General features: G+C 28.8%; 4 protein-coding genes and 1 long non-coding RNA gene across 13 annotated transcripts; 1 reads left to right on the forward strand and 4 right to left on the reverse strand.

Moving 5' to 3' along the window:
• Positions 1–4,069: 4,069 nt before the first annotated feature.
• Positions 4,070–7,740, reverse strand: Orai (calcium release-activated calcium channel protein orai). Of its 8 annotated transcripts, XM_015512911.2 has the most exons (5): positions 7,623–7,723; positions 7,510–7,536; positions 6,952–7,076; positions 6,144–6,293; positions 4,070–6,067 (listed from the first exon to the last, which is right to left on the reverse strand). In XM_015512911.2, the coding sequence occupies exons 3-5, from the start codon at positions 7,063–7,065 to the stop codon at positions 5,543–5,545; spliced, it is 789 nt and encodes a 262-aa protein (XP_015368397.1). In that variant the 5' UTR covers positions 7,066–7,076; positions 7,510–7,536; positions 7,623–7,723; the 3' UTR covers positions 4,070–5,542. The 8 variants fall into 8 exon arrangements, with proteins under 8 accessions (XP_015368397.1, XP_015368400.1, XP_089082870.1 ...); XM_015512914.2 differs by lacking the exon at positions 6,952–7,076 and having other exon boundaries at positions 7,623–7,740; XM_089226744.1 differs by having other exon boundaries at positions 7,510–7,652.
• A 159-nt stretch (positions 7,741–7,899) lies between these two features.
• On the forward strand, positions 7,900–9,952 carry LOC107164915 (thioredoxin domain-containing protein 17-like). The gene is made up of 4 exons (XM_015512920.2): positions 7,900–8,155; positions 8,261–8,459; positions 8,576–8,666; positions 9,732–9,952. The coding sequence occupies exons 2-4, from the start codon at positions 8,315–8,317 to the stop codon at positions 9,895–9,897; spliced, it is 402 nt and encodes a 133-aa protein (XP_015368406.1). The 5' UTR covers positions 7,900–8,155; positions 8,261–8,314; the 3' UTR covers positions 9,898–9,952.
• A 3,135-nt stretch (positions 9,953–13,087) lies between these two features.
• Positions 13,088–36,968, reverse strand: LOC107164909 (SEC14-like protein 2). The gene is made up of 9 exons (XM_089226686.1): positions 36,713–36,968; positions 25,584–25,656; positions 23,353–23,396; positions 22,294–22,621; positions 19,090–19,170; positions 18,778–18,977; positions 16,710–16,858; positions 16,274–16,425; positions 13,088–14,481 (listed from the first exon to the last, which is right to left on the reverse strand). The coding sequence occupies exons 1-9, from the start codon at positions 36,767–36,769 to the stop codon at positions 14,351–14,353; spliced, it is 1,215 nt and encodes a 404-aa protein (XP_089082812.1). The 5' UTR covers positions 36,770–36,968; the 3' UTR covers positions 13,088–14,350.
• An 8,587-nt stretch (positions 36,969–45,555) lies between these two features.
• LOC149055511 (uncharacterized) lies at positions 45,556–58,464 on the reverse strand. Its single transcript, XR_016191537.1, has 3 exons — positions 58,173–58,464; positions 49,067–49,240; positions 45,556–47,184 (listed from the first exon to the last, which is right to left on the reverse strand). It is a non-coding gene; the product is annotated as an uncharacterized LOC149055511 (long non-coding RNA).
• A 2,775-nt stretch (positions 58,465–61,239) lies between these two features.
• Positions 61,240–116,807, reverse strand: Madm (MLF1-adaptor molecule). Of its 2 annotated transcripts, none has more exons than XM_089225590.1 (10): positions 115,926–116,806; positions 72,287–72,511; positions 71,199–71,329; positions 69,659–69,753; positions 69,088–69,171; positions 67,697–67,981; positions 67,179–67,332; positions 64,581–64,788; positions 63,647–63,766; positions 61,240–62,687 (listed from the first exon to the last, which is right to left on the reverse strand). In XM_089225590.1, exons 1-10 carry the CDS (start codon positions 116,094–116,096, stop codon positions 62,478–62,480), a joined length of 1,683 nt encoding a protein of 560 aa, XP_089081716.1. In that variant the 5' UTR covers positions 116,097–116,806; the 3' UTR covers positions 61,240–62,477. The 2 variants fall into 2 exon arrangements, 1 of the variants encoding a protein (XP_089081716.1); XR_016191384.1 differs by having other exon boundaries at positions 62,548–62,687; positions 63,541–63,766; positions 115,926–116,807.
• Positions 116,808–144,179: the final 27,372 nt, after the last annotated feature.

Raw genomic sequence — 144,179 nt, forward strand, 5'->3', positions numbered from 1 at the left:
CTCGATACTGCTTTTTGTGTATCTTGCCCAATCCTGATTATAATGATATATCTTATACAGTACTTAATTTATATAACATTTTGATTGTTACAGTTCTGTAAAATATTGTAAATATTTCAATATTTGTGTTTTATAGATTTTCGACCATGTTAAGTCGGAGTAAGTGGTATAACTGTTGTTTTACTTTACTTATATTTCACATTCAACAAAAAAATGACTAGTACGTACTATGTATACATTTTTTTAGACGATATTGATTTTATACTATATTCATTTCTTTATTGTGTGTTTATATATTTATTTAGACGTATCTACACTCTTACTTTGTTAAATAATTTTTTTATACCTTGTTATACCTACTACCTGAAAAGTGTTTAAAATATTTTTTTAACATATAATAGTCCTCAAACAGTCTTATTTAGTTATTTAATACATCAGTACACTATTTTAACATTTGAATATTCAGTAATAATCATAGGCGCAATTTGGGGGGGACTTGGAGGGGCTTAGCCCCTCCAATATTAAAATTGGCCCCTTCAAAAATTTATATTTAAATTGAAGTATTGAATCCTTCATTAATTATCTAATATACATAATACAGTAACCGTTATTTCAAAAAAAATTTTTCTAAAGTTTAAATCTAGAAACACGAAACAAGCCAATGCAACAACATGATGTTAGACCTTAGTTACCCACCGTATTACGAGAACAATAAAATTACTGTCTAGTGTCTTATTTGGCGTATATGTATATATAAACTGTTGTCTGTTATCATTATCTTTAACAATTCCAATTAGCTCTGCAACATGTGAAAGATCATTCTCAGCAATGAGAAAGATTAAAAGTTGGCTTCAAACATCTATGAATCGAGATAGATTTACAAATTTGTCATTAATTTATATAGAACGAGATTTATCAAATTAATTGTCTATCGAAAAAATATTAGATACGTTTGCAATTTCTAACCGAAGGTTCCAATTATAATAATATACTTAATAAATAAATATATATTACATTTATTTACCTAAATGTTGTTATTTTTTCATACAAATATTTTTAGCTTTATTAATAGATGCATTATAATTTATAATATATTAAATGTGGGAAAGTGGGTGAGAAAAAAATGAAATTGCCATAGAGTTCCCTACGGGTCTGTTTCATTTAAATATGTTAAGCCCCTCCAAGTTAAAAACTGAAATTGCGCCTATGGTAATAATTCTAGTTAACATAAAATATTTTATATTTTATATATATATATATATATTGTATATATTTATTACTGCTTTTTAAAACGCAGTTTTATTAAATATTGTATTATTATAATAATAGATAGTTTAAATTATAGTTATAACTTATGATTGTTATAAACAATGCATATTGTATAAACATAGGTATTTGTAAAATTTTATTTGTGTGCACATATTCAAATTATGGACTGCAATTGATTCAATTAACAACTATACCAAAATAAAAATAATTTTTTATATGAACAGTGGTCTTACATCTACATTCTACAATACGATAACATTTGAATATTAATTTATGCCATAAAAAGCATTAATAATTAATTATAATTAAGTAATTATTTAGTCAATTTTTAGAAATGAAATTTCTTTACAGAAAGTACAATAAGAAGATCTATAGCTAAATTGTTATTATATATTTTATGAGCACTATTATTATTGGAATTTTAGAAGCAGATATAACAAAAATTTGAATACCAAAATGCACTGTTTTATAAGTATATTTTAATATTTACTATGATAACCATAGGTAGTCGTCTTAGCCACTTTTTGAAATAAAATTTTGATATGAATTTATAATCTCATAATTTTCTTAACATATAGCAAGTCCCCGTAGCTATACCACTATTAAATTATTTAACTAAAATTCTGGTTTTTGAGCTTCCTAATAGTTCACCTATCATTCTACAAAAAATATTTAAAATATCTCATTCTAGAAATATTAATAATTTCAACTATGTAAAGTAATATTAACGTAAATGAAACGGAATATAATAACTTAAACTATACTAAATGTACGACCTGCAGCCACAGCTTCTGTGTTGACAGAATATCAATTCACTCTTGAAACATGGCGTTACTTTGTTGGCAGCTATTTTAAGTCGAGGAGGACAAATTGATTAATTGAAAACATTGCATTTCTTTTCTTTAAACACTATATAAAAATATAAAAAATTATTGAATACAATTATTAAAACAATAAAATTCATTGTCGAAATATTACAATATAAATAAACTTATTAGATTCGATTAAACATTTAAACTGTGTATAGGAACAATCGTCGTCAACAATAAACAATACACTAATCAGGTTACTATAATAATAATAATAATATTTATAGCCAGCACAATATTGGTGGTAGGTTTTGATATATTACACATTAAATTTACACATATGTTTATTTAAATACAACTATACAAGTTACCCTACTAGCTAACACATTATATAATATATATTGTATATGCTACATAGAGTTTATACACAATACTATAATAATAATAATAATAATAATATATTACGCCATTGAAATATACACAAAACAGTAAAAATAAAGCAAAATTATTAAAACACTACCCAAAAAACAAGACTTGTACCTTCGGGTGGATGAGTTCAATAGAGTCAATACATATAAATTAAACTTTTTACAGATCTTCAAATAAAATATACTTATTAGTATTTTATTAGGTACTTAAAATTAACATTTCATTTCTATTAAACAACAGAACATTTATTTTTTATAATATAATATAACATTAGAACAAAAATGAATGTTACTAAAAATTATTATTGTTTAGATCCAATGTTTATAATAGTAATTAATTAACACGGATTTTGTTGTAAATATTTTAATGTCAATAACTAATTTCCTACATAAATCTATTCCTTTATTAACAGTTACACAACAGATCATCGCACTCAGTCAATTTCAAGTTCATCACAAGTGCAGAACTACAAAATAAAATTTAAACACCTTATAAATATTATGTTGATGTAAATAATAACCCTTGTAACCCAATGGCTTATGTCGCAGGGTAAATTTTTTGTCAATAAAAATAACAATAACAAACATATGGTGTAAATTTCAAATTTCTAGAATTATTCATTTTTGATCAACAACAAAATAAGAATATCGTTACAAGAGAAATTGAGTGAAAATATCTTGCTACGTTGTAATTCAAATGCTCTTAAGAATTTAATTCGACCTTCCGGTAGAAATGTTTTATTTGATAAATGTAGACATACTCATGAAGAATCCCGTATTGAATGTTCATCTCTTAAATTTGAAAAGATAAATGTTTATAAATTTAACCAGAACGAAGTACTAATCGTTTCCTATATAGGTACGGTATAATAATATTAAATATACTTACCAAACGTTAGCCCATCAGTTGTGTTGATATTCACTAAAATTATTATTTTTATCATCCCTGCAGAATCGCGTGTTTTATTATATCTGGTACGAACAATAATTAATTTCGCGGCCATATATTTCTGCAGTATATTTATGTGCAAGACTCTTTGTTTAAAAATTTTAAAATTATCGAAGAGAAAAATGGGAATGAGCATACCAGGGCTATGATTTGTATGCAATAAAAAATTGTGAAATATGCATTTTATTTACCAAATATGCAAAAATATGCATTTTAATTATTTTAATTGCTTAGATTTTATATTGACCGACATACTTTTATTAATAGTGTTTATCTTTCTTACGGTTTTTACGATCGAATTTAAAATGACAGACTGATGATAATACTGCCGTCTCAGCTATAGTCTCGAAAACTGTGTCTTTAATTACTTTACAGTTTACACTTCTCGATCAATAGTCAGGCGAAGGAAACATAAAATTTTAGAGCTAATGTGCTATACAGCTTTTGTTTAGGTACTGTATACACTGTTTACAGTATACAAAAGTACTATAAAATATAATTACTGTGGGAAAAGGACTTCTAAAAAAAAATTATCAAATATGCACTTATAACAATATTAAACAGTCATTGATGTTGTAATACGTTGGGTTATTAGCATTAATGATAGGTACTCATACAATTAATTTTCTTGCATTTCACATTTTAAACAAAACCGACTAACTCATATTTTTTACAATGACGCGCAGCAACAATATTACATTATTATAATCATTAAAATATACATACATCAGTTACCGATTCATTGACAATTAATTAATACTTTAAATTATACAAAAAATTTTAATTAATAATTATAATATCCAGTTAAATGGATCACTCTGTAATTAAATTCACTTTACAATTGTGGTTATTATGAAAAAAATGGAAAGAAAAACTATATTTCTTAAAGTGTTATTAATATTGCGTTATAATATCATGTATCGATCAACTGATCAAGGTTGCCTTTTTTACAACAAAAACAGCAATTATAATATTTTAACATTTATTATTGTTTACTGTCTGTATACAAAAATACATCACAATTTTGAAAAATGTAAAAAATTCTAATAAGTACATATACATTACATATATTAAGCAATTAATGGTTAGTTTCAATAACATTAATGCCATTAGAGACAGGTTATGGATAATATTAACACAAATGGAATGAGTTGAAATTATTATTTTTCACATAAATACATTATATATTATGCATATACAGAGAACTATCTGAACAACAATATTATAAGTATTATAATTAAATCACATGGAAATAAAAACAATATTTACTAAAGTAAAAAAAAAAAAAAAAAACAATAATCATAATAATAATAATAATATAAAATACAATCATTATTAGTTGAATGAAAAAAATGCTATAAACCTTTTTTGTGTAGAAAATGAAAAATTTGTAACGGATAAATATTCATTGATAAAAAATTATATTAAAAATATATGGTATAAAATACAAACTAAAAATAAGTTATAATTAAAAATACTAAACCAAACTGAAGAGTTCTTAAAAATGTATTAGACTACTTCAAAATCATAGAGTTGCAATACCTAAAAGCTTTAATTTTGTGAGTAAGTATAACTATAACATTTATTTTTATTTTTATGTAGCATATTTGATCAAAGGCCAATAAATGACTATGTAAATAGTAACATAAAGGAGACATAATAACAAAGCTACTAGATAATGCTTAATTTTCAGATTGGCAAAGTAATATGGATTATAATATTACAATGTTTAAAGTTAAAATATATACATTTAACATAACACTTAAATCTTTATAATTAGTCTAGTTCCTAGACTCTAGGAAATGTTGAGCTCCGTAAAGATAAATAAAATAAAATATAATATATACTATATAGATTGTATTCATTAAATCTTTATTATAACAAGATAAATTTATAGGATAGGTAAGATATACTATGGCAAATAGTAAAATAAAATGTATAGGCAACAGTCAAGATAATAAGTCAAACATAGTTACACATCGTGTGAACTTTTTTCAAAGTTTTGTTTAATAAAGCACCATTATAAATTATATTTATTATATAAACTGAACGGTTATTTAGGACATCTGCTTCACTTGAAAGAAATGTCAAACAATTTGTGTGCTTGGTGCATTCAGTAACAACCCATTTGTGCGTTCTAAATCCCCAGCTTCAATCTGTTCTTTTAGAAGCTCTAATTGTCTAATACCACTCACAGTCACTTCATACTTATGGGCTACCATAGATTGGTAGAAATGTATTGCAAATGCTAAAAATATCACTAGGACAGGGATTAACATAATAACAGCAGACCATGCTGCATATTTAGATATATCATAAAATTTAACCCAACAAAGTATGGCAATTTCAGCTAGGAACAACAGAAGACCAAGAAGTGTTGAAAACGCCCACGCAGTTTCAATATACCAATGCAGACGTTCATGTGGAGCTTCGTGTACGAGACTTACCGAATGGAGATTACATACGGCATCAATGTTTGGCAAAATACATGTACTTATCATAAGAGCCAACATGTGAACAGCTACTAAGAGGGTGGTACATACAGCAAATGCTACAAGCATTCCCTCTGGTACTTTAGAATCATCGCTAATTTGCATTTCTACCATTGCCACCTATAGAAAGTTAATATTTCGATCAGTTACCTATAAATCGATAGATTTTTTTATTAAATTAAATATTTTAACATACCATAGCAAAACCTGATAAAAGCGCTGATGTTTTACTAGAAGCTTTGAGTTTAGCTCTACTTAATTGAAGTTTACGCCAAGAAAGAAAAGCAGGAGAATTGAGTGGGACACCAGCTTCTGTAACGTCGCACTGCGACATGTTATTGGACTTCTATAAAATAAAATGAATCAAGTTACATTACAATTTTCAACTATGATTTTCTAAATGACAATTAACTAATTGATATTTAAATACCAACACCGTAGGTAGGTATTATATTATTCAGTAATAATGAATTACTAATGCATTACAAATTACAATATCCAAACAACTTAGAACTAGTTTATTAGTCACTTAATCTAATTTAGAGCCTTGATACTTGATGAAGAAAATATTTTTTTTTCAAACAAAAGGTTCGTAAAGACCACCAGAAATAGGTTTTGTAGTTGCTTATGGTTAAAAATTAGTTAAAACTCATTGACCATGGTTAAATAGGTATTTGGTACGAGTAAACCACACCTTAAATATTGATTTTATGTTTGTATGTTGTTAACTAAATATTTAAAATAGGTACATAAAATTAAGTAATAAAGAAAAAAGAAAATGCCAACTACCTATTGATAAATACTTTTGTAGCTTATGACTAATTATTATTTATCAACAACCAACTGAAATCAATCCATTCATGCAGGAAAAAAATTAGGCTGCAATATTTCCAATTTTGAAGCGCATTAAAAACTGCAGAAATCATTACCAACATATGTTAGATTAAAATGTTAAAGACTGCTACAGTTTTACATTTCAAATTGTTGGTAGTTTATTAACGAACCTTTTGACGGTTGTTAAAGTTATTATAACAGTGCCAATTAAAGTCTTGGTCCACCAAGTTATCTTTGGTGCCGTACAATGTGTGGTGACCGGAACTGATCGAGAATGATGACATCAAGAACTGAGCTAAGTGCAATGTACCCAAATATGTATATATATATATAATCTACATATAATATATTATTTATCAATAAATTACGGTAGTTGTAAACAATACTAAATAGTAAAAATAAAATCTTAAAAAATCTTAAAAAATCGACAATGCAATATGAATAAATGCTGATGACTGATGTTTAGAAAGAATAGACCTCTAAAATTCACCTACGTGTGTGTATTAACTGGTGACTCGTTAAATTATTAACGGTTAATGTTATAATATTGTACTCTGGTATTATAACATAGTAGTGCGAAGATCTCTGTCGGGACTCGGGTTATGTGGAACCAATTATCGAGATTCGAGTGTGATTAAAAAAAAACTATCGCATTTGTGTGTAACGACTTCAAATTAAAATAATAAAATATAATTCAACAATATAAACAATGAATTTTTATTACTCACGAGTCTGCACAAGACATAAGTAGAGATCTGAAAAAAAAAAAATGATATACCGCCGAATGTCGCAACTGCGAAAGTGCGAAGTGACGTTATCAAACGCACACTCACATACTCACAATTCACGAACGGTTGGCGATGGCCGGGAGAGAAAATTTCGCCTCTCCTCTCTATGATTAATTATTGTAAGTAAATATTTTATTGATAACCTCCAGCCACACAATCACAAACGAACGGGGGAAACGCCACCGACTTCTACTCGATGATAACAATAGTTGCTCGTGTCCAAGGTCTGCGAGCCGCATAGTCCGCATATTAGCAGGCTGCAACTTACTCCCCTCCCATCACCGCTACTGATATCGCTTATCACTGCGGGAGATTAGTGATAACGACAAAAACAACAACAACAAGCCCATAATAATTGTACAATATAAGTAATAATAAATAATAATGTTATGTTTGTGCATGACAATGGTATTTTCAGTTTTCATATTTTCGATTTAGCTGTAAATAGTAACAAGACGTGCTAACTACTCCGACCTACCACCTGCCCAAACGTCGACGATTGTGAAAATATTGATAACTCGTACTTGATACCTCTCGACTCTCGAGTTTCGTGATATTCACGAACGATAAACGCTAACAATTATAGGTACTTAAATTACTAATTCAATAATAATAGAAATTATTGATTACTATTAATGTTGATACATTCGTTATTACTTACTAAAATTTGCTACTACTGCTTTTGTTATAGATTTTTTTTTTGTGTGATAAATAATATTACATAAATCTATTTAAAAGACTTAACATGGTCCACTTGCACCGAACAACAAACTATGAGGAGTTTATTGCGCTCATGAAAATATTGGAGGAATCCAAACAGCAGACTTTTGTCGTTTTCACCGGCACGCCCAACGAGAGTGGCGAGAGTTGGTGTTCAGACTGTGTTGTTGGTATGTGATCAGTTGTTATTGCATGGCACACTCATTGTCGGCCATAACAGTAAAGTAACAAGTCATATTGATTTTTTCCTTTTTAGTCTTTTTCAATAATAATTTAATTGTTATAGCCGATCCAGTCATCAAGAAACAGATCGAACACAACGAAGAACATCTAAAAGACACAAATATTGTATATGCTCAAGTTGGCAAAAGAGAAGAGTAAGTTTTAAATTAGTGTATTTTTACAACTTAATAAACCTGCCAATATCAAATATAAAGCAGTACCCGTCTGTGTACTTTAAAAGAGGATAAGCCATTTTAACTATTTTTTGTAATAAAATTTCAAAGTATGTGTTAGAACAAATTAAGTTAGCTTCATACTTACATTTTATTACATTATTAATTTTAAATCAATAATTAAGAAATCACTAAAATCTGACAGCATTAATAATGGTAACAAATAAAAAAGTATTACTTTGGATTTTGTATGAATGAATAATATTATCTAAATTTTTTTTGAAAAAAATAAGAAACTTATTGGTATGAACAATTTTACTTTAATTGTGTTAAAATATAACTAAAATTTGGTTAGTAGGTATCCAATTAAAATGATTAATATGATTACTAAAGTTATATTATATTATAATTTTTTCATTCTCATCCCCTGAATAATTATTTTTATGGCAGTATTATATTATTACCTGAGGAACAAATAACTTATCGAGCAAATAATGTGTGCGAGTCATGACTGGTTAAATTTGTATTATGAAAAACTTGTCTATAAAAAAGTAACAATTATTTTCATTATCTATAATTTTATAGCTTAGACTGCTAATTTTTTCAAATTTCTAATTAAACAGATTTTCTATCATGATAAAATTAATTTAAATTTTAGTGTTCAAAAAATGATATTTAAAGAGAAAGTTAATATTACATTATTAAAATAATATTAGTATAATTAAATACATTGTTATTATGTTTGATCCCATGCTAATATTGATAAATTAAAATACATTAGAGTGAATGTGAATTCAATTTCATCATTCGTATTATTAAATAGTAAATGCAAATTAAAAAATCTTTATATTCACCTAATCCTACGTAAATAAAGATTTTTTATAAACATGAGTAGGTACTTGGTATTAAAATAGTTAAAAATAAACTAATGTTAAGTGTCTTTAATAAAAATTAATAATCCTATGTACATAAAAAAACATAACTTTGTGTTTTTTTTTCAATTGTGAAATTGAAGTATCAATAATCAATTGTTTATTTTTTTTACAGATGGAAGAATAACAATGAAAATCCATTTAGATTGGATAAAAAAATACGGTTGCAGTTTTTACCTACACTGCTTAAATGGGGTACATTACATAAACTTCAAGTGGAAGAATGTTTGAAACCCGATTTACTTAACATGGTCTTCAATGACACAGAAGATGATTCTTAAAATACACATATTTATAAGAAATATTGCCAACAATAATAAAAAATTTTAAATTGAATAGTTTCATTTTTTGTTATGATATGTAATTTATTTATTTATTATATTTATATAATATTTGAATACAAAAGATTCTATTTCTCATAATCATGAGTGAGCAATGATTTAAATTAATTTTAATAATTGGATAATTGTTACAATTAGTTAATTCTTTTAATAAGATAAAAATTGAAATTATATCAGTGGTATCAAAAAAAAAAAAAAAAAAAATTGATGTTGCTTAAATTATTTTTAGTAACCTACCCTTAATAACACTGATATACCTACTATAAAATTTCTTATTTTTATGCTATTCCCACTAACCTATATTTAACGATTAGACCTTAATAAATATGTTATTAGCCACTAACTAAACATGTTTTAAGGTTTCCAAACCATTTGGTCAAAAGTTTTGAATTTCAACTGGAAAATTGAGTAAAAAATTTAAGAACATATGTATTGGTTAATTTTTAAATAATAAGCTCTTTTATTAATATTATATTATTTGCATTCTTTCTGGACATCATTAGTATTAATGTATTATAATACTTTGTACTTTACCAAACTCGGCACTTAATAACTATTGTGCAGTTGTACAACTAAAGGTTAAAATGATGGCCGACCTGATATTACATGGAAAATTGTCTGTGTGAGCATTATTTACTTTCCAACCCCATATAATATATTTTACCTATTCACTTAAAAAAATTACAAATTTTGTAAAAAAAAAATTAATTTAATCAAGTTTCATTTTTCATAACAATAATGCACTGTCTGTTTATTATAATTCAGTACATGTGATGTAAAATTATATATAATTAATATTACAACCAACACAGCATAAGTTTATCCGTTTCATGAGATGAATTAACTACTTGTCTGAAATTCGATTTTAATGATCAAAATACTCCAAATAATATTTTGCTAAATCAAAAATGTAAATTATTATTTAAATGAGTAAAAACTCAAACATACAGTATAACAAATCCAAAAATGTTGTGTTGCAATGGCTCAAAGTTATATAAAAGAAAGAATGTCTTACATTAAATCGATCATCTCATATAGGTGTTTTGAATTTTTAGATCAATAATATTATAATGTGTGATGATTATGTCCGATATTTAATTAATACTAAATAATTATTAGTCTGGTTGTCGTGCCTCAGTTGTGATACAAGAAGAATGGCATTCATCGCACAAGTGTGAACCTAGAAGTTAAAATTGGTTGGTATAGATGAAAACTATACACCTAAAAAAGTCATGTAAAATAATATAAATTAAATATCATGTAGGCATTGCCTAGAAAATGTATACATAAATATATACTATATAGCCATTTAAGTAAAGAATGGTTTGTAGGTACTGTTAGAGATTATTAAGTATATCACTTTTTGTAATTCAACTAATATAAAAGAAAAACCACATCTCTTTAAAAAAGTATCCAAGGATTAGGGCTACACCTCTTGTACCTATCTATAGTTTCACACTAATTCATAATGTTTTTTTATTTTCTAATACAGGGTGTCATAGGCGCAACCTGGAATTTTGGCAGGGGGATGCATCGTGCATAGTATACTTTGATTTTTAAATAATGTTTAAATTATTTTAGTTAAATACGTAGAAATATTTTTTCAAATTATATGACGATACAAAGTTATTTTTGTTTTTTCGTCAGATATAAAGTTTTTAATAGATAACTATGCAAAAAAGTCTTTTCAATACCATAAAAATTTTTTTTTAAAGCCAGATGGGTGCAATTGCACCCCCTTGCACCCCTCTCGCGGTGCCCTTGCAGGGTGTCCAACGGAGATCTGACAAAAGAAATAACTTGTTATAATCAATATTTTAAAAAAATGTCTTTTAAATATAATTCATGACACTTGCGCTACATTTTTAGAATACATTTTTTATTTTCATTTTTTAATACTGAAAATAAAAAACTTAAAAATTGATAAGAATTTTTTCGAAATATTCAAATTTGTAAATTTGATTTTCATGAAAATTTATATTGTAAAAACACTTATTTAAGTCAAATGGCTGATTTTTAACAATTTTTTTAAATATAATTTACATTATTTTTTTTTATTATGAGAACGCTAAAATTTAGGGTGAGATATGCCAATTAAAAATCATAACACGAATAAAATTTAGTTTATATAAATGAGCGCATAGAATGGAGGAAGTATACAGGATGTAACAGAAAGAACTGATAAAAAAAAAAAAATTATGCTAATTCAACGTATAACAAAAATTGTTATATGGCAAGTAAATAATTTAAGAAATAAACTTATATGTTGAAAAATTCTCAAAACTCATATTTTTAATAAGTTATTAGGTACGCTCTGAATAAATTTAATTAAAAAAATAATGAATTTTAAAAATATTCTAAAAAATAAACAACTTGACTTAGATAAATCTTTTTATTATCAAAATTGTTCTTGTAATCAGATTCACAAATAAGTATTTTGAATTTATCTAAAAAAATTTGTATTAAATAAATTTATTTTTTTATTTTCAGAACTAAAAAATAAACATATAAAAATGTATTATGCATGTAGCGCTATTAGGGTCACTTAATGAATAAATAAAAAATATCAATTTGAACAAAAGTTATTCCAAAAGTAAATTCTATTTGTTACACCTTGTATAGAGTTACCTTATATACTACCTGGTAGATGTGTATTATGAATTACGAAGAAATTAGAACATATATTAAAAAAAGGTAATAATATTATAATAATATATGGAAAGTTTAGGACAAGAGTTAATATTATTTTATACTGTGATTACAGTAGATAATGGTTAATACTTAATACAATAATAATATAAATAATATAAACTTAAATTATTTTCTATAATACATCGTCCATTGCAAACGTCATGTGCATAATTTTTTTTTTTTTTTTATCAAACGTTTTTTGCAGTTTATGTTTGTGTTAAGAGTGTCTATTTTGGTGGATCGAAGTTAGGTTGTCGTTTTTCGAAAAAAGAGAAAAAGAGGTTGAGAGCTATTGATGTTTCAGTGTTTCACATACAAACATGCAGCGTACAATAAAACGTAGTCAATAGTTTGGTATAGCTGATAACATACACATTACACAATACCTACACATTTAGGCATTTATTTATTTGTGATTGAGCATAAAAAGATGCAGATCTTTAAAAAAATAAAATGCTTTATTTTAATTGATTATAATAAATGTAGGTTAATATACAATAATAATGTATCATAAAATATTCATACAAAAAATTTTAGTTACAAATTAAGAATAATAATATGTTATGGTTTGTTTTATTATATAATATAGACAAAAAACAATTTGAAAAATGAATATCTATTACATGATAATTTAATAACATAACACATTTTTTTCTCTCTCTCTCTCTCAAAAAAAAAAAAAACAACAAGATATCAATTTTGGAAAAATAATTTCAACAACATTATACTTAAATTCCATAACAAAAATTAAAAGTATTTCTTACTAACATGGGTACTAAACTACTAAAGTTATAACAATGCTCGTATATAGATAATTCGTATTAACAACTATTACGCCGCACCACGTCTTATTTATAAGTACCTATATAATTATATAATTTTGGTATGTTTTTTAAGTTTTTCCACTATACATTTCAATATTTCATATTTCTAATTATTGTAAATATTATACATATCTATGTAGTATAGGTATAGGTAACGTATTTTGACAAGGGAACACAAATGTATTTTTTTAAATTATTTCCGGCTGGAGAAAACTATAATAACATATCGGAAATGTAGAAAACATAATCGTTGATATTTTTTAAAATATTATTACTATAGTACATTTATAATAAAAACATGTAAATTAATGTACGATAAAATATTAAAGTATTTACAAATTAAAATCGGTTATTTTACGCGTCTTATTGCGCCTATATCCAAAATGCAATTGTCTATTAGAATAAAAAAAAAACCTAAATATATCTAAAAAATTCATAACCGTTTTGATTTCCAGATGTTGTGTCTAATGTGTAGCGAGTGTGGACACTAATAATTGTAGATAATTAATGACATTTTAACAATAATCGTTAATAATTATCATTTATCGGCTATTGGCCGTCTTATGTTACTGTTGAACTGCCGCAAGTTGTTTATGTCGTACAATAAAACGACGAATAAATATCAATTTTTACATATTTTATAATCATTTATCCGGTATAATATGTATAAGGCATTAGGTATACCTAAACAATTTTAAATCGTATAGTTAAATGTATTATATAAAATTTGATTAAAATGTCTGACGGTTCATATTATGATGTAGGTATATTATAATATAATATAATCACAATTACTGTTATTGTTTCCTATAGTAAAGTTATATTAAGCGCTATAATATATATTATACTTTTATACCGACGGTATGTGTACATATAACTTATTCTTCTATATTCACCATTTGGTCGATCGTTCTGATGGTTTTTTCTTTTACAGGCAACGTGATTCGGACGTTGTATGCAAGTTTTTTGCCACGCAGGAAACTGTAACTGTTGTCGAATACTACCGTATCTGTTGGAACACAAATCATAAGAAAATATGTTAGCGATTTCGAGACCCGTCATATAGAGTATAGACACAGCCAGTGCCGTAGCTAGAAATAGATGGGCCCCATTGCAAATTTAATCTGTGGCCCCTTTAAAAGCGCACATTGGGTGTGAATGTAGGGGGTGCTAATATAATTGATGGTACACAGATTTGTGGGAGGCTTAGCCCCCCCCCCCCCACTAATAATTTAATAAACTGCATTGCAATAATTTTAAACTTGTACTTATTTATATTCTGACTTTTTAATTATAATACAATTAATATAATTAATTAAAATTTTAATCAATTTTTCTTCAATACTTTGTATAGACAAATTAATAACTAATAATAAAGTGGAAATTGTATAAATGTTAATGTAATCGCTACACTTTATTTATTTAAGTTATTAAGCAACTACCTATACTGTAATTAATATATTATGTATTCAAAACATTTAAAAATAATTATATTATTACATGCTATTATATGGGAACTGGGAGTACTAATTTGAATCCTGGCGGTGCTATATTATACTAAAATAACAAAGTCTTAACGGCATTATCATTATATTATGCAGATCTTATTAAAAAAATTGTTATTAGTATAGATTCTTAATTCTTATATTATTTTGTTTAAGTATTAGAAATTGCAACGCGGTTTCTACGGCACTGGACACAGCTAGGATTATTTTTATTCGATTTTATTATATCAAACGTGAATAATTCTGTACTGACTTGTACTACTGACAATTTTTCTGTACCAACGGTGTCAAATATTTAAAGTTTAAACTTTAAACAGTTATTTATAAAATATAAAACAATAACAACTGTATTATCTAAACATTCGATATTTGCGCAGTTTTACGCATACCTCGCCGGTTGTCGTTTGCGCATCACTATATTGATAATTTTGACCTTTTTGCTTTTTTGTAAGACGGTTGCGCATCGTTCGATTTTTGGGTTATACATCGCTTTGAGCATTGACCGCTTAAAAATTTCTACATAATTTGCGCATCAATATTATTCAACAATAGAAATGAAAAAAGGTGTACCTATATCTATAGAGCGCAATAAGTTGTTTTCTAACTTTATTGGTCTTAAAATTTGCTCATCTTTAAATTTACTCACGCAATATTAAATTTTCAAATATTTCATAGGTATACCTAATGTAATTTAACGATAGACGGATAGACCATCTAAAAATGTGATTTTGTAGAATTACATTTTCGAGTTTTTATGAATTTTGTTAAAATTTGAGCTTTATATGTTTTATGTGTATATTAACTATTTTTAATTTAAAAAAATCTTAAATCAATGATTATCTGTATAATATTATACATAATGTAACACACTTTTTTATACTATTCTATTGTTTACAATATTGATGCGCAAACGACGCACTATAATTTAGGACAGGTGCATTTAGACGATGTGCAAATGATTACGGTTGCATAATTATATCTGTGATCTGTCATATAAAAGTATTTTTCTTCAGATCATTACCTACAATCTAAGAATATTGGTCCCCGTTTAATAAATTAAACTTGATAGTTGTTTTACAGAAAATATATAAGAAGTAATAGAACCACACTTATATTTATATCTTAAGTTAAAAAAAAAGTATTTTGAAACAACGAATGTCGAAAAATAATCATTAGTCATGCTGCATTATACTAAGTATTTCATTATATCATAAGTCTTTGACTTGTGTAAAAGTAATTTTGCACCAAAATTATGATAATATAGACAGATAGGTAAGTAATGAAAAAACAAATTACATTCTCCGGTATGTTTGCATTTGATTACTCCGATCTCTTCAAACTCGTGACAAGCGACTTTCTTTATCGGCATAATTATTGTTTGTATATTTTCTGAATCCGTTGCTAATATTCCAAATTTTATATCATGTCCCTCGGTTTTGAACTGCCACCTTATGGACAATAGTCAAACGTTATACATTTATAAAAAAATAAGACCAATTATATTCAAACTTCTGTTTCTGTAAATTTTTTAATTTTGATTTGGCTAAAATCTATTATTCTTTATAAATCATGTATCTTTTAATTTATAAGTTGTAAATGTATTATTATAATTTATAACTTGATATTAATTAATTATGAATGAGTTGATTTTTTCAATTTTTTGCTTGATAAATTTGATAATTTAAGAATTTAAAAATTATAATAATATTCGATTATAAAATTTAGTATTTACCTCAGAAAACTTTGTGGTACAGTAACTGTATATTTCAGGTATAGTTTATCGCCTTTCTTTATATTTACTAAGGTCATATCATCAGAATTTGTGAGCTTTTTGTCATTTTTTAAGTATAATTCCTTTGGCACTTTTCCTCCTTGATTTATCTAATAATATAACAACACATTGTGATTAATAATTAATTACATAAAATAAAATGACCAATCAATAATACAATGCTTATTAATGTGTTTATACATGCTCACCCCATTTTTCCTTTAATAATGAAATTGTTCATGTTTTGCTTTTTAGAATTTTTAAATACACTGAAAATTTAATTCTTGAATTGATTTGTTCCTGTAGTACTTAGAGAGTGTCCTGTGACGACTTAAACTTATGTTTTTAAAATGAGAATCCTTCCCTTTTTGAATTTATTTTATTTGCTAGATAATTTTTCAGAAAATGTTAACGTCTCAGAATCAAAATCCAAACAAGTAGTCTCTTCGTTATTTAACTTTGTGAATTAAGGGTAATATGTTCATGATAATGGGAAGGCTATGGTGATTTAAAAATGATTTCTGAAAACCACTTTTAATGGCTATTATCCTTAGAATGAATATTTAATAACTGATGAGAAACTACTCGTCCGAATTTTGAATATTGATATATCGAAATTAAAGAAAAACATATTCACAAAATAATTTACTGTAAAATAGAGGGTTCTCAATTGAAAAAAGAAACAACAACAGTTTGTATCGCCACAGGGGGCTCTATTTAATTAACACAAAAAATAAAATCAAGAATTTAATAAAAAGGTCGAGTTTATTTAAAAATTCCAAATATCATAATTTCAATGATTTAATCATTGAAGGAAAAGTTGGGGGTGAGCATGTTTGGTGAGTTATTCTGTATAGATGTTTATTATAATATAATGCAGATGTATTGTGTAGTGTACGGTATTTATATGGTACATTCAATATACTATACCTATATTATATTATCGGTACTCATGATCAGGGACGGATCCAGGGGGAGTATAGAGGCCTAGACCCCCCCGACATTTTACTCCTCATATTAAATATTAAACAACAAATAAACAAAATCTAAACTTCTTTCCACATTGTCTCTTTATATATTAAATAATCAATAATTTATTAATTAGGTACATTGATTATTTATACTATAAAGTCATAGTATATTATGACAATATTTTTAAAATAAGAATAACGTATATTATATTATAATTGTATTTGTGTTGTAAAAAAATTGTTGCCCCCCCCCCAGATCTTTGCTATGGATCCGCGCCTCCTCATGATATTGTAATATCATAAGGTGATCGTTAATGAGCTCAAATAGTATGTAAGTAATTAGTATAATAGAATAATAACCAACAATAATATTACGTGTAAGTTAATGTATTATTATTATGCTTACAACGATGGGGCACCGGCTGAGTCGATCGTTCTTGTGAAATACTGCGCTCTTCGTATTTTTAACGTTAATTACTTTATGTGAATATCCTATGGCAATGGAGATAGAAGTAAAAAGAACAAATAAACGACCGCGGAGGCTTAGGTACTACACAACACGCATTTTACATACTATACGTAAATAATATAAAATATGGTTCGTTTATACGACGCACATGTCAAATAGACGGCTCGCGAACGTTTAAAAAACACGTATTAAGCTATTATATACGTTATATTGTGTGTGTGTTTTTTTTAAGGTGATGGCCATAAAAAGCGATAAATAAATATTTATTGCACGTTTCCGCGGTGTGGTATCGACACCGACTGACTACTGAGTGAAGGTGCCTAATCGGAAACGAAAAATCGGACAATAATTTTCTACACGTGAGCCTTGAAACTTCTCGCGGTTCGAGGGTGCGAATAAAGATCAATGGCGTAAGTACAGCTGTGCATATAATATTATAATGCGTTTACGCAAACGTGTTTCAATTAGTATAGGTAATAGTTGGTATATAGAATTTAGAGAATCTCTAACTCAAAATATTTTTATCCAAATAGTTTATAAATAATTAGAAAAAAAAAATAGAAATATTTTAAGATGTTTTTCGACTTGCCTTGGTGGTGTATCTGGGGTTGCCGTCGGGATCCTTCAGACTGCCACCGAAATACGCTGGGTACTGGTCACTGTCGATGGAGTTTGCCAACGCTGGCATCCACTTGCTCGGGTCTGCTTTATATATTATGAACTTGCTCATTGTGTTGCCGGTAAGTATGTTTTTAAGTATGTTGAACGCAAAAGAGAACACTTTGGGAGCTGAAACCCGTAAAAAACATTATACATATTTTCTTTGTGGCATTGTGCGTAGTTTCGTTCAGGAAGCGATCCGTGGTGAGAAAAATTATAAACATAAAAAAGTTGTACACACCATTAATCGCGTAACATGCCTTCAATATTTCTGGGTAATTGGCCTCGTACATTTGTAACAAGTTGATTATCATCTCGGCCGCTATACATTATAACAAAAAAATTATTGCCAATGTCAAATTTTCGTTATTTAAATGTTTAAGTGATCCCTTATAAATATAATTAGCGTTTTTTTATATGCCATTAGTTATGTATCTCGACGTGACAACGTAATTTATTATTTTATACCAATAAATTATATGGACAGATCAACGTCAGGGAGGATATTTTGAGTGACTTAACACATAAAAAAGAAACATTTCAAAATAATGTTGTATTGTCAAGATGACGAATGTATATTTTTATATTTTTTATCTACACCACAAGACATAAAAGATCTTCCGATAATATCTTATATTGTTCTAGACGATCGCTGCGAAACGAACACCTAATCGAGAGCTATCGATCATTAACTGCAGCTCCTGTTTGACACTTAAATTTTAAATTGGTAGCTACCTAAAAAGTTTACCGTGACATAATTATTGCAATACGTGGACATAATAGTTTTAATGAGGTTGTTTAGTTGGACAACATCATTTTTAAAAACATTAGTTTGGTTTTACACGTTCAACATTAATATAAAATATTTCTTATTCATCAAGACTCAAGAGTAGAGTAAAATCACGAAAACATCACAATCATACATTTTAATCACACTCGAGAGAAAAGTAAATGCTGACTTTTAATTAATTGTTGTGTTATTGTTGTTGTTGTTTGTTTAAATCAAGTGACTTGTACAATTACCTAGTAATTAAAGTTGTATTATGGTGTCTAAAATGAAGTATACTTAGTTTAATACATATTACATACATTTAATAATGAATAATATAATCATTTATAGCCTTATAAAAACTCTAAATGATAAACGAGATGATAAATATCTTTAACACAGTACCGTAGCCAAAAATATATTTTTGGGGAGATCATTAATTTTTATAGAATAATAAAACACACGTTTGACCTATACAAATTTATTTTTGAATATATAATAATAATAAAAATTAGTTAGTCAGTTAAAATTAAATTACTATCTTAGCATTAGAAATTAGTATTAAAATGTTTAAGGCATGATAGGATAATAATAAAGTTACATTTTTAAATCTAACCTACCTCCTTTCTTTTTTATAAGCCAATAAATCAGTGTACATTAATGTACCTTATTTTAATATTTTAAGTTATTATGACAAGCCATTTATAGTTTTTTCACTAATCAAATTTCTTAAATATGTTTCGATTATTTTTAGGCTAGAGAAGCTTCTTTCATCTGAAGCAAGTTGTCACCAATAAAATTGAATATATTTTTAATAATGTTTTATTATTAGAAAATATATCTCCAGTGCTACATATTAATGCATCTCATGGTTTAGTTGGCATTATATTTTCGTTTTCGATTTCATTTATTACAACTCAAATATTTTAATATAGATAATGGATGTAGTATATTATATTCAATTAAATTTAAATCTTCTTCATAAAAATCCCTCACTAGCGTTTAAAGTGATCACACAATATATAGAAGATTTCTCACTAATCAAAATCGAACTTCTGGCAAACCTTTGTGAAAAAGAGAAATGTGACGTGTTATGGACTAAGAAACGCGCCGGGATGAGGTTAGCCCTCGTTCAAAAACACTGTGAATAAATCTAGTCATCAAGTTATCATATCAAAAATACGAAAGCGTAATATATTTCAAACCAGGACTAGTGGTTAAAAGCGCAGCCACCAGCCACAGAAAATAAACCGAAATACTAACTATTGAAGTATGCAACTATACAATAATTACACTAATTACAGTGTATAAAACACCGAACACTGAAAACTTCACCTTCGAAAAACCAACGGAAACGATGTGAAGAAAAATCAAAATCATAAGTTGGTTTAACCATTATAAAATGTACTTATGTACTGAAGTAGATTTTGGTAGACAACCAGCCACACAGTAAAGTAAAAATTTCTTGATTTTATTTAAACGTTTTATCGAAATATCAACTCGCCTAAAATATGAATAAAAAAAAATGTAAGCCGCGTTAACTGTAGCAAATTGCAACGATCATTAAATTGTATAACAATTAGCACTGCACTGTTTTTGAGTTCCCCTTTAATTATTTTTGGAGATGTATAGGAAGCACGTCGTTTACACAATTTTCCTAACATAAATGAAATTGATTTAAAATAAATTCTTCATTTCTTAATTTTTTTTAAACAATAGTTGGGTACAAATTTATAATCGTGGTCGAGGTGATAACTTACCATAGTTGCGCCTGATGTTTATTATAATGTTGATAATAGTTATAAACTCCAACGAGTTACTAGGAGTTGACTTCGTTTATTGTATTCGCATAATATATTTAAGTACTAAACTATACTAACCATGGTTATTATTATTAGAATGAAAGTTCAGAAAACTCTAATATTTTACACTTTTTTTAAATCGTGACTTTTTAGGTTTTTTAATTTATCTAGTGGAGACAACAACCATCTATAGTTTTAAATTATTTATTAAAATACATTATATATTTTATAACGAATAAAAATATTCAATACTGAAACTACGGGTATTTCGGTTTAAAATTCAATCTCCAATTTTAAACCGGGGTTGGTAAATTGAGTCCCAAATGACCCTAACTCGGTAAATTGAGTCCCGGGGAAAAATAGGTAGTAGGTAAGTTGAGTCCCGAAAAAATAAGGCAGTAGGCAATTTGAGTCCCAGGGAAAAACGATTTATATGCATTTAAAATTTAGAAATGTGCTCTAAACAATTTTTATTTGTGATTTGTAGACATTCATTGACTGCATGTTGCTATTTTCAAAATCATATACATGCTGTCAATGAATGTCTACAAATCACAAATAAAAATTGTTTAGAGCACATTTCTAAATTTTAAATGCATATAAATCGTTTTTCCCTGGGACTCAAATTGCCTACTGCCTTATTTTTTCGGGACTCAACTTACCTACTACCTATTTTTCCCCGGGACTCAATTTACCGCTTTCAAAATGTACTAAACTTATCTCGGACTCAATTTACCTAGTCCCTTTTATTATTTTAAACGTTAGTATGAGTAAATATATTATGTATATAGGTACCTACATAATAACATCAACTATATGCAATATAATATAGAGTAAATCGGTATAAGGGGCTCACTTAATAATGAATAATTACCTGGTTTCCACGTGAATTGCCTAAGGTTGAAGTCGGTCAGGTCGACAATGCAGGACACCTGCGAGGCTTTTGGACCGTGCTTTAGCGACGATTGCCTGGCCACTTCTAAGTACAAGTCAAGTTTCTGAGCCAAGAACCTGACCATGTCCTTCGGTGGGGCCGACTTGAGCAGGCCACACAAGTCGAACCCGGCGAACGGAATAACGATCACTGGTGATCCCTCCTTGTCATAGCCGCTGATACCACTTGGCATGTAATCGACCAGCACTTGGGGTGGCTGCCACCCGTCGTCTTTGTTGATCGACCACTCTTCCCGCCATTTCATTGACTACAATATAATATAATAATATAGAGTCCATGGATGTCCATTAACCTTAATTTTGGAAGCTAATTCGAAGTGAGTCACACTGTTAATATATATATTATATATGTTTATAAAATGAAGAAAAATTTATAATACATTTTGGATCAATTTTATCTTTTTACAGTACACATGACATTATTGTCCAGGTACGCATTGAAGAATGAGCTTTTATACTTTTGAGAAGTATTTTTTATACTATATTAATTAATTTTACTCTAAGATGATTGGTTTCAAGAGCCATACTATAAACTGAATCAAAAGCCACATGCGGCTCATTAGTCTCGTAGTGGCCACCCCTAATATACACTATACATATTTTACCATAATATGTACAATGTACTTAATCAGAACATTTTTTTTTTTCATTAATATTGGATGAATAATAAATCATAATTATACTCAAAATATGATCACATATGTATTTGAATAAAAAGGTAACTTCTCGACAACAGCATCCATAAAATATTTTTGATATTAGGTATACAGTATACCCACACCGAATATAACTACACAAAATTTAGTATTCTGATTATTTTTTAATGTTTTAAGAATGTACTCAATTTGATAAAAACGATTATTATTATTTTTTTTTAATATTAACAGCAAATAGACAAGTCCTCAATCAGTCACTCTTGATTGGGTGTTTCTTAATAGTATTTCTGAATCATATATTATATCAAAAATACACTACTCACTGTTCTCAACATGTCTTCTGCAAGGTTTGGATCAAAGTTTCGAGCTATAAAATATAAAATCAAATAAATGTAATAATAATTAAATACAAATTTCGCAATCTATTTAGTTGAATTAAAAATGTATTAAATTATGTTTATGTATGATGCTAAATTGATGAGTGAAAATTAAAATACGAAGTAAAAATATGTCAGATGTCTGACTGTTGAGTCGTTGAGGTATCTACGTATGTCGTTTTAAAAATAAGTTTAATATGCATATAATATAATATACAATACACATAAAATATATGTCATGACATTATCACATATTATTCTTAGAAAATTTTTGATAATAGCTATTAAATGAAGATGCATTTTAGTCAATCTTTAGGTTATCTATTTTTAAGAATACATCAATAATCGACGTTTGTTTTTTTTTTGTGTTACGTAGGTCTTAAGATTTTTACTTAGCTGGAGACTCTCAGATTTAAAGCTGTTTTACAAACTTCCGCAATATATTTATACGATTAAATACGTATTTAATTCATCAGATAATTTTTTGACTCTATAAACGGATGTTCGATAATTATCATCCAATAATTATTTATGTGCAGTGGCAATGATATTATAGTGATGCTTAACTTTGCTGCGTCTATTGTTTTTTTTTATTGATTAGACCGAACTGCTTATATGATAATCGGCCACTTAACTAAGGCATTTGAACGATTGTCGAAACAATAATATATTTGAAGACGATAAAGGTACGTGGAAGTAATGGCGATGTCAATAAAAATATCGTTCGCCCTGTTTAGCTATTGTTTTGCTTCATTCGTGAGGTTATCAACTTAAATTTATTGGTAAAACTTAGTGATTTGTTAAATGCATTACATAAGTGTAGGTAATTACCTATACTATTACACCAATAATATATATATATTAGTATTATTGTACAGCGAATCCTGTTTTAACGGACACCAGTGGCGCACGCAGGAGTAGGGTTCTAGGGTTCTGACCCCCCTTGAAATGACTTCCTTTTACAAGAAAAAAAATCTTATTTTCCACCATTTCAATACACAGAATCGATCAATCGTCGGTAATTTTTAATAGATGTAAAATAAATTTTTAATTTATTATTAATTATAATTTGTTATAATTATAACTGATAATATAAAAACTGATAAGCGAAAAATAATGTAAATTATTCACTTATGTAAAACCCTAACCGAACTAAACTATGAATGGGTCTGTATAGCGTCTACGTATATCAAAAACTTATCTCTAAGTGACACTTTTAATGATCCCCTGACTGTCCGTTATATACAGGTTTCACTATTTACAGAAACATTAAATTGGAAAATGAGTGTATAAGATTGTCGTAGTCAGTGTTTTTACGAACCTAAATATTAAGTTTAAACAATGAACATGAGAGGTGATCGCGCGGAGTTGTAATATCGATGTTTATAAAAATGTCGTTTATGCTATTATATTAATTATTATGCTTATTTAGCGAGATTATCAATTTAGATTTATAGGTACGAAGTCTACGAACTTAGCGATTCGTTAAATGTACTACCTATATAATATATAATATTATACCTAGCTGATTATAAGTATTATTGCGCAGTGAAATACGTATTAACGGAAACCTTAAGCGGACAATTATGTGATGATATCTCAGAAAAAATACAATAATTTCAATGTACAGCTTGATATATATCAATCGCCAGTGGCGTGGTGAGGGTGTAATCGAGAGGTGACGACCTCTTAATTTATTTAAAGGGTGCTGGGCCAGTAGGTGGGTGGGTAATAAGTTTCATAAGAATGTTGCTGTTCAAATTAACACTATTAAAATACAAAGAGAAAATAATCTTTCAAAAAATATTGTCTTATTTCGTGTTGTTTTGATTAATCTTATAATTATCTGTACGGTTTTAAAAATTTAGACAACGGATATACCATCATCGATAGTGCAAAATATGGTGAATAACTTGAAAAGCCTTTGTACAACTTTCTGATAAAATGAATTATTTTTTTCATTTAAATTGCACGTATTATTAACTGAGAAATCAATACACGCCTTCACTCATGCTAGCGAACCTATAGATTGATAATAAAATAATTCCATTCACATTAAAAACCACAATGATTGTGCACTATTCAAATCGTACAATATAATATATTATAAAGTAAGTACCAAACTAATAAAATGTGCTCTTGTATTTTATAAATCATTTGAAAAGTAAATCTATTACCTTCCAGCCATCTGAGTAAAAAGCAGTCGTCGTATTTTTCTTCCAATTTCAAGTCTGCAACGCTTCTCCGCAACTGAAACAGCGCAAATGTTTTACTATTGTTGCCGTTTATGATATTGTATTAATAATTGTATGTCATTCACAAAAATAAAAATTGGTTGGCTTCGACGTTACAATTTATTAATGTTTTGTAGAATATATTAACTATTAAGTATTATATATTTTAAGTACGTATTAGTGTGTACATCTTATCAATAATAAATGCATTCTTATTAGTTCATAAAATAAAAAAAATTGGTTTAATTGATTGACAACAATATATCTTTTGATATAATATTAACAATATAAATAGTTATATTATACATTGGCGTTGGGAATATTATTTTTAGTACATTTGAATTAAATTTCTGATCAAGACTTTCTCTGCCGGATTAACTAGGTACACAGTCACTAAACATTTGAAGAATCAAAGTGGTCGAATGATTTCTTAAACACAATTTAGTGGCACATGATTGATTCGTTAAATTTTTGTGAATTATTAAATAAATAATTTGTTTGGATGTACAATTTGGTGTTAGTTTCTGTAAAGATTAATAAAATATTATATTATAATGATAGACAGGGTTAAATATGATGCGCTGTGTGTATGTGATATTGTAATCTATTTGCTGCAGCATGCAGATAAAGTAGTATGCCATAAATGTTTTGGGTAATGTATGTAGAACGACTGCACGAATGGATTTTTAATGTGTTTAATTTTTGCTATTTTATCAATTGTATCATATTTTTTAAACAAATGTTTCATGTGATAATGCAATTGGTACAGACGAAACTTTTTTCTTAACATTATTACTCAAATGCTTTCTTAGGTAACATTATATTTAATGAATTACATTATAATATAATTATGGTGCTTAAAATCATTTATTTATTTATGTATAAAACAACAGGATAAACTCTTTTATGGAATATAACTGTGGGAATGACAATAAGATTTAGAATTAAAGTATCGGTTGTTAATAAAATATTATAAAATTAACTAATAAATAAAATTATAAAACATTCAAAATTATTATCAAACATACGTACACAGGATATAATTTCAAGAGTAGTTTATAAAACACAATATATATATATTTACGCGAAATGCCACTGTTTGTACATAATATACAATTGATAATTGAACTTTATTTTTTTTTTGAGTTCCTATTATACAAATTTAAAAATTTGAACCTAATTCAGGTTATAGATAACTATATTGATAATCATAAAAAGCACAATTAAAACAAAAATCCTATTGTTATTCACTCATCTCTGTACAGTAAAACCTTTATTAATGGATACCTCACAATAGTGGACCTTTCCCAATAGTGGATGACACTTCTAAATTCCCCGAAAAAAATGTTTGGACATACAGGGTGATTCTTTTATCAAACAACACTTATATGGCGTTCGTGTGTAAATACCACCTAACATACACCTATAACACACAAACATCACCCAAAACCACACAACTTTGGGAGGCTATATTTGTAAACGCGCGGATTAACGAAAATTGAAAATTTAAACGTGAAAATTCATTGAAAAAATAGCCTTTTTAGTTTATGACATTTTAAGTATAGGTTGTCATTTGAAAATTAATAGTTGATAATGGTTTACCCGATAAATATAAGGGTGAAAATATTTAAAAAAATATATAGTTCTAGAACAAGATGGATCTAAAATTTTGAAAAAAGTTAATAGTTTTTGAAATAATGAGTGTTGTTTGATAAAAGAATCACCCTGTATAATAGAGGATTTATAACTTCTTAATAGTGGACGTGAACACTAAAAACTGGTACCAAAATTACGAATTATTTCTCATAAATGGATACAACACATAATGTACCTACATATCAGAGCAGAACAAATTTTCACATATTTTTAATTTTACATAAACATTATACATTTTTATAAACATTTTTATACCCACTTTTAAATAATACATACATAATGTGTATATAATAAGTAATACATTAATATGTACCAATTTCAATATATGTTTAACATGTAAATGTAAAACCGCAATTCTTTATAACCATTCCCTACAGTATAGCTGGCATTTAGTAATTTCTCGCAAATGTCCATCATTATGTAGAGGTTTTCTCAATAGTGGACAACTCCCTATAGTGGACAATTTTTAATTCCCCATGGCTGTCCTCTATGTAATTATAGTTTCACTGTTTAATAATAGTCGTGTACAAATCAAAACCAAACTATCATAAAATGACATTAAAAATGTGTGTGTGTCATTAATATTATTATACCTATTTACACGATTATGGAAGTAATAATATATTATCATAATACACGTTGTTGCATAAGATATGACGTCGTCTACCATGTACAGAGTTTGTCAATAACTTGAAAAAGATCACATGTATGTTTTCACCTGCTAATAATAATTATCCTTCTAGAGACGGCGTGCGCCAGTGTCAGCTGCATGCAACTCGTTATGCGTAAGTCAATGCTATATTATAATGTTCGATGGCGGATAATAATGTTTATAAAACGTAAAAACGTACACAATAAGATAACATAAGCAGTGACTAATGTGTGTGTGTGTTGTACGTGTACCTATAGCAGTTCCCGTTGGCTACCTCTGCCGCAGTTGCCAACGTGTGGACCAACTTGGGCGGTGAAAGTTACATGGATTGTTTTTTTTTTTATATATAAAGACGAGACTTGTTACACAATCGACAACGTCGTAAATCATTCGGCGATTTAGGTCCTCGCCCCTCCAGCATCACGCCGTACATATACCAATCTAAAAATTATGTGCGTCTGCAGAGAAATATATTATTACGTGGTTACCTTAAACGTACACAAACATATTATATACATAAATCTGTGGTGATACCGAGTGTTTAATGACAATAATAATAATAATAATGTATAATTACTCAATTTATTTTTTATTGAAATCTTACTGTAATATTGACGTGAACCATAACAAAATTAAAAAATATCAGTCGATCTTGACCCGTTTGGTAGTGCAAGTGCTGGATTGACAAAAGATTGAACGAATTTGCGGGCTTGGAATGTATAATATTATGTTATATGCCTATACAGTGATAAATCGTAAGGTTCGCACTTTTACAAAACATAAATGTTCAATGACGAACAATTTTTACCATCATAACAGAACCTCTAAAAAACAGCTATTATATGGTATAGGTGTGAAGGTTCTTTTTCTTAGCGAAACTATGTTTGCGTATGTTTTCGATTCGATGTCAGCAAAATATAATCATTTAAATGTTTCGCATTAGAAATCGAAAAACGCAAGCAACACATGGCTACGATAACAATACGTATATGATTATTGTTTTGATAAATGATACTAAGGATTTTGATGTTGGCAAAACAGATAAATATAAATCATATTAGATAGATAGAAATAATTAAATTCAACTTTAAATTGAGTATAAACCTATCTATATCAAACGGTCCAAGACCAAGTCGAAAATAATTTAAACTCAATGCCCTGGAAAATAATATTTAAAATACACTCTATACAAATATACGAAACTATTGAATTGTATAAAATAATAAAAAATATTTAAATACTAACTAGATGAAGACAAATAGCTGTGCCGCACTGTCGTTTAAGAAGATTATTTACTGTATTGTTTTATGACGTTAACGGCAATAAAACATGAAATCTACAGAGTTCAATGAATATACTCTCAAGAAAATATTATTCAATTTGATTTTGACGATGAACACAGTTAAACCACGAAATGTTCTTGTGAATAAAAATGCGTGAGCTGTACTTAGTTGATAGAATGTTAAAATAATCACTGCGCGTCCATGACTCATAAGATATAATAACAGATATCTTACAGGTATCGAAATCTTCTTCAAAATAGTTAACAAAATATAGTATGTCCAGAACATAATATACTTACACTTTCTATCGTTAAATAAAACCAAAAAATAATTTAATTAGTTGTATACATTGTTCGACGAAAATGATTAATAATACATTTTAATATACTATTATGGTAAAAATTATTATGTTTTTCTAATACGTAGATATAAGAATTCAAACTTTTAAAGTGGAGTATTTTTTAACTGAAAGTTCGAAATAATATCATGTAGGAATAATATAATGATATTAGTAACAACAAAAAAATATCTTATGATTATAACGATAATCATACTAAATAATAAAACTAAAATATTCTCATATCATACCTACTATAATGACAATATTATATATTTATGGTTTTTAGTTATTGTAACAAACAATGTTCGCATTAAAGGATTGAATTAAAATGAACACGAAAAAACTTTATATTTCATAATTATTGGTTAAATATATTGTGAGATAGACATAATATTATGTCTACAAATAGTTTCATCAAAATTGTTATCTATATTTTTTCTTACATTAAAAAAACAACAGTATACTATAGTACACTTAAAACTTGTAATAATAATTATTAAATTTTAACTCATGCAAATCGCTTTATATTCTCGTCATTTTTTTTTTTTAACGATTCATTTATCGTTTAGTCGTAGATAATCTGCTACAGTGACTCGTCACCACGCAATGGCATTAACTTCAAACAGACTTCGAACTAATGACTAATATAAAATACAAGGCCAACATTTTGATTTCCTGATAGTTGATCGTTATTGTTTGTTATTCTGAAGATCGCATAGATTTTCATGCAATAACCGTCGCAATGAATACAATATTAGATAAGAAAAAAAAAATAATACTTTCCCGATAAAATTCGGTTTTGGATTAAAAACATAACGATGAATGATTTTCATCGAAAAACCAATAACAAATATAAATGAGGGCTTATGTAGATCAAGTTGATTAAGTTTTGCATGTCGGATATACGTGGAGTGGAAAAATAAAAGTGTACTATTAATTCTGGTTTCAACTTGCTCATGATATTATTATAATTTAAATATTTGGATTTAGTAATCTGGCTGATTTAAATTTCTTTTATGATGAAGAAAATGATTATGATTGTATTCCACGATTCAAAAATATTATAATATTGGATTATAAAGAAAAAAACTTCGAAATACCGGGGGTAAAACTTTACACTGTATATATGGTATTATTATATTATGAACAGCAATAATAAGCGCACACATTTGGTTAATTAACTTTGAATTAAAAATAAACTACCTATTTGATATAATTTCTAGTATTTACAAGACATTGTAGTTAATTAAATTAAATTTAGATTTAAACTAATTATTTTTGAACACGGCTTTCGGATTAGGCAACTTTCATACACGAATGATAAAATATAACTAAAGCTATTATTATTATAATTTGTAACAGAGATAATTGCTTGTTTATGTAATCGTAGAATAAAATATTAAATTCGTGAATGGGACTGAACTAATAATATATTAATAATGTTGTAATACTGTATTTTTGATTTTTCATGTTTCATTTATTAGGCATACATATTTTTTTTTTCTTAGAAAATTTATATGGGATTGACTAAATTCAAATGGTTAAAAGTAGCATAATTATAATATTAAATTAATCATAAATGAATGGCAATTATTTAAAAAAAAGGAATGAGGTAATTACGAAAACAATTATTAATGTTAATAAATATACAGTTAGTCAATAATTACTAGTTTCTATATATTTCATACGATTTTGAAATATCTTTTTCACATTTATATGAGACGGTAACTTAACTTCACGACGCGGAACCGCAAAGTACCTATATATATATATATATATATAAATTAATGATTACATAAAAATAAGGTTGAAATTGCTCATCCGGGGGCTATGAAGTGGATAGGTGCGTTAATGTTATTTATCTCGAAGCCGTCAAAGAAGGGTTGTTGTGTACAAATTCGTACAAATCGATGGCGATTGTTTGTTTATTTTTCTCAAAAAATCAAAAACTTTAGTGGGTAGTCGTGTCCATCAGGCGTTAAAAGTAGCAAAAAAAAAAATCGAAAATAATTCTAGAATGCTGAAGGAAAATGTTAGAGTTTGATAGATATTATAATATGTACATTGCGTACACCTCTTCGGTTTCTACTGAATACTGCTGTTTTACACGAGTTAGCGATACAGACATTATGATGTCTAGTCTACGGAGATGTTTTGACGGTGACCTTTTTTTTATTTTTCTAATTGGATTCGTCTCCGCGGGTCTGCCATCTTTTTCAAAGGTCAGCAACATAGACTCGAGTGACTTTTTATACTCTAAACACCTAATACCGTTAATTATTATTATTATACATATAATGTTACGTTACTGTCGGTGCGCGTTCTGCAATTTATTGTTATGAATTATTGTGAAGTCGTTACTGTTATTAAAAAAAAGTTATAATAATAATATTATCGCGTGAGGCGGTAGCGACGGTGGTCACGGACTTTTCGTTTTTTGGTTTGCGGTTCGCTAAACCGCCTCGTGGCAGATCGACTGCAGTTTAGTGAGCGGAGACTGGAGAGTGTGTTCTGCAGTCACCGTTCGCGTCCGTCATCATTAGTGTCGAGAAAAACGAAACCAGACGCACCGCAACGACTGTATTATATGCGCGCGCACGCTAATTAAAACGGTCCTAGTTACGAAACTTGTAAACTTGTATTATAGGTACGGACACATTCGATCACAATTTATTAAGATAATAATAATAATAATATTATACGCTTATCTGCAATACGGTAATATAATAAACGCCGATGGAATTACATTAATGGTTTTATACTTTTACCATAACGAATATTGTGTATAGTACAAAACGCCATCATAAAAATAGTATACCTATTGCAGGGTACTGTATAACATAATTGGTACATATTCCGTTTTACTTTGAAAAGTATTATATTAAAAAGAATTTTAAACGTGACGAGAAAATTAAGTGACATTAGAAACACTGTTTCTATATAATTCGTGATTTTTTTAACTTTTCTTATATTACTTACTATAAACAGTAAAAATTAGAAGGTTTTGTTTATTTTTATTTAATATTTTAGGAATTCGGTATCTTACAACTATTATACAATAATTTTTAAACACTAAGACATGAACTTAAAACGTTTGTTATTATTATGCAGGGGGATTTTTGTAATTTTGTTCGTTAAAACAACTTATACTTTAATTTCACAATATGAAACAGAATATATAAATAAATACTTGTATGAATAAATGTTAAAAAAATAATAATTTCTTCACCTTAACAAAACTTTTTAATAGCACTGTGTTTGTGGTATTATATAGGTACGTCACGGTAGAGTTTATTATTATAACTGCTTTAAGTTTTTCACCCACCTATCATTAATATTAAATATCTTAGTTATTTTTAATATAAAAAAAAAAAAAATACTTTGTATATTAATATTCTACAATGTACCAAACCAATAAATTATTTAATATTGTAATATTTTAATTAATTATTATGAATTTGTATTACTTTTTTTGCATAAACAATGAAGAATTATTTCTTTTTCAAACTAGTTGTCCGTCAGATTTAAGTTATACTTATTATATTTATTTTTAATTAAAATTAATATTCTAGGTATTTAGGTATTGATATATTATTATTACTATGTAAAAGAAACATGACAATTTTTTTTCAACATGATTAAATTTTAATAAATTTGTTTGCATATTTTTAATTTGTATGTGCATATTTTATCTTAGATTTTAACTTCAAATAACTTCCTAGTCTAATATTATTGTTAACAAGTAATCAAAATTGTTAAAACGTAAATTATTGTGATAGATATGCTGTTTACCACGATAAATCTGATTATAGGTACTTATAAACTTAACGATCTGTGTTTATATTTTATCAAAATTTTGTGATATTATAAGCATCACGAATATAAATCCAGATTTACGGTAGGTATTGAAAAATCAAAATTTGCATTCATACAACGTACGATTGGCGAGTATAGATATGTGTCGTTAATAATTCATCAACCAATATGCATGTATTATGATAAAGTTATTGTACTTAACCTAACCTTTACAAGGATCAAATAAATCGAATCCGTATTTCCGTGTATACAGTATACATACTGCATTACTACATAAATTCATAAATTTATAATTACTTGCAAGGATGCCAATATTTATAGTAACTCAAATCTCACAATAGAAAATTTAATAAATTTAAGCCAACGGTTAAATTCAATCGTTAAAAATATATCTCTGATAAAGTTATTCAACGATTTGAATTTGTAAAATTAAAATAAACCTATCATTAGGTATAATATCCATTATCCACGATATATATATATATGAAATGTATATATACAAAATTATATTATCTATAATAGTATACCTATACGTACCTATTCGTTTTATTTCGTTTTTTCTTCAACTGTATAATTTATTATTTAATTTTTTTTTTATCTAATTAAATTGAGACAATAATAATGAAATATAACTTTGGGTTATGATACATAATGTTGTAATTAGGTACTGACTAGAACGAAGAAAATATGAGTTAACTATGCGATATTATAATATAACGACAATTGTTGCGTGTCAGGTATTTTAAGAATATTTAGTCATTTTAAATGAATTATTTATAAATAGGAATAACAGATCCAACAGATGACTGAAATCATAATATTGTAGTACACCTTACGGTAAAAAATTGTGTGTTATCGTATTTTGCCGGTTTCGTATATACCAGTTAAAATTCGTACTACTGTATAATAGAAAAAAGGAGAAAAATAATAATTATTATAAATCATTATTTGACGCGGATATATATATAAAATGTTTAAAATATATATGTCGTAGCCACTTCGTGAAATCGATCTTTTCATAAAAATATTACCATTTCGTGAAATGGAAACACGTTTTTTATACTTTGTGAAATTCAAAAATATTTCACGAAATGGTCACTCAAATTTAACATCGTGTAATTTTTTTCACAAAGTAAACGACCACTTTGTCTATTGAAATACAACATTTAACGACTTATTCTACTCTTATAAATTTAATTTAAATAATTATGTATATAGTTATAAAGTTTATTCATATCATATTAATCTATTAACCGTAACAAAACCTAACCTAACCGTAACATTTTTCATTTATTAGAACAGGAAAATGAATTGTATTTTAGCTGAACAAGTTGACAAACAAAAATAATTAACCTTGCGTAAAACTGTTCAAATAATATATGGAGGTCAGGAATTTTTAAGTTGTTCGTGTAAAAGTGCTTGTCAAACTAAAAGATGTGTTTGTTTTAAAGGTAGAATAAAATGTAACAGTCGTTGTCACAATTCAATTTCCTGCTGTAATAAATAAAAATGTTCGCAATACGGTTAATAAATATAAATATATTATAATGATATAAATAAACTTTATTACTATAAATAATTATTTAAGTTGAATTTATAAGGGTAAAATAAGTTGTTAAACGTTGTATTTCAGTACACAAAGTGGTCATCTTTTCATAAAAAGATCGACTTCACAAAGTGGATACGACATATATATTATATATATATACATAGTTTGATGACATTATTCCGAGTCTAATATCCTTTCATATTATACAACAATTGGAAAATTTGAATATTTTCACAGCTTTTTAAACACATTGTTTTTGCAATATTTCAAATGAAAAATTTTGAAAATGTCAAATAATTAAGATAATACAATACTTTCAAATCCCGAATATTTCCAAATTATATTATAAATCATAATAAATTCTTTAATCGGCTTAGATACACACATCCCTAGACTTGCATTTGACTTAGTTACGTACTTGAAATCCAACCTAAGTTGACTTTAAGAATAGACTTGAACAAATCTTAAGACGTTGTCTTCGTATGATTTATCGTACAATGCGTATGACATTTAAACCAATTCAGGAAGTCACCCTCGTCATAAAATATCAATTTCCAACATAAGAGTCAAGCCGGAAATAATATATAATATAAAACTGACTTCCAAAAACTCGTAGAATACATTAATTTTAAAGCACCTACTTACAAATACATAACACATGTCATCCAATATTTTTTACCGATAATTTAGGCAAAAATATTTTCATAAGATTATACAGCCAATTAAACCACATGTAAATGTCCTGAAATAACATCTCTGATTTTGGTTTATATTATGACTGGGTTAAAAAATTTAAAAAAAATTTTTACTATTTATATTCAATTTTAACATTCATTTATTATCTTATACAGAGTCCCGCGAGGATTTATTACTCATTGCGATATTTCCTGAAATAATGGAGACATCGAAATTCTGGTTTTGTAATAAGACTCGCGGGGATAAAAACTACAATTATTTCATATTTTAATTCATTTTAATGTTTTGGTAAAAAGTTAAAAAATATATTTTTTTATTTAATAATTTCCAAAAAAAAAAATGACTAATAACATTTTGTAGAGTTTATTTTTCTAAAAATATTGAAGTTTCAAAATTTAGTTTTATTAATTTCCTGATTTTTTTTTTAGTTTCGTAAAAAATTGTAAATTATTTAACACCGAGTGTTATCAAACATGTGACCCGCAACGCGCGTGCTCGTATACGGTCGGCCGAACACTTAGTGATGTGCCCAGCTATAATCATATTTTTAAAACTAGAAAAAATATTAGAAATCATGAAATTAACGAAAATGAAATTCTGAAACATCAATATTATAACTTTCAGAAGAATAAACTCTACAAAATGGTTATAATTTTTTTTGGAAATAATTAAATACAATTTTTTTTTATTAATTTTTTACCAAAACATTAAAAAAATTAAATATCTGTAGTTCTTAATATCTTCAAATATCTGTAAATCTTATTATAAGACCAAAATTTTGAAATCTCCATTATTTCGTAAGATATCGTAATGGGTAAATCGTAGTGGGACACCCTGCGCGTATAGTCTACAACTTAATTTACATATTTTATTATCTCATATTGTAGGATTTAAGGTGTGCGCATAATACATTATGTTTATGTATATTAATTATATCATTCCTTATTTTAAAATTGTGCTCGTCCTGCTGTAATATTTTGTGTCCTATTAATAGCTGTAGGTAAGTATGACACGCTGCACTATACATAACCGACTTCGGAGGTGTTATCTTATTAGATAAAAACAATACAACAACAATACCTTCATCAGGGCGAATCTCTGGTCATCGCTCAGATCCAAATCGGTTCTTCTAGACATATTTCGTTTGATGAACCACAGTCGGCCGACGATTGAAATGAGCGTACGAAACGGACGACAGTGATAATATTAAAAAGTAAATAAATATTGTAACACCTTAGACCGGCGTATGAAATAAAAACGGAACCTTATTCACATTCACCGCGAAGTGTACTCCGTGCGAACTGCCGACCGATCGACGACGACAGCCGCGGCGGCGGTCGACCAAAGGAAATGCAAACGAGGAACTCTTCGCCCTACCACCGAGTACACCAAAAATAATAATAATAATAATATTATCATCATCTATCTGTTTCACTTTTGAGACGACCTTAACACACTAGTATTCAACGCCAATACAAAAATGTACATATAACTGCAGACGGGGGTCTAACCGCAATGATAAATAAAAATGTGTAATTACTAATTGCAGTGAGTGATGTGTGTGCACTCGCTAACAATTTACATTGTAAAAATAACAATAATAGACTACTGAAAAATACATATTATGCTCGTACGGGTCGTGATAATACACATTGTGAAGTCATCGAAGATGCTTGTAATGTACTATAAATTATGTACATTAATAGCTGCCATGTACCTGTATGATGATATTTAAAGACGTAAAGTACCTACAAATAGTATTGCAAGCATATTCTGCGTGAAGGGCGTGCAGCAATAAGGAAAACATAATATTACCTAAAATATGTGTAAATTGTGATACCTATACATATCATTAGGTGTATAGTACATTAACACACAATTATTGTAATTACTTATTCGTAGTCGTATTGTTAAAATATTTATTTTAAAATAAATAAATAATATTAAAACACTCTAAATGTCGTTGATGTGAAAAAGGTGTTCTGACATTAAACGTGCCTAGGAGTGCACATATATATTGTTTGTCGAAAACCAAAGATGGGGAAAATTTATAACATAGATACCACTATATATGTATAATATTATGCTTCAGATATTTTGATAGGTATTAAATAATTATAACAATATGCATTACTATATTATATAGCCGTGATACTCAGAAATGTGCTAAATATTAAACTATTAAAAGTTTTCTTTGCCAAAGTGTTTCCTGATAAATTGACCCAAGATATATGTTTTATTATTTTCAAAGAATTTTAAGTTGTATACAAGAGAAATATAACATATTACATATATACGTCATACCTAAACTTCATACTGGAAAAATATTTTGTTTTATAAATTTTAAATTTCTAGACATCATTAGTCTGAGATGTCACGAGAAATTGCTTTAAAAATTGACATTACTGTTTGTTTATCAATTTTATCAAAATAAAAATGTTTGCACAAAAAAGTTATTTTAATATTTACAAATATTATTTAGTTTATCGTAAATCAGTATCAAACTTTTTTTGTATAAATTTATATGAACTGAATATAAACTCCATAAATTAGTTATTTTGTTTTCACAGTGTGAATAAACTAAAGTGTTAGTGATAGAATCTAAAATACAAACGATTATTTTTTTCCAACAGTTATACATTAATTATAATATGTTTTTAATATTTTGCAAAAAACCAAAACATCATTGTAATATTATTTTCTAATGATAGTTATATTATTAGCCTATTAGGTATATGTATAATCTAATTTAAGGCTATTCATTTAACCTATATTATCTATATTTGGTATGCAAAATTCGACCATATAGATTTGTTTAAATGTCATAGGTGATAGCTAGGTATTTCATAATATTATATGTCTAAAAATCTATTGAATTTAATATTTTCTTATTTGCTAACACAATAATTGCAGTTTATAAGTACATGATGTAATACTACAATAGGATTTTAATGCCTCAATAGTTTCTTATAACAGACTACTCGCTCAGTATCGAATACAATTTTTTACTAGTTAGGCTTATAGGTTGGTTTAATAACTAATTAAGTACGTATATACTTGATATTTTCAATTACACTAAAATACAAAACATGACCATGACGAATGAAATTCATGTATAGGATAAGTAGATAATACGATAGACAACTACAATGATAATTATGGCTCATCCCGACATTCTACAATGATGCGATTATTATATTATAAGCGCATTGTTCAATCATAATAATAATATAACGTCTTCATGATCATGATAGTGTAATGTGATAGGTCCATTTTGGTCAAGGTAGGTACAGAGTGCTTAATTGTGCTTTCCTTTTGAAACATGTAAGAATACAATTATGTAAGGAATAAGCTGCGAATACCATGATGATGAGATTGACGGTCACTGTAAGTTTGTAAACATTTTCATCAGTGATATTATTATAACTGTTAACGCATATAATATTATAATCAGATAAAGAAAACAGAAAAAAATATATATACATATATTTGAAAATTTATAAGCGAATGGTATTTGATTTAACTGTCTTTAGGTCAGGGCTGGCTTTAAATATACGATCGACGCGTACAAGATGTGACGGCACAGGTGCCATAGTCGTTGTCGGGGGGGTTGTCTGTTTATATTTTTGAAAAGAAGTTGAAGGGCGCCAACATAATACTTGCAATGGACGCTGAAAAAGCTAGAACCAGCCGACTCTGCTTAGATAATATGTATTCTCTTTACACACGTTTAAACTTTTAGGATATAAAATGACGTTTTTATGTATATTCGGGTTTTCGAGGGAAAGAATGTCAATTGAATTTTAAAACTAAACTTTAAAATTTACGGCAATGGTAAATTGAATGTGTATCAGCAAAAAAAAAAATTGAATTGAAAATGTTAATTTTTAATAGGAAGGTACATGTTTATAATAATCCAATCCATGTCCACGTGAATTTGATTTTTAGGGAAAAGTTTTATTCGAACTTCAAAACTTGACATGCAAATGTTGCCAAATTCGTGAAAACGGCATGGTAAGTACCTATTATATTCCCTAAAAAAGTTTTAAAAATATCAAATTTATATATTTTGATGGCTAGCTAAACTGGTTGCGTGACCAGTCTCATAGCAGTCTCATATCTGTTATCATCTTTTGATTTCTACTCGTCTAATTATTGTTTCGGGTGTATGACATATTATATATTATTATTATTCAAATAATATTATTCCTCAATAATAAGTCATCGTTATAACTCCGAAAATATCACAATTTATAAAATGTTTTATATCGTATGATGTACCACACGCATTTTACTATAATGTATGTTCTTGTAAGACTTTAAACTATCGTATCACTCAATGGTGAACTTAGGATTTTGTTTTTTTTTGGGGGGGAGGGGAATATTTTTTTACATCAGTACAAGATAAGACATTATATACATTATAACAGCTTTCACGGTTGACTTATAAATATAAAATATAATATAATAATTAAATATCAAATATCAAAACAAAATCAGAAAATCTAAATTTTTCGTGAATCGTGATTATAAGTTTTACGTCACTGTAATATTCTTAAACATCTTATGGACCAAAGGGGGCCCAGGCTAGGTTATCACGAATGGATAATAATATAATAATATGTAATGACCAAAATAATTGTATACATTTTATCATATTGTATTAGTCATTAATAAATAATTGTACCGATATTAATATTAAAATAATAATAGTTACCTACTGAATTTTACGCAGTCATACCTGTAATAGAAACCAACACCGAATTTACAAACGCATTTTAGTGTAAAAGTGGTCGGTGTATGAAACATGTTTAAAATATTGTTTTAAATTATCGAACATTCACAGGTTATAACCTGTAAGTTATGACAATAGGTTGCGAAGTTACATAACAACGTTATTATACCTATTGTAAACACTAAGTTACTAAATATTGTTAAATGCGCATATGTTCGTTTTTGAATTAGCACTTATATATTATAAATAAGACTTAAGCAAACATCTAACAATTACGAATAAATAGTTGAAACTTCCACATATTATATACCATTATAATATTCATGTTTTTTTTTTAAGACAAACCGTGGGCATACACAATAATGTGCAGAAATTATTATAAGTTGAAATAATATGACGTATTCTAACTATTATATAATATGTGTGGCGAATGCCGAGTTTAATATATTTAAGGTGTTATCTTATCAAACTCGCTGTACCTTATCCTTATATAGTTATATTATGTTGTTATTGTAAGTTATACATAACTAGTAATTATTTCAATGTAACGATGCATTTTTTAATGCGACTTATAACAAAGACAATTTTTTTTTTGTATTCATTCCACTGCAGAAGGACTTGGGTAATTGAGTTGAACCAGTTGCAGTACAAAACAGCAAAATAAAGCATTTTAAATATACCAGACGAATGCAACAAATTATTTTGTAACTTGCACTAATATTACTAGTTTCGTATTTATTGTAGCTTAGATAATTTTGAAATCACATATATAGTCCAATAATCAGAGAATTTATATAAAAATATATTAATATAATTTTCATCTGTTGATCATCCATCTTGCTTTGATCCCTCTCGGCCAAGGTGTTGAAAAAGCATTTGAAAATCTTGCTGAAAATGCAATTGACTAAGTATCAATATTATATGTATTTTTAAAATTAATTCGTGTTGACCTTTTTATAATTTTCACTACTCAAGTAACATAAATTTGCATTGTCATTTTTTTTATCGTATTCGATAACTATATAGCTCTTCATGTACCGCGATACTGCTAATCAAAGCGGTGTCGCGTCAAAATGTCGCAGTAAAAATGTCGTGGTAAAAATATCGCAACAAAAACGTCGTGATAAAAATGTCGCAAAACAAAAATGTCGCAGGTAGTAATTATCGCCGAAGTCGCCGATGTGGCTCGTAGTTCCGGTTTTCGTTCAGTCGTAGACAAAGTTAGATTAGATTAAATACCTACGAAAATAAAGTTCAGTATACATATTAGTGTGTAGTGTGATGTATTATGTGATGATTCTGAAAATCGATCAATTAACGACTACCTGCGTGGAATTTCGTATAACTTCCAATATCAATTAACATAAAAATATAATTTATTATTTTGTACATTATACAATTATTCGATATATAGATATATTTATTTTTTGACACAATTTTATCGGCTGAAATACCAGATATCTTATATTCTTATCGTAATATCATTGTAACTAATTTTAAAATATTAATATAAAATATAAATGCGATAACGATTAACGAACACTGCGTAGAAACACAGACACACAGAGATATGGTTATACCACCAGCCATCGCTTACATTGAGTTACATTATTATCTATTCTCTCTTAAAATAATATATATATGCTAATCATGTATCATTATAATTATTATTATACTCTTTCTTAGATTGCATTTGAATATGACTTATCGAATACCAAAGTTGACTACACTTGGCTTGAGAATCATATCGAAAGACGAAAATGATTGCATTGTATTTGAGCCATATAAGATATAACAAGTCGAACCATTTAATAATTTATCAGTAGCACAGATCGCTAATATTAATTTATTATTACATACATATTTTCAATTTTGGTGTATGTTTTTACGAACAAATTCGTTTTTTAAGCTTTCGCCTTTTTCCATTTACGGAGCCTCTGATTAAGTGAAATGATAAGTATTTTTTCCTCCTCAGCACAGTGATTCAACAGTAAAACCAGACTTAGGTACTCGTACATACAATGCATAAAATATGCATATCGAACCGACAGCTAATTTTGTTAGTACATAATTATAGTTTCAATGCGTGTTATGAATTATTGTCATAATATGTCCTTATAATAAACTAAATAAGTTTCAAACAATATTAGAATAGTTTTTAATACCTTTAATGTGGTAAACGATCATATTTTTAGTTTTATTTTTTTAGAATTTATGGTTGTGAATAGGTATACATTAATTATAAGCTACTTAAATTTAAACATGCAAACACTCATAATTTATATTTTTCATGCGTAATAATGTTTCGAACATTTTAAAATATTTTGTATATATAGTAGCTTGGTTATAACTTATGAGTTAACAACATTTACCTATCAACTATTTAGGTACTATAATAATAATATACATCAGGTATGATTATAATAATTGATTTCTGATAAAATACGACGATTTATCATTTGTAGATTTTAAATGTCTTTACTGCAAATGATAAGGACTTAAACGTGAGCATAACCTGGTTACAAATTTTTCGGTATCATTGTTAAGAAGTCCACTTCAAAATATTTTCCAAAAAGTTGAAACATTTCGAAATAATGAGCTCAGACACTTGATTGGACCACCTGTACCTACCAATTACGCGTTTTCCTTGTAAACAATTTGCATGTCTTTGTTATTTAAATTACAAATTCGAATGAATATTTTGAGCATACCCATTTATTGCAACAAGTCCCAAATTCTTATCTTAATAGTACCAATGGCATGCTCAAATATCCAGATATTATGTAATATTATATAAAACAAGGATGCCTAATAATAATATCGTTGCAAGAGAACGGTGCACTCAGTGCATAGTGTCCATAACGACACGTGCTTAAATTTTAAACGCTTTTATACTATTATTAGAAGGTCATGGACGACGGGCACAGTTTCCTTGTTTTTCTCAGAACTATCGAGCTGGAGAATAACCGCCGAATGGACCGTCGCGTCTATAATATATATTATACAATTTACGTACCTCACATCATATATATATATACGTATATAGTATATACACTTAAACATGGTGATTTTTTAAGCATGATCATCCTATTTTTATAGTTAAATTATGCATATATTAAAATTCATATTTTTGTAATTTTTAAATTCCTTCGGGAAGACCATTTTTCGAAACATTGACATTTTTTGTACCCACCACTTCAGGATGATCTTGTGACAATATAAACGTCAGTTTTTCACATAGAAACTTCTTTTTTTTTTTTAGTAATAAGTATAGATTTGTTTGTAAAGAATTTTGATGTAGGTACCTAAATGAAAATTTTAAACTAGTAGTTTTTAAGTTATGTAAATTTGTGTTTTAAGGATAATATGTCCATGGCAGTGGGTTAAGTAGAAAAGGGGCTTAGACGATTTGAAAAAGTTGGCAACTGCTATTGTTTAATCAATACAAAAAATTTATAAAAATTATCCAAGTATAGTAAATACTACATCTAACATTACATGTATTTTATATTTTTACAAAACCATTTTTTAGAATTATTATTCCTTGGTATAAACATTTTAATAACTCAAAAACTACTCATTAGAATTTTCTGATTTAGATACATCAACATTTTCGAAAACATTATTTGTTTAATAATTTTCAATAAAAAAATAGGCGTTCTTATTTGAAAAATTGAATTTGGTATCGCCACAAGATAGTTGAAGATACTCCTTAATTAGTACAGAAGACATCAGAAATTTGAAAATATGGTCATTAAGTCCACTATAGAAGTCTCTAAAAATCACCCTGTATATTATGTAAAATTAAAAATGTATAACATATACAGGTACGCATATTATTTGTATATTCAAGATTGTGCACATTATATAACTTATAGTCGCACTTACTACTTTATACGTACATATGGCTGTGTATATGTATTAATAAGGTATTTCCTTGTGTGTGTGTGTGTGTGTGTGTGTGCGTGTGTGTGCTATTACGTACTGCAGCCACGAGTGTCGTGTGTGTATACGAGGCGCAAGGTCGGCGCCTCGGTGGACTGAGCCCATGTAGTTTGGTGAATAAGTTGTGTAACGCGTCCATTATGTGTTTTACGTGTATTTAATTCGTTTCTCTGACATACCTACACCGAGAATGACGGCTATAGAAATATACCAGGTAACTGGTATTAAAAAAAAATTTAAAAAAAACCGATTATATTATGCTGGCTTTTGTACGTACGGTATACTGTACACGCGTGTGGTTACCCTCCGGCAATCGCGTAGTAGTCCAGCTACTGTAGGTGAACGAACATTATCACGTGCTTATACCTATATTATTTCTATGTGCCCATAAAAACGCATCATTATGAATTGACCGTTGTATAATACACACTCAGTGGCGTATACACGAGAGAGGGATGTTCAATCACCCCCTCCCTATCATCTTGGTAATTTTCTCGATACGTAAACAAAAATATAAAATTAAATGAATAACATTTAAAAAACTGTTCATAATTTTTTTTCATAATAATATATTTGTTAAAAAACGAAAATTAAAAATATATGAACTGTTGCAGTGTTCGAAATGTCATTCCATAATTAAAAGACGCATTTTATTGTAGAGTTTACTGATTATACAAATAAGTGAGTGAAATTAGTTGAAACGTCAGCGTGAGAGTTGACAGTCGACGAATATTTATAGATCTGTGTTATATATATCGCCATATCGGTACCCACGGTAGCTATAGTACTTTTCAATTATCAAGCTATTGGATTTGGGCAGCTGTATAATTTAAAAAGATTAGAAACTTATCTGAGAAATACTATGAAAGAGATTAACAGTTTTTTGTCATATGCCTTTAACTTCTGAAGAGGTCATTGATAAGTTGGGACGAAAACCCAGAAAATTAGACATCATCCTTTAAATTATAATGTTTTGATTTAACCCCCTTCCCCCCTTTGATAATATCTGTGTACGCCACTGCACACACTACGATATATATTATATTATGCGTAGAATACTCATAGTATTGCGTCAAAGAATAATATATAATAATAATAATGTGCTTAAATAACACACACGCGTATTTGTCAGTATAACGCTTGAACAAAGTGATTTTTGCTTAATTTTTTTTTTTTACAGCGCCGAGACAAGTATCTATGTCTTGATGTTGTTATAAAAGACCTGAAGAAGTTAAGGTCGGATTGAGGTGGAAACCTGTAGGATTTGACGAACATGAGATATATGAAATAAATTGGTTTTAGCCTAGATGATGGCTCGTAAAAGCACAAACAAATTCAATACAATACAATTTTTATACAATACGACAAATATTATTATATAACTCACGTCACACTGCAACCCGAACGGCCTGGCATTCTCCGTCTATAAATCGGGATAAGGTCTAATATGGCGCCGGCGAGAAGTGATTTGTGCACAAACGAAAAACATCAGTAAAATTAACAAAATGACCGATTTAATCAATATAAATTCCTTGTTAACATGATAAGGCTATCAGGGAGATTTGTTTATTTGGAAATTAAAATCTTGTTAATTCATATATAAGTTTATCGCCCATTTATCGTACCTATTGTTAGTTTACTAAACCATCCGCGCTTAATTTATTAAACAAAGTTACTTATTACATTCTTAGACAGTAATATTTTTAAAAACTTCGTTAGATTACCAAAAAGTTTTGTTAATTTTGTATAGTTTTCGATTAATTCAACAAAGGTTTTGTTTAAAATCGATCTTTTAGGTTCCGAATCACGTAATGTGTATGTCGTACCGAATTTTTATTGAAATTCTGCTACGGTCACAGTCGGTCCGGTCGTGTAGACAATAATCGTTTGAAATAAATGGTCAGTAGGTACCACAAAATAAAGATCATATTATTTTTATATAAATATAAACTCGGTGAATCATACCATCATGCCGGTCGCATCACGCCACTGTGAAAAACGAGAAAAAAATATGGTCACGGCGATAACCATTGTTGTGTGCACACAATGTTTTACGACTGTGCAAATGACTGCAGCAGATGACACGGAAATTATTGCAGTTACCCACACGCGAAATTCTACCGTAGGCATATTGCAAAGTTGATCGAGGTCATCGAATTCGTGACGTACCGATTGGCTGACAAATCAATTCGCCGACACACCATTTTGCCGACACCCAATTTGCATTCATTGACAATGAAAAAATGCCACTTGAAAATATAATATTTTTTTTACTTATAAATTACAAAAATTGTTCAAGTCAACTACCACATTATATTTAATTCAAAATTAATTACCTAGTACCTACACTTTAAAATATAATTTTTTAAATAAAATAAATGACATTTTTATAAATCACGAACATTGTTCAAGTCAACTATCAAATATAGTCTATAGCTTATCCTTAAATGCTTCTGTTTTCCAAATGAAAATGAAACATTTTGGTGTAAACAATTTTGGTGCTGACTTAAATGTGCCATTCATAAGAACTATATTACCTACCAGACATAGGCGTGTCCAGACCTTATTCTGGTAGTACCAGAACAAAGACGGCGTAAATATCCTTCGGTACCAAATATAACGATTTTATTTTATGTCGGCGAATTGGCACTTTTTCCATTTTTGCCGGAGACCGGTTTCCGCGTCGGCAAATTGGGCGTCGGCGAATCGTCGAACTTATACCGTGGTCTATGTTGGTATTGGTGACCGCACACATGGTTCACGTAACTCGCGATCAGGTAACCGTGGGATATTTTCCGTTGACGGGTCCCAAACGAAAATGGCGCGTCGAAAGCTTTTCTCTACGTGTCGTCCAATTCTCAGTACCTAATTCCTTTAAGAACGACCAATGGAAAATTTAGTGGTTAGGTTAAACATGTTCATATATATATAATAATTAAACTAAAAAATGTGATTACACAATCTCAACTATAGGATTGATTATTTCTCATTAAAAACTTAAATGATTTTTTTTAGGTAGTATAAAAACATGTTTTTTTTATAATAATTAAGGAGGAATTCAATGAAATGTCTACTACAGCGCTGTACATAACTTAATTATGGTATTGTACGAAGAACAATCGTTTCCATAAGTATGCCTACCTATGTTTAAGATCATTCATTTTTAATTGGCTATAATTCGTGTTAGCTGCAGGATAAATTATGTTTCCGGAGCCTGCAGTATGATTTGATGATTCTAATGAGCATTAATTTATTTATTGTTCTACACATAATAGTTCTTACCTATTTATGATTATTACTGATGTTATTAAATTTGAGTATATATTTTTAAAATTATTTCAACGTCATTATTAGTATTTTTTTTCCTATTGTAATTCACTCCAATCTTATAGTTTATCTGTAATTAGCTAAATATTCAAAACTGAATTCAATCTGTCTATACATCGATCGATAAATAAATAAATCGAATATTATATTTAGTGTATCGTCGTTGGTGTGCCGAATCATATTTTGTACTAAATGTGACCTAATCACCGTGTTAGGTGATAGCTATAATAATAACACTTTCGTACGTAGCAATCGAATTTTTTTCCTATTCGTCATCATTTCAAATCTGCGTACTTATCATGGCACTATTGAACGTATTTGGTTGCGTGTACATAATATAATATAATGTTTGTACAAGCAGTGGCGTAAAAAACGGGTGGGCGAGGTGAGAAAACGCCTTGGGCCCAAAACTGATAAGGGCCCTTAGCCTAACCAAAAATATCGTTTTTTTAATGTTAGACTACAGATTTCGCGACAAATATGAAAATAATATTATTTTGGTATTTTAAATAAATTTCAAACTTCAATAATAAAGAGTTATCAAATAGTAAAGAAGTTATCATTATTTTGTTTACTTTTAAAAATTTAAGAGGTCTCAGACAATTCTTTGCTATGGGCCCTAAATTTTTATAGTTACACTTACACACTCTGTATAATATTATAGGTAATAGATATTATAAAGTTTTAGATATTCGCGATGGATTTACTATATTGTGTGTACTTTTAGCGTTTTACTGTTTACTCTTTTACGTTATACCATACTCTACCACGAATCTCTCTCGAGTACTATAACACCTATTGCAGATAATCCAATTTGATTTCATATAATATTATGAGCGAATTTGCTTAACAAGAAACGTCCATATTTCTATTTGTGTGTACCTTCATCACTCACGTGGCGGACACTGACTACTACAGTTAATGTTATATTTATACTTTCTCTTTTTTCGTCTAAGTATACTATCGCAGCATATATATTATATACGTATATACAAGTATCATAATATATTCAAATTTCTCATTCCATGTAAATAAACCTAATGTAATTATATAGACATATGTTATAAATATAAAATAGCCGTACATATAATACATATATTAATTGTAAATAGTAGAAGTACTCTTTACCTACCTATCTAAAGATCAATAAACTTTTTAGAACGCTATATATTAACTTTTATGTTTTGATTACTTTTTGGGCTTTCGGGTTAACCTCGTATAATAAATCTGGCGATTATTATTTTCCTAGTGAAAAATCACGATTTCGATTTTGATAATAATTGACAATATTAAAATCGTTGGTGATTATAATATTATGTATTTATATGAAATTATGTCATCAAAACGAGGCGATTTATCGTACATTTAAATAATATTATACTGGTAGATTCTAAAAAAATATTAAAAATAATCAAATAGCGCTGTACCTTTTCTCTTGTCTTCGTCTAACCGGTTGATGCATAACATTATAACACGAATGGTCTGTTGAATTTTCTATCTCCTTCCATAATATATATATATATATAAGAAATGGTAAGGCGAGATTTTTCCAATCTGTTTTTCAAAATTTTTTTTTCCTTAAATCACATTATTCTCCTATACTGCAAAATAGAAATAATAAATTATTAATATACATTATACATGTCCAATATGGTTATCTCGTGTCAGTAGATAGTTGAGAATTCTAAACAAATATATACCAATAGCGGCAATAGCTTAAATTAATATGTTCAGTAAAATTACTACACACAATTTACACGTACAACTGCAATATTTATATCAGCGTATGCAAATTTATTTACCTTGAGGAGTGGGAGAAGTAAACTGCAATCGAGATCAATAAATAAAATATTAAAAAATACCGAACATCTCCAACCAAATGAATAAAATATAATACGAATTTCGAGGCAACCTCGTAAAACGATTTTTATTACATTTTCTTGAAGAATGAAAACCTATAACGTGGATATCCTAATCCTTATACATATTTTATAAACATTTTATTTCATATAAGATACGAGTTTTTGTACTTAAAACCAAGCAAGCTGTGAATATTATGTACGCGTTATTAAAACTTGTGGTGAGCTGCATCAGTAGGTATCTATTTGGAAAAAAAAAATTTTTCAAAACACACGAAATTTCACTGCGATTCCGAAAATAATATAGCTTTGCTATGCGTAGGTATGTTAATTTTTGACAAAACTGTCGTTTATTCGACTGAAATATGGTGACTTCGCGTATCTCTGCAGAAATTTTCTATATGTGTATCTATTACTATATGGGTACGGGGTACCCATAAAATATATAATTCATAGACAATGACTTCAACCGTATAATATTTTAATTCTTCTGGTACGTATATTTTGACAGTTTGACATATTATTATTTAGGTATAGCAACTATAATAGCCAATAATATTGATATTTCTATGCGCAACTTAATCAGTAACTTCGATTGTGTATGAACATATTATTTTTATATGCGTTGCACAAGTGCAGCGGTTTCGTTTTGTTTGCCAAACATGGATCACACTTCACAATATAATTACTGTTTTTACTCTTGGAACCTATGAATTTTACTAAAATAAACATAAAACACTAAAATATTAAATTACATACAAATACGATGTGTAAATAGATCTATTATACTTCTATATATTATTAGAGTAAGGCAACTATAAAATAATGATTCTTTTAATACCTTTCTCAACTCTTGACATCTCAACTCGAGATGCATTTGAACGTATCTAAAAATATTAATTTGACAATTCATTAAAATGTATAATACAACATACTTTCTGAAAATAAATTGGATTTTTAAAATTTGTTTTTTAAAATTATTTTATTGTTTTTTTTGTACGAAAACCAACATGTTTTAAGCTTTTTATTTTGAAGGAAAATATATTTCCAAACATTTTCATATGATATAAATTTCGTATCTCAAACTAATTAGTAATTAGTTAATAAGTAATATTAGTGAATCAACATTTTACGGTATACTTCTGTGTAAGTTTACCGTGAAATAGATATTTATAAATTATAAATAATTTACCATTCGTTCGAAATTAAAAATGAATGTTTTTAAAACAATAAAATTAGCATTGAAAAATAACAAAAAGTGGTTTCGATGAAGATTTTCATACTTTCTTCTGGATATTTTAACTTAAACATGGATGCCGAAAAGTGATTTTTATTACGTTTGAGTGAGAATCATATTGTAATTATATTACTATTATTATATCATAATACATAATATTATGTACTTATATGTTAAGTATGACGTGATCTGTGAGTTTGTTTTTATGGCACAGGTAGAAGAGAGAGAGAGAGAGAGAGAGAGTTCAAACTTAAACGTTATAGTAGATTTATAATCATTAATTGAGTCGCAAAAACATATATTTACATATAGATATAAATTAAAATGAGAAAGAGAAAATAATTTGTTTCCATAGAGACCGGCAAATACTAACAGTTTTACGAAACGATTATTGAATCAGAAAAAGATATATATTTTATATAGAAAAACGTGGAAAATCCAAAAAATTTCAATCAAAATAAGTAATATAAATTGTACAAATTTATAAGATAACGGGTTGAACAATTATTATTATAGACACTCAACTTTCAACATCGCATTTAAAGACTATAATAAAAATGTATAGAACAATTGAGAAATCTACACGCGACTTGTTTTTTTGCTCAAAAACATGTCTTACAAGAAAAACTATTTAAGCCTCGTGGAGTGATCCGACTTCGGTAATTTTTTTTTTGGAAAAAGAAACACTTCTTACTGGGTGCATTAAAATTAGATTTTCAAAATTATATTTCTAAACCATATAAAGGTATTGATACTATTTTGAATATGACCAATTTCACAAGTTTTTGTTATTTTTGATATGTTTATTTTAAGTAACGAATTGCATATCAAAGTTCAATTCAGACTGTAGAAAATTATTCACTTTTCATCAAATAAAAATTTATCAAATCAGATCACTCTACGATGCGTCAAAGTTTTCCCTGTAAAGCATGTTTTGAGCTGTTTATTTTAAGTTGATAGTGCTGTTGACATGGGCGAAGGCAATGAAATTGCATATTCTCTAAATATTGTCCGTTATTAAAACCCCACGAGCAGGATGAATAATTTTTTATCAAAAACAATTTAAAATTCTTCGTCTAAATATTATGATTTATATTCATTCAATAATTCGAAAATTGTTGCTGAAACCAAATAATTATAGAGATTTAACCTTTTTGCAAATAGAATTCACGTACGTTGTCGTATAATTATTAACAAACTCGCGTAAACAGGATCTATGACGAAATAACGTATTACAGTGTAGTCCTGCAGATTGAAAAACATCATTGATTACATGTCTTACGATAAACATATAATATCAATCACGGTTAACTAATGTAGGTACGTGCGGACCATCGCGACACCGCAGTCGTAATTATATATCGTATTAGGTATACGCATATTTATATTATTGTACTTTCAAACGTTTCAATTTATCAAATGTTTCAAAACGAAAAACCGCCGCCATCACGTGCTGCAGGATAGAAATTTTCGATAAGTTAAAGACAATTGTTTCGTGTTGAAATCTATGTATCTTGTGTCACCTACGGAATAGTGTTAGTTTCATTCAATGTCATCAACGCGAAGAGAGAAAAATATAATTTACTATATATATTATTATAGGCAATATAAATGAGCGGGTGGGAAGAGGGGAAGTGCCGGGTGTGTCTGAGCGCCTACTGAAATTTTATGTTTAGGGCACTAAAAGTTATTAGAGGACGTAACACTGGCATTTGTTGTCTCCGTCTTACAAGTGAATAACATAGCAGATCACGTAGTTTAGGTCCGTTAGTTAAAAAATTAGTGAATCGACCTATTATGAAACTTTTTGTTATGAACATTATTTGTGTTTGAATGTGGGTTTTTTACGATAGCTCAATTTTTGTAGCAAGATATGACGTGTGTATAAAAAAGTGTAAATTAGAAATAGGTACTCATAACTCACTTAAGAACTAAGTTATCGTAAGTAAAAAAACCCACATACAAACACAGATTATGTTCTTACCGTCAAGTTTCATGGTAGGTCAATTTACTATAATTTTTAAGCTAACGGAGATAAAAGTAATCTGTTAAGCGTAAATTTTCTATATAATTACGCACTTGTAAGACGCAGATAACAAATACGTTTAGCGACTTTTTAAGTCCCTGCAGGCCGTATTTTACACTTAGCTAAATTTTTAATTCAAAAATATATTCTATTGCTGGATACTACCTGTACACAAAATGAAAAAGAATTTAATTTATTAATACCTTAACAATCATAATAATTTACTTGACTTTTTGGGAGAGTGTCCAAACAAATAAAATGACAATACAATAAATTCAAGTGTGTGCATGCTTATATATATATTACGTATATATATATTGTATATACCTATTACGTAAAGGTGGTACATCATACATATCGTGGACTATATTCGTTTAATATTCAAGATCTGTACACAAAAATGGTTGAAAATATCTGTAAAATAAAGATATATAGGTTATCGTTTAAAATCAATTTCACTGATTGGTGTCAATGGTGTCATTGAAACGAAATGATCTAAACATTATTCTAAATAATTAATATTACACATTTGAATGAATTTAAAAATTTTCAAATAAAATAAATTAATATCAAAAAAAAAATATATGTGCATCACAACACTGTATGAATATATTATTGATTATTAAGTGGTTGAATAGTTTCGTGAAATAAACGATAAATAATGATTTACTTTTATAATTTATACTACGCACATAATACTCGTATATTATAAGTGTAGAAATATTATACAATTTACAGTAAAAACATTAGAATATTTTTAGACGACCTGTACTTTGAGTCATTATAAATATAAGTTAAAGGGTCGCAAATATTATAGGTGTGTATAATCATTGATCGATGGTATTTATCTGCCTATAAAACTACACATCGGGCATTATCTGGTTTTAAGGCTCGAGGCGAAAAAATTCGGCTGTCTCCGTCTAACACACATATTAGCTGCACAACACACTCATTGTAATTAAATGGCTTAATTAATGGTTTAGGTATAACTATAATGACCAGCTATTATATATAAATACTAGAAAACAACATTTTTACCCACTTGTTTTATTCATATTATTTTTTCTTTTAAACATCATCTTGTTTTATGAAAAAAAAACGATATAGGTATTAATAAATGTAATTGTTAATACAGATATATTTTCCGAAACATATGATATATAAATTACTTATATTATGTATTTCAATGCAATGTCTCACATGTCGACGTGTTAACATTACTAAACATAACAACAACAACAACAGCAATAATTATATTAAACGAATAAAAGTAAGACTTTTACCTGCAGAACGTATACCACGGCATAATGAATATTATAAATAGAGAAATAAAGTAAAAATAATATATTATAATTAAATCAAACCAAATATTACATTGGCTCACAACTTTGACATATATAGAGTCCAAACTAGACTCTGATTTCATGGACGTATGTAAGTGCTGTAAAGGTACATTGAAACCTAAATTATGTATAGTGACTAGTTGGTCAAAAAACTAAACGCTTTACTTGACCTACTATCATTAGTAAGCTATCTCTCGTTTTTTTTTTGCAGACAGACAGATAAGATTTTTGAGCTTCCAACATCGGCACAACTAGTGGGGAACTTTGGTACCACAAAAATTTCTTTTAAAGTTACGTCGCATTAAGTAACAGGGAAACCTGGAACATAAGCAACCACTTGTTCCAATGTTTAATGGCGCCGATGGCCTCCGCCTATATATGTACATATACATCAAAATAAAATAATAACACAAAAACGAAAATCAGTACCTAATAAATCTGTTTCAATAGAAAATTTTATAAAATATAGATAAAATTTATAAAATGTTATCTATATTTTATTAATCAAACAAAATTGATCATTATGATGACGATAAATATTTTGGTTTCCGTAATATAAAATAATTTTTTTACGATTATTTATTCATGAAATATACTTATTAATGATTTTTTTTTAAATATTAGAACCCGTTTGACTAGGTATATTTAAGAAGCAAAACATATTATTTTTTTTTTTACAGTTATACTTAATACTTATTTATGAAATAAATTTATATATTTTTTTAAGACTTTGGATACTATTTAATATTTGACTATATTTTAGCGTATTATAAAATATTATAATAATAACATATTTTATTGTATAAATAATAATTTAAGTAATTTGCAAATAAAGCGCAGGTATAGAAAGTAGGAAATAACATACGTAATATTTTTTACTGCGAATAGGAACTTATATTTATAATTTTTGTCCACGATGTAAGAACTAACCTAAGTGGTATATACTTTACTTATGTATATAACATTCAAAGGTGGGCAAGTTAATTAGAATAATTAACTCAAATTAAGTTAAGTGGACACATGATCGTTAAGTTAAAAGTTAGTATGGAGAATATAGGTATTGGATTATTTTTTAATTTTATATTAATAATGAAAAATTTCAAAATGTTTTAAACTTTATGGATTATTTATAAATCAACTAAGAAAATCTAAGTTATTTTAACAGTCGATATAAGGATATAACTATCGTATTTAAGTTCATACCTAACACCTAAGTTGATTAGAAAATAAATTCTAAGTTAAAAAATTAAAAAAATTAACTTTTTTACTATCTAATGACCACCTTTGCATGCATCATGCCTATATAGGTAAGCGCATTAAATAAAAACATAAATATAAAACGTATAGAGTTACGCGTTTCTATGATAACGTAATTTAATCGAGAATCGATCGACGAAAACAAATCTTAAACTCTGCAGTCGATACAAAACAATCCCGCGCGGTCTTATAAATTAACAATAATCGGATCAAATTTATATAGCTAATGGAGCGACGGGTAAAAGAAAAAAAAATTATTAGACGAAGACCTACTTTCGTTTATTAAATTTTTTTTTTTTTTGCAGATGATGTGTGTACACGTAATACCAATATAATAATAATAATAATAATAAAAAAATAGAAAACAAATCCTATCGCAACTACCTGCTACTACGCGTGTTATAGGTAGCCAGGTAGCCGGTAGGTATATAATGTGCTACACGACGCGTGAATTTTTTTTATGTATATCTACGTAGTGCGCCGCGTATGTTATAATAGTATATAATATTGGCAACACGATTTCGACATATTCGTAGTATAGATCCCTCGGGGCAGGATCCGATGCTGGTGATATGTATTTATATATTTATATGTGCTTAAATAACATTATACATTATTGCACACGTTATTATTATTAGTTATTGCTGCAGACGTGTATCATTTACCGTTTTTTCTACACTGTCTCTATCTCCGAAGGTTTGAACTTTCAGCGCGCGTTTACGAAATATTTTTTTTCTTTTAAATTGCTTACCTGTAAGCGTGTATGATACCTACCTATTATATTATTATAAGCATAATAATAATAATAATATATGTCTGCGGTGCTTAATCATTCGTTCTAAATCATACAATATGCATTATAAAATATTATGTTTTTTTTTTTTTTTTTGTAACACCGTTCCAATATTATATAAACGAAGTAAACAAAATGTTACACATACAGGGATTCACCAAACATACTCAAAATCTCTTTTTTTCAATACTGCAGAGATTGAAGATTTGATTGTTTTAATTTTTAAATAATATATATAATACATATATATTAATTTTAACATTTGGACAAAGTAGACATTAGCAGGATAATACAACATTAGCCAACTGTTGAGATTACCCGCTATGGATATTATTAAATTTTGGTTAATGTCAACATTAACCGGATAGGATGACATCATCCAAGAATTTTTGGATAATGTCTCAATAACCATAACAATGTATAAAATCATTTAAAATTATTAACAATATTGAATATATTTAAAACACAATAAAATAAGTAATTTCCATAAAATGCATTAGCTATTAATATGAGTTTATTTTTCATTTTATATAGCGTTTTGTATAGCATTTAAAATTATAACGAAAATGTGCAATTAAGTTAAATATTAAGCCCATATATTATATTATATTGTTCACTTTATCGGTATAAGATAACTGACTAACTCGGTTATAGGTTAATCAAGATATTATACTCTGGCAGTCCAACGCTTTATTTTTGTACATAGAATTCTATTCTATTTAATATATAACTTTTAACATTATCCAATATTGACTGGTTAAAGTTAACATTATCCGGATAATGTTGATATTTCGTGTTTATAACCGAAAAATTACACATTAGCCAAAACGAATGGCTATAATGTCGACTTATCCAAATATTAACATTACCCGTAATATATATATAATATATATAGGTACTTAAACTTTACTAAAAATCAACGTTTTAAGTTCATGAGATCTTTCGTACTCTAAATTATTTAGCGGATGATTTTCCTGAAAATAATTACTATACCTATTGAAATCATATTATTTCGGAGGATTCGTTTTGAGTTGTTTCATTTTTTGTACCTAAACGTCGTAAACGATAATTACAGGCCAAGGATTAAGGTATTCGTGGGATCCAATTGTTAGTGTTGCTAAAAATTAATAATTTACATGTGTTTAAGCTTTAAGAAAAGAGAATTCACACTTTATTAAAATTCCATTCTCGTTTTAAAAAACGTAATTTATTTTATACAAAACGTGTCAATACATATTATGTTTAGATTAAGAAAATTTATAGTCATCTGACTTAAAGTTAATTTGAATTACAATGCTGAAATGGGGAAAGACCCCCTCGAATTAATGCTTTAAATTCTTCAATCACATCATATTGTAATTTAAGTCAATACGTCTTGCTATACAAATAATAATTAAGGAAAATAATCTATCCAATTTCATTGTATTCCGCAACTTTGACTTCATTAAAGAAATTTTTGAGAATGATCTCTCACTAGAACAGCTATGATGATGAACTGGAGTTGTTAAAAATTAATATATCAAAAAATTAAGTAAATATCTATTTAGTCAATCTAAATTGAGGAAGCATTCCATTCAACTGTCTATAGAGTATATTTGGAAGTTCTTTGAGTAATTCGATTTTTGTTTTAAAACAACCAGAATTTACTTTTAAGTTTTTCTTGAAATTTACTGTAAGAATCAGCTGAATAGTACTTATACCTATAAAATTACCTACTATATTATACCTACTAATAAAATAATGTAAAAATGTTTTCTGAGAAAACCAAAAATTTAGTCCATTTATTGAGTCATAATAATATATTAATTTAATGTCATTATGATACATTTAATTAGAAACCTAATTATAAATATATATATAGTTTATATAGATTTGTATAAAAACAACCAAAGTGTAACAACTGTCAACAGTCGTTGCATTTCATTTTTTGGTTTCGTTTCACTTTTCGTGACGATTTTTTTCCACCTAAACCTTGAGAAAGAAGTTTTACTTCAAAAATACATAAAAAATATACTTACTGCTTTCCGAAATCGAATCTTGATTCTTGTTTTTTTTTTTTTAATTCGAACAAAGTCTATTGCTTGTTTAAAAAATTGTGCCAATTTGGTATAATATTAGAATAAAATAAACTATAAATTCAAATAATAATATCATTTAACAAATTTCCACAATTATTATTTCCACGACATTGTAGATAATCATTAACGACAAATATTAAGCGGAGTCGTAGACATATATATTTAATCTTAGACAGTTCTTTTATGTATCTACGAACAGGGTTTTGTGGAGGTATCAGTTTCACATAATCTGTGAAGGTACCAAGAGCAAACAGTTTACACTTTACAGCATTATTAAATATCTTATCATCAACAATACAACATAATATCAGTGTGGCCACATTATACAAGAATCAAATAATTGTAAAACATTTTAAAACACTTTAAGAAATTCAACTTGTAATATTTCTTATTTTGTAAAATATTATAACTACAAACAGTAATAACTATAGTTAGTTAGAAAAACATGAAAACTGTAATTATTTTAATTATTTGTAGACTACATGTGTTGCTATGCTATACCCTGCAAAGATTTGGCGATTTTGATTATTATAATAATATTATAATATTAATAAATAATTACAATTCGTAAAAAATAATAACTGAAGTATAACAAACACTATTTTTTTTTTTTTTATTAAAGAAACTTTGTAAACAATTAGCTTCGACAATTATGATTATAAATATTACATATGAAAGCAAGATTAACAACAAAACAAACACTATAATCAATATTACATCTTTTCGTATATTTTTAAAATCATTTTTAAGGGCTATTTCCCTCCTATTATTAACACTTAAATAATAAATTGAGAAACAACTCGTTCGGATTTAGGTACATTAAAGACTGTCACAAATTAATTTACATTAAAAAGGGAGGGCTCTAATTCGAAAAACAGCAGTTTGCATTATCACACAACACTCGTTTTGTAGCATAAAAAATAACAAAAACTTGAAAATGTGGTTCATCATGATGACATTAAATTTTTAATAAAATTTTTTTTCTTCAAAATTCTTAGTAGATAGGTACCTAACATACAAATTGAGAATTTGTTCCGGGAAAATGTTTCAAATTTTATACTGAAAAATGAAAATGTTCCATTGGCGATAAGGAGTTCTGGAATGCTGCACATTTATGATATTTTGTTCGATCTAAAGTGATAACCCCGTCGTATCATGGTTAGGCAACATGTGTTACACCTCTTTTGGTTAGCTTGTGCAAAAGTTGAAAGACTTACAATGCGGCGTAAGCAGGGGCGGCTGAAGGGGGCTCTTAGGGGGTAGGGCACCCCCCCCCCCCCCACCAGCCCGTATTTATAAAAAATATATATCGTTAAAAAAAAAAAAATACAAACCAAAAAAGCACATTATAATATCGCCTATTATACGACACGCACAAGTATGTAGATTAGCGGTCCTCACTGAAATGTTAGAAAGAGCTAAATATAATTTTTACCATTTTTTGACATCGTAAAAATGTAAAATACGGTACAAAAAAAAACTGTCGTTTGCCTCAGAATTCATAAAAAATATTGCAAAACGAAAATCGTAATCTGCAATGCTGCCTAACGACGGCGGTTAATTCTTCGAATTATTGAATGCGATGCGCCGATGCCCATAGATAGCGCTGCCGTTATCATCTGACAACAAAATAAAGCAATAATATTATTAAAAAAAAAAAAAAATTTTCAAAAAGACTGCAACCACCGTATAGTAAGTATAAATGATCTAAGATTGCAAATATAACGGTTAAAGAAATGTATTGATATTTTGATCCTAAGGGGGAGGTGGGAATTTTTCATTTTAGTGTCGTAAATGCAAAACGTAAAATTACTTATTTTAAAATGATTTTCCAATGTGAGTTTACACATCATGTGGTAAGTCAATAATTTACATTTTCTTGACCCTTGTCCATTTGATAACCATAATTTTTTTTCACACATTAATAAAATCATTAAAATCAGTTTAAAACTTTGTAAAAAGAATATTAATACGACAGTCGTCGTTTATTTTAGAAAATAAGTATAACGGATATTATGCGATGATTATCGATAATAATCGACTGTGCAATATCATAATATTCAAACCTATGCAAGTCAACTCGTGTGATAATATCGCAGTTAGTTCAATCGTCATCAGCCGTTGTGTGAATGTTTTGTTTCAGTTACCTATGGATCATTCTGTGTGCCGAGACAAGATCATATTATTATCAATGATCTATAAATCCACATGAAAAAGGGCCAAATAATAATTTTAAATATAAACTACAGAAAAATTTTAAATGATTTATTATTGATTTATAACAATACCGATGGTATTAAATTATGAAAACAGTAATAATTCAAATTGCTTTTCTTTAACACTATAAATAATATTTAACTTTGATGGAATAAGTCTTATCCGTAATCAAGAACAATAAAATTATTATCTTATAAATTTATTTTATAGTTTATACGCCAAGCGGCAGCAATTACAATGAAACAAAATTTAATTAATTAATTCAGCAGTGCAAACAAAACATTGTTATACGACATATTGTAGCCACCAAGTTTTGTCAGTTAAAAACTTGCTAGATTAGGTTCCATCTCAAAGTCAGTATATTGACCAACATAGTGCCACAGGTCGATGTAGGGTTAGGTAATGTAGGGTTAGGTAATTTTGATATTTTAAAATATAGAATTTATCAGTACCGTTGAATTCCTCTACCAAAGTGACCGATAACCAAAATAATATGTCACTCCAATGTGCAATAAAAGTATATACTTTAACCATAAAATTTTTTACAATTTGTTACTTTGGATTTTATTGTTTCATGTCTCTATTTTTGATTTCTTAGTTAGTGGTATTTAAGAGCAATAATAAGGATCTGAATAAATGAGTTTCTCTGCTAATTGCCATACGCACTTTAAATTTACTGATTGGTAAAAATGACATAAAAATACGGATAGGTCATAGGTACTTCACGAAACTGATATATTATTTCAAAATATAAAATGATCATGACAATAATGAATGACACATAAAATCATTTAGTTGTAAGTATCACAGTTTTTAATTCATCATTAATAATTTACACGTAATATTCATCATAATATTCAAAAATCATACGTAAAATATAATAAAGCCTAAGACTAATATATTTTCTCTCCTTTTTTTTTTAAATTAAAAACATATCACATTTTGAACGCAACGCACTGTACATTTGTTAGGCGAATTACATAATTTGGTACATAGTAAACGTGTTAAAATAGTCCTACATGTACACAGTGTAAATAGCGGAAGGTCATATGACTTTTGAGACCATACATAATATAATATAATTAGCCAAAAAAGACAGGTAGGTAACTGGACAACGAGTTCGAGAGAAGATAATAATAAAACATAATAATATGTTTAAATGATGAATGTGAACAATAATAATCAATAAAGCACGTTGAATAAAAGCATCGATAATAATAATAATTAAAAAAAAAAAATAATAAATAAATAAAATAATTATATAAAAATTACATTGAGCGATTCTTTAAAATCATTTTTTTTGTTTAGGTTTTTTCGTTGGAATGAATATGATGTGATTAACAATAAAAATTGTACGACGGATATTTAATAATTGAATATAATATAGAGTACAATATAATATGTATTATATAAAACAAATAATTTAGGTGTCTTTTACCATATTCTAATTAAACATTATTTTATTATTATCGTTATCTGTATTATTATTATTATTATTATTATATTATAAATATTCAGTAAAAAATATTAAGCTTATCATAATCGAATATATAATATACTCTCGTACATACAAATATATATATATATATATAATATATATGATGTATATATATTATATACTTATAACATTATGACTCGAGTCTACATTTTTACGTTCTATTATAATATATATATGAATATGTATATATATATAAATACATTAGACATATATGAGAGTGTGTGTGTGTGTGTTTTACAATCTACGAGTAGGTACGACGTATAATATGTAAGGGGGACGTTGTTTTATCGAATTCGCTTTTGTTTTTCGCACGTTTTGTTTGATTTGAATTGACGCGGATGACCGGAAGGAGGAAATATGGTCGACGTCATCGAAACGATGACGCACTGCAACGTGTTTTTTATACATTTTAAACTTGGAAGAAGCGAATATAAACGGTACGCGGTCCATGGTGGCCGTGTGGTCGCCGCCGGTGGTCGGCGGGTTTGACGAAACCGAGTGACCAACTCGCGTTGGCCACGTAGCTATCATTAACTGCCGTCGCGTTTCACTGGCGACCGTATGACGCTGGGCCTGGACGACGACGACGGGGTGGCGGCGGCTGACGATCGTTTCTGCGACAGCGGCGGCGATTCGGTGTCCATCGGTACAGACGACGAGTGGTCGTCGTAGTCTTCTTTGTACTGCGGACCCTCGGACAGTGTCTCTTCGATGATCACAAAGATCTTGTCTTTGTCCAGCTGTGAGTGAAACAAAACAACCGATTAATCGTTTTGCTAATCTAACCCGACCTAACCTAACCTGCGATCAGCTGATAATACAAAATACTAATAAAAACGATCAATAGTGCTCGTCAGACCATCAGAGACAATGTCGTATTTGACTAAGTCCCCTGTATGGGAGGCTAGGGAGGGGTGAACATATAATACCCTAGTTTGAATTCTGCCCTATTTATTTTACAATGAACTGTTTTCGTTTTAGATTCAGAGTGGAGCGAGGAATGTATTGATTTTACCAAGATGTGTGTGTTTTTTTTCTGTGCCTGTAATCGCGTTATGAGACAGTAAAAATGCTTCGATTTTCGACTTCAGTACCTTGTTAGATCAGAAAATGAATCTAGTTGGTGCTTTGGGGAGTCAAAAGTAACAAATCGATTATTCAAGTCATGGGGAGTGGCATCTTAAATACGCCACTGATCAGAGAGGACATGAAACGAGAATATCATATTTAGTCGAAAACATTGTTTGTTTACTGCAGTCGTGTACACACTAATATATACACGACTTCCAAGGTTTTCTATTTTTATTATACTTATAACCTAAATCCACTCTAACTTCTAGGTTCGATTAGAATAAGGAATAACGACGATTGTTTTGATATACCTAACAATCATCCTGCATAAGCAGCTGATATTAGAAATTAGTAAAAATAATTCTCAAAACACAAAACATTATTTTTTAGTATAAATGTACAAAAATCACCACAGAAATTATTTAGCTTCACAAGATATGAATTAAATGTAATACATGGGTATAGTGATCTACAATCCATACAAAACTTTTTTAAATCGGTGTGGTAAAATCAGTTTTTTACCTTAAAGGAATGTCGGTAAAAAAATAGACCAGTCTGCTTGTCATCCCCCTCCCAGCATCCACACTAATAATGGGCATCATTGGTTCCATTATTGAATAAAACTAACCTCATTGATGAAGCCAAAGTGCACCAATTCTTGAGAGAGAGACAGCGCCGTGTCCGCGTCCGTTATGGAACACGTCAGTTGACGATTCATCTTGTCGTCCATCCGCAGCAGAATTGTCATCTGTGTGGAATAACAATTGTATTATTAACGGTTCGTTCTTCATTTCTATAGGCTGATTTTATTAAGTTTTATACTATACGAAATTTATCGATATTAAATATTATATTATTATGATGTGCATTACATGAATCGGTTTATATACTTAACTAATAACACGATAATGAATCGCCGTTATATAAACCGATATTGTTAAAATGTCTACCGAAGAGGTATAGGAATGGAGGATCCCATAAACCAAGTACTAATTTCGTACGTTGGGAGATTAAAATGTTTATACTGTATAGTAATTCATCAATAGATATATTGATATAGGTACATTGAGAACGGCTGGACCAATTTGGCTTAAAGTTGTTCGTAATCGTCAGGAGAAGGTTTTTTACGAAAGAAAATGTTGTTTTTGTGGAATTTTTTTAAATTGCCCAGGAATATAATAATCATAATAAATAATAAACACATATTTTTGTTTATTTTAAGATTGCTATCGCAGGTTATACGATTCAGTGTAGATGAATAAGAAATTAGCAGTTTGTTATCAGGTACCTATACCAATTTTAAAAATCGTTTCACCTCAACAAAGCTAAAAATGCGAAAAATTATTATGATTGGATGTAATTTTAATCTTGTGTATTTTATTTTATATGACTGTTTTAAAATCTTTAATAGAGATTAAGATAGGGTAAATCCACGAGAAGTTTTGAACATAGCTACACAAATTTTGAATCTTAAAGAGTTGGCATTTTTAAAGGACATCAAAGTGCCCGTGGATCAGCTTGTATTATAGGTATATATTAGTATTATATAATAATATACCGACCATAAAGTCATTTTGAGCATCGTCACGCGGTTTGATGTTACACATCATGTTGACGATACGTCTGACTTCGACGTCGATCGGACCGGAACTGCTCCTATCCGACGGGATGGATTGGTCCATGGAACCGGTCGGACTCTGCGGTTGGTAAGTGGTAAGCCGCACAGGTCCAGCTTCCAGGGCGTATGCAGTCAACGGGTAAATGCCAAATCTGCATTTATGATTGAAAAAATACAGAGACGGACGTTATACATTGTGTTAAAATATAAAATACCTACAGCACACGATTTTAACAAAAAAAAAAAAAAAAACAGTAACTATACAAATATGCGGTTTGTGAGAATGTGACGGTCAGAACTCGGAAGTAAGAAATATTGTTATATAATATAGGTATATGTTTGCATGCCCCAGGGCTCGGTTCTCGGACCAGCCTTGTGGAATGTCTTTTACGACGATTTATTGAACATGGAAACCCCTTCGGGTGTCCAACTCGTGGCATTTGCCGATGATGTGTGCGTCATAGGCATCGCCCACACAGGCGAGGCAGCCACTACCCTGCTTAATCCTGTGTTAGCTAAGGTATCGGCTTGGATGGAACAAAACGGACTGAAGTTAGCTCCCACCAAAACTGAGGCTGTAGTCCAGACAAGGAAAAACAAATATGACAACCCGGAGCTTCTGGTTGAAGGACACGTTATTCCTATCAAATGATCAATGCGATACCTTGGTGTTGAGATCGACACTCGGCTCTCTTTCACCAAACACATACAACAGGCCTCCCGTAAGGCTACCGACTCAGCGACAGCCATAGGCAGACTGATGCCCAACATCGGCGGACCGTCGCAAAGCAAAAGAGCGCTTCTTGGCACTGTGGCAAACAGTAAGATGCTGTACGCCTCGCCAACCTGGGCCGTCCGCGAGACAAAAACGGCTAAGAATTGCGCAGAATTGGCAAGAGCGCAGAGGGCCGTCGCACTCCGCATAACACGTGCCTACAGGACAGTCTCGGCCGACGCTTCGTCAGTATTGGCCTCAATGCTACCTGCAGACCTGCTAGCAACAGAAAGGGCTAGAGTTCGGGTTCGCCTGGACGACCAGACTGACGTCGTCCCGAACACCGTTAAAAACCAAGAGAGAATAATCAGCATTGCAGCTTGGCAAGCTCGGTGGGACCGGTCTGATATAGGCAGATGGACATACCGGCTACTCCCTGACGTTGGGCGCTGGTTAACAAAGCCACCGCTAACCCTGACTTTCCGACTGACGCAGGTGCTTTCGGGGCACGGGTGCTTCCGGAGCTACCTGAAGAGGTTTAATCGGGCGGACGACAGTTATTGCGAAGACTGCGTCAACCCCGACGACACTGCTGAGCACACGGTTTTTACCTGCCCGAGATGGACTGACGACCGCGTTCGAATGACTGAGATTATGAAGCGACCTCCGAACGCGGGCGACGTTGAGGAAATCCTGTGTGGTCCCCTGTCACAAGACTTGCCAGAAGACGCCCAAGCCCGAAGGAGAATTATCAAACAGTTCGAAACTAATCGCCTGGCGAACATCCGCATGGTCGAGACGATTCTGTCGACCAAGGAAAAGGATGAACGCGAGGAAGAGGCCTTGCGAAGGGCACAGGAGAACGTGCGACCGCCCTGATGGAGAACGAAACATCCAGAGTGGTGGACTCCGGTCGGCTCGCCAATCGGATGACAGACACGCGAATTCAAGGGCGGCGGACTCCGGTCGGCCCGAGAAGGACAGGAAGAAGTCAAGTAAAACTTGTAATGTAATTAATATTTGATACTGTCAATAAACGATGGCGGCGCCGCGGAAGCAATGCGAAAGCAGATCCCGCGGCGTCGTCGGTTAAAACGGAAAAAAAAAAAAAGGTATATGTTTGCATACCTATGGGAAGTGCTATTAAGTGGTTTTATAGTTATCGAATTCAATCAAATTTTATAATTTTTTTTATAATTTATATATTATAATATGCGCCTTCAAATTGTCGACAGTAACATTTTGGTATGATACGACGAGATGAAAAAACATTTTTGAAATACGACCCTTCCAACGGTTAAAACTAAATATATAAAATGTGAATAGCCGCTCGATTCAATAAATATATGAGTTTAAATGAATAATACGGGATTGTCTATCATAATATGGAGTGATTGATTATGTTGACTCACCGTTTAGTTGAAACATTTTATTATTGAACGGTAAATAATATTTTCGACATAATGATTTAATGCATACATAAATTGTCAAAACTAAGAAATATGCATGGCAAAATCAGTTAAATGTGCCAATAATTTAATTTTCGTTATTTTAATCATAACTATTTATCCTTTTATACTGTGAAGTGGAATTTGTTTACGTTAGTCAATATATCTATACATACTTACTAGCCATAAGATATTATTATTTATTTATTATTATTATATATAAATCAGAAAAGTGCAAAAAAAAAATGCAAATATAGCAAACCCTATAATTTTTTAGTCTTAAATCAATAATAATGGTTATAACGGTTACAGTCATATATTATCTGACTATAAAATATATAGACAATAACGTTATAGGATAATGATGCACAACACACACCTGACGTCTTCGACGAACTTTTCGAGCTTATTGCTCTCTGGGACATCGGACATTTTGAATTGAACCGATCGAATTTCATCGTTGGGGTGCACTAACTCAGCTATCACTTTTTCCTGAGGGTACATCTCATCGGACAGTCGGTCGGCAAAATGTTCTAAAAACAGAATAAACATAAATAACAATAAAAACGAGTGCCAAAAAGGTTGTGCTGTTATCTTTGGGCCGAATAGATAAAAAAAGTGTAATTTGATCGTAAGACTTATCATTTTATATACATGCGATTCACCAAGCAAACTCACCTCCTACTCATCCTTTTTATACTATAATAATACTGCTACTGCAGTTTTTTTTTTTTAATCCTTCATAGACTTTTTGCACTATACTTAAGAAATGTCCACATTTTACAGAGACCTATTTTATTAACGTAACCCTTTATCGCCACAAATTTTTTAGCAAACTCCAAATAATATATAAAAGACATCGGCAAGCCCCCCCTAAGAACCTATACCATTGCTTACCAGTCTTAACCAGAGCGTGCGCCGCGAGCAGTTTCAACGCGTGCACCTCAAACAGTACGGGGTGGAAGAGTAACGTCCTTGCCGAAGGACGTTTCTCAAAATCGGCAGTCAGACACTGGTAGATCAGGTCCTTTTGCAGAGGATCGTCCAGCGACTCAATCGTGCGATTGATGTGGTCTTGCGTGACCAGCGTGCCGCTGTCGCCGTTGCCCTGTATCTCCAGAGTGGCCATTTCTAACGCGCACATGCCAAACGCATAAATGTCGATGGCGGGCGTCACGAAATCTGCAATCAAACGGTTTGATAAATAAAAAATAAACCACATACAAGTAAACAGGGTCAGGACGACTCATGGTGTACCGAGACCCGGCGTTCGTGCAAATAATTATCACTTCGTCGTAATATATATATTATAGAAAAATGTTTCAAAATTAATTGTTATTTAAGAGGGGCCCGGATTTAGTCCTGAACCAGGGCCAAAAATATGATGTGGCGGAGGGGCTTCAAGTATAGAAGTAGAGACGTAGTGGACGTATCTAATACCCAAACAAAGGTCACATGACGCGCAAGGATTATCAAACATACGTTGAGGTGACTTATTACGTTTTATCGGTCGATTTAGTACTTTTTGTCAAGCATCTAACTCCAAAAATATCATTTATATACAATTTAAGAGGACGTTATACCCGCATGCGTTATCTCCGTCTTACAAGTGCGTAACATACCAAATTTTACGCTCAGCAGATCACGTGTAGCTCTGTCAGCTCAAAATCTAAAATGAATTGACCTGTTATACAAATTAAAGGTAACATTATTATCATGGCTTTTTTATCAAATTTTAATTTTAAACCGAGTTATGAGTATTTTAAATATACCTACAAACAATTTCCAATTTAAAAATATTCATAACTCGGTTTAAAATTAAAATTAAATAAAAAGTCCGTGATAATAATGTTACTTTTAATTTTTTTAAGAGGTAAATTAACTCTAAATTTAAAACTAACAGCTTTACAGGTTCTGCTGAGCGTAAAAATTGCTATGTAACGCACTTGTAAGACGGAGACAACACATGTGGGTATAACGACCTATTAATGTATGCAATTTATATTAACGATTTTTAATCAAAAAATAAAAACTTATTAGTAACTATTTGTAAAAATAATATACCTACATCATAAAAGTATGCAGATTTGTTTTTAAGCTTTTTGCCCATATTATTTGTGTTTCTAATGAAGTTTATATAATATAGATTAAATCACTAACAATTATAGGAACGCTTATTGAAATAATAAAAATGTATGCATAAAGAAAAAAAGAATCATCGCGCAGTTTCCGTGTACCTATCTCTACCTATGAATATTATTGGGAGAATAATAATTAATTTCACTCACTTCCGCATTCAGGCGCGATAAAATGCATGTTTTTCATGTTTTCCCGGCAAGTCTTGATGTGCACGTGAATGGTGTCCGGAGCAACTATAGTTTTTTTTTTTTTTTTTTTAAGATAAAAAAGTCTGTTAGTACGGTCACAATCACAGTCGTGCCTCAGCCCGATCCGAACACACGTACGTTTGACCCGACCGTTTCCGGTCCTGGACAACCCACGCGGTCCTTAACGCCGGAACAATGTATACCCGCGAACGCGTTAACAATCCTACACAGAAACATGGGGCGGCCCTAGCATCGTCATTGCCTAGGACCGTCGGCCGGCGACAAAGTACGGTGTGCAACGTTTCGGGGCTTTGGCACTGAAAACAAGTTGTTTTTTTTTTTTTTTTAAACCATGCTTAATATCGTAACAATTATCATCACCTTCCATAATAATTGCATATACCACGGTATATAATATATTATATCATAGGTACGTTATAATAATGACTAATGTTTTTTTTTTTTTTTTATATATATATATTTTTTGGTAATGTTCCCTTACATGGCATGTTTCGCTCGTGCGGTACTTTACCTGATCCTATTTTCACGAGTCCATTGTGTTGGATAAATATCGTGTCACAGGTCAGATTCCCATGGATGATGGGCGGTGAACATGAATGCAAGTAACTGAAAAACAAACCACAACTTTTGTTTCTGTTTTTTTTTGTTTTTTTTTTTTTTGCTTTCGGGCAGCGGTGGCCTCTCGGACGCACACACACACCACAGCCGGATAGCACAATTTTTTTTGCCCCGCGTTTTCAGACGATCGTTATTCTACACAGAAAAAAAAACACCAGCTATCGGCGGTTGTCCGGTCGGACCGGCGGCGCTCGGGACGACTATATGAATTATTCGTTCTCATATTATATAAAATATCATAATTATAAATAGGTGCTGTGCAAAACACAATACATATTATATATATATAATTATATATTTGTTTAAAATATATTATCATATAAATATAAAATATGTACGTTTGTACACATTACACATTACACGATAAAATATATTATAGTGTACAATAAAAAAAAATAGAAAAAAATATTTTATCTAAAATTATTATTGATATTATTTCATATTTTAGCGCCAAAGCAGCAGCAGCAGCAGCCGATCGTGGACGAAAGATTTTTGTCGAAGTAGCCAACAAATTGTTGCCTGAACGCGCGATATGGGTAGAGCAAAACCACAACGACTATAACATTCTCCGACAACAACACGCACGACCCGCAACTATACTATATATATATATAATATATTTTATTAATATATATATAATACAGCAGGTACACCAATATATTATATTATTATCATTATTATTATTAGTAGTACTACATATTTTATAATATGCAGGCCGAGTGTGGTGGTGGTGACGGCGCAGCGGCGGTGTAGGTTTGGCGAAGCGTTTTTCCATATTGATTATAATTTCGGTTGTTTTTGTCTTATCGTTTTTCGATTTTTAATCCTTCTGAAAAATACAATTATACACACACACACACACCCACACATACCCACCCACACAGACACACATACACAAATAATAATAATCGGGCGTGCGCGTGTGACGGGAGATTATTGCCATCAGTCGCGATCTCGCTGTCCGGAGGCCATCTTCCACATCTTTTCCTGAGTAGAATGAGGTTAAGTTCTGCAATCAAGACGACGATGACGACGACTCTTCCGGTTGTACCGATGTGATAATATGTTATCATAATATTATATTATGTATTATGTTTATCGAGTATTTACCACCGTGTTATTATTATATATATACTCACAGATATCTGTTTTTATTATTATTATTATATACATACAATACCTATATACATTATACACATAATATCGTTGTTTGTATGGACAAAATATATTATTATTATTATTAGGTATTTTATGTCGTTATTCACTATTCTATATATAGAACATAATATATATAGGTACGTTTTGCACTGTCAACGGAAGTGCGCAACGATAATGCGACGATTTTTTTAGAAAAAAAAAAATAATAGTAAATAAATAGAAAGTAGAATGATCCTAATACCAACAGGATCGGAGTGTCCAGCACTAGCACATACCTTAGGGCCGATAGGATTTGCGTGCACCATCGTTTCCACGCTGTCAGTGAAATCTTCTTCACGTTGCGTTTGGTACGCTTTAGGAACTGTTTCAACGAGCCAGAAGACATGTATTCTGTGATGAATATGACCTGCGCAAACACACAACAGACGCAAACGTCGAGGTTAACAGCTGATGACTACGTCGCGTAAAAGCAATATTCAATAATAATAAATTATGGTGCACAAGGTGATTTTGTGGGCACTTATTTTTTTTCCGCGACCAAAAGATATTTATGTGATATATACATATATATGCAGCCGTGACGCAGACATCGCTACGTCTTGTTCAGTGGTGTAATTTGGTTATGTTTGCGGGTGAGATGAAATGTTTATTAGACTTTTTACCCATTAACCCCCCCCCCCCCCCCCCAGGAAAAAAAATTGTATTTATCATGAGCATCTCCTTTCAATGCAATCAATATAAGTGACACGGAAACAAATGATTATTAAAGAATATTCATATTACAAATAGATACCTATTAATCTATTATATTTTAATACTTTGTACAGTTGGCATATAAGGGGATTCAGTTTTTTCTATTCACTACATTAATTATTAAGGATAGGTATCATACAATAATATTTATGGCCAAAACATTATAAATATAACATGCAAATAACACAACATCGAACCAATATTCTGTTAGTTATAATTAATAATTTATATAAGCATTTAATGCATCAGCAATTTAGACAACGACTTGCCACCCAGTATTTGTTTCAAGGGTGTCCAACCTTTTTAAAAAATACACGAACTGACTGAAGGTTAACATAAAAAGAAAATAATATTGTATTGAGCATCTATTATTATTTATTACACGTCAATATGAATAAAATCACGTAGTTTGGTATAGCATTGCAGACTGACAATAAGCTGCAGTGTTAAATAGTAAAAAAAAATTTTTTTTTAACACGGGAAATTCAGCTGAAACTTACGCATTAACCAAATTCTATGGTAGGTAGGTATATCATTGTAGTTTTTTTTTTTAATTTATGGGAGAGAGAGGGGCGATTTTCGATCATATATTTTATACTATAGTAATTACACGTGGTTTGTCATTGTGCGTGTCCGTCCAGTATCGATGGAAGTTGACGATGTTGGGATGCTGGAGTTGAGTGAGACTTTCGAACACTTGTCGGATCTTGTCCTCTTGGGCTTTGTAGTTTTTTCGCTCCGAGAACTGCACCTCGTTCCACACCACCTCCACGCCTTCCTCGGTGTCCATGGCCAAGTACGCGCAGTCGATTCCGGGAACATCTCGTTGCTCCACCTACGAGACAAAGAAAAAAAACAAAAAATACCCGCGTTAATTAGTATATATTATGATACTGTCATGATTCTATATGGATACAGACACATCGTGCTTATTATGATGTCATTAAACGTTTCCTATGTAATTATATTACATTGTGCAATGTGCATAATATATCACCCAATGCTCAATGGCATTATTATAAATTTCAAATACTACGAAAGTCGGTAATATTAAAAAAAAAGTCTTAAAATCTAAATATTTGTATAATCCCACAATGTCGAGCATGAATAGTGCGTGGTTTACGATTAAAATACAAACGCGCATGAGGAGTTAAGTGTAAATAATTGGGAAAAACGAAATTGATGTTGATAAATATCAATATTTCAGTGCTGTTAGAGTATATGTACCACCTAGACCAGTGGTCGGGAACCTGCGGCTCATTAACGTATTGTAATCTATATGGCTCTTTGTAAAATGCATCAATATATAATATCGTAACCAGTAAAATACAAATTTTAATTAAAATAATGGCAAAATACTATACGGGCTAAATGACAAGCTCCAAAGTTACGAAAATGACCTATTATTTGCGCCAAAATGTTTAAGACATAAACGCCAATCTAACATTGTATACCTGTTATACCCAACATATGACATAAGCGCCAAAAGTGCAAAAATGACATATCATTCGAGGCTAAATTAACATTTTATGTAAGTGGTTATTTAAAAATAGTATAATAGAATATCTTATAAAAATTATATTAAAACAATGTAGGTGCAATAATAAATTGTACTAAATTTTTAAAACGATTTTACAAAAAAAAAATTCAATAGTAAATTATGATAAACACATAAAAATCAATATAAATGTACAAATACATTGGTTAGTTTTAAATGTATTATCTGTTATTTAATATCTATTCACCGTCGCACACAGAAATTTAGGATTTTGGCACTTGTGTAGGTACGATACGACTTTTTTTTCATATCATCTCATTTTGGCGTTTATGTCTTTCATCAATCTATATTGACTAAAAAAAAAAAGATTTTCAAACCGAACAACCTGGGCGGCTCTCTAGACATCATCATGGTTTAATGATTTTTTAAAAAGAATGTCTGTTTCCTATACGAAAAGGTTCCTGACCCCTGACAATAGACCTAATAATTAACATAAATGTTAGACAGATGTATCCCAGCAGAGACTCGACAACATGACATGACAGTAAGTAACTAAGTAACTAATCTAAACGATCTATCGTATATAGACCAGAAAAATTTAAAAGCAACGCGTAGCGTAACGGTACGTTATCGACAACGTTCCACCAATTTTTACAAGACGTGTCCCCCGACGCAAATAATATGACGTAAACGGAATCGGAAATATATATATATATATATGTATATAATAACACGTGCAGTAAAACACGTACCGTGTCGTTAATATAAATATACAATATAAATGTTATAATTCTACTAGCTGCAGGAGACGCTTTCCGACTACACCCAAGAGCAGGGCATGAGTGTATGACGGAATCGCACACTAACATTATTTGTATTTGACGCTATATATGTATATATATATTTCTAGTCACGTGATTCTTTAAGTGGAAAGCCTCAAAGTGTCCCATGTGAAAGGAGCTTTGAAATAAGACAAAAGTCGTCGACCCTGTACACCAATGAGAGTTGTAATAGTCAAGAGGTATGGGCCATGCGCGCACCGATATTATGTTTTATGGTTGTATATTATGCACCCAAAACGTGAAATGAATTGTCGACAACGATCAATATAATACTAAACATGTACCTATTATATATAACAAGTTGGAGTCGTAAAACTACATATCGAAAACGCAAAAGCACCGTTGTTCCACGCAAATCGCACAACAATGTCGGATTCTGTGAAACTATATATAGTATAGATGTTACATCAACGATTTTATGATATATCAGCAATATCGCACACAGCCGAAGATTACAACGACGAGTGGTCGTTTAAGAGCATTTTTATATCTTAAAATATTCATAACTCGCTTAAAATGTAAATGTATCATCATAAAAACAACGGTCAGAGTGACTATATCGACGAATTCAAAAACAAATCTTCTAATTATTATGTTATATTTTAAAATATTAGTAATATGTAAGTAGGTATATATTTTTTATTATTTAGAGGACGTCTCACCCGCATATTTAATTAACGTGTATAACAAAATATGTACAACATTGCAAATTTTTTTTTCGCAGAACCAATTTCGCGTTGTTATAGTTTCAATATCAAAGCGTCAAAAGAGCACTTAATTATTAAAGCGATGATTTAATTACCTATTGACTATTATCAAATATTAAAACGTTATCTGTTTTTACGCGGCGGTTTTCATGAAATTTTAATACCAAACTATTTAATCAAGTTATGCGGAACGCAAATTTGGTATGTTGTACGTTTGTAAGGCGGAGACAACACTACATGTTCGAGTATATATGACGTCCTCTTGAAACGTTTTTTATAAGAAATTAATTCTGTTGGATCAATATTAATAGTACATTAATAATATTGTAAACACTGCACATTTTCAGTAAAATCTACATAGTTAATATCTATATAGTACCAATGAAGAAAAAAATATAATTATACGATTGTCAAACTAATTTACAATGACATTTATTTGGGTCGCTTAAATAATAAAAAGCCAGGACGTATAAAACAAAATCTTACGATATGAGTTCTAATTATATAAAACATATTTAGACGGCAACCTCATTTGCTTTGGCGAATACTAAAATATCATCGAAACGAAATACACCTTAAAAAAATCATATATATATATTTTAATAGTGCACTTACTGCATTTTAATGAGATCATATTATAAGGCCGCAATTACGAAATTTTCCTCTACACCGTAAAAGTGAGCCGGCACGACGACACGTGCACCGTCGTATATTGCACAATGATAATATTTACTTATACAACAGAAAAACACATCCGCTCACACTGCTGTTAAGTTTGGCGTAAGTCGATATTATATTATGATGCGACGACAAACGACTGTGTCGGAAAACACCTTTGATAGGGTAAAACTGTAAAGTAAAACCATCAAGTGCCTATTTAATGATAATATAAAATAATTGGACGACGAACTCAACGCACACGCTATACGTTCAAGGTATAAGTCATCGTTTATTTTCCGCAGTAGAAAATGTAAAAAACTAACGAGGAAACTGCGTTTTACGATAATATTCCGGCATAATACATAATTGTGTGAGAACGACGACATAATAAATAACAACAACAACGAGTGCAATGGTAATCGATTAGTTATTTTACCGAACGTCTCTACGAAAATGAAAAAATAAAAAACCGAACAACAACGATCACGAAAACATAGATTTACCGTGTTTCGAGACATTATATATACAGACACGATATATATTATAAGTAGTACACAATTATATTGTATTTATTGCTATTAATATAAGGCTTCTAGTAAAAAAGGACAAAGATTACAAGTCTATATTATGTAGATGAACATTTTAAAACAGTTGACATTATATAATAACAATACAATAAATTTACGTGCTTAATACATTATTTACAATTTTTGATCGATTAGGAGGTGGCTTATTATATTATTCAATAAATATTATTATCATTAAGTGACGTAGACGAGTCGCCTCATTCGTCCATTATGTAATCTAACAAGATATATCATCGCGGGAAACATTTAGTGAGGTTCGTTTTGATAATAATTAATGGCAAATATAAATACCGGATACTACGTGTGTATGATATGATGAACATTATATATTATAATCTTACACTCAAGTCTTAGTCCAATTAGGCGTCATTATTCTTGTACCATCGGAAATAAGGCGGCGAGAATGATTTTGTGCGTCACACAAACGGAAACGCGACGCCAATGAATGTAATTATTTGACACGTTTCGCAGCTTTAAGCTTCTAGGCGCCGTACATCATTCCTACTTGAGACAAGTAAACACATTTCGACAAGTTTCTACACAAAACGACATGAAACGCGAATACAATTGTATACAAAACTCGAATTGACGATACTCATACATAAGCGCAATTTCAATAAAAAAAACTAAGGGTGCTTAAGTATATATTTTATAATTTTTGGTTTTTTTTTTTTTTTTATTTTGTAAGGAAAAACTGTTGACACATAAACTCGAACATTTTTTGAGGGTGCTAATACCCTCTAAGCCTCCCCCCTATTTACGCCTATGTATTAGCCATATCACATCAGGTCATATATCATAATACAAAATAAGGAAAACTTTAGAACACATTAGTTGGTTCTGAAATGTAAATAATTTGTATTTGTAGACTATTATATAATAATATAGTCTACGAATGGGTATAATTAAGTTTAATAATGATATTATTGTAATTTAAAATATTTAACTGCAACGCTTATATTATTGAACAATTTATCTATACGAATGGGTATAATTGATTTTAATTAGGTATGAAATTACTGTAATTTAAAATATTTTACAACGCCTATTATTATCTAAGAACGATCTATCCAACTCTATGAAAAGTGGTTGTTGTCAGATAAATAAGTCACCCGAATTCTATAAAACATCGACTTGGAAGTATTGTTATTTTTTTTTCTATTCGAGTGTGATATTCAACAGAATGTCTGACCGTTGATTAAAGGAGGTGGTGAAGTGGAGTGTAACTTAACTACCGCCGATGAGCAAAACCTATTAAGTAAGATTTTTGCAACGTTACGCAAACGACCATTTTCGATAAAACAACAATTCTAGACGATAATCGTATTTTTTAAAAACACGGCCATTAAAAATGAACATAGGTCCCTACTACGACAATTGTTATTTGTTGTCGACACTAACACGTCACTTCGGATGTGTAATTTGAACAACAATAATATTATTACAATTTAACGCAGAAACAGCGTAAACAACAATATTAATATTATATACATATATTATTATGATACGACTGGCTTCGAAAGCAAGACCACTAAATATGATGAGTGAATTTATAATTTTATTTAACCGTGAAAAGGATTCGGAAGTAGCAATAAGAAATACATTCCTATATATAAGCTCCTACACAGTATCGTCTGCTGTATATAGTATATGAATCGTCGACAATCAAGTTTTTTCGATTTTTCAAGACACCGTTCATGATGTGTGGCCGTGTGGTTCCTGAACCAGGGTCGCGGTCAGGGACCAAGGGTTATTTTGAAGAAAAAAAAGAACCAATCATAATATGAGCTATTGAGCTCCACAATCACCTTCACGACATTACCGAAATATCGATAAAATATGTGAACAGTAGTATACACAATAATAATAATAATAATAGTATATTGCGAAAAAAAACACGATTTATACATTTATAAAATTACAAGAGCTACAACTCACCCTATATACTAAGCAAAACTTGAATGCGAATCCAAATATTTTTTTTTAAATGTATATAACAAATAAAATAACATATTATAAATTATAATATATAAACACTAATGTAAAATGTTCAACTAAAACTGGCTTTACGTGGAATATAATATTTTGTAATAAGAGTTACATCTTTGATATTTGTGTATGGTGAAACTACACAGTTTTAACAAACATTCGAAACGTATTACAAACGACATAATTTTCTTTTGAACGTTTTTTTTTTTAGTCATGCCAATCCCGAAACTCGACCTCCCATACGTCTTGTTGTTGTTGTTTTTACTTTAATCCCCGCCTCCGTCCCCTATAATAAAGTTGATGTACTTAACAAAAATGTATACTGAATGGTCTATCAGAGTCGGCCTCGTCACGACGATGACAAATACATTTGCGAAAATAGAAGTGCGAGCAATTTATTTTTTGCAGAAAGCGTAATCGGCCAAAAACTTTTTGCACTTACACTTAATTTTTTAATTTTTATCTAACAGCACGCGAAATCACCAGCTCGCCGCAATGGCAGCCTCAGGATGATTGCACATCCACTGCTGTAGTATACGTCGTGGTCGTCCGTCGTTACTATTACAATAATCACCAGGTAAATATAATTATACTGCAGTGACGAGGACAAAATTCGGCGATAAAGGCATATGTTTACGAAATTAAAAAACAAAGTTTTCGTCCGTCTAATCGAGCGCCAAGTTCATCTTAAATACGCGCGACGACGACACACCTCATAATTTTATATTATATTATATAAATATACCGATCGAAATACTTGCCAAATAGTTGTTGCGCCGGTAAACGACGTCTCAACTGAACCCAAAACCGCTTTTAACCGAGAAAACGGTTAAAATAATCAAATACAAACTTCACTATACTGCAGTATATTTAATATACAATAATAATATGATGGTTATAGTGATAAAATCGCGGTCAGATGACGTATTTTATTTTAGAGAAAAGCGAATTTTTCACAGGTCGTTTGATGCAATTAAGCACGCACTGCTTGTAGAAGCATTATAGAATTTGATTTTCCTGCAAAAATTAACATATATACGCGTTGTTTTTAACCTCAACCCTGAAATCTCGACGCCAGCGACGGACGGACGATTAACATTCGCCAAAAATAATTTCGGACAACGGGTGTGCTTAAATAACTAATGACCATCTGAATGAACGAAATTATATTGTTATATAGCAGGTAGGTATATTATATGTAAATAAAAAAAAGGAACGTGCGAGCTACGAAATTTGACGATCTTGAAGAAAACCAACTAGACAATATGTTACGCCTGCGCTACAGGGTGTAACAGATGAAAGACCTGACAAAAAAAAAATAAAAATAAAAATTATGCTAATCAAAAACGTATGATAAAAATTGTTTATAGTATATGATAAGTAAATAATTTAAGAAATATACTCATGTCTGTAAATTCTCCAAAATCATATTTTTTTTAAAGTTATTACGTTCCAAATTAATTTAACCAAAAAATTCTATAAAATAAACTGCTTGAATTATATAGAATATAGATATATATTTTTACCATCAAAATTGATCTTATAATCAGATTCACAAATAGGCTATTTTGAATTTATCCAAAACAATTTTAATTCAATTAAAAAACATGAGACAATTTATTATACGTGTAGCGCTAGAAGTCTCTTAACGAAAAATAATAAAAAAAATAATATTAATTTGAACAAAAGTTATTCCAAAAGTCAGTTCTATCTGTTCTACGTGTCACATTTTATAGAATATTATATAGCCGTTCTCGGTAAAACACTTTAATTTATATCATAATAATTTCATCTTTATCGCGCACCCACACATCTTGCAATCGTAAAAATAATTTACTATACCTACGTATAAATTATGCATATATTAAACAACATAATTATAATTTATAAGTGATAGAGTATTCTACCAATTGTTGTCGAGTTATCAATGAGAAATTAAAATTATTGCTTTCGGTGTTGGTCGTGCACCGTCGTAGTGTTTTATTGCCTGCGAGGAGCAATTTCGAAGAAACTATAATAATATATTACAACATATCTCTGTATAATAATATAACGTTTTAAATAATAATAATATATTCACGCATTAGATATTAAGCCATTGTTTTTCACAGAAGACAGAACGAATATAAATTCAATTTCTGCGTAAATATAATAATATTGTTGTTGGACATAATATTGTAGTTATGAGTCTTCTCGAGGGCAGTGGCGACGGTATCTAATTAAGCATCGTGCACACGAATTATTTGAAAAAAAAAAAAATGTTTTGATAAACAAATGTATGTAAATCACACACACAAATATTGACCATGTCTATCTAATCTAATAAAAATATAAATATACAAAATTATTTTTCAAGAAAAACAACAGAAATGTTTTACTAATATTATAATATATTGGATTATTTTTAAATCAACTGAGAAAAGTTAAGCTATTTCAACTATCAATTTAACTATTTAAGTTCATATGTCAATTAGAAAATAAACTAATTTAAACTCTTTTAAACTAGTTATTAATGCCCATCTTTGGCAATTGGTAAATTAGCATTCTATATTTAATATTTATATAATAGCACGATTTAAGATAGTACTATCTTATCGTGTATAATCATAGATAATGTGGGGGCTGCGACGTATGTGGTCGTGTCGGTTGTCGTCGGCACTGTCGGGAAACAGATACAACCGAACGACGACCACTACGTCCCCCATATACTTACGTATGTCTGTAAGTCTATCCGACTCCATAAATCAGAACGTTCAGACTGGCGTCGCATGAGGACGAGGTAAATAAATAAAGACAGATTTTATTGTAATGACGCGTTGCGTCGAGCGATTTTATTGTTCGTCGTTCGTGATACAATAAAAGACGGGATCGAAGCGTCGCGAGTGTAATAGCTCGCGATCCATACGCGCGTGATCGTTCGGGTCATAATGGCGTCGGACCCAGGGCAGGAGCTGCTCGTTGCGAGCTCGGTCGGTCGAGATGTTGCTCGTTGCGGTCGTCGTAGGCGAAGAGAACGATACGATGGCCGATCGGACGAAAGCGTCGTTCGCGTCGTCGGCCGCGTCGTGGCGCACGAGGGGGGTCGAGGTCGCTTTGGAAAGGAACATAAATATATTTACAAAAAAGTCGTATACAGAATAATACCCAATACGAATACAATGTATATAAAAGAATAAAAAACGAATACAAAATAAAAAGGCGCGTGCCGTGCGGTGAGCAAGTGGTGATAAGACCGCGGTATCACCACAATAATAAAGATTTGAAAAGGGCGTTATGACCGTTATGGTCATATCAGCGGTAATTAAGGGATACAATTGAGGCCAAATAAGTATATTATCTAAATCGAGTGTCGACTATCAACATGAAAGCATTGATAAAAGAGCCTCAATTCCTTCTCCTCCTGAGAAGCGGCCTCAAATATTTTTAACATAGTTGTGGCCTATCCATACCTTTATTATCCATGTGTGTAATAGACTTGATTATGATAAGACATTGCAAGTGCAGTTTATCACGATACGATTATTTTAAATTCTATTTTTAGAATTTTTTTAAATAGTAAATTTCTATTTTTAATATTTAATACACAGCCATATAGATATATCGGCAGATTTACATTTTGTGATTGGGCGGGGGTGGGGGGGGGTAACCTTAATGTTTGCCCTTATGAAGAAGATGTTCGTGAGTGTCATGAAGCCATTGATTTAAACGGACGCAGATTGTAATGCGTTTGATCTTGACAACCTTCCCACGTAACCATTCTAACCGATTAGTTCGTTCTATAAAAAATAAATACTATACCAATTAACGAATTATAACTACAGAAGTATAAAATGTCCGTCGTCATTGCGCGTCCATTTTATTATCATAATGGCATAAACGTTTAACGATATGGCATCACGTTTGGCGGCTCAGAAATCAATCTTCTGGTTGATAAGCCGATTAAGCCGTCTCCTCTATGAATGAATCGCGTTGTAGCTTCCCAAGGCTTACACTCGCATCGTACGTCAACCATGCAAATTATAATTAAATTATGGATTTTAATATTCTATTTTATCGTATATTATAATTAAGGCTGTGAATTTAACGCTCTATAAGCCTTAAAAAAATGCACTTAAAAGGCAAAAAATTCAATATAAAATGCCAAAAATTATAGTATAAAATGCATTAAAATGGTTTTTATAATTTGATTCTTGAGGCGTAATTATCAATCGTTATTTCTAAAAACTATTCACTTTTTCAAATTTATTAATTTTTAAATTTAGATCCATGTAGTTCTGGAACTAAATAATTTTTTAATATTTTTCGTCCTTATATTTATTAGGCAAACCACTATCAACTTTTGATTTTCAAATGACAACCTATACTTAAAATTTCATAAGCTAATAAGGCTATTTTTTGATGAATTTTCGCGTTTAAATTTTTATTTTTCATAGTTAATCTGTTGACTAGATATAGCTTTCCAAAACCTTTTATTTACCTTGTATTAAACCTTGTATTTATATTGATATTATAGGATAGGTATTATACATTAGTACGCATTAAATTTTACATGCATAAAAATGTTGATTGAAGTTGAATTTTGTGTATATTTTAAACAAACTTAAATATATTAATTATTTACCCATATCGTGTAGGTATTAACATTTGACGTATATACCTACAGTCGGTGTAAAATAAAAAATTATTTTAAAATACCTAATGTCAATTTGATTAAAAATACCATAAAATGACCTTATAATGAAAAAGAATGAATTAAAAAATTAAAAACGTCAAAAATCGCAAAATAAGTTTCATAAATGGATTCGTAGTCAATAGTCATATATAATTCAAATTATATACTTAACAGGCAAATTTTCGCAATCACCAAAAAAAATAAAAAAAATAATAATAATAAAAAATTGCAATTTCTTACAAATTCACAGCCTTAATTATAACATATTATATGAGTACAGTGGAGCGCCCCCGCTCAAAATGTTAAAACCAAGATTACTCTTTTTCTCACATAAATTTTATTTCATTAGAGTATATTATACACACCAAGTACCAACGCCTGCATATATTTAATATTATTATACACCAACTACTACTAAATATTAACGAATCTACTTTTGATAATTAATTTCAAACGAAAAACGCGTCGAAATATTTTCCGCAGACCGGCCATAGCAGTGGCGTTGGAAAACTCGCGGGCGAGATGCGGAAAAGGAGCAAAAGAAATCTAAAACGGTCGACAAAAAAATCACCAGTATTATAGAGTGGCAAGTATGACTAATATTTTTCGTTATCGGTCGTTAATTTTTCATTTCCGTCATAATCTAACACACACACGCTACACTGGCAATACAACACCTCATCGTATAGACACGGTCGTAAATAAAAATCCAGGAGCAGGGTAGGTAGACCATAGAAAAGGTAACTAAAAGACGATAGAAAATATGTAATAAACTGCTGCAGTTTTGTCAATAGACTATGTCGCCACCACAATAACAAATAATAACATTAATATAATATTGTGTTACGTATGACTGCGATAAAATCGTGGTAGTTAAGTTTACTCAACAAAAGGGTGTTGAAAAACTCTTCATTATTATTATGGTGTCAAGTCGAATCTATACGACGATTCGTTATCGAAATGCAGTAAAAAAAACTTCCTAAAGTCCTGCAGAACAGAGTTATTATATTAATATAAAATAATATATTATATATTATATTTTTTGTCATCCATCGCAATAGATTACATCTAAACATCGAACATGTGTTACACTATCATATTACCTATGTTACCTGTGTATACAATGCAATTAATTTAATTTGTGTTTTTTATATAATACTACTAATTAGATACCTATCTGTTTGCGGATGTTTTATAATTTTATACATTTAATGCTCTGATAAAACCGAGGATAAAACATTATTAAAATGCGCCTACGAATTTCAGACTGTTTTTTTTTGCATTTTAATGCAGTACTAGCATTGCAGCTATCGATTCCCCGTATTCGTCTAAGTGATTACTTTTCTGCCCTATCAAATATTATAATACCTCATACCTGACCCATATATGGCATAAGCATCAAAATAAATTATCATAAAATATTATTATTTCAATATTTGTTGATAACACATAAATACATAATATTATATATTACTTATTAGACATGAATAATGTTCATAAAACTATGCTCAATGGCATTCCACGTATCGATTAATATTACAGCCCACCAGCATAATATAATATAACATTATAGAATGACAAAAAAATCCATTTTCTCCCTTTTTCGACGATTGAATGCAGGGTATCATATAAATAGTGACTATACCTAAAAAAGGCTAACCAATTAATATACTTATATACAGTACACACTATACATATTATGTTCAGCATGTAATAATGACAAAAAAAAATTATACAACACGACAACGTTTAATGGAACAGATTGCTTATATGTTCGGACCGCGTGTTCAATTGACGTTTATTAACAATTTACGATCTTGTTTGTTATAAATTATAATATAATTATTTAAGAGCGGGATATGGGACAATTGCGACGGATGGAGGCAAAAACCACAGCATAGAGGATTCAGAAAAATACTGTACCTAATAATAATTTTGTAAGTATTCGTGTGGTTTATGCGTATAATAAATGGTATTGTACCCCCACCTTTAGTCGCTTTTTCACCAATCAAACAATTATTGTAATATATATGTTTTGCAATTACAATTAAAATTTTTATCTGTAGTATATAACGTATAATATATTAAAAAATACAGCGAAATGCATAGCTGAAATTCATACATTTATGAAACATGTATACTATATAGTACACTGCAGATAACTTTTCTGACTCGGTCGAAATGAACAAAAATCTGCAATATACCTCGCGATGTCAACCGAAATGGGTGAATTTTTTTTTACGCTCAAACAATGAGTTGGTATCAAAACACACATTCATTTATATTAAAGCGCTAAATTTTGATTGCGTTTCCGTTGAATTGTCGCGTTCTAATGGAGGCTGTCGGGTCAACGATGAAGACGTACTACGTATATATAGATATATATTATGTATAAAAACACAAACGATTCACATTTCACGCAGTTCAAGGCGTCAAAAGTGCGGGCGAGACGGATGCGAAAGAAGTCATCGTATTCGTTGCGGTCGGTCGAACGAAAACGATTTTTAAACGAGAAAAAAAGGGGAAAAAAAGTTAGCTCAAATTACACAGCGAGCGCCACGCTGAGTAACGCGGGTATTTTTATAATACGTAAATATGCGTCCCGAAAAAATACAGTAAATTATATTATAATAGATATGTATATACTATAAATGCGTATTGTAGGTATAAACATATATATATATATAATACCTATATAAACTTATCGTCACGGGCGGCAGACTAGGTTGCAGGTTGTGATCGTGACTCGTGACACGCACTTATTGGCGCCAACAGTCTTTTCACGATGTGTATATTACATATTATATATGTGCCGACATCTATAATAATATTATTACCAATAATACTATATGGCATGTGTCGTATAAAAATCTAAATATAGTTTAGATTAAGCGATCATATCATCAATTATTTTATGAGCGTTTATCGAATGATCGACAGTTAAAAACATTCGATAACGCATGTTTTTGTGGTTTTTAAACCGTCCACATACATAAATATTGAATGTACCTACCTTAATTTGCATTTTAATTGCGAGCCAATACATTAAATGCAATAAAACCGATCGTTAGGATTTGATACGAGTGTCTGTGGTACGACTACAAAAATATAATCAGGTCCCGAAACTCAAATATTTTGAAACTTTGAAACTTATGTATTCAAATATGAGTTTTAATAAAAACCGCTAGTTTCATCTAATAAACTTCTAAAATCGAAAAAAAATCTTTGTATACCGTGTAGCGGTGTAGCCACTTATTAATATTGGTATGTCCTGTTGTTTAATGTTATAACACGGCAACCCAAAAACTATACAATAACGAATTAATGACGTAATCGGCTTAAAAAAAATAAATGTTTAATGTTTGACGACAGTTATAAATTAAAATCACAATTGCGTTAACATACAGATTCACCAGTTGATCAAATAATATTCAAATAAATTAATATTCATATATTTTATATTATATTTAAATTAAAACAAGGGAAACTTTATTAAATTTCGTTTTTTATAATCGTATTAATTCATTATTATAATATAATAATATACCGTGATACACACTCAATTTTTGCTGATACTGATTAATTGCAACGTGTGATACAATTTTCCTGGCTATACAATATATATGCAGTATAAAATGTACATATACTTCAAACTGTACAAGACTCGAACATTTGGACGACCAAGTGTTCGCATACAAACTAAATGCAAATATACGATGAGTGCATGTGCGTGTAACTCTTAGGGGCCCAGAGGCAAAGGTTTTTTCATAGGCCAGAGTATTCATTAAAAAAAAAAAAAAACTTAATAAATACTATAACGATAATAATTCATACTGAAGTTTGAAACTTAAATTTTTTCATGTAAAATCATAAAACTAACTAACTGATATTCATATTTTCATAAATAGTTTTTTTTTTGTTCATCATGTGTATGCAGAATATTAATAATATTTAATTTTTCAGATTTTGCATGAGCGGCAACCCATATTCCTAAATTTAAATGTTTATAAATAAGTAATAAAATCGAATTCTTAAATATTAATTGTTTAATTTTCATAACAATATGCTGCTTTGAAATATGAAAATATGAAATTATAGAATTATATAATCAACTATATATCGTACACGAAATTAAAAAAAGAAGGATAGTGAAATATATACTTATTTATTTTTTTCGAGCAAAAAAATGTATGGTTGTATGAACTATATTAAAAGTATCTGCGTAAAATTATTAAAAAAAATCAATTAAATAAGTATCTAGGGTTAAATAGACACTGTGTACCGACATTCATGTTATGACTCAACCATTATTTTCAACCTTAATTACGCACGCATAATAATAAATTACATAAACATATATGACTCACGTCACCATCTCTAATAATAACAATTATATCACTGGAATAATATTAATACTTGATGAATACAATTCCGATATTACAACAAGTAACTACAGAAATGACAAGTGCAATACCACGATAATACACATGGAATAACTTTCCAGTGGACCACATTTAACTATAAAGCGGGTGAGTACGGCTGCAATAGTCAATATACTGTATAGCAACGTGCTCGCGCACACCACCAGTAATAAACTTTTTTAAATTTATAGATGAAAATAATAAAAAGTCATATTTTGAAGGCATTTGGGACGCTTACAATAATATTTTTTATTGATTTAAAAATAATAAAAATATTATTTCGTTCTATTTTTTATTCGACCCCCGACCATTTTTTAGTCTCTATACATAAACGATATTATATAAAACGCGTGAGCCATATCTATAACGAACGTCATCCGTACTTCAACCGACCGGAAGTCGGGTCACCACCACCACCACATGTCTACAACGACGATTTTTATTTTAACGTTCACTTTCAAAGACGCGTCGACAATAACAATATCATAATTCATAATATAATAATTGATATCCATCGGCAAAGAGCTACACGGAAAATCACATTCCTTTTAACCATATTATGTTATATTCGTTTTCTTGCCGTTAAATAAATAACTGAGAGTAAGATTTGAGTTCAATAATTATTGCGTTTCCTACCAACTTACTCTTTGCCCATTATCTACGAGTATATGCAGTAAAACAAGAAATTATGACGAGTCTAACACGGTAAAACGGTTTTCACATACAATTCGCAAAAACGATACAATATTGTTTAGAAAACGATCATTAATATAATATATAACATAATTATTAATTACGAATAGATCTCATCGAGAGAGAATATTTTTATGACATGTTTAATGTCAATTACACTTCAATATATTAGTCGCGTATTAAAAACTATATTGTTGAGTATAAAAACGAGCGTCGAGGACAACACTGATAGAATATTATATAGTTACTAGATAGTTTTGTACACAGAATTATTAGTCACTATAAACGTGTTGAAATTATTTGATCATAAAATAGTTTGGGTTTTTTTTTTAAATTATGAAAGCGCATTTGGATGTTTCAAACGAACATGGATACAAATCATTATTTTAGTTTGAGTTATACTATGTGCGCATCCATCAAGTTTAATGGGAATAATAATCAACTGTTCTCAGATGTGTAGCGAACATCTGATGATGATGTTTTATAGATATTATTAATTAATGCAATAGCTAGAGCAAATAATATAAAATGTCAATACAAACACTCGTCTATGGTTAAGCGAAATTAGAGCAAACGAGATGGTTTAAAAATAATACCAAATTCAAAATTGATTTATAATAAAAAAAATAATACATACGTTCCGCTTGATTATTGTGGCAAATTTAAAGTTTGGAATTACAATAAAATTAAACATATTGGACAACGGACGTTGTATTTACACAACCGCCGAGGTCGAAAAAGAACGTGGGATACAATGGAAATTTAATGACTACACGTTTAAATTGCATTCGGTGACGAATCGGTCCGAACTTCGGAGCAATATTATACGCTAAAAACATATACAAAACCAAAAACCACCAATTATGAATGAGACCGCCACGAACAGTTTCATTCAAGAATATCGTACGTAGGGGCGTTATACGTAAAGAAAACGTGTGTCTCAAATCTCAAAATCATTGGAAGGACAGTTTTTTATTTTTTATTTTTTTACTCTTTCGGCATTGACGTGTGTACCTATCTACTTAATGGGCTACTCAGTGTTATATCAAAGCATCGCAAAGTGTGCATTATTGTTTTTATTTTTCTACGGGAAAACAAAAAAAAAATATGTTTCAACAAAAATATAAATATACATAATATTATATACACGTACTAGTATATATGCATATACTTTTGTTATTATGCCACATTATGTACGATAACAAATGTGACGTAGGTTCCGCGGTCGGCGTTTTTCATTACTGCACACCGTGCACACCTATTTTATTTATTATTGCCATCTATTGTTTTAGTTTTTCAAAATTAGTGAGACTATTCAAAAACCCTAAAACAAACAGTGGTTTTACATTAATATTAACGATAATATTAACACAGGACCACAGAAGCTGTCACGAAAACGTTACCTATACAAATTATAAATTACATACGATAGTCCGAATACGTTTCAATACGTATACATATATGTATATATAAATACTATAATACACTATTATAGTATAATTTTCATTTGAAAAATAATATTTAAAGTATTGAACAAATATTTATGTCATAATCTATAATTTACACGTAAACAGTTTCTTATAAAATTATTACAAGTTTTCTAGAACAATAATACACTGAACAAACAGTATTAAAAAAATAAATTTAAAAAAAACAATTAATAATACTTGTGCCTTATTAGCATTGCTATAGAGAAATCCAATAAATTTAGGACATTTCTTAATGTTTCTAATACGTTGTACCTATTATATTTTTTTAAAATCCCATTTTGTTATTTTAACAGAAAATCATAAATCAAATATACCAAAAACAATGCATAGTTAAATATATACAGTAGATGCGATATTGAGCGTATAAAAGTTGATTCTCAGATTAAAACACTGGTTTTTCGCTTCAAAATTAGGTTAAAACAGCTTGACTTGATAAATAGTATACTGGTTGTATTAATGTATGATAATCATATGATAAATAGTGTACATAATTTGAAGACGATACCAATTTGGGACTCGCAACCGATAATACATTTTAGTTGTATAAGACTTAGATCAACAATCGACTGGTATATATTATAACGTGCTTAATGGTAGGGGGAGGCTCTAATCATATATGTATAGCAAAAAAACTGATGCATCATGTAATCGAGAAAATGGAAAATAACAGTGTGGTTGTATGATGCGATGGACACGTACAACCACAACGAACCTAGGTACAAACAAAACAATACAATTTATATATGTAGTAGCATATATATATTTACATAACACAGTAATTTTGAACCATTTGCATGATGTCCTTATACTTAATTTAACAGTGTTATATTCTAGGAATAAAACATTTCAAAGTATCTATTATATAGGCGTTTTGAATAAAATCTTAAATTATACACATATTGATGGCCGGCTAATGTAAATAAAATTACAAGACACGTCATATAAAAAAAAACTACATAATTGGTTAGGTTAACTGCGCAAGTGGGAGCTGAGGACGCGTCGGAGAAACAACGTAATCATATTAATATTTATAATCAATGTTATTACGAATACTATTACAATCGTTTAAATATTTTATCTATGAACGAAACAAACAAAATTATTGATAAAAGTATGTATTTATCTAATATTAGTTGTGATTTTTGACGAGTGCGCAGCTATCAGTTTATAAATGACGGGTGGTAAATTTGTAAGCTTTAACCTGGCCACTGGCGTCATTTAAGTTTTAAGTATAGATAAGCCTAATAATAATCAAATGAATAACAATTAAAAAATCTTCACGAAAAACTGTACATAATTTAACCTTCATTAACCTACGAAATATTTATTATAATTACTATTCAAAACTGGAATTTCACGATCACTAAAATAATATGAGAATCTGATCATGAAAGGATCAATTAATATTACTAATAATATCATCGTTACGTAAACCACGAAAATGTTTACCTGCGCAATTAATCCAAAAATGAAATTCTCCTAGTCACATTGTGCGCATCGATGTGGGGGAAAAAAATACAAAATTCTCGCTCGAATTCCGAATCTTGCGTAATCTCATGTTCATATTATGCGATAACTGGATCTCATTCGGAAATCGTATGATCGGCACGGTTGTGTATTAGTACCATCATATTATTATGACGTCTTCTGTCGCAGGGAAAACGTTACCTATTTAAATTATTTCATATACTTTCTCCGGCGCTGCAGCGGCGACGGCGACGGTTGAGGTCAATGTCGTAAATTCAAAAGAATAAAATTCGCGGCAAATAAAACGCAAAACGTCACTCTGCACACCTCTCCGACGGATCTAACGTGGTGCGCCAACGCCACTGCCCAGACATGATTCCGACCTAGGACAAGCTTTCGTTGCGTTGCACAGCAATTTATAAGAACGGATTCTATACTAGCCTAAACGTACTTACCTTACAACCTACCGTCTGTGCTAAATAAGGGGTGAGACACTCGACGGGTGCCGTTATCGACCAGGCGGCGGCGGCGGCAGACCGGCAGCCAGACGACAGGCGCCCCCTGCTACCACATTTCGCGTGTGATTTCGTCTGGCACTCCCAATCCCTCCCCCTCCGTCACTCATTTGGCTCACCCTACCATTCGATCCATCCTGCAAGCACATGCAGACGAAAGGGTTAAAATATCTCAGTAGTGGGAGTGGTGGTGGCGACGACGGAGTGTAACGGTTTTGGCCAGCACACACACACACATGTGAGTGTATAATGTCTGCCGCAGACGACGCGTAACAATTGACACGAGGAGGATAGGCGACGACGACGACGACGACGACACAACGGAGAAGGGGGAAATAATTGATCGCCGCGGAGTATTGTGCTACATTATAAAATCATTATATACGTATTTGAATAACGTCTTGAATTCCAGAGGTATTTTTTACACATTTACACTACACCCGGACGAGAATTTACCAAAAATAAAATATCGGTGTAACCGCGTTTTCAGCAGATGGGATTTACCGACGCGCTTCTGGTCCGCTCTTTTCAACGACACTGTACAGTATAATAATAATAGTGATGAATATAATATGATATGCTAATACACCGATCGTACCAACTGTAGACATGCGCACATTTTTTTATATGGAAAAGAAACTGTACTAGGAACGATTTTTATATATTATACTGGTTTTTGACGCTGGTCCACCGCCTCTTATATGGCTCTCAATACAAAATAACTGTATAAAACAATTGTAAAAATAATTATTACGATATAGTTCCCTATCTCAACATTTAGAACTTATTTTATATTATTGTATATAAATACATATATATACATATATAGATCATATTAAAATATGTTATAACATGATCTAAGTATGACTTATGAATTTATGATACTGCCGTTTGGAGTGAGTGCTACAGACTGTAATATTATTATTATGTTGTCAGTTATTTCATGTCGCCTTATCAGAAGTCGATAGGTAACTTACTAACTTAATATAAATATATTATCAAGCAAAAAAACAGTATTGTACAGTTGTACCTAGGTATAGAACTAAGAACAATATTATTATTTATGGATGCGGGCCGTATGCGGGACTTTATTTCCGATAGAGATTTTTTAATATTTTCCTAAATAATATTATACGGGTTTCATCAATACCTAAAAAAAAAAAAAATAAGCATCCCCAACTACACCTTTCTACAAAAGCAACAAGGCGCAGATATGATTTAGGTAGATTTAGGTTAGGTTAGGTGTGGGTGTTTTAGCTTGTATCCCATTAACGATTATAGACATTATTTATAATAAATTAATAAAATATAATAGACAATAGAGATACATCTGAATAATAACAAATAATAATATTAATACGACTTACAATGATCTACACCACAACATAACATAATTAATATAGTAACAATATCGTATATCCACCGGTATAAAATATATTTTATGACAACAAAAGAATTTCATACAATGATAATAAACGTATTTTATCAAAATTGTGGCCAATGATCGTATTACAATAACTACAGACCACACGAATTCTTTCATGTTTTTTTCACATTTTCTACCTATCATGAAAATTATAATATTATAATGAACACATTTACGGTTTTATATTATAACTATTTAATTGATATATAATATGTAACGGCTTTAATATTATCATTTAATGATGATTAATTATGTTCAAACACAAACGATGTTATTTTTTATAATGTTCCCTATCATATGAACTATAAAGTGTGTCGATGATAAAAGTCTACTATACTTTGTTTACTACAAAGAATATTGTGTACTTACAGTTAGTATACATATACACTAAAATAATGTTTAAAATTAAGACTTTCTGAAAAATTAAGACGGTTAATTATCGGAACCAATCAATTATTTGTTAGTGATTTCGATTCTTAACTGAGCGCAAAATTATTTCATCACTATCAAAACTCTTTTGAGACATCAATATTAAATTGGAAAATTCAAACGCATAATATGCAATTCATCCACTTATAATATGTTTCTATAAGTATCCTCGAAATGTAACGTTGCCGGTTTAATAATATCATAAGAATTGCATTAGTAATTATTAATAATTTTTACTATTATTACTTAATTAATAATCGCAAAATATGGTTAAAATATTTTTAAGGTGGTTTTATTATTTGTTGGCCGAGTCTCAATATTATTCCACAACTGACGACAACAAATACCGCTATATGAAGTCGTATAAACGAACCGGTTTCATTCTTAGCAAGCGTTTAGAAATTATCGGGGATTACCCTGGAATCAAGAAAAGTACACATCAATGAATTTAAAGTATAAAACACAATATTTGTTATATTTATTATTCGCAAAAACATTTATTAATAATCAGCAAATCAGAACGAAAACAAAATAGTCAAAATACTATTATAGTCGTCTACAGGTGCGAATATTGGAATAGTATGTTAATGTCGAATCTGGGCAATAGTGATATGTTCATTGTATGTAGACAGAGTACAGACCGCAAACCTGAAGAGCTCCGAATATATAGTTTACAAATCATTAAACACATATCATAAAAACTTTATATACAGACATTGATTAAATAGAAAAATAAAATAACACTCACAAGCAACGAAACGACGTACAATAAATATATTTCTATTACTTTTCTTTTTTGTTCACTTGTCATCTTGTACACAATACCGACATTCAAAGACGACGAAACGTCTATAATATAGAATAATATTATTTTGTTGAATTGTTGATAGTGCAATAAAATCTCTGGATATATTTTAGAATCTTGTACATATTAAACGAAAATGAAAATGTTATAGATTGGAAAAACGCAATACATTGCACGTGGCAAATATAATTATTAATATTGAGGAACTTTTGAAAGAACTTAACTGTCTAAAGCTAACTATACAATATAAATATTAAACAAGACACATCGTGAATTTATATATTCAAAATTACTTTTAGGTATTTCTTCATTCTTCAATATACATATCATTTTAATGTAATTACGGAGGTATGTAATTTAATGTGGACTCACTAACCAGTCGACCAGAAAGTATGATCAATTTCAATATAATATACTGTATATAAATATAATTATTATAAAAACCAAACCAGTTCTTAACAGAGTAGATTCAACAATAGCAAAACAGGCGTTGAAAAACTAAAAACTGTTAAGTTATGAAATTTTATTGGTTACAAAATGTAACACTTGGCATTATGTTTATGATTATAATTTCGTAAATACGGTATAATAGTCAGATTATCCATCGTTATTGGCATAGGTAATAATAATTTTTATAACATTAATAGTGTATAAATAGAATTAAGTCAGTCTGGTACTCTGGTGTATAATATTATTTGTTTTATTTGTTCTGGAAATAATTATTACGATTGTATCATACGTGTAACTTGAAAATAATGTAAGTAACATTAGTAGGATACCTATAAAATATTTTCTTGATTTAAGTTTAATGAACGAAATAGTTATAACGTATACATGTATAAATGTATAATATGGAAAATGTAGATTGTTAAACTCCAAACCCTAATTAAAATCGGACTAGATTAAATATGTGGCGTACGCCGTACGCCGTACAACTAATAACCAAAACCTGACAAGAGCTCTTCAAATAGGGGACTTATCGATTCAACCAATGTAGCATTGATTCCGCCAGTATCGACTCCGTCAGTTCAGGTAGTCTAAAAACAACCTATCGATTCCGCCACCTTCCAAGTTTTACCTCAGCCTAGCAAATGCTTAAAAAAATAATTAAATAATTAATTTTAATATAAATTAATTTAGTCAAATATATTTTTTATAATATGATGATGAAAAACTAATGCAATGTGAATTAATATAATATATATAAAATAATACCATATACATAGTTAAATAAATAAAATCGGTAGGTTGTTTTTAGACTACTTGCACTGGCAGAATCGCTGCTGGCGGAATCGATAAACCTTATCCCCCAAGTATAAAAAGGTCTGGCGGAATCGAAGAAACCCCTTTCAAATACTCTCAATTGCATTATCATAATATAGGTAACCTTACAACCCGTTATCATAAATGACATAAACACAAAATATACTACTCTTCTACATAACGATTTGATAATTTTAATATGGAGTCTTGTCTGCATATTTTCAGGTTTCTAATTTTTAATCTAAATCTTTTGTTTACAACTATTGTTGTTTTATAACTATACTAAAAATAATAAGAATTTTGTGCAATCATATGATATTACGTTCGATTCTTATCATACAATGCACTTAATAATATACCCATAGAGAAATATTATTTATTTTATTTGTAATAATATTGTGAAAAGTCATTAAAAGTATACAAAAAACCATACAAATGAACAAACATTTTTAAAATTTTTACTTTTTTTTTCATGTAAGTACATCAGTGGTTCTCAAGCTTTTTTGGTTCACGGCACATTATTATTCATCACAAGTTTTCGCGGCTCACTCAACACAAATATAATGAAATAAATTACTGTTTTCAATATTTTTTTACCAGCATAATAACAAATATCAGAAACTTCTCACGGCATACCTAGTCAATCTCTCGGCACAGTATTGTGCCGCGGCACACTGGTTGAGAACCACTGATGTAGATACTAATATTGACTAAAAAGAATTAAATTAGATGATTTTACAATAATCTATTAATTTATGTTGTCCCTTTGAAATTACTCATTTTGAAATTGTGCAGGTTTCACATAATGATTAATATTTGAAAAATAAAATGAAGTTTAAAAAAATCTTAATTTTGAATGAGTATTGTTTTTATTTAGGTAATGAAACAAATAACGATATCATATAAACCAGAACATATAATTTACAAAATACACAAAAAAATAATTGAATTTGATAAAAACAATTAAAATAATGAAGAATGTATAATACTCGTAAGCATATCTAATTATAGATTCCAATAATGTACGGTACTACGGTAAAATTATTCTCTTAGCAATTTAGATATTAAATTCTCAATGGAAATTCAAAATTATACACTGTCTACTGTCTAGGTAGAGATTCTGTGTATTCCCACGCAACAGAGCCATCGAGTCGGTTTTTATCTGCATGGCAGGGTGTCAGGCAAACGAAAGGATGAACATAAGAACTGATTTTCATCGGGCCGGGGGGAGTTCTCTAACCAATTGATTCCGAATAACATCAATATTTTAATTTATAAATTATAAAATTATTAGTCATAAAAAATAATAGGCATTAATAATGGCGTAAACCCGTAAAAGATAATCATGAACGAAATATATGCAAATATAATTGGTATCAGTTAAAATGTATATGAACATTTATTTATAACCTTTCAAAATCATTTTTATAATGATTACAACTGTCTTAAACTATATTCGATTGTCAACAGAAACTCGTATTGTAATATTTATAAATACCTATATTACTTTTTTTATCAATGTCACGTTTAATTCACAGAGAATACAGTGGTCTTAATGACTCCATATAATACATTATTGTACAAAAGTAAATTCCACTTTTTAAATTCCCTCTGTTGTAAATAAACACATTTGTTTAATTGTCAACATAATAAATAAAACTATTAAATTTAAAAAAAAAAGTGCAATGCCTAGTATAATAAATATACTTCTATTTTAGTTGATATTGATAAAATATTTTGCTTAAGTGGATGTTAACGCATTATTTGTTTTAATCACGTTACATAATTATAAGTTATAAGTTTAATATAACGCAATCACGAAATTATTTTGTACGAGTTTTAGTAATGTTAGAGTAAAATCACCTATTTCAAAATTTATAAAGAATAATATATTCAGATGGGTATTTGGAGGTTTAACGTATCCATCTTTCTAAAATTTTATATTGTTACGAAAACAATTGAATATATTCGTAATAAAACATTTTTTTTTTTTTTTTTGTTAAGTCATACATTAAGTTTAATGATAGTAAAATATAAAACCCTCAAAAAAAATACTTTCTATAATAGACGTAATTGGTGGTTTTACGTGAATGAACGTTTGTCTATTATGTTGCGTGTGGGTCTGACAAAAAAAACAAATATTATGCTGACATCATCAAGTATATGTTAATTTTATCTTAATAATTTATTGCCATAAGTATCATAATTTAAAAAATTTAAATTTGTTATTAATGTTGTAATTATGTAACTTATAAAATGTTCAAAAATTTGTTTAAACAGTATATTTGTCCCTAGATTTGTCCCTACAAAATAAAAGAGATTTGCGAAGATTGAGTACCAATGAATAAACAATAAGTTATATTAAATATAAAAAATTGTAAATATTTAATTTTAATATTCAGTTTAGTGCGTATTTTATAGTACAAATGTTAATTATGTAAATAATAACCATTAATTTAATATTTTTGTTTTTCATAAAAATGATAAAAATAAAATTCAATTTTAGGAAATTTTACGTCTTTATAAATAGATATTATTTTTTAATAATAGGGAATCTAATTAATAATTGTATAAAAGAATAATTATTTTAAATAATAAAAACTCGATGTTCCATTAATGGTAAAAGAAGTCGAAGGACTAACGCGCAGCTGTTTCTACGGACGTCTGTGTGCTGTCAATATAACTATTTAAAACTTTCACATATTAGTCTGGTTTTATTTAATCATCGCAAAGCATTTGTTTTTTTTTTCAAATACTCTATTTAATTCTGAAAATGTGTTCAATATAACGTGTTATATATTTTTAAGACAATCCCAAAAACGTATATATTATTAAACATTGTTGATAAAATTATGATCAAAGGAGAGAAACTTTACGACCTTAATAATTTATCTTAGGTACTTCCTAGTGGTTTTCCTGACGACCTCGTCCCATATCATCTCACAAAATTCCTGAATTAAAGACACAATTAAAAATATTTAAAAAATTAAGGCTGTCCGTTTGAAATATATTAATATTACATAAGTATAATGCGGATACTTATATTTATAAAAAAAAAATATTATTTTCACGATAAAAATTGAATGCCAATGAAAACTTTAAATACATGTTTAAAATGTTTTAAATTACATCTATATACGTCAATCACTAGGTTAGCATATTATTTACCCTGAGCTCCATCACACTGTGCGGTGTGAATGAGTCATTAATCAATTTTCTATGTCTACCAGCAGAAGTCACAGTTTCAATGAATGACGAGAGTGCATTAAAAACAAAATTGAATAATAGAATAAACCGTTATTATATACGCGATGCATTAGGCGTTAACTGGATTATTTTTCAAGAATAGATAAACAAACATAGTATACTAGTATAGATTCTATTTTATCGTGTTTAAGTTCCTATGGGCAATGGTTAATCAAAATTTGTAGCTTCGTAGGTATAGATAGTTTATCGAAACATCTATTTATATCAATTATCTATTTCACATTTAACAAAAAAAAAAAAAATACATCTCGTTTTGAGATATAAACTAGTTGTACATGTTGAAATAAATTTATTAAACAAACAATTTAACAGTATACTTATTAGCTTTTACTCACGAGTCATCAATAAATAATAACAATATAAGCAGTTTTAATTTATCTAACAAATATTTAAGCTTTTTATACCCGCCTAATCTTGAAGAAGGCATCAAATATTCTTATATTCAATCATCCATCTATCACGAATTTATGAGTATAAACCAAGTACCTATTTTATGATTTTATGGATTATGAAATGTTATAAATTATTTTTCTGTACATGCCACAGTTGCTAAATATTATATCATAGATTATTGGCAGCATTTTTATATAACGGCTTCAATTTTTTTGTAGGTGAGTAGCGTATTCATCCGATTTACATGGACATTTCAATACGATCGTCATCAAATTTTTAAAGAACTCTATAGGGGTGGCGTTCAATGACCCCGCCGTCGCGTCGCCAGCCATTCCCCAATGATCAGAAACAGCTGGCAACAAATAAACAGGCATATACCACTAGCATGCGCGCGCTCACTTACTCACATACTACAACAAGCACGGCGCGTGAAGTTTTATATTTATCATCTACGTAAAATATGAATAATATTTTATGGTTTTTACTTTTAATTCGCAGGCTTGTATTAGATTGTATTAGAAAATAATTTAATATCAAATTAAACGAAACTGAATTCTTTATAACAATGCACATTACATATAACATTATGAAAGAAGAAATCATATAAAAACGTAAAATATTTGACTAAATTAGGAGAAAATAATTTATTTATTTTATGAAACCTATTTATATTTTTAACTCATGAAAATAATAAAATAAAATATGTATACATATATCCGGTATTATCTTTAGATAGGTATATTATACTAGCCATACTAGAGCATTTATGTACACGTAATAATTAGAAAACGATATAGACTATAGTTTTGAGTAGATTAGAAATTCAAATTTTCCACAATGAACTAGGTGCCTATGTTAAAATAGTAAGTTGGCATAGGATTTGTGTTGGCATATTCCCCAAATTCAATCAACAGGTTTCTTAACATATCCGTAAAGGTATATTTCCAGACTGCTATTTTTTGTAAATCTTAATTAGGTCATTTCATACGGTTTTAAATATTAGTAACGAAAGATATAATTATGCGTAATTATTTAGTGATAAAAAGATTTTTTAAAACCTAGTGGTAGCGAGTCTCAGTGGAAGTAAAATTACACTAAAATCAAAAATTTTAATTGATTATACAAATCTGTGTCCTTATCTATAAAATTCCAACTAACATCATAATTTCAAAGTTTCTTAGCAATTTAGAAAAATCTAAGTACAATTTATATCAGTAAATATTTACACACGTATATAGGTATATATATATATAGTTTTATAGCAGAGTCAACATTTTAACTTAAGAAATATAATGTGAACCGCAGTGTATCTTTTAGTTGTATGTACCTATGTAAGTTTTAGTTAGTTACTTCTAAGCGGACATAAGTCCATAAGTGAATTAAGCATCAATATACCAAAATATATGAAAGCTCTAGAAAGCAATTTTAAATGAATTGATATAAAAACAAAAGTAACTGCGAGTTAAAGAAATTTAAAAAAAATATCAAAATAAATTAAAATTAAATAAATTTATAAAATATTAGGCTTACTGTATAATATATACATTATATTATATATATCTTAACCTTTATTATACTCTGAAAATATATTGATATATTTAATGAACTCTGTATAAATACGAGGATAAGGACATATTATAGGTATTACTGTGTTGTAGGTAGGTACTTAAAGTGTATAGTTGAGTTAACCAGAAACAAAACTTTTTTTCGCATAAAAAGTTAAATCAAATTGTAATGTCTAACTTTGATAATTTAAAATATAATAGCAAGGTAAATTACTCATAAATATATATCACGTGATGTAGTTATATCTTTAGATAACATTGTTTGTAGCTGTATTTAGTGATAATGATTTACAACTTAACGAAACACTAAAGTTTAAAAACTTGAATTACCTGCAGTGACTACCTAATTGTTATATACGTACAACACTACATGAGTTATAATTTCAATTTTCATTTATCGTACGATAGAAATCTGACAAAAAAATTTACTTTAACATGCAAGTTTTCTTAAAACTTTTCCATATTATGTATATTTAAATATTTTGTTGCTACACACATGATTACTTAATTATAATTTGTACACTAATAATCGATTATAATACATACCCGTATACAAATAAACAAATATAATCTAATTTGTTTGTAATTTTCGTAGTATAATAATTGTCGTATTATAATATTATATACTGTTATTGACCAATCAACTATAATAACAATAATAAACACTATGTCCTGCATATTTTGAGAGGTTAAGTCTTGCCACTCGCAAATGAATTTTAGAACCATTTGTTTGCCGATTGCGATACAAATTTAATATTTAAAAACTGTATACCATATAATGATTAAAAGGTATTATCTATAGATGGTTATAAGTACACGGGACTTGGCTTTATGTACTACATTATGCACCTCTCCCGTCGCTACTGCCATCGACGCCACCACACCGTTATAGCGACAGTTCAGCCTTCATAAAAAGTGTGCGCGGTATTTTAATATATTAAAATGTAAATATACATTGCACCAAAGTACTAATCACATATACGTAAAAGTTTTTTAGCCTTACGGTAGAATAAGGAAAACAAGAATTTTTGACGTATCCAAACCACTGATGAAAACTTGTAAAAATTTACAGCACGGATGACCAAGAGCACAAACGGTAATTACTTCAATATATTTATATATATAGACATTCATTTATGTATATATATATATATATATATAACTGTTACGTATAATTTAGAGAATAAAATTAGAAAACAGACAACAGTGGCCGGACCGGAATATTACAGACGGTAACGGGTTCTCACAGATTTAAATGTGTAATATTTTAAAAATTCGCAAGCGCAAACAAAAGATGAATCGTTTTATTATATCATTACGGATGCAACTATAAATAATTGTATTGTAAAACACCAACTATAGAAAACTCATAATAATAATTCCAAATTTATTTTTGGTTTAATAATTTCATAAGACATTGTATTATATATTCAAATAATACATCATGACATGTTTAATATTCTAAAAACAATTGAAGTACCTAAATGATAAATTTCAGAAAAAAAGTAATCGTACTGATTCTAATACACAGTAATAATTATTTGCGTCTAAACGGCTGTACTATTTATAGTAAACCGGTACACGAAGACGGAGTCTGTTACGTTTTACGTAATTAAAAGTCATAAGTCATAAACTCATAACAGTCATAACTATCCTCATTTATTAAAAAATTTCCTTATATTGTAATATACTAATGAATAATGATACATATGTCTTTATAGTATACAATTTATAACAAATAATAATACACAATATATCTACGAAAAAAAAAATCACTAATAAATAATAATTACACATATCAATTACATACATATTTATTTATATATAATATAAATGTTAGCTGTTTAACGGCAATTCGTTGTTCAAACCAACACACGTCAAACACGTTAAACTTTACGTCAAATTTATGACAATTTATAATCACTCATTTTCAATTATATTAAATTTATATTTATATTTGATTATTGATTACTTGAAAGTTATTAGTTTATGACTTAATTTTTAATAATGGAAAAAAGTTATACCAAACAAATAATTATACGAGGTTTAAAATTACTCACGATTAAATTACAACGAAGAAGACAAAAATATCATCCATGAAATATCTCATAAAATGTACATTGGAGGTACCTAAATAATTTACGTTATTACCTAAATACTATTTAGTAATTGGTTTTTTGTTTTATGTCTTTCAAGATATTTCCATCATCTATTATAGATTTTTCTGCAGTTTCATAATATTACGGCATGATGAGATTCATCAAGATTTTAAAGTAGTTATTAAACTAATTACAATAGAGGGAAGAAGATGTAAGACACAATTATTCAAAATAATAACGAATATACCATTATTATTACGATTTTTAATAATAAACTTAAAACAAGTTATATGCGCCTACACCACTATACCTATTTATGCTATTACACATAAATACATAATATGATGAATAATGAAACATATATCAATACATCATAATAAAATGTATAGAAATAAATAAAAAAAAATTATGTAATAGGCATTTGTTTATCATATCATTGACCTTTTGGCTTTAATGTAAGTATAAGTAATAATTCATAGCACAATGGTAATGTTAAAAACACTATGAAATATTTTCAGATAGCAATATATAATATGAATGTTATCTGTACCTAAAAAATAAGCTAAACCAACTAGACAATTAGTCTTAAAATTGTAAAAAAATTTACTTATTATGACAAAATTAATTTCTGAAACAACAAAATTATTATGGCATATTATAGGCGTGACCAAACTAGGCTACACCGACTATATATTATCTGGTTTTAGAATATACATTGTATAAGTATTAAGTATTGTACATGGTATTATGTTGGACATAAATGGATTCATTTAATGTGACAATTGTCACGTTTATAATTTCTAAAAAATGTATCGGTAAAGCTCTAACAACGACATAGATAACATTATAATGAATAACCTATTTTTTTTTTTTTTTTTTATATACTCGTATATATTTTTTATGCTGATCTCAACTGTATCTAATCCATATAAATCGAACTATAAATACAGAAGATATATAATTTAAAAATATTGGTGTTGAAAATGTATAGCAATAAATACAAACAATAAATGCATTGGCTAGTTGCTTATAAGTATTCAGATAAGATAAAATAAGATGCAAGTTTCTGGGACAAATTGTGTAGGTCCCAACAAAAGTATAATTATAACAACGTGTACAATATTTTAGTTTTTTTTCACTTGTTCATTAACTCAATTAATTAATATTAATATATTGTATGCATATTCAACATAATATAGGTACTAATTAGATAGAATAATAAAATAGAAATATAAAAAACTATTTCAAGCAGTTACCGTTGTCACTGGTGATTTAATTAATCCTCACAACAAATAAAAGGATTTTTCCAAAGGTACGAATTTCAATAACAAAATTGGTAATTCAAACAATTATTGGTATATACTATACAGCGAGTAATATTTCATGAACAATATACAATATAATCATATAATAATTATTATTATTATAAATATTTTTTTAATTCACTGGACTGAATTCAACCCCGTGAGTACCTACTTTAATTAGTTAAATTTATGAATCTCAATTGATTCTTTTTAAAATCTATTATAGAATAATTTTAAATTTATATTGACTGATCAGTGATCAGTAATCAGTAATAAGTGAATAATTTAGGGAAATTGATAATGTACCATCACGATTTTCTTTTTCTTCGTAGAAAATGTTTAAATCAGTTTAGTCTTTATAAATCAGACCAAATTAACTCCAACTTAATATTATCCTTATAATATATTTTTTTAAAAGCATATTGTATAAACTTAACTACTTAACGTTGAATCAACATATTACAGATTGAATTGATTGATATTTGTTAATATATCAATATCGTTTTGATATTTAATGCTTTTAAATCTGATTAAGCACCAAAAATATTTAGTTATATTGGCAAAAATACAAAAAAATACTGTTTGTATACTATTGATTCATTTCAGTGGTTAAAGAAATTCTTCAGATTCATATAAACATAATATTTATAAATACGTGCAAGCCAAACTTCTGTAAGGTTTAGAGTCATCAAAGATTTAATAATAAAAAACAAGATATTTTACTCCATTATCTCTATATAAACTAGTTAATGTAATATTAATTATTATCAGTAATAAATTTAAATAAATAGATTTTATTGAAAATCTGTATCAACATATAATATAAAAAATATATAGAGAGAAAATATATATTACCAAAAAAAGCATAATATTAATAAGAAGTAAGAAACTAAAAATTATTTATTATATACTGCATAAACAATCTAGAACTTATGTTGTTTTGGAAACGGCATTTAGAACTTAATTGTATTATTTTATACTTTTATAGGAATACTTTTAATAATTCTGTCATATTATTTTTGTTAAATAAATTCGAAAGAAATATTCACAACACATACTTCAGGTTTTTTTATAAGCATAATAAAACTGGTTAACATTGGATGAGTCATGTAGACGTCGAGAATGTACCTAAGGATAATCCACATAACTTACTGCCTACTTACAACCATTATCCTTAGGGCCCACACGTTTATGGTACAACTACAAGTTGTATAAGTCTTTTGTCTAAAAATAGACACTACATAAAGTTTCGAAGTACACATTATTTTCTAAAAAATAAAAATTTCTATCGTTTATCAAACATCAATTTACATCCTCGCAGAAGACTACAGATATTTTATTGGATGCAATAAAACTCATTCCCCATAATGTATCGTTGCTCGAAATACATAACCGTCTAGTTTAACACATGTTGCACATTAAATAATTTTCTCATTGATATTGAACATAATACTTGTTAGTTATAAATAAATAATAGACAATAATAATATATACAGAGAAAAATGTTCAAATTCAAAAGTATCCCAAGTAGGTACCAATATACAATATAATAAAGAAACAAGTGAGATACAGGAAAAAATATCAACAAAATGCTTACGATTAAATAAGTTTAAGTGTATTGTTCATACAAGATATTGAATATGTAATATGTTCTAAAAGTTTAAAATTCAAATGCTCATAAAAAATTTATTTGACTTTCCGGTAGACATATTTTATTTGTTAAAAGTAGGCAAGGTTATGAAGAACCTTGAATTGAATTTTCAAATCTTAGATTTAAATGGAAAATTTTTTATAAATTTCTAACCCAAAATAAATAATTTGCAGATATACGAAATTTTTACGTATTTTGACAAAATTCAAACTTTAAATGTTTATAAAACAAATTGTGACTAGCTATTTTTAATATTTTGAATTTTGGAACAATTTTATTTATATTAGTGTCATTCGAATGTTTTTAACGAAAATTTTAGATGGTGGGGTAATATAATAATAACTAAAAGTTAAAACAAAAATAATATGCCTAGTTACTAATATTAAATCAAGTATATTTATGACATAAACCTATTTCACATAATTTTGGTTTCAAGTCACAAATAATCAATCAGTTTAAATGTTTATATGAATAACTTGTATAAAATAGTACTTTTGATCCCAAGGTCGAATCTCAATGCGTACATCCGTCAACTCGATTAGGTGCGTCAAAACACTGAACTATAGGTATCCACTAGCTTGTAGTTACTGAATTTAACATCCGCATGCATATTATCCATCACCATCATAATATAGTGTAAAAAATTGTCATAGGGCCAATAGCTCTAAGTGAATTCAACTGTATTAATTTATATTTTATATCATGAATGACACATACAAAATACAAAATCATAAAGTTCCAAAGTATGTACATGTCATATATGTTATCATCGAGGGTGTTATTACCAAAATATATATTTTTGGATAAAAATTGAATTAGGTATATTTTCTTTTTACTTTGACCCACCACGGTCGATAAATATCGGTTACAGTAATATACATTCGTCCTTATTTATGTACAAAATTACTCAGTTGTGACAATGAATACCTCGCCAACACACAATTACGAGAAATTTGAGAACACGACAAAAAAATAGCAATGTGAAAAGTAGAATCAATCCAAACAAACAACCCAAAAATACTTGTGACTTCATGAGAATAAATTCAATATTTGGGATATTTTTAACTAATATTGATAGTGATATGGGTGACTACAAAATTTAAAAAAAAAATATAATAGTTTAATTTAAGATGCATAAGCTGTAGTTGATGCGCACAATAGCAGTTTAGATAGATATTGAGAATTCGTTGAAATTGAAAACTTATAAGGACTAGCAAATAAAAAGCTAAAAAGTTAGCATATATTAACGGAGGTTTATTGAATAGGTACTTTACATATTATTTATCATATTTTTGAATAATCGATTTTTCCATGAATCTAAGGTTTAGCATTTAGGTTTTATATTTTTTTTCAAATACCTACTTAGGTTTAATGTTTTATATATTACAGTGATCCCAAAAATGTACCAATTGTACAGCCGTATAGGTCTGTATAACCGTAAAGTTATCAATCTTTCAACTTAAAATATCATGTAATTAGGGTAACAAGTTAAAATTTCAAAATTACTTTAAATGGTAGTTAAAAATTATGATGGCTATATATGTAAATAATATAGCTTAAAGAGTTAAAATGTTACCATTTATGGAAAAGACTAATATAAATATTTGGTAAAAATATAAAATGTCTACGGTTTTTAATTTTTGAATTGTTCCAAAACAATAATTTAAAAATGATTTTCCAAAATTCCCACCCAAAAATGTTGTTAAAGTCCAATACCTATAGAAAGCCTGATTCAATTTTTGTAAATGGTTAGATACCTATTTTTATTATTTTAATGCACTGATTTTTAAAACTGTATAATATATTATATATATCACCTAATACGTACATATTTATACTATATATATCATTCTGGGCAATATTCATAAAATACCAAGATATTTTTACTTCTACTTTAAATTAACATTTTATGTATACACAAATATTTATAACCAAACTTTATAAACGTATACTCGTTTCATAAAAGTAACAGAATCAACTATTAACGATACTATTAATATAACATAGACGTTTAGTAAAGTCTACAAAAAGATACCGAGGTAAATAGGTACTAATATATCATCAAGCTTTGTGTGTACACGGACAACGCCCGCTGGCAAAATATTTTCAACCCTATTCAATATTTCAATGTCACTGAACTTAAAAAATCAAATTATAAAGATAAATTTAATGTTATAATAAATAAACTCTACTCAATGTTGTTCTAATTAAGTGGCCAATGCAATGCATTTTTGTAGGAATTAAATCAGTATTAACATAATAGTCCTTTGTTTTAGTTTTATTGGTTCCCTAGACGTCCTTGAGTGCTGGCGTTAACTTAACAAATTCACCATAGCTATTTGTCGATGCCAGTTTTGTGATAATTATGTAATATTAGGTATGAGTATACAAACAGGATTTCACATTATAAATTAGATATTTTTATTTATCTATAACAATACATAATAGACAATTTTTGAAAATGTTTGTGTTAAGGATAATTATCCTTAAATATAATTTTTAAAAAATATAAAAATGTAATATTGGAAATAGTACTTAGGTATTATACTAGGGTCATTTTTACAAATGATTAAGGTTAATAATCAATTAATGAATAGGATTTTTAAATAAGCCTCATATCAGTCATATCTTATAATCGCTATACGATTTTGATTTAGATACATAAAACATTTCAAAAAAATAAAAATATATGTTGAATAGTTAAAAGTTAAAAAGTGGGATTTCTATTAAAAAAAAAAACAGAAGTTTGTAATGTCACAGGATCATCCACGAGATCATCCATAAATGTTACAGAATTTCGAAAATATGGTCTTCAAGTGTTATAAATTTCCAAAAATCAGGATTTGAATATATATGTGTAATTTAATTACATAATCGCCTAATATAAATATGTTAAGCATGCTTAACAAATGACTCTGTATATATATATAACAACCAACAAGAAACAATTAAAAACTAGTAAAATATAAACAAAAGTTATTAAGTATATTAAATAGAATATACAAAATAAAAATAATTAACTGATAGGGACTGAATCCTTATTAGTTATGGTTTAATGGATTGAGTTTTTAAAAAACTACCAATAAAGGTGTGTCCTTGATGTAATCGAATTAAAACCTCAGTAATTAAAGAAACATCGAGATGGCGAAAATAAACAAAATACAATTAATTAAATTGATGCAAGGATTTATAATGGATTCTAATCTTACATACCAATTTGCAATATTTTAAAACCTTTCAAGTTTCAAATCAATGACAATCATGTTATAAACTTTTCTATGCATAATAACGTAATCCTATACTAAAATCACCAATGTAAATATTTCATTGGTTTAGACGTAAATTACGGTATTACATTTATTTATAGCGAATTTTAAAATTTGAACATTGTAAAATCTATAAGATAGTTAATTAAATTGTATAGGTACGTGATGCTGATAGAAAAATTTAAGGTAAAGAAAAAAATAGAACATAAGAAATGACTACAAACAAGAAATTTAAACAGTAACATGATACTAGAAATAACAAGAAGCTTTGGAAATACGTACTACCAGAAGGATATCAATTTAAGTAATCAATTCTACTAGACAATCCAGAGTTTATTACTGGTGGTGCCCACGTTTATCATGGTCTACGCTAATATAACGTAACTATATTACACACTTAATATGATAAACAAGGTTATGATTATTATACCATTGCAGTTCTATCACGTTCTGACGAAATTTGACGAACCCATGCTCCAGCGAGCCAATGTCAAAATAATTTGTGATTCAAATTACGTCCCATGATTAGACTAAGGGCATTTCAATTCATCCGTTTTTATAGTATTAATGAGTTTAACTGTTCCACTATGTCAATTGGTAAAATTTTAGAAGGTCGTCAATTCGAAATATTTGAGGAAGTATTTTAGGTATTTAAAACTTTTGGGTAGTCTAGGGTTGATTCTACTTTATTAAATTCCAGTTTTTCTATTGAAATGATTGAACATTATGGATAGTTTCTCTAAACAGGTAAATAGACGTACACCACACCAAATAACTACAAAATTCATGGTCAGTTGTTTTTTTACACATATAAACATGTGACAAAAAAATATTTTTAATCCATTTTTTAAATTTAAATTTATTTTCTAGTGGATATAGTTTTCAAGTTATAAATATTCCAATAAATGAGTACAAGTATGAAAATATGTCATATTTTGTTTCATAAAAGTTATTTCACACAATTATTTATATATACGTATATTATAAATATTACCATAGAAATTACTGATTAGTACCTGATATAAAACAAAGTAAATACTAGACTAACTGAACATCTTATGATTCTTATGATAACTTAATATCGCGGGTAAACATTGTTTTTTGATGCTTAAGAATAATTGGTACTGTTTAGAAAGGGTCGATAACTTTTGAAATTATTATGTACATTTAATATAGGGTTTAACGAGGGGTTTAATATATATAATTATAATTAGGAATGTAACTCAAATTGATAGAACACTTAATTTGAATTTCCTATTTAGTATATAGTCGTTATAATTACATATGGTTAATCAACACTGTGTAGAGTTTGTTAATTTAAAAAGTATTAACTAAACATATTTTGGAGTGAAAAAAATTGAACATGAAAATTACTGAGTTGAATTATAAATTATAAACGGTTTTAGAATTTAATTAACCATGGCTATATAAGCCTGTTATGACATTTGAACACGCTTCTAAAAAATGTCCGTAATAAATTCTTATTTTGTAGCATTTGAAAATGTAAAATTAATTAATTTTTTCAATTCCGGTACCAAAAAGCAAATGGTACCACACATAAAACCAAGGACAAATACATACAATTTATAATCTATTGAGGTTATTATTAATAATAGACATGTTAGGTAGGTATGTAAAACGATGTCCACCAATTTTGTGAAAATTAAAACGTCTAGCAAACATACAATTAGTAATTACGACAGTAATAATACAACGTTTTAGTATAATATTGGTAATAAAATATTTGATGTTTAATTTGGGGGAAATAAGTCGTTTAATATGAAAACCAATTTTAAATTTAAATTAAATTATTTATCACGTATAAATATTTGGAGAATGATACTTAAAAATGATATATGAAATATATACTTCAGGTTTGTTAAAATGTTAGAAAAAACACGATTACCTGTGTAATGTTTTAAAAATAACAAAACTTTAAATGAATATTATGATTAACAATTGTGTGTTTAAACTTTAAAGTAGGAATAGGCGAGGTAATAAGCATACGGTTTTACGAGTAAGTAAAAAATGTAGGTACTATAGAGGTATCTTGAAGTATGTTTTTCTTAAATATTATATCTTATTCTGTATTTTCAGTGAATATAGTAAATCATATATTTTTTATAAATAATTACAAATGCTTAGCATATTTTACTTATAAATCCATCGCTCAATATTTCGGTAAAATTGTCGATATAAAAATACAAGAATTGAATGACCTGATGTAATGGTTATTTTAAACACATATTTTATCAATTCATTTTCACTTTTAATAATTTTAAATTGTTTTTAAACAACAGTTTTATATATATCATTATATCATTAACACAATAATTGTACCCAGTATTTTGAAAAAGATTTCGTATATTTCGGATATAACTGATGTTCATTATAAAACTAAATTAATATTATTATTATAAATATGTGAACGTTTGCCAATTTAAACTGAGTTTAAACTAATACAGTTTTTACCAGCATTAACTGGCTAACGCTAGCTAATCAAACAAAACATACAAATTTGAAATAAATAATTTTATATTGAATAAAATCTAAGTGTAGTGTTACTAACCAGACAATTGCTATTTCTAATTCTTGCTAGGTATTTTAATATTATAATTATATATAATATATTATATACTTTTCGAACATGTTATCATAAAACTTCAGAGAATCAATAAAGATGAATGATAATATATTATTTTAATTTTTAAGTAATCATACTAAATATTATATATTAAGTAAAATAAATTAGATATTGATTAAAAAAACTAGATTGTTATAGTAATTCCTATTCAATAAGATTTTTAACAGCGATATCCAAAAACAGGTAAAAATAAAATAGGTACTTAAGGCATATTTGATATTTAGCCGTTTCCAATGATAAAGCTTAATAGCTTGACTATATAGACAACAGTATCGTCTTGTAAATCTTGAATGCCAAATGCCGGGCATTAAAAATAGTTGTTTTCGCCTAAATTAATGGATCGTAATAGGGAATGCAATGCGCGAACGCCAACGAGAAAAAGTAGTAGAGAAGGGATGGAAGGGTTGGCCATCAACCAAAAATATTTTATAAAATATAAGATACAAATGATTTTTTGTTATTAAATTCACATGTTCTACGATATTCTTAGAGAACTTACAATAGAAATATTGGTAATATAGTTAAACAGTTCTTAAAACGAACCCAATTTTTAAAATGTGAATATAATATCGGTTAGAACATTTTTTTGATACAGTATTTAAATTTCTAAGGAAGGCAAATCACTTATACTTATTAGTTTATAACCATCAATATTGTAGAAACAGGGGTAGAAACGAATTGAAAACATGAACAACGTATGCAACAATGTGCTGGCAGACACTATTCAATTGGCACGATCCAAAGCATTTGATTGGTCAAGAAACGCAAAATATTAAAAGGAGATAAAGTTCGGCGATTAAATAAGATGAATAGATTTGCAACAACCGTATATAATTTTCTTAACACACATCTATAACAATAAGAGTAGTGAGAACGTGTGCAAAGAAAAAACCTTCAGAAGACATGATTTTAGATATTAAATAGGTATTTACCTATTTAAGGATATCTATTAATGTGGCTGCTTGTATATGTATAAAAACTAAAAAGTAAAAAGGGCAACTAAACCCAAGTAAAACGTATCAAAGAGGATAGGACCTATTTACGAATTTACGAGACAGGTATACACACAATCTATTTGCATAATTTAAATGTAACAAAATATATATTTCATATATTTGTGTATATTTTTAACATAAATACGCACCTTCCAGATGTTCCAAGAATTTACTTATCTTAAATATAACTTGAATTAAACAGATATTTATTTAGACATATTTTTGAAGGGGGAAATACGATTGTTTCTACATAATTAATAGTATATAATATTCATTAATTTATTTATAAAAGCCAACCGGCAATTTTATGTTTAATTTAAAATTTTAGTTTACTTGTATTAGATAATTATAGGTAATAAGTTATGTAATTTCTGAGGACGCACGAAAATTATGAATGCATTATAATGTATTGATTTTGAACATGTATTTTATTTAGCAGAGTAAACGTATCAAATACAAGAATTTGAGAACATTTAGGATGAAGGTTTATGTTTATTATTGTAGAAGTAACTATGTAAATACGCTAATATATATTGTATAATATTCAAGTTCATTCTGTAAAATTGTAGTTTAATACTATGACTAGAACTTACAATTTTAATGTGCTTAGAAATCGTTTCTATTTAGCAAAAAGCATCTATGTACCTTACTAATCGACCTTTACATAGATCTCTTTTTAAGGAAAACGAATAATGTGAGAAACAAAATCTCAATTCGTCGAAAATTTGTTTCGAATATTTGGTTAAAAATAAGTCTCGAACTAAGTAATATACATTTTAAATAATTGTTTATACTTTAGTCTTGTAAGCCAAGGGCATAAGGCATAATACGTACTATATTACTGATGATATTGATAATGTAGTGATGATTACCTACCTACCTACCTAAATACGTTTAATCTTAGGACAAAGTTCATTTTGCGAACAAATAGATTCTAAAATTAAACATTAATGTCAATAAATGAATTAGTTTCTTGAGGTAGACCTTACAATAGATAACTATACCCAGAATAATATATAGGTAGAAATTATAATCTATATTTAAAATGGACAAGAAAGAAATCATTCTTTTAATATCATGCAAACATGAACTATTGCATTTCAAAAGTATCAGTATTATCAAGCTTTCGCTATCGGACGTCGAGACATGTATTTAAGTATAATTTAATTTTAATCTGTAACTATAGTAAGTGCATAGTACTAAACTTAGACAGGTGGCTCTCGGGTGGTTCTTTATAGTTTGGACCTTCCAACAGGACTTTATCCGAGACTCTATCCAGATATGCCATCATTTAGACTTAATTACAAGTAGGTGTGATTTTATATTTTCATATTATGATGATTCGGATTATAAGTTAAGTATGACAAATTCAACATTTCGCCTATTTTTCGTTACATACATCAGTAATAATGGGATTATTAGAAACAAAAGTTTTATAGTTATAATAGGTTGGTAATAAAAGAATAGTATTCAATGAGGTATTTATGTAGATAGGTATAAATTAGCAGTTAATACCAAATTTTTACAAAAGGTAAAAATGTTCAATTATTTAATCATACCAAGGTCAAGGTCAATTATTTATCGAATAATGTAAATATATATCTAAATACGGGCTAAATATAAACACATATTACAAGCTATCGTTATACTTTAATCTTTTTTACATAACTCAATATGTTATCAATTTGTACCTATCAATTATATTAAAATCTGTATTTTAGTCAACCTTACCTAACCTACAGTACCCACTTATAAAATGCTGTATAAATTAATTTGAACTACCTATCCTACAGAGTTTGTTCCTATTTCAATAAACATTATAGTAATCAGTAATCGCACATTTATATAATTCATGACGGCAAGTATAATTTTATAAAATTCAAATAAGTAGGTAGGTACTTGGTCTGTAGAGCAACTTTACAAGTAAAAAATGTATATTTACAATAATTTGTATAGTAGTATGCAGTATGGACTCATCTACTCTTTTTAGTTTCAGATAACAATGTCTTGATGATAATATTTTTATTAAAATAGTACCTATATCGAATAACTAAATACAACACACCAACACACCTTAAAAACAATTGTTCTTGCGTTAAAGTATCATGTTAACTCAAAGGGCTTAAATAACTTGTTAATTAGACCGAAATACCACATGAAACATTTATATACATTATACATAAGTACCAGGTTACCGAGTATGAAACTATTAAGTATCTAGTATCGTAAAATAAAAATAAGGATACAAATAATATTCAAGCGATTGTAGGTACGTGTATATCGTAATTCATCTCTCTCGTAGCGTGACGAGTGTACCTACACTTATTTTAAATTTATAACGATTTTAGTAGGTACTGGAGGTAACTATTGTTTACAGCGATTTAGGTTTATTAGTTACATATAGGTATCTCGAATCGTTTACCTGAAAGTGTGTGATTTAATATCATACTTAACAACAATGCTTGCATTTTGAGGAGACACAGGAGGATACGCAGCCCTTCTTTCAAAATAATATTTTTGTACGCCCCTTCTGGCTATATCCTAATCAATAAAACATTTAAATGTTCAGGCGAATAAATTTTTTTTTTACACTTTTCCATTCCCTTTTTATTTTTTCCCAACATTAAGGACTGCTTATCACACAACATGATAACAAATTAACACACAACTAGACATTGTGTACGTAGCTGGTTGTTGTTGTAATAAAAGTAATAAAAATTATTACCTAAATAAGAAGTTTTTTTTTTATTGTGAGACGGTTGAACCCAAATAAAGTGATAGGAATGTAGCTAAAATTTAAATAGATTTCTGATCCCTATACATATCAAAGAGTCCATGAGTAACATCAGTTAATATATTGCTCATATTTTCTTGTTTCTGTAACAATATTTCGACAACGCATAGTTAAGATTGTTAGGACTAGGGAACAAATAATAATATGTACCGACCACACGCGGCAATCTGACCAACAACGACGTGGACTCGGCGAGACAATAGTCCGACAATCATTATCGTCGGGTCAATAATCAATAATATTATAACATGAAATAATTAAAACATCCATATCGATATATTATCACAAAGGTACGGTTTATTATTAAATTTATACGAAAATAACGACACAACGTGTCGGCGGCAATTATATAATAGTGCGTAATGATAATAATATAATTTAGTCGTGGGCGGACGTTGCCGTCTAACTAGTAAGTGGTAGTAGAGGTGGTAGTCGGTGAAGGTGGTGGAGGTGGAAGTGATGACGGGGAAGGAGGCAGCGGCGGCGGCAATTGGGCATGGTTCGATTTGGAACGCATGTTTAAAAAAAAACCGGCTTATCACGCAATCGCTTATCACCGATTTACAACAACGATCGACGAGTACAACCGCTACCTATTATAGCAGTCCATTCGAGTTGGTAATTACCATTTTTACCGAAGACTGGCGCGACGGTAATTATAATAAAATCAACAACAATATTTATCGTGCAGACGTTATTACGGCAACCGTCCAAAGAACAATATTAGACGACAAACAAAGATCGTAAAGAATTTTTGAATCAAACATTTCGACCGCTCGAAACGAAATATTATGTGAAAACACTCACCACTTCACGCCTCTTGAGCCACCGACCACAGGGGCTTTCCTCCAGGATTTCGCTTTCCTCTTCGGAATCGTCGCCGCTCTCCAACGAAGTCTTCTTGACCGCGACGGATGTAGCTGCTGCTGCTGCTGCCGCGGCGGCCGTCGGGTCCAGTCCGCGGCCACTGGCCGGCATCGCTCGGCAAGCTCAATCTGCCGCCGCGACCGCGACTGCCGATCTCGCTCCTACTCGCACAACAGTGACAGTTACCTCAGCGGTCGCAACCGGACGGATACCGCGGTTCGGCGGTGGCATTACCGTCGCCGTCGTTCGCCAGACGCTCGATCGATACGTGCCCAAGGTGTTGTGCTGTGTACGTTCAACGGACGATGATTTGGGCAGACTCTTTCCGCGTGCCCGAGGGGGAATTTTCCGAGCGACCTCACCGATCGACCGACGGCATCGTATTTTCGCCACGGAAGTGCGATCGAATCCCCAGCAACAAAAGAGGGAGGGAAACGAAAAAAGTGAAATTCGTCGTCGCGCACTGAATAAACGAACTCACGCACACCCGAGCGACACGAAATAATAAAAACTATGATATAGATAGTACCGTCTACACGATTTTGACGCGAGTACGCGCGCGCACAAAACGAACAGACGACCAGCAGGCGCGCGCACACACTCGGACGACGGCGTGCAAGTATGGTATGGACAATATACGTACAGCGATCAGATTTAAAACTTTAGAACGGGCAAGCGCGCGCGCAAAACGGCAAACACGGTGTGGCGTGCGAACTCACAGCGACAACGGGTCGGACGCAAATGGTCTACTGACGGTGATTAGGGGGACGTCGGCACGACAAGCGGAAAAACGCGATTGCGAGACGACCGACACTGTCGGTGGCTCTGCTGCCGCGGCTAACCATTGACGGCGGCGGCGGCGGCGGCGACGGCCGAACGACTCGCGACCGAACGCGAACCGGCCCTCGCCCCCTCCACCCACCGTACGATAATGTCGACGTAATCACGCCGTCGCCGTGTGGGCGTTCGCCGTGCAGATAACGATTATCGTCGTCGCCGCCACTGCGCACCGGAGAAGGGCCTTATCACGAAATAATTTAAATTTCAACTACCGTAGTGAGTGTTGTTGCACGACGGTATGTATCGGATCACTCGAGCGGCACCAAATGTTCTCATCAAATCCGACGAAAAGTCACGTCTTCCTAGCGCCATCTACAGCCACCGCACAGTACCACTCGCCACTTGGCCACGTGACTTACTATGGTACGGGTTACCATGATGGACCTTTTACTCATAGGCCAACCACCAGTCCATCCGATACCAAATAATTATATCGATAGTCGAATGCTGACATGGCGCAGTGATGCAGCCTTTAAGTTTAAAATGTTTATATATGTATAAATTGTGCCGTATCCAAGTGTCTCGGTAGCCGAAAAGTGCCAAATATCTTGACACGGCGGAAACGTGAAGAGAGCGGGTAAATTAGTTAAAGGTCTATGATGTCTACTATTTATGAATAATATTAAAATAATATGTAACATTCTAAAAACCTTTGTAGCGGTTTTATATATATTTTTTTTCATTAAATTTAAAAAAATCAACTGCAAAGGATATTAATTTTTTGTTCAATACTTAAAGAGTGGTTTCTAGAACTAAAATCATACAATTAATATGGTGTTAATTGTGTGTGATTTTCACTAAAATTAATATTATTAGCCATTATATATTATTGTTGGGTTGCAACCATTTTACTATCCTTGATTTAATATTATCACCATCGACCGTTATCAGCAGCTGCATTGTCATTAGCTGCAGTGGCAAGTCAACGCGAATGTCTGACTCTGACGACAACGTGCGCGGAACGCTCCAGCACTGCATAACAGAGACGTTCAACATTCAAACGATGCAAGTCACCATACACAGATGGCGCCATACCATTCACTATGACGGCTATATCCTAATATATTTTTTTAACAACTTTTTTTTTTATTGTTACTACATCGTGGTCTTAACTCCCAAGTCTTAAAACAATATGATTCATGTAATTATGGAATATTATAAATGTCCTAAGATTTATCATTATTATTTATCTTAATTCGGGTACTAGGTAGTTTGTCGGAAATTCTCATTGAACTGCTTGGAAACTTGCCCGAAAGTCGAAATCGTATACGCACACTGGTCTACATCACAGTTTCTTCACAATTCGTACAATGTCAAATTATTATACAATACATATAAAAATAATTTTTTTGTATGACCATCTCACTGAACTCGTTCCAAACGGCTGGACCGTTTTTAATGAAATTTGTTGCGTGATGTTTGATTGGGTCCCTGGATGGTTTAGATTCGCAATTGAATCCAAAGATATACTTCCACAAGAAATTTAAAATTTATGATAAAAATCGAAATTTATTTTTTCTTTATAAATGCTAGGCAGCGGGGCAGGTGAGGAAACATCATGTATAAAATTGACATGTTCTCCAAACAAAGAAATCTATAGAGTATATCTACTCAAATTTGACAGTAAGCTGGTTACACCAAAAGTCTAAAACCAAGATATACAGATATACCTACATCATAGTGTTGTAAGTATTTGATATTTTTTCATTTTTTCGAAGTTCTACAGTTATAATTAATGTATGTTGGTTGATGCAAATAGTCAATGAACTCAGAAACTACTTAACCATTTTCAATAAAAAGTTCTATCTATAGATTATCAATATCCTTAAGACTTTGAGGGTATTTATTACACCTTATTTTTTCAACTCTTATGAGTAGCAAAACAGTATCTTAAAAAAAAAAGAAAAATGTCCATTTATCTAAATGGCTGCCATTGATTACGTCATATTATATTACTATTAAAATATTAGAAGAAATATTAATATACCTACCTATGCGTAATATTTGGCCCATGTAACGTTGGATGGGACAGCTAATATATTTTAATATATAACATATTATACATTTTAAACGATTTATCGTTTGATTAGTTTAAATTTTTCTATCTACTAAGAAAAATATTTAAAAAAATTAGTAATAATTTCAGATACGTATATATTATATGCATATAAAACATAAGTGAAAAAAAATATTTAAATTATAATACGAGTATATGCGTAAAGTTTAATGTTTGTTCTAACTTCTAATGTATATTTCATTTTTATACTAAAACCAGTAAAACCTATATATAGGCTCCGTGGACTAGAGAAGTGTGTAACCTATCAATATGTGCTTCTTATCATAGTAAACAGAATGATCTAGTTCGTGACTCACTAGGATAAGTATATTTTTAATGAAATTTCAATTGGAAAACAAGTTGTTGTAATCAATTATCTATATTTCAATATCAATTTATTAAATTATATGCATTTAAGTTTTCAAGTTATAATTAATAATGACGTGCCTGCCTATTTAAGATAAAACTTGAAGTTATTTTCTTAAGTAGGTACACTAAAACCTGTAAAAAAAATTGGAAACATATATTATGTTAATAAAAGATATTATTTAAGGGTTTTGCTTAATTTTTTATTTAAAATTGTAACACTAAGCAAAATTAAAAAAAAAATCATATACAAGAATAAATTGTTTTATCAATTTTGTATACCCTGAAAACTAGCAATAATCATACTTTTCAAACCACCCCAGATAATGATTATACAAACTTACGAAGAAAAAGGAACGTATGTCGTATACATACGAAGCCAGTACCGTTGTTCGGAAACTTGTTCAGATGACGCTGGGACTCGAAAGCGAAAACGAGACATGCAAACAGGTTCCCAATAAAATAATATGTGAGTTTTACCAGATGAGGAGGCCGACCCTAATGATTCGATATCCAAAACTCATAAACAACGTGCTCACCATTACAGACTTTTTGCTTCTGCTTTCTACCTCGGCACGTTACCAATTTTTTGCTCAAAAACACATTACAGGAAAGGACTTGAATTTTCAAAATTCTATTTCTAAACTATATAATATGATTTTGTGTATGACGAATTTTTTCAAATTTTTGTTGTTTTTATAACATTTGTTTTAAACATTTCAGCATCGATGTTAAATATCAAAGTACATTGCACTCTGGTTGAACAAAAATTATCCTCATTCTAACGAAAAAAAAATTAACTAAATCAAACTTTTGAAGAGTGATTGTTTTCCTACACCACTGAAATAATTGGGACGAGTGCTTTCAATCTCAAATTAGGTAGGTAGTATAACAAACGAAGACAACAAATTTCAAAAACTTACATAATCATTATTAAATCTAATATATTGTCAATGATTTCACCGAAAATGTTTAATATTTTAAAAATAAAATCATTCGCATTTAAATTAACATGAAATGTTTCACATGCACTTAATACTATTTTAAAGGTGTAATCGAGTACAGAGAAAATATTCACGATATGAAACATACCTACATTAATATAGGCTACAAAATAACCGGCACTAAATAATAACTTGTAGTCTGATGCCGAAGAATGTAATATCTAGAGTGTAACGTATATGCATAGACAATCATTGTGGTTTTCCAAATTGTGTGTAAAGTTATCTTATAATTTTGTTTTTTTTTTTTTTGCAAAGAAATTTACAGAAATGGATATTATTTCAAATTCAGTGTTACCTAATTTATTAATTTACTGGTGCCAAATCTGAAACCGGTATCCAAAATATTGAATTTTTATTCAGAAGATTAAGCTATGAATAAACATGTCTAAGACAAATTGCATTAGTAATGAATATTATAATATTAAAGTGTAGAGAGAAAAACGCGGTGGCGAATTCAATAACTGTTATTTGATGGATCTCCATCCGTTAACTAATATAGGATACAGTTTTATTTGTTTGTATGGTTTATTTTATCAGCTTGTTCTAAATATTTGTTTAATATATAATATTTACTGTTGAAATAACATATTTTTGATTGTATTTTGAGTTTTTCGTAACATAAGCATTAATAATTTATACATATTTTACATACTAATATTTTATGTATATATTAATTTTGTGATAATATGATAAAGACACTAATGTGTCGGAGTATAAAGATTGAGATTGAAATGGTAAAGTAAAAGTAACTGAATGAGTAATTTCAATGACTATATAAACAGTCATTCATATAGTCAATTTATTAATGGTAATGCGTAAATACGTATAAGATACAACGATCGGTTATATTAATTTAATAGTATAGGTAAGTAATAGTTTGTTTATTATTATGTATATATTATTGTTAATGATTCATTCTTGTGTAAAAGGGAGATGGTATTTTGCGCCACTTTTATTACTTGTAATTTGCGCCACGAATAGGTACATTTAAGTACGTATGTAATTTGCGCCAAAATATAAAAATATAACATGTATATTGCGCAACATATACTAATTAACTTTGGTATTTTGCGCCACTTAAGAAAACAAAATGAAATATGTAATTTGCGCCACACTTTCAACTTTAATAGCAGTTGGAATTTATCAGCAGATAAATTTAATGATATCGCATAGGATATACAATATTACGTACCGATGCGTCCGAAGCGTGTCACATATCGTCGAATTATTTATAATTATGACTGATTTTTATATGTTCTATTAACTAACGACAATTTACATATTTAATATACATGGAGTTATTTGTATTATTAATTTAATGTAAGTGGCGCAAATTACAATTTTAGTAGGTACTCTAGGCCTCTAGGGCAGGGGTCACCAAATTGCGGCCCGCGAATGCATTTTAATCGGCCCGCAGACTGAGAGAAAAAGCCAATAATATAATTATATTTTCACTAGTTTTAGTTAAATAATTAATAAGTGTATATTTTTTTTATTTAGAAATACAATATTTTTGGCCAACCGGCATATTATAATAAATACTATGTATTTTGAATTTTTATGGCCCGCGAGAATTTTTCGAATTCTTAATGTGGCCCGCGGAAAATATTAATTGGTGACCCCTGCTCTAGGGCACAGATTACATAATTCCTTTTTATTTAATTTTATTTGGTGCAAATTACAAATTTAAAAAGTGGCGAAAATTACCAAATATATATATTTTTTTTGGTTGATTTTGGCGCAAATTATATACGCCCGTGTAAAAAAATATTAATGTTTAAGGCCAATAACCTTTGTTGTTGAAGCTCAATTAAAATTAAAAAAAAAAATTATTTGTTTTTAGTAATATTTACAATCAATGGTACAACCTATCTTTAATTTCATTTTTGAAGTGTCTGAGTGTTTATACTAAATTATACATTTGTAAAATATAGAGACAGTATAAAATTGTCTTAATTGATTCTAATAATTAATATGACCAATGACCATACATAAAAAATATCCTTTACAATCAGAAAAAAATATCTACCCATGGATTGATGGATTATTAATTAACAATGTATATATTAATAATTATAATACAATAATAGTTCTATGAAAAATACTGCAGTTTACGGGCATGTATACAATATTATACCAGCTAAAGATCTATTTATAATTTATTAAAAGACAATACACTGTATTATACTATATACATACATTATATATATAATGTACAATAAATATATATACATTCTATAGAATTATCTTTCTTTCGATAAACTGTAAAATAATTTTGAATCTTAATACTTATATAAAAAAAAATTCAGGTTTATCTAGTTTTTTATAACTATAGGTATATAATACTAAGTATTCAATATGTATTCATAAAATATAATACTATCTAGAAAATCATTAGTTTTTTATGAACGTTTGAGATTTGAACAACTGTGAATTTGTTTAACCTTGTCCAACAAAATTTGCATTTCGGGTAAAACATCAACCACTCATCAACTTATTACATAAGGTTATAATTTAGTAATAGGTACGAGTATAGTGTACAAATAGTGTACGAAAAATTAATTTTAAAAATTGATCTTATAAAATTCTCATAACCATAATCTAAATTTCATAATAAACAAATAAATTTAGGCATTTTGTAGAATCGTTTAATTAATTAAATGATTTATAATTACAGCATATCATGTCAAAATAATAATACAAATAATGATCTAAAGTGTTTCAGAACACAGTTGTGCTGGGTAACTATACTTACCCAAGTCTGATATGAACTAATTTTCGTTCATGAAAGTATATTACTTTAGAAGAAAACTTTTATTCAAAGTCACTATTGCCGAATTCTAATTATTGAATTGTTAAACTTGTTTCAAAATAAAAACAATACCCATAGTATATATATTGCTAAACATAACGTTGTCTCTCTTATAATAAACGTTTTTCTCTTAAATAGTTAGACGAATACTATGTGATTAATTATTATTTTAAAATGGATAATAATTTATATCTAGTATGTGATATATACTGGCTTGATAGTTACTATTCGAATTTATAGGTCCTCATAATATTACAGTTTATAACTTCATTTCCAGCCCAATGTAACATATTGGGATGAGTGACAATGTTAAATTCAACTGTCATATTTGTTTTGAATTTTTTCATATTCTGAGGCATCGGTGGTGAGTGACATTTTATTCTTACAATCAGTACGATAGTTTCTGGATTCTGTATTTCGATAAAAAGTTTATTTTTAATAGACATTTAAAATTAAATTTACATAATAATATGTGCTGATGAAATTACAAAAAAATAATAAATAAATAAAAAAGAAACGTTGAATTCATTATGATAAATTAAATTAAAACATTTGAATAATAAGAGTTTTTACTAAAACCAACTTCATTTTATTGCTGAAGACGCTGAAGTAGGTAATACCTTTAATATCTAAATTGCTTTAAATATTTCTGAAAATGATTTCAATTTTTTCTGTTGGCTATAAAAATGAGATCAACAATTTAAATAAAATGTCTAATTCAATACATTTTACTCAGAAAATAAGATACAATAATATACTTCTGACGTCCCGAGATGATGATTAATCAAATACCTAATTAGAAACATTATTTAATTTTACAATATATATTTTATTATAATCAATAAAATTGTTTTAATAATTAATTGTATACTATTAAACTAAAAAAAAAAATCTATTTTATCATATGGGTTTAGCACTAATCTAATATAATTGATTGGTGTCATACAAGTCAATCAATGAAAATAATACACTTTTAATATTATCAGTATTAGTACGAGTGGTACAATGTAATTTTAACCTTTGATTTTCATTGCTGAGTATTATAGATACTAAATTATTTCGGTTAACATTAGAAATTCAATATTTTATTGGATGATATAATAACTGCATTGTTTCATTATTCATTAGTGTTTAGAATTATTTTGCAGTGAATTGTTGTGTTTTAACTAAGTTTTCAATTTGTGTAGATTTATATTGATTTAACGTTCCCACTCTATAGGTTTTATCATTTTATGTACTTATTGTAATACATCTATAATACATTCATATAAATTTGATTACTTTAAATCCATATTATTTAAATACATAATGTCGGTCATGCTGTAAGTGGATAATATGCTAGCGCGCCTTTAATTTAATTACATTTTTATCAAAAGAAAATGAAAAATCTCAATATATGTGGAAGTGGAATATTGAATAGGTGCATTATAACATTGTATTTAAAATCGAAATTTGTTTGTGGTTTTTATACGATAGCTAAAAATACAAATATTATCAAGTTCAGTTGTAGACAAAAAAAGTGGTATGGCATTGGAAAACTAATTTATTTTTAACATCCATATTTTAAATAGGTCTTGAGAGCGATACCATTTACATATAAATATATAATACTAAATAATATATTATGATTTATGAAAGTGCAATAATTTGGAAATAATTGTAAACACATCTTAAAAAGCGCGTAGGCAATGTTTGAAGCCTGAACTATATTTGTTCAGGCGCATACAGACATTGTAGGTTATTGTTGTAATAATATATTATTGTTTCGTCTATAGTACGACAATATAATATTATAGTCTATAATACTCGTACAATAGTTTATTGTAGGATTTACACCAAAATCAGTTGCTACTATACCCCAAGTACCCTAGTCCCTAGGTAGTTATTATGGAAACAAAAAACAACAGAAATGGCAATTAATTATTATATTTGAATTTTACTATTGTATTTTAGACGTCATTTATAGTACCTATATGAGATAGAGGTTAAACTGGAAAAGAGTACTAATGTCTCCATAAAGTTTTAAACGTTCCATATATAATTTTATGTATAATGTATAAAATCCTAATTTGTTAAAGGGAACGCTTTTTAACCGGTGTCAGAGGTAAGGGAACTGAGTCCTCCTGCACCCCCCCCCCACCATTTTAACCTCTGATGTGAGAATAGTATATACCATGTAACGCGAATAACTACCTATTGTGTTCAATGCAACGTATAAAAAAAAAATTTAAAAATTTTTTTTTTTAAAACATGGTTTTCTTAATTCTACTTAATACATGAACTAAAAAGTTGAAAATAAACTTACTTTTAAAACAATTTCTTAATGAAACTTCAAGGTTATCAAGATATTACTAAAAGTGTATCTAAAATGTATTTGTTGCAAAATTTTTAAAACTTGTGAATTACAAAAAACGAAAAGCACGGGGCACTTATGATAACTCCTATGTAAAGTCACTCTACAACTGAATCATTAGATAAACTTTATGATAAGTAATTTAAAGATTATTGATCATACTTCCAATTTTGTAAGAGATATTCTTGACTCATAGGAGCCCCATGCTTTTCGTTTTTTGTAATTCACAAGTTTTAAAAATTTTGCAACAAATACATTTTAGATACACTTTTAGTAATATCTTGATAACCTTGAAGTTTCATTAAGAAATTGTTTTAAAAGTAAGTTTATTTTCAACTTTTTAGTTCATGTATTAAATAGAATTAAGAAAAGCATGTTTTTAAAAAATTTATTTTTATGTATTTATGGTCATGTATATTGTCACCGACCCTAGACCTCCTTACAAAATTTGAGCCTCCTAGGTCATGTAGAAGTGATTTAAATTGAATTCGGAAGATTTGATGGCAACAGAAATGAATGAATGAATGAATGAATGAAACATTGTGAGTTAAAGAAAAGCATGTAAAAATGTTGTACACTATCGAATATAGCTTTATGCCTGAAGTAGCTCCTATAAGTATACACCACCGCATCTTATTAGGTACTTGTTATATAGTTATTACTTATTATGTACCATGCGTATCGTTCGGTATCAGGGCACACGAATCGCCACTGTCGCCGCTTGAATTATTTATTTTCGCATGTCTGAGAAAAAAAAGGTCACTCGAAATGGATATAGATAAAATAGAATAATTTCTGGAACGAGGTAGATGACCTTTTTTAAATAGATTTTTTTCAGATAAATGTCATAAAAAAATTGATCACCGATAAGTCAAAAATGTGTCCATAGTCCATACAGTTGTCATTTGCTGCAGTACGGAAAAATCGGGGAGTATATTATTTTAGTTTCTGTAAAATTTTGTCAAAATTTGAAATATCCATTCAATTGCATTTCAGAGCTAAAAATCGGAATGAGGATACATGCAGCTCAGCTTATCGAGCCTTTCTTAGAAACACTTCCATCTTCTTAAAAAATCTGCATCTTGAGATTTAACCCAATCCATTTTCGTTTGCTACAATTATTGCAAAAATATCTTCCTTCACACATATTATAATAGTTTATAATGTTACCTATCACCTAGAAAAAATCTTGGCTTTAAAAGTTTTTTCATACTGCAGTATTCTTTCTATCTTATTCGTCTAGTTTAATTTCCATTTAAAATGTTTCGTATTAATAGCTTCAGTAATTGTAATCGTTCACAATATTATGTAATGTATTATATTTATATTAAATCCATGATCTATAATCATAACTAATAGCTAACAATAATAATAATAATAGTAATAAAAAAAAATAGCACATTCATACATTTATACTAACTCAATGACGAAATACATTTTATAGTCGACACCTGTAGAGCGAATTACTAGTTTTTTTTTTTTTGAAAAGTGACGATTGCCAAACACGTACGTTATTGGCATGATGTGATTTCTCTGCACTCTGTTTCCTTACTCGTCGTAACTCACGATGTGTCAAGTAAAATATCCGTCTTTTTTATGAAGATTGTGGAATTACAAATTGTATCACAAGCCATCATTCTGCACTAAAATCTATTTTATTTTATATTTATTTGTTTATAATTAATAATACTCAAATTACCACAAATATGGCTGTAATATACAAACGCGTCCTTTACTTGAATTTTAAATTGTATTCGTACAGTGGCACCAAAGTATATATTTACCTATAACAAATGAACGAGAAACTATTACAATTTCATGTAAGACTAAGATTTTTAGCATAAGGTGAGCGGGGAGAGGGAGACTAAAAAGCTATCTGTTTTGGGGGCTAAAATTAGATAGGTAATCTAAAAATTTTGATTTTTTGGACACATACGATCTCCCGAATAATTCGTTTATATTAATTAAACTTTACATTATAGTACAAAGTAAATAATTATAGGTACCTACCTAATAATATTATACTACGGTTTTCTGATCAAACGTAACTCTGCAGCATAACCGCGTGAGGGAAAGATTATTTATAGTGGGGAAGTAAAGAAGGCTTACTAGGATTTGAGATGGAATTTCAGTGCACCCGTGTGGCTGTGTAAATATATGGGTATATACATAGGTTTCATATGAACGTTTATTTTTTTATTGGTTTGTAAATGATACAAAAATTATTTCTGATGTGGTTTTAAATTCATTTTTAATGGTCTAAACTCTAAATTAAAAACAAAATTGTAATACGAAATATTTTCTATATCATACAAATGCTTCATGATTATGATTTATGAGTATCAAAAACATGATTTAAACAGAAATCGAACATAAGCACTCGCTTGAACGCATTATATTGTATGATGTTTCATTATTATAGTACCTTAAAGTTTCGTTTCCAAACCTCGTGCGTTATTATTATTTCGAGCACATCAATATGATCATATTATTAATTATATTTATATTTACTTATGACTATTATATTATATACAATACATTAATATGCTGCAATGACAGCTCGCTATAATAATAATATATTAACCACTTTTCGAGAGGATGCGCAGTATTGGAGACAGACAGGCATTCCATCCAATGCGTCCAACCATTGATTATAAATTTATAATCAATGGTCCAACAAATTCGTCGATAACTAATTGTTGGGCGTTGTTGGACTACTTTCAAAGTTTGATGGAAATTATGTTCACCGAAGGGCGAGTTTGAAATTTTTTATAACGTATGTCAAGTCAACGCTGCCAGTGCAACTGTTCGCGTTGAAAGAATCAAATGTTTAAAATTGTATTCTCAGCAATTTCCAACTGCAAAATGAGAAGAACATATTTGTCACAAAAAAAAATGTCTCTAAAAACGGCAGTTGCATAAATATTATAGCTGGTACCTAAGTATAGTTTTTTTTCTCGACAAGACTCGATTATACTCTAAATGTGTAAATTTTTTAAAAATAATTTGTAATATTCATATTGGCCGCACTGCCGTCACCCGATTTTTACAATTGATTTTGAAACACTATAACGAAGGACGTCGCTCAAACATTTGCCGGAGTACGAAATTAGTATAACGCTAAAATAACAATAAATAATAATGATATGCGTACACCTATTATGTTATGTACTATAATGCACATACAAAGTGAGTTCGATAAATTGGACTATGTTGTAGGTCTCACTTTTGACGGTGCTACATTAGAGAAGACGGGGGTTGAGAAATTTAAACTCCTCTTTTCTTTTTTTCGCAGAACCGTGGAATTAGGTGCTACCTATATTTTTGAATATTAAAATTTTTATAGAGTATCTAGTTTTTATTTTTCATAGTTCTATAAAATGTAACAATTTATAGTTACGGCCTTGAGCGGTGCTGCACCTATATGTTTAACATTATTATATAACTTATAAGTTATAGGAAACTATAATACTAATATTTAATACATTAATTTATATAATACGAGTAGGAGGTGTTTAGTGTTATATATTTTAAGTGTAGGCAAAATAACTGTGTCCCTATTTGTTTTTTGTACACGTATATAATAGTTATTTTGCGTTACATATTGTCTAAATTATAATCATCCAAAATAATTTAGCTCACCCACACGCATAATAATTAATTTTCTATTACCGTGTCAAAAGTAAGCAAATAGTATATGCATATACATATCAAAAGGTGATTTACCAATTACGTTCACCCCATTTTTCCTTCGATAGTAAATTTAATTAAAACCTAATTTTTGGTGTGTTTAAATTTACTCAAAAACCATATTTTCAAATTCTTGAGATTTTTGACCTACTTGCAGTTTCATGCGGAGAGAAAAACTTCTATTTAATATGTGAGTCCCAATTATCTAGCGTAAATTATTTAGTAGATAATGTTAATCTATAAAAATCAAAATTACAATGCTTCAAAGAGGATATAGACAATCATCTGACAACCATTCAACCTACAACCAAAATATCGACAAGATATTTAATTTCAATTTTAATTTTAAAAATTTGTTTAAATATATAAAATATAATTTAACCGGGAACTGTCGGTTCGACTACAGAACAAAATTCAAAAGGGGAAATAGGTACTATAATAGATAACGTCTTAAGCCGTTTACGCTTTACTTTTCTATAATTCGATATTCCGTGGTGTCCAACCTTGCAATGTATCACACATTTATATATTATTATTGTATACTTATCTACCGTTTTTCTTTTTTGTTTATCGCTTTTGTTATTTCACAAAAACGAAAAATTTAGGCATTTATTATTATATATGGTGTACAGGTATTGCATACAAATTTTAATTTAATAAATAGTTATCTCGCCTTATTGGTAAAGTGCGCGTGTATACAATATATAGTGCGAGTACGTAAGTATCAACTGTCAAGGTCATCATTTTTGCTATAGCTGTGTCGCACGTTGGAGTACAATGTGTAACGTGTATAGTCGATACAATAATATAATATTATTATATTATACTTATATTACACATTGTGTGTATTATTATTGCGATGCTCCACGTGTCTCGTGCATATTTTGACTTCAATGAAATTCGAATTGCGTATACTTAAGAATTATACACTCGACGAAAGTTACCTAATGGCATATAAGTAACTATTCAATTGGAAAACGTATTCTTTAGCAAAACGATTCATAGGTAATTAGCGAGTGCGGAGAATAGACCGTGACAAAATTATAATGGCTGCTATATATGATGGGTATCTATACTTGTTATAGCTATTAATTATGTTGCATAGACGCGTGGGGACTTGATTTTAAAATTTTAAATTCATCTACTACGATCGCATAAACGAGTGTATAACGTACTTTGTCCGACACGAATTTTGAATTCTTTAAATCATTTAGACGTTTTAAAATAGCTATTGAATATAAATTTGACAAAAAATAAAAAATAAAAAATACGTCCACAAAGTAGGTACCATCCATTGATTACTGAGCGATAGGTTTTTTAAGTAAGTGAAATTCTCAATAAGTGAATTATTAATTAAAGAGATTATTGAGTTTATCGAACGAATGTCTAAAACTATTCTCCTCCTTAATGACTCTGAGTAATTTATAGTCAAAGTGTTTATTTTCAGTGAACAGTTTTCCGAAAAAAAATCTGTACATTATTAAAGTGGCACTTATTTATAATCAATCACAAAATAATTATAATATTGACGACTTGAGCTGTCCAATAGTTTTCGAGAAAATTCTCAAAGAAATACAATGGATAATTTAGCTGCAATTTATAAGCTTAGCACGATGAGCATATTATTATATTTATCTTCCGATCACGTTAAGAAGGAACCTCTGTGGCCGATTTGTGCGCTGCAGAGTTGTTACTTTCATCATGGCTTATACAATATAATCGTTGTAAATAACGAGTTTCCCTGTCGTGGAAAATATTATTTTCATTCGTTGTGAACCACCACAATAATCGTGTGTAGAGGATTCAAAGTTTCATTTTTGTTTTTTTTTCTAACCGATACGCGTTTTGATTAATTTTTTATGAAATAATAAACAACTATCAATGTTGTTTTGTTTATATAATAATAATAATAATACTAATACACAATTATACACACACAATACGTTTTGTTACAATCACATGTCCACATATGGTCTCGTGTACGATTCATATAATATAACGCGTGAACGTATAATATTATTACCAATATATTATATTATAATAGGTATTAGGTAGGTATTTAATAATATTATGTCTCGTGCGTACAAAATCAAACACTCGAGCACATTAAGAAACGTATACCTTCTACCTTTAATAAACTACTTAACTGCGCGTGTAGTTTTATGCATGTAGTATTAAACTATTAACTGTATATATCTATCTATGGAAAAATATAATATGATGCATGACGTCTATAGATGCGACGGACTATGTAGAATAAAATATATGCGATCGACTATAGAACAATTATTAAAATTATACTTCGTTAGTATACATACTTCAATATTTGTACGACAGGTTTTAAAAGAATTTAGCAATCCTTAAAAAGATAAACAAAAAGAATGTCACACCAGTTAGGTGTATATTACTTATTTTTTTACGGCAATTTTAACATGTGGTAATAATACGTAAAAATAACGTCCAATTTTAATTGACGACCGATATTTATTTAAAAAAATCGTAAATTTGTAGCCCGTATAATGTTTTAAATACCTAAAACTTAAACTTTAAAACTTTTTGCCGTTATTAATTTTCCAGCTCAGCTGTGCGAATCACAATTTTACGTAGCTCACACCATACCTGCCATAATATGTAGGTAATATATATGTACATTGTATATTTGAAATAAAAAACAACAATTGGAAGGGCTCAAATAATAAAGTGAACAACCCTTTATAATGTTCTAATAATTATAAATGTTGTTCAATTGTATAGTATTATGTAATTTATTAATTTTATTTTAGCATATTAAATTTTTGTCAAGTTTCCATCCTTTTGGTAAGACTAATATTCGTTGTACCTATACTTAGTACTTATTTCTATTATAATTGCATTTTTCTATTAATGTTTTATTATCGGTTTTATTATTCTATCAATACCCACTTGGAATCTATATTACAGACCACTAGAAACACACACACATGCACGCGGAATGCAATTAATTTTAGTACATTTAATATTTATTGTATGTTGTCAGTCTGTATACATTATTAATTATTCCAATCGCGAATGCAGTTCTAACTAATATAGTCATTTAACCACTTATGATTTATACAATTAATCAATAGAATAATAACTTGTGTTCAACGACTCTAAATTTCTGTTCTTTATCTGCAGTGTTTATATAATATTTTAATATATATCACAATAATAACAAGCTCTACTCTCCTATATGGTTCTAATAGTTAAATTATATCATTTTTACATTAAATTACACTAGTTTGGCTCGAATAAGCAAAAAATGTATTATTATATTTTATATTCACTATTGCGTACATTGTAACTATAATGTAAACAATGTATTTAGTTCGGTTCTGACAATCGGACACTATAATATGTACCATGTTTCATATAACTAAATTATATAACCATAGGTGTTAAATTTAATTAAATAATCTGGGGGGGGGGGGCTAGAAATATCGGCACGTAAAATTTCGAAGTTAAATTAGGCAATAATTTGGGGGGCTTCAGGAGTTTTAGGGGAACACATAACTGGTATATAAATACCTATAATATTATATATGAATGACTTCAGAGGTCTTTGCGAGGTGATTGGGATTGCTTTTATATACAAATATTTATCAAAATACTAATAAAGATATTATTATTATTGTCTCTAAGTTAGAGATACAAATTAGTGATCTGAGTGAAGTACAATGGCAAAGTTTTCGCCAATTTTTACTGCATATATTTGCATTTGGGTGCCTAAAATTGCTGTACATAGTATAAAAGGCTATTATAAAGTGCACGGTTCTAAAGAAAATAATATTATGTTTCAGCATCTGGTGAATATGTTAGATATTTTCTTTGCCAATCGGCCATATTATTATTGTGTAATTTATAATTCGGCGTAATATAAATTTAGACACGCATAAATAACACATCGAAAACAGCGAACAGGATTGAGAGATGCGATGTGTTTAACAAAATCTTCATATAAATATAATTAGTGCAAACATTAGCATGCGCCACTACGCATTATTATAATTATCTTATAAGTAAATAGAAATTTAAAAATATCCATAAAACCATCGTCATGACGGAATATCATCCATCGATCGACTGGTTGTTAAAAACAAATTTTCTAAGCATATACCTAATACTTTGTACAACGTATAGTAAATATGTCTAATATTATGCTTGTGAGTATTAACTATTAAGCATTATGTACAGAGTGATTCAAGTAAATCATATGTGACTACTAACTACTGGCACTACTCACGGCCGTTTTCACGACGAACCATAATAATAATATTATGCAGTGAAATTTCCATGTGTATCGCCGCGAGCAGTGACAAATATGATGTAATTTTTTTATTTTTCCTGTGAGTCAAATAATTATAATAATTTTGTCTCTTGACACACGGGAGTACCTATGTGGCCAGATCGAAACGACTTTTTGACATTTTTTTGATATCACTCGTTCAAAATATTATAATTGGTTGTGGGGGAACAGGTGGTCTAGGTTAATATAATATACACATAGGTACGTCAAAACATGATTTTTAAATGCGCTGTCAAGATTTGTAAAAAAATTGTGTCATTTCATCGATGGATGGAGGACACGTGATCCAGTTTTTCGTATACTTAACGGTCTAGAGTCGGAACTTAATGCACTTAAAAAGTATTAAATATAAACTTAAAATGTACAAATATACTTTAAAAGTTTGCACTTATTTTTTTTACAAAATTTTCATAAAAACAAATATATTAACACTCATGGTTAATACTCTTAGGTTGGTAGATTTGATGATCCTTTTGTACTCGAAAGTGCAAAAATGTTAAAATAATATAAATATTAATAAATATTTATTTTTAATTTTTAAACACAATTTCTTGGTAATAAATACATAAAATAAATAAATGGTAGTATTTATAGTATACGAATAAAATTAATCGTATTTTAATTGAAGATATCTCCAGTATACACATATTAAATTATAATTGGAATTTTAAAATGATAATATAATAATTATAATAATACTTAATCCCTATTACCTAATGAACGCTTAAAACAAATAGTATTATTATTTCCATGCGAAATTTTCGAATTAACAATTAATTATCAATTTTTAATTATTCAACAAATATACTCTGAAAAATTATAAATTAAGAAACATGCTTTTAGAACTTCAGAACTATTAAATATGCAAAAATACGCACTTTCAACTTTTATTATTTTTTTGATAGTGTTCTGAAACTAACTTCGAGCTTACTTAGTAATAAATTTAACATCCCACAAAAATCATAAAATTACAACAACTTACGAGACCTACTTAATATATATATATAGTAACATAGGTAGAAGCAAGTCTTTAAATAAGGAGGGGGGCTTGGACATGGAATTTTTTTGTTTTTTTCTTTAGAAAAAAAGATACGAGAACAGTCAACTCACACAGTTATTATTTTATTTTTTTTATTAAAAGAAACTTTGTAAACAATTAGCTTCGACAATTATGATAATAAACTCACACAGTTAAAAACATTAAATATTCGTCGTGTTTATTAACATCATAAAATAAATATTTTTGATTTTCAACAATGAAATGAATATAATATTTAAAATTGTATTATAAAAATAAATTGGGTTATTATACTTATTTACTCTACAAAAATATCGGAGTGGGCTTTACTACACAACAGCTCCGAAAGTTACGTATATGTTCATAGGGGAAATTATGAGAAGGTTTTAGCGGTAAAATACCCCCAAATTTTCTAAATTTTTTTAAACGTCTTCAAAATTATTACAATAGGACATGAACCCTCTCCCAAATCTCAAACGCTATTTACGCTTATATCTATGAACCGTGTAAACATAGGTACACAGACTTTTAAGTACTGCTATAATATTTTTGTTCTAATAATACAATCGAATTTGGTCGACTCGAAGTTTTTTAACTTGAAATCATCGATACTTCGAATTTTTCACGATCTCTTAGAATATTTGATACCATCGTATAACCCTTGGATTACTCGTATACTTTTTGGCTGGTCCATTCAATCAATTCCGAGTCAGCCAAATCCGATTGTTCGACTGTATTTCAAAGTACCTAAAATCGTTTCCTTTTATTTTTATATTTATGCATGATAAATGTAAAATATTATATAACATTCCCTTTGTGCCAAGCAAACTCTCGATCTCTATACTCGCACGCGACATTGACTGAATTACTAAGCGGACCGACAGAAATTATATAATATACACACAATAAAGCTACTTCTTTGATCCTATATACCGTTAATGTATCGTCGATTATTTTTCGAAAATCCATTCAAATGTATTTCTCACAGAAATCATCGTTCCGTACCGTCGGTTCGATAAGTATTAACACACATTTTAACATTTCTATAAAAAAAATAAAATAAATTTACACTTCAATCGTTAGCCAGTGTATTTAAAATTTTATTTTTTTTCACTCAGAAATACATTATACATTATGGGTACATTTTAAAGCATTTATAATATTAAAAAATTAAACGCAGATTTGTAATAAGTTATAACGTTTTTCAATAAAAATAAAAAAGATTTCTTTTTTGTACATCATATTATATAATATAAATATATTGTATTTTCATATTATGCTATTTGGATTAGTTATTTATGTGGGAAATATTATGTGAAATTAATATTTTTGGTAGAAGTTTATTGCATAGCATTTCTTTTCTAAAAAAAAAAAGAAATATTAATCATTACTTTCTTATTTCAAATTATAAAGAAACGCAAAGCACCCAACGAAATATCTTGGTGAAATTAAAAAAAAAGTGTTAGGTTGAATCGATAAAACGTTCATTAATATACGGTAAACAAACCGTTAATTTATAATACAAACTATTTGTAGTTGTATCAATACATTTTTTTGGTACTTTTTTCTATGAACAAATTATTAGCATCGATAAAATAATTGTTGATATTATCAAACAGAGATTTTTGATATTTGTACGGCCAGTACGACCAGAACTGTGGTTGCAAGATCAATAAATTTATTTATTACTTTTTTTACTATGAATAAAATATTTATTGGCATTAATAAAATAATATTATTACAAACTATTTACAAACCATTAACCAATATTAATATTCAGTTACAAATAAGTAGTCACATCAACAAACTTGCTTGTTACCTTAACTTAAAATGCAGGAACGTAGGAATTATTGAGAATTAAAACTATTGTTATCATAAATAATGAAAAAGAAATTGTTTTATTAAACAGTAGTTCAATATAATTTATAAATATAGATACGAAAAAATTAAAAACAATAAATAAATTTAAAAATTTAAATGATGAAAAAAATGATACAAATATTTTCTTGTACATACATAAAAAAATAGGTTTAAAAATTAAAATGATTTTAAGAAAACTGATACTGGAATTTTCTTGTACCTACTAAAAATATAAGAAAAAATATTGTTTTATTAAAACATTAGTTAAATATAATACATAAATATAAAAACACGCGTGTGCTGCACAATATTTAAAACCAAACAAAGATAAATCGAGTGATTGCTTGTCAAATGTAACATAAAAGTGGACATAAGTAGTATAATTTATTACATTTGCGTATTTACCGATTTTTTGTCTACCTACACTTAATTTGAATAAAACAAAAAAAAGTTCATCATAAAAGTAAACCTTTAGTTACCTATAACATGTGCATTGTTCATACGTGTTTCTGCCGGTCGTTCCGATTTCTAAAGTACCTACTGATAAAATGTATGTCAGCTTATATATCATTGTGATTTGTGTTGTACCATTCATTAAATATACATAAATAAATATATATATATATATATATAATCAATAGTAGTACTATATTTATTGTAAGTTACGACCTTGTTGAACGTGTGAACCAGGATAACACTGGTCAGGTGACTTGTGTTTTATGGTGATGTGCTGTCGTATAGGCCAAAACCCAACGAGGGAGCGAGTAGGTTCAATATAATCATGAAATAGTTTGCTACATGGCCGGGGTGGGGGGGGGGCGTTGAACATTTGACGATATCACAGTAAATAATATTTTATTTTTTAAATATACCTAACAATTTTATACCACGGTTGTTGAGCCATCAGGAATATGTGGTATACTATAATATGTTGATGATCGAACCATATAGAATCTATAATAGAATATAGCTCTTATTATAGTATCGAACAATTTACTCCGACAACATGGCACAGCTATGGTCAAAACTGTTGACCAAAACCTTACAGTTTCCCCCGAGATTGTAGTCGTGGTTGTCGTTATTTTGTCCCTTAAAAATAAATATAAATATGAAAAAAAAATGTTTATACCTATTACTGCATTAATTACAATAAAAATGCAAGTCTTGGTTCTATAGTTTATTCCAAATATATTGTAATTCATTTTAAATTTATTTAAACGTTATAAAATAAATAAGAAAAGTACAACCAGACATTATTTACACATTTTAGATTCTGAGCGGAGCGATGAATGTATTGATTTTACCATGATGTGTGTTTTTTTTTTTTGTGTGTGTGTGTCTGTCATCACGTTTTGGGGCAGTAAAAATGCTTCGATTTTTGACTTCAGTACCTCGTTCGATCAGAAAGGGAATCTAGTTGGTACTTTGGGGGGGGGGGGGGGAGGTCAAAAGTAAAAAATTCTTAATACTTTTCTAAATAATCGAGAAAAACAAACTAAAAATTAACGGAAAAACAGGAAATTTTACTTACAGTTTTCGGCAAAATCAATTTTGATTTTTTATGTAACTTTAAAACGATGGACCATTGATACATGAAATTTTCACCGAATGTTTATATAAGTACCTTTATTATATATATGGTACCTATGTTCTATCCACCATGAAACTTTTAAAAATTTTGACTTAAGTTTAACTATTCATAGGCATTTGAAATTTTCGATCATTATTAGTTTTTTTAAAATTAATATCGATAAAAATTTATTTGTTAAGTAGAAAAGCTTGAAAATTTAATACAAGGCTCTTAACATATTGTTACAATAGCAGTTGAAAAATAAAATAAATTCATAGTCACAATTTTTTTTATAAGTATTCAACATTTCAATTTTGACAAAATACGTAAAAATCACGAAAATTCATAAATTATTTTATGCTAGAAATTCATAAAAAATATTCCTTTTATATCTAAGATTTGAAAATTTAATACAAGATTCCTTACATGTTTGTCAATCTTTATCACAAATAAAAAGTCCACCGGAAATTAAAATTAAATTTTTATGAGCATTTAAAATTTAAATTTTTACAACATTGGATTTCACTGGATTTCACATTTAGTGATTTTCTTATTTTGATGTAACTCTAAAAGTCTAAAACAAATGACCGCAGATACTTGCAATTTTCTCTGAACGTTTATATAGACATTTTCTATATTTGATAACATTTTCAAAATATTTAGGTTTGTTTTGAGCTGTTTACTGACATTTTAATTTTTCAACTTTTTTAGTTTTTTTTTTTTCTATAAATATCAATAAAAATTTATTTGTTTGGTAGAAAAACTTTAAAATTTAGTACAAGGCTTCTATTGCATTTTAACATTAGCAGTTGAAAAATAAAATAAATTCATAGTCACAATTTTTTTTTACAAGGATTCAAAGTTTGAATTTTGACAACATACGTAAAAATCACGAAAATTCATATATTATTTTATGCTAGAAATTCATAAAAAATGTTCCTTTCATATCTAAGATTTGAAAATTTAATACATAGCTCTTATCATATTTTTACAATAGCAATTGAAAAATAAAAGAGATGCGTAGTCACAATTTTTTTTTACAAGCATTCAAAGTTTGAATTTTGACAACATATGTAATAATCACGAAAATCACGAAAATTCGTAAATTATTTCAAACTAGAAATTCATAAAAAATCTTCTTTTTAAATCTAAGATTTGAAAATTTTTAATAATCTATAATATATCCTAGACAGATAAACCGTCTTCGCTCAGAATCGTTTTTCGTATACAATGATATAATATCATTGGATTCAAATTTAATTCCATCCATTACAGTAACCCACTTGTAACCTACTGTACAGAAGAACGACATCCACGACTTACCCGTCTTTTTCGGCTTATTACTAACAAAATAAATTTAAGTTTAACATAGTATTATGCATATAATATTAGATGTGTGTAATTTTTTTAAACTTTTTACTATTAAATACTTATAGGGCACCTACATAAGAGTCAGAGCACTTTTTTATAAAACTAATTATATGGACATTTAAAAAAATTTACTTATGATTTTAATAATAACAGTTACTTGCCTAAATATGAACATTTTTTTGAAATTAATGAAAAGACAACATCTGTTGACCCCTTAAATTATTTTTTACAATATTTGAATATTTTATAGCGCATACATTTTTGGACACCATTTTTAAACTCATAAAATTAATTACTAGTAAAGTTAACAAGTAATAACTAAACAGTGTTCAGTGTTAACTTACGAGTTATTTTTGATTGATAACAAACTAACAGTATAAGCTTGATTATTCTATTATCATATAGGTAGGCATTAATATGAATGTATCACGTACGACCTATGGATATATTATGATGAAGATAAATAATATTAATTAATATGTTTGCTGTTATTTAAGAACTATGGGAATTATCATCATATTTTAGGAATTAAAATTAGGCAATTTTAATAGCACCTCGGGGGTACTTAAATGCGACACGACCGGTCGTTAGGATTACAGTAAAAAGTGTCTAGAATTTTCGTAGCTAAGTATTTGATAGTATATATTATGTATGTATTACCAATAATAAACTAATCAAATAGAATTCAAATATTCATCCATCAACAATTTTTTTTTTATCAATCCGTGTTAAATGTAAGGCTTATTCCATACTATAGAACTGAACTGTCTAACAAGAACTTTTATAACAGTGTCCTAATAAATGCACAGCATTGTATGGGTGATAATTCGTATGATAATAACATGTTAAGAAAAAAATGAGTCGATATTATGTTCAATAATTAATTTCCTTGTAAGATTAAGAGTTATTAGTCATAATACTAATTTATGGCATATTTACTAAATATATATTTTAAAATCGAAATATGTTACAAATTCTTGAAAAACTATTTATAACTCTGGAATCAACTGTTTAATTAAAACAAAGTTTTATTTTTTATCATAACAATATATACTCTACAGTATACATAATACTTATAATGATTAAGCTTTATTAAAAATTCATTAAATGTTTCATCTGTATCATGTCCCCTGTAAATGATGCAAGTTGAAGTGGCTTTAAAAGAAAATCATGTTTTACCTACGCTGGATAAAATATTGGTATGCAGTCAGCGTGTGGTAAGTGGTACTGAGAAACAATTCATTAGCCCACGTAATAATTTATAAAGTTATATAAGACTTATGAGTGGTAGAAATTTAACATAAAATTTCATAACAATCATGTGGTTTTCAAAGTCATATGAAAATAACCTAAAATCATATATGCAAGCCTATAATATAATATATAATAACATATATACATATATACACTATATACTATATAATAATAATACTATATACATTGTTTGTACTCACCACACGACATATTATACAACTGAAATAATTTTATGATTAAAAGATAGAACAAATTCTTAATTTATATGGAATTAATTTTAGATGATTAAATATAATTAAAAATAAGGTAACATAAAACCGTGTCGTTTTAAAAATATGAAAATAATTAATACTGAAGGACGAAGTGATAGGTAGGTTAAGTAGGTAAGTAACAATCAGAAGGTCAAAAATGCGGTATAATTAACCTTAAATCAAAAAAAGTTATACTATAACATATTATAAGATAATTAAAATAGGAAATGCAAATAGAAATAACTTAATTGTTTTACTCATTACAAATTAAGAAAAGGATGCTAATTAAGAATCTTAATTTAATTCAATGGGAAGAATGAATAAAACAATGTAGGCGTGATACGTTTATTTATTTATTTTTAATTAACACTCAGCATGGACAATTTTAGCTATATATACATTAAATAAATTGTCCTCTTTTCATTAGTGTTTTCAGATTTTGGATTGAAGTTTTTCGGCACTGAATATAATATGTGTCTTAGTTTAATATGAGTAATATTATGACTATTGTCTATTGATTTAATAAAATAGGCAGGAACATAGTACTATATAAAATCGTTGATTTTTTTTTTTTTATATTTTTTATTTATAAAGTTTTCCTGACAATTGGTCATCTAAACTTAAGGCTAAAATAATATAATATTTTGACGTTTTGAAAAAGGTTAACATAAAATATTTACAGAATAGTAATAATTGATAATATAGAAAATCGTTGATATGACCATTGACCAAGTACTAACAGTACAAAGGTAATAATCAATCAACCACGTCACAATAGTATTGTTATATCATTATTATAAGCTATAAAGTATACAGAATACATCAATATAAAAATAAATATATATTTTATAATTGTAACTAACAGTAAGCTATATAGATGGTCAATTAGTGTAATTTTAATTGTTAACCTACTAATTTAATAAAATACAACGCTGAACACGATTTTAACTATACGGAAAACTGGTACGGTCTTTATTATAAACAAGGAATACTGATACGATCCAAAATAATCATGTTTTTCCCGAAATTGTATATGGAGAAATAAAATAATAAAAAAAGCGGGTAAGTCGTGGATGTCGCTTTGCTGTACTGTAGGTTACTGTAATGGATGGGATTAAATTTGAATGCAATGATAGGTATCATTGTATACGAAAAACGATTCTGAACGGAGATGATTTGTCATTCTATTTGAATATTGTCATATATTCTATTTTGAAACAAATATTTTATTTTTCAATTAAGACGCATTTTGCATATGGCATGGTTAATCAATTAGTGTAGTTATCATAATTCATAATACTTTATATTATCATAGATATACATGTACCTGGTTTGAGGATAAATCGTTATCATTACGCGATTTCATAAAAATTTAAAACTCAAACGCTCAAAACATTTTTCCTATAATGACACTTCAAATTTTCTCTATAGCTATTTGAAGCAAAACTTATGGAAAACTTGGTGTTAAATTTTATAACCTTAGATATAAATACAAACAATATTATGAATTTTGAACTACAAAATAATTTGCAAATATTCTTGGTTTTGACGAATTTTTGTCAATATTTGAAATTCAAATGCTAATAAAAATTTAATTTGAATTTCCGGTGGACATTTTTTTTGTGATAAAGATTGACAAATTTGTAAGGAATCTTGTATTAAATTTTCAAATCTTAGGTATAAAAGGAAAATTTTTTATGAATTTCTAGAATAAAATAATTTACGAATTTTCGTGATTTTTACGTATGTTGTCAAAATTAAAATTTGAATGCATGTAAAAAAAAAATTTGGCTATATATTTCTTTTATTTTTCAACTGCTATTGCAGCTATTGCAAAACTATATTATGAGCCTTGTATTAAATTCTCAAATCTTAGAATTAAAAAGAAAAACTTTTATGAATTTCCATCTAAGATAATTTGAACATTGCCGTATATTTTATGTATTTAATCAAATTTTGAACTGTAAATTCTTATAAAAAAAATTTGTGACTATATCTTTCTTTTATTTTTCAACTGCTATTGTAAAAATATGTTAGGAGCCTTGTATTAAATTTTCAAATCTTAGGTATAAAAGGAAAATACTTGATGAATTTCTAGTCTAAAATTATTTGCGAATTTTTGTGATTTTTATGTATTTTGTAAAAATTCAGACTTTAAATGCTTTAAAAAAAAAAATGTATTCATGTATATTTCTTTTATTTTTCAACTGCTATTGTAAAAATATGTTAGGAGCCTTGTATTAAATTTTCAAATCTTAGATCTAAAAAGAAAAATTTTTATGAATTTCTATCTAAGATAATTTGAACATTGCCGTAATTTTTACGTATTAAGTCAATATTTGAACTTCAAATACTAATAAAATAAAATTGTGCTTATGTATTTTTATAAATTTTTAATTACTATAAGAATAACTAATGAGGAACTTTGTATTCAATTTTCATGTATTTTTATTGGGCCAAAAAAATTTTATCAACCCTTCAAAAATTTTTTTCAGAAATATTGAAAATGTCAGTTGTCTATAAATATCTCAAAAAAAGTCAAAATATTTTGAAAATTAAATCATGTAAAGAAAATGCCAATCTTAATAACTGGTAAAATTTTCAAGTATCTAGGACTCATACTTTTTGAATAATAACAAATATTTAAAATCGTTTCAGGATAAATCGTTATCGTTACGCTATTTCGTAAAAATTTAAAATTCAAACCCACTTAAAATTTTTTCTATAATGATACTTCGAGTTTTCTCTATAGCTACTTGAAGGAAAACTTATGGAGAACTTAGTGTTGTACTTTTAATCCTTAGTTATAAACGCAAAAAATTTTATGATTTTTCAACTTCAAAATTACTTGCAAATTTTCGCGTTTTCGACAGATTTCGTAAAATTTTGAACTATAAAAGCTTATTAAAAAAATTTGTGACTTACGATTTTTAATTTTTTTTAGCTACAATAAGAAAAACTCATAAGGAACCTTGTATTAAATTTTCAAGTTTTTTTGGTCGTCCAACATTTTTTTACACTTCAAAAAAAAATTCTCAAAAAAAGTGTAAATTTCAGTGGTCTATAAATAACTCAAAAAAAGTCAAAAATTTTTGAAAATTAAACTGTATATAGATAACACTAACATAAACATTTGGTGAAAATTTCAAGTATTTAAAGTGATTATTTTTTGAATTACAACCATATAAAAAAATCGATTTGGTCGAAAACTGATTTTGCGTAAAAATTCCCGTTTTTCTGTCATTTTTTTTTGTTGTTTTTCTCGATTTTTTTGAAAACTGTTGGAAAATGTTTACTTTTGACCTCTATAATGCACCAAGGATCTTCAATTTTACATCGGAAACCACCCCCAAAGTTTGAAATCGAAGCATTATTTCGACTAGTTATGCTGTACACAGACACAAAAAAAAAAAAAACACACATCA

Source organism: Diuraphis noxia, unplaced genomic scaffold (genome assembly GCF_037042655.1).
Source record: "Diuraphis noxia isolate RWA-SAM2 unplaced genomic scaffold, SU_Dnox_SAM2 contig0004, whole genome shotgun sequence".
NCBI classification, from domain to species: Eukaryota; Metazoa; Arthropoda; class Insecta; order Hemiptera; family Aphididae; genus Diuraphis; species Diuraphis noxia.

Bases quoted from the DNA above. Each gene is read 5' to 3' on its own strand.
- LOC107164915 (XM_015512920.2), top strand. From the start codon at position 8,315: ATGGTCCACTTGCACCGAACAACAAACTATGAGGAGTTTATTGCGCTC. The intron at 8,460-8,575 runs GTATGTGATCAG...TAATTGTTATAG, and splicing joins GTGTTCAGACTGTGTTGTTG to CCGATCCAGTCATCAAGAAA. The intron at 8,667-9,731 runs GTAAGTTTTAAA...TTTTTTTTACAG, and splicing joins CAAGTTGGCAAAAGAGAAGA to ATGGAAGAATAACAATGAAA.
- Orai (XM_015512911.2), bottom strand. From the start codon at position 7,065: ATGTCATCATTCTCGATCAGTTCCGGTCACCACACATTGTACGGCACC. The intron at 6,294-6,951 runs GTTCGTTAATAA...TTTATTTTATAG, and splicing joins ACTTTAACAACCGTCAAAAG to AAGTCCAATAACATGTCGCA. The intron at 6,068-6,143 runs GTATGTTAAAAT...AACTTTCTATAG, and splicing joins TTTTATCAGGTTTTGCTATG to GTGGCAATGGTAGAAATGCA.
- Madm (XM_089225590.1), bottom strand. From the start codon at position 116,096: ATGCCGGCCAGTGGCCGCGGACTGGACCCGACGGCCGCCGCGGCAGCA. The intron at 67,333-67,696 runs GTAAGCAATGGT...TTCTGTTTTTAG, and splicing joins GCACGCTCTGGTTAAGACTG to AACATTTTGCCGACCGACTG. The intron at 64,789-67,178 runs GTGTGTGTTGTG...TCATAAATGCAG, and splicing joins AAGTTCGTCGAAGACGTCAG to ATTTGGCATTTACCCGTTGA.
- LOC107164909 (XM_089226686.1), bottom strand. From the start codon at position 36,769: ATGTCTAGAAGAACCGATTTGGATCTGAGCGATGACCAGAGATTCGCC. The intron at 16,426-16,709 runs GTAAATACTAAA...ATTGTCCATAAG, and splicing joins GTACCACAAAGTTTTCTGAG to GTGGCAGTTCAAAACCGAGG. The intron at 14,482-16,273 runs GTAATTTGTTTT...GTGTTCCAACAG, and splicing joins ATGCAAACATACCGGAGAAT to ATACGGTAGTATTCGACAAC.